Consider the following 144,179-nt stretch of genomic DNA (forward strand, 5'->3'; position numbering starts at 1 on the left):
TCTTACTACTGACCTCTGGACTCTACATCTCTTACTACAGATCTCTGATCCCTGCATCACTTACTACTGACCCCTGGACTCTGCATCTCTTACTACTGACCCCTGGACTCTGCATCTCTTACTACTGACCCCTGGACTCTGCATCACTTACTACTGACCCCTGGACTCTGCATCTCTTACTACTGACCCCTGGACTCTGCATCTCTTACTACTGACCCCTGAACTCTGCATCTCTTACTACTGACCCCTGGACTCTGCATCATTTACTACTGACCCCTGAACTCTGCATCACTTACTACTGACCCCTGAACTCTGCATCACTTACTACTGACCTCTGGACTATGCATCTCTTACTACTGACCCCTGGACTCTGCATCTCTTACTACTGACCCCTGGACTCTGCATCTCTTACTACTGACCCCTGAACTCTGCATCGCTTACTACTGACCCCTGAACTCTGCATCTCTTACTACTGACCCCTGGATTCTGCATCTCTTACTACTGACCCCTGGACTCTGTATCTCTTACTACTGACACCTGAACTCTGCATCTCTTACTACTGACCCCTGGACTCTGTATCTCTTACTACTGACACCTGAACTCTGTATCACTTACTACTGATCCCTGGAATCTGCATCTCTTACTACTGACCTCTGGACTCTGCATCTCTTACTACTGACCTCTGGACTCTACATCTCTTACTACAGACCTCTGATCCCTGCATCACTTACTACTGATCCCTGGAATCTGCATCTCTTACTACTGACCTCTGGACTATGCATCTCTTACTACTGACCCCTGGACTCTGCATCTCTTACTACTGACCCCTGGACTCTGCATCTCTTACTACTGACCCCTGAACTCTGCATCGCTTACTACTGACCCCTGAACTCTGTATCACTTACTACTGACCCCTGGACTCTGCATCTCTTACTACTGACCCCTGGATTCTGCATCGCTTACTACTAACCCCTGGATTCTACATCTCTTACTACTGACCCTTGGACTCTGCATCTCTTACTACTGACCCCTGGACTCTACGTCTCTTACTACTGACCTCTGGACTCTGCATCGCTTACTACTGACCCCTGGACTCTGTATCTCTTACTACTGACCCCTGGATTCTGCATCACTTACTACTGACCCCTGTACTTACTACTGACCCCTGAACTCTGCATCGCTTACTACTGACCCCTGGACTCTGTATCTCTTACTACTGACCCCTGGATTCTGCATCTCTTACTACTGACCCCTGGACTCTGTATCTCTTACTACTGACACCTGAACTCTGCATCTCTTACTACTGACCCCTGGACTCTGTATCTCTTACTACTGACACCTGAACTCTGTATCACTTACTACTGATCCCTGGAATCTGCATCTCTTACTACTGACCTCTGGACTCTGCATCTCTTACTACTGACCTCTGGACTCTACATCTCTTACTACAGACCTCTGATCCCTGCATCACTTACTATTGATCCCTGGAATCTGCATCTCTTACTACTGACCCCTGGACTCTGCATCTCTTACTACTGACCCCTGGACTCTGCATCTCTTACTACTGACCCCTGGACTCTGCATCTCTTACTACTGACCCCTGAACTCTGCATCGCTTACTACTGACCCCTGAACTCTGTATCACTTACTACTGACCCCTGGACTCTGCATCGCTTACTACTAACCCCTGGACTCTACATCTCTTACTACTGACCCTTGGACTCTGCATCTCTTACTACTGACCCCTGGACTCTACGTCTCTTACTACTGACCTCTGGACTCTGCATCGCTTACTACTGACCCCTGGACTCTGTATCTCTTACTACTGACCCCTGGATTCTGCATCACTTACTACTGACCCCTGTACTATGCATCTCTTACTACTGACCCCTGAACTCTGCATCGCTTACTACTGACCCCTGGACTCTGTATCTCTTACTACTGACCCCTGGATTCTGCATCGCTTACTACTGACCCCTGGACTATGCATCTCTTACTACTGACCCTTGAACTCTGCATCACTTACTACAGAGTTCAGAGGTCAGAAGCAAGTGATGCATGGTTCATGGGTCAGGAGTAAATGATGCAGAAGTCAATGGGCAGTAGTGAGGCAGAGTGCAGGGATCAGTAGTAAGTGACCCTCTGTCTCACAGTACAGTCAATATCACTTAGTCTAGGTTCACACTAGTGCATCTGTGACTTGATCTGATTTTCAGTTACATTTTATAGTGCGTTTTTGACGAGTTTTTGATGTTTTTCATACAAACGCCTTTTTTGAGGGGGAAGGAGATTATACAAAACTTTGCCAAAAATGCATGAAAAATGCATCCTGTTCCATTAAAGTCTATGAGGCACAAAATCACACTGCATCACACTAAAATAGCGCCTGTACCTCCTCCAAAGTCGCATCGCAGGTGCATCGCATTGGTGTGAAAGGGTACCATTGGAATCAATGTGATTTTCATTGTTTTGCACTTCTTTGCGAACCAAGTGGCATCTGAAATCGCACTAGCATGTACCAAGCCATGCAGGCAGGAGTCAGAAGCAGACACACAAGGGGCAAACCAGAATAATAGCATGTCATGTCCCTTATGCTGATTTTTTTTTTTTTTTTTTGTCGGGCTAAACCTAGGTTTAATAAATAATTAATCCTTTCGGCCGGTCCAGTTTTCATGCTGCAATCTGATCTTTGCATTCTCTGCCAACAGTCATCCTGGAGGGTTGTAAATCCTTTCACTTGACTTTTATAACTGCATGGGTGTACTTTATCAGTGAGCTGTTGCTGCTGCATTCTAAACATGTAGTTCTCAGTTCTGACCAGGGGATGGCGCTAGATACACCATTATCAGTAGGAGATTGGCTGCTGTATTTAGAGAACAATGCTGATTTCTCCTTTCGCTAGAAATAAGTCCGACAATATTTTAAGGAAGCCGATAGCACTTAGCGGTCAGATTCACAATTTCCAAGAAGATCCCGGCGGCCCAATAGGGGGGTGTTGATGCCCAGGAGGTGCAGGTGGTTCCCATTCACGGGATTGGTGATCACAGCGGCCATCACTGGTTCCTAATTGCAAGCGGTGACCAAGAGCTGATGGTGACAACTCGGCCAATGTGCTGGGAAGGCGACATAAGCACATGCGCTGTACACATCTTCAGGGCCCGTAGACGCATACGTGGACGCAGATGGGTTTTAAAGACAATTTTTTTCTCTTTTTGGATAGAATAAGGGAGGGTTATAACGCCCGCCATTTTGCTTTTTTTTTGCCGTTTGTGTCTCATTGGGAAGATTTCCCTTCAGTTCCTGTCCTATAGCTAAAACAGGAAGTAAGAGGAAATCTCTCCAAAGTGAGGGAATCCCGGTGTGTCACCAGAACAGTCCCCAATTGGATATTTCCCCTCTCTTCCTGTTCTGGTGACAACCCAAAATTTGGGTTGTCACCAGAACAGGGACCAGTTCGCTCAGTTCCCGGTCTTCACTGAGCAGAGAGTGGTGACTGTCAGTCACTGGCTCTCTGCTCTTTCCATCCACTACTCATTGGAGTTCCGGGCTGTGGAGGGGTGGGAGCAGGCTGTCAGTGGCATAATGCTGGTCAGGCATCTGGGTGGATCCCGACAATAAAATTGGGAATCCCCTCAGAGCCTGGATCACGCTGAGTGACGTCAGCCGGCAGCAGACTTTAGCCCGCTGTTGGCTGAATCTGCAGAACTAAGTGCACTCCTGTGATCCACAGGAGGGCCAAAAGAGCTTTCTCCTTTAAGTGGCTTCTATGTGATTCATTCGTCCAATAGAAGGCTCCCTAACAGGAGAAGATATAAATAGAGGGCTGTGGGGTGGGTGTGGTAGGAGATTGGCTTTGGAGGAGAAGATGGGGCTCATGTGTGAGGCTGGCTCTATGCCAGATGAAGGCAACGTGTGTAGTGGCCTTTCCCAGGCTTGGGATCACCCTGAACACCAACCTTGTTCCTTTGGCCTCAGCCCAGGAGACAGTAGCTGTGTGACATCCCCATGACAAAGGACACACCCCATGTGTCATGGCTAGGGATGACCATGTTCTGTACTGAAAAAGTGTTTGCACTGAAGATGTTTGAATTTACCTTTCCATTTGGTAAAGCAAATAAGAGACTATTGGACTCCCTTTATTTGGCCCTGTGGCCTATACATGGAAACTGTAAGTAATGTAGGCCTCTGTATGGCTGGATACATGCGGGATGACCATGTTCTGTAATGAAGAAGTGTTTGCACTGAAGATGTTTGAATTTACCTTTCCATTTGGTGAAGCAAATAAGAGACTGTTGGACTCCCTTTTTTACGGTGCTGTGGCCTATACATGGAAACTGTAAGTAATGTAGGCCTCTGGGTCCTTCAGAGGAGTGGTAGAAGATGTGGTTTTCTTGCGATGTGTTGTCATGTACCTGTATGCAGAGCCTGAGATGTGGGTGACCTCTTGAACAGTTCCTTTTTGAGCACCCCTGGATGTTGAGACCGGGTCTACAGAAAAAAAGGAAAGGAACCAGTGCCAACCTGTAGACCCTGATCAGGAACCTGGGAGTGCTGGTGTCTGATGAGCAGGAGGACAGCTGATGGTGCACCATGGAGAAGCCAAGTCCAGTTACTAAACCTGAAGAGTTCAGGTTTAAATGGGCTGCTTGGCAGCAATGGACTTGTGTGCAGGAGCCATGGACTACTTGCAATCTGGCAGCTGGCACCAAGTTCCTGACTAATATATGGACGTGAAGTGTAATGACTCACTCCAGGGATGGGGGTTCAAATCGGTGAATGATACCTGGGAACCTGAACCTTGTGTCCATGTGCAATTGGCCCCACCTAGAGAGGTTGAGTAGCAGATATCTTCTGGTTTGTGGGTGCCCGCCCCCCCCTCTGTGAAGCCTGGCGTTTTTACCTGATTGTGGAGAGGATGTCCCTGCTGCTGATGCTGCTGAGCCCCAAATGGAGAGCGGGTGTAAACAGGTCATCACCCCAGAAGTTGGTAAGAGGCTGCTAGAAAAACCCTACTGCACCCTATTAACCACTTGGACTCTGGAAGAGTTTTACCCCCTACTCAACCAGGCAATTTTTTTGCTGTACTGTGACTTTAACTGGTAATTGCACTGTCGTGCAACGCTGTTCACAAACAAGATTTGTATCGTATTAACAGATTTCTTTTGGTGGTGTTTGATGGGTTTATTTTTTGCAATATAAATGAAAAAAGACTGAAAATTTTGAAGAGAATTTTTTACTTTCTGCTATAAGATTCAATAAAAAAAATCAAATTTTTGGCCAAAATGTGTTCTGTTGCATGTTCCAATAAGTGTACAGATTTGTGCCTGTAAACTATGGTGTGTATGTATGCAGGGGTGTCCCTAGGGTTGGTGTCACCCGGTGCGGTAACACTTGGTGACACCCCCTCCGACGATCCCCGCGGAATGGATGGGATCTGCGGATTGAGCATAAAGGATCAGAGTCCGATCCATTATGCTCAATCCACAGATCTGATCCATCCTGCGGGGATCGTTGGCTTTCTTTACAACTTACCTTTTTGTGGAGCGGGTTCGGTGTCACCCCATATAGGTTCCATGCTGACGATCCCCGCAGGTTGGATGGGATCTGTAGATTGGGAAGCATGACTGGACGCCGATCCATTATGCTCAATTATTATGCTTCCCAATCTGCAGATCCCATTCATCTTTTGGGGATTGTTGGCATGCAACCTATACGGGGTGACACCGGACCCACTCCACAAAAAGGTAAGTTGTAAAGAAAGCTGACGATCCCCACAGGATGGATCAGATCCATCCTGCGGGAATCGTTGGCTTGCTTTACAACTTACCTTTTTTTTCGTGGAGCGGGTCCAAAGTCACCCCGTGCGGTCGGTGTCACCCAGTACGGGCCGCAACCCCCGCACCTGCCTCAGGACATGTATGTATGTGTTTTTTTTTTTTCTTAAATACTACTAATGGTGGTAATCAGCGACTTATGGAACTGATAGTGTGGCAGGCAATCTGACGCTGGGGGGCAACTGACCGCCAGTGACATTAATACAGTGATAACGTTATGCTGTCACCAGGGGCGGACTGACAATGCATGGGGCCCCCGGGCAATAGGGGATCATGGGGCCCCTGTGTCCTTGCCCACACTCAAAGCACACCCCAAAAAGCCTATAAAAGGTACAAGGGGCATTTCATGGGGCCCCCTACTGACCCCGGGCCCTTGGGAAGTGCTCGAATGGTCAGTCCACCCCTGGCTGTCACTGCACTAACGACACTGGCTAGGAAGGGGTTAGTATCTAGGGGTTTAAAGTGTGCCTGTGTGTTAAGTGTGCTGCTTTTTCTTCTAGAGCTCCAAGTTTCTGGCAGATCGTTCTCTCTGTACAGAGCTCTATGTTTAATGTCAATGCAGCGCTCTGGGCTGTGATTGGACACAGTTGATCAGCAGGTCCTGGCTGGAAATCATTGGCTGGGGCTTGCTGATAGGCTTCCAATGTGTACAATCAGTGGGGGGCATGGTCAAAACCCAGAAGTTGGCAGCAATGTATGGTACATTGCTTTGCTGCTGTATGCAGTACATTATGGATGGTCGTAACCCCTTAATGCCAATGCCTCCTGGCCCTTTAATAGATTTCTGATGCTGGTAGGCAGGGCTGGATTTCTGGTCATATGACCGGCGTGGTTGGCTGTCACATGATCAGAAAGCTCCCAATCACAAGTAGTTTTGGAGCTTCCTGTTAGCCTCTTGGCACTGCTCCTGTTTGTTTATTTATTTATTTTTGTATGTGTTTATGCGGCCTCTCAGCATTAAGGCCCACCCACTGAGAGGCCGCATGTATGCGCAGGGGTGGTGGGAGGAGTTAGGGGGTTAAAGAGGAATGGCGTTGTCTACTTGGGTGGTGCAGGTGCCTACACCTAGGTTCTGAGGAACTTTCTTGGTATATTACAATAAATCTTCCCTCTTCCCCCCTGGTGTGTGGAATGTGGTGAATGACTGACTGAGGCCAGTGAAGCAGCACAGAAGACAATGTCAAGAGGAGGGAAATCACAAGAAGGGTCTGAATGAGGTGGCGGAGGTAACTGAGTGGGTCCAGGTTGCCCATGCCCTTATACTTGCCTTCAGGATATTTTATGGAAATATCAAAAGGGCCATCTCAGTCTTTCACATTGAAGAGAATATCTGTTCTTGGTGTCCAGTAGGGGTGTTCCACCGTCATTTAGGCCCTCTGGCTGGGATGGCTGGCTGTATAGTATCTCTACTTGCATGATGGGGGTCCTAAAGGATCTTCTCTCTGGAAATAGAAACCCACTGGGTGAGGTGGTGTGGAGGGTTGCAAGGGGCCAAGGTCCCCCTAATATAAGTAGTGCTAACGTGTCTGGCCAGGGGGTGTCGGAGTGGCACTATCGGTTTGGAACTGCACTGACTGAAATAGCACTGGGCCACATCGCGAAAGCCTTTTCCTGCACCACAACCCACAGGCTAGGCTTTTTGGCTTGGACCGAGGCAATTTTTGTTACCAGGCCATAAGGCCTAGCCAGCTCTGGCACCAGTGCCATCCCTAGGAGGGTGTGGGCTGCACCTGGTGACACCATCACAGGGGGTGCAAGATGCCAGTACAGTGACAGCTGCCCCTGCCCCGGTGTAGCAGAAAAAAGGGTTTCCCCTGAAGCAAATGCACATGTATCGGTTTCAGGCCGATCGCTGGCTCCGTGCTAAAGTCGGAGTTCAGCATTTTCGGCCTGAAACAGGCACATGCGCAGTTGCTTCAGGGGATACAAATCTTCAAGGGATACTCATGTTACTGCTACACTGGCACCGCTCCTTCCTCTGTGGAGGGGTGACACCATGTGTTACTGCACCGGGTGACCCCCAACCCTAGGGACGCCTCTGACTGGCACCACTTAATTTAAAAAATTTTTTATTTTTCTCACATGTATGTCACTTTGCACTTGTATGTGTGGGTTTTTTCACTTGGATTGTAGAGCATGGGTCTTCAAACCTACCCTGAAGTCTAGGAGGGGTAGGATTTGTGGCCATTGGGTTCCTTCCTCCCCTGCCCTTGGGTGTCTCTCTTTGGGATTGCCCCTCCCCTAACACTTGTTGGTTGGCTTCAGCTGACCATGAGGAGTGGGGTCCTCCAGGACCAAAGTGTGCCTTGTACCTGTCTGGAGTCTTGTGCCCTAGGAGGTCAGGGATCCTCACTGGGAGGGGATCATATTACACACACTTAGTCCACTTTTTGGTGTGGGTTCATACTTTTTTTTTTTTTTTTTTTTTTTTAACCCTACTTTTGGTTTGTTTTTGTTTAACATGCCACAGGCTTGAAGGGTGAAAAAGGAACCAATAAGGAGTGGTCAAAATCATTAGGTAATTATCCATCTGGGCACGTGTGGTTTTTTTGGTTTTTTTGGGGGGGGTTTCTATTAAGCACACCACAACAGAGCACCTTGGAGTCTGGGCCCCTAATGTAACTGTAGAACCTAAAACAAAGATATTGATTTTTAAATCACTGTTCCAGTGTCACCTCTTGCTCCATTAACCATAATCCACATACTGTGGGCATCCTGTAGACTAGAGGCAGGAGAGAGGTAATACAAACCGCAATGAATTACAATTATTGTAGCAGAAAAGGTGGTAGCTTTGTGTCCACATGTGGCCCCCCGGTGGAAGATGGACATCAATAGAACCCCTCAGAATTGGAAGCACCATTAAAGGGCCCCAGTCACCAGACCATTTCTTCCAGCAAACCTCTTCCCATAAGACTGTTAAATTTTATTCATGTAATTTACCTGTAAAATCCTCTCTAGACATTCAAATGCCCTGAGGCTGGTTCTAGGTGCCACCATCTTGGATGTGAAGTCAGCAGACTGAATTCTCTAAGTGACCTTTTAGTATTCCCCCTTTGTCCCTCCCCCGCAGCTATAGTAAAGGCTGTGTAGGTGAAGGGAGGGGCAAAGGAGCTGGGTCAGCGCACAGTAATTAGATACTCCCAGAAGAAAGGGCTATGACACGCAAGGGGACTATGTTGGGACATTGACTCTCCTTGAGTAATCTAGTAAGTTTGATGGTACACTGCAAGGTAATAAAAATTTATGGAAAGTAAAAACACTGCAAGTTTTATAAATGTTGGAATTTTTCTGGGTTTTTCCCTGCAATTTCTGTAAGGTGGTGGCAGGGTCTCTTTATCTCTTGTGCGCAGTCCTGAGTCTCAGTGTTTACTATACATCACTATAATCCTGCACAATACTACAGAGTGCTATTCTTAGAGTCCAAGAAGGAACTTGCTATGGTTGTTATTGGCAGTCGCCATTTAGCAGGCCAAGGACTGATTCTGTCCCAGGGATAGTTATGAGAAATCTACATAAGAGCAGTATGTGTTAGTCATGCAGGGATGTCAAACTGGCGGCTCTCCAGCTGTTGCGAAACAAGTCCCATCATGCCTCTACCTTTGGGAGTCATGCTTGTAATCAATCTTGCAATGCCTCATGGGACTTGTAGTTTGGCAACAGCTGGAGGGCAGCCAGTTTGATACTCGTATGTTAGTGTTGTAATAAGACCATTAACTCCTAAGTCAGGGTGATCCAGAAGGCTCCTTTGGTTCTCTAGTAATGGGCCCACCAGGGTCCTCAGACACACTGGAGGGAAATCTGCAGACCTCAGAACTCTAGACACCCTGTGTGCAAACCAACCTGGCCTGATCAGAAATCAAGACCTCGATCCGGCCCACTTTGCCTGCTGACCTTTATCCTGTTCCTTTCTCCTAGGCTCAAGTCCATGTCCACGAGTAGTCCTTTTGGAGCAGGATAAAGAGCCATACAAGGACACGGCGGCACAACATTTCAATGGGTTGTAAACACCCTTAATAGCACCTTGACAGAGGTATAAAAAAAAGGGAGACCCTATGCTCTGCCTGTGGGTACTGAATGTCCTGATGCACCTTCAAAGTAGTCAACTTTACTTCTGATTAATTGGAGAAGTTTTCATTCTTCCCCGTAAAAGGAAAGCCCACAAAAGATAGTTTATTAGGGATGCACTTGGGTTTGAACCCATGTTTGGCTGAACCCGGAAGTCAGCATTCATTTCTGGACCAATGATCTGTGGGCAGGGAATTATCCATCCTGTAGCTGCACAAATTGGAGGAGATGCTCATGATATCTTTGATCTATTTGGTCAATGCCATTCACCAAATATGGCCATATTCGTCCAATGTCATGACCATCACCGTCCCTTTGTGTACATGGCATTGCAGGGTGGAGATTTTCCCCCTAACCCCCCAAGGTCACTGAACCAGAACTGGCAGCAGTGTTCTGGGTTTAGCCAAACGTGGGTTCAAACCAAACCTGGAGCAGAACCCAAGGTAATCCCTATTTCCGATTCTTGCTAGCGCCATAAAAAGAGGGCTTTTCCCAGACCAAAAGCCCCCTGTCTGACTCTTTATGTACCCTATGCCTACAGAACCTACTGATTAGCAGGGTACAGTTGCCTTGCAACCCAGGTTGGTATACAAACTTGAACGTCTTTAATAAAATCACTGCCCAAGTGGTGGCCTCTGTTATTTCTGGTTGGCTCCCAATGGGGGACATCTAGTTGAATTTTGCCAACTACAGCTGAATGTCCTGTGCATAACTATATATCCTGGACCCCTACATCCATAGCTCTGTGTGAAGGTGGTTGTGTTCTCAGATACCTAAAAATAGTTTCTTGCAAAAAATATTCTGGTAGCTTCAAGACTGGTATTACCATTGGCCACAGTAAGCCTATAGGCTGCAAAGAGGCTAGTAAACAGGTGGTAGAAGGAAAATCCTTCAATGGGGACATCTGTTCCAGTGACCACCTGTTGTCTACAGAACGGGAAGAAAAGGATCTTCCTGATGGGACACAGGTGGCAAAACAAACCCTACAAGCCTTTTATCCATTCCATATGCCGTCCAAAATAAAAAGAAAAAAAGTTTTGTCACTTTAAGGCACTTTGTGTAGTTATGTGACTTCATAGTCCTAGTCCATTGGTTGTATTACGGTCAGTCCAGATACAAAATGTCTGGATGCTTTCTGTATTCAAATTCAGCAATCAGACACGCACTTGATACTGTCATGTGTTCAATTTATTTCCGTTTTTTTTACAATTTATTTTTTTAAGGAATTTCTTAACCTTTCATTTCATTGCCAGAAAACTATTGAATAATGAAGAAACACTCATAAAATGTGTGTGGTGCTATGGAAAGGACCAAAGAAATCTCACAAACATATTTAATGGAATAATTGAGTTTTGGCCACTGATCCAGACGTAGGGTCGGCTGGTGCGATGGAGGGACATAGTAGGTGTGATGTGACAGCTGCCTCGATCTGTCCCTGCGTTCCATAACCCTCAGCTGTTCCCGGACAGTCAGAAATAACTGGGTGTGGGTGGAGGGGGCTGGGCATTCTTATTACTTGGCACTGGGAGCCAAAGCTACACCTCCACTGGCGAGTGACCCCCAACACCACTACCCAGGGTCTGTCCTTCCTGAGCAGTGCCTGTCCACCCAGGGTCTGTCCTTCCTGAGCAGTGCCTGTCCACTTGGAGTGTCTTCTGGTCACTGTGGGTCTCTCTCTCTCCTGGTCAGTCTCTTTCCCACTTTTGGTCAGTGTCTACTTGGAATGTCTCTCCTGATCTGTCTGTCTCTTGTCATTATCTCTCTAGCTCTCTCTTATCAGTATCTTTCTCTTTCTCCTGGTCAGTCTCTCTCGCGCTTTCCTGATCAGTCTCTCTCTCTCGGTCAGTTTTTTTTCTCTCTCCTGGTTTCTCTTGGCTGCGCTCTCTCCTGGCCCATTGCTTTCTCGCGCTCTCTCTCTCTCCTGGTCTCTCTCTGTTGGTTTCTCTCTCCTGGTCTTTTGGCCGCACTCTCTCCTGGTCCGTCGCTCTCTCCGGTCAGTCTCTCCTCGTCACTCTCTCATCATCACTCTGCTGGTCTCTCTCTCCTGATCTCTCTCTCTCTCTCTCTCTCTCTCTCTCTCGGTCACTGCCTATCTCGCCTGCTTATTGTCTGTCTATTGTCTCTCATATGTTCCCAGACCTTTGCGTGTTTCTCATCCCTACAAGCTGTATGCACTCACTATGTTTTTTTGACTTTCCACAATCAATTTTTCATTTTGCACCCCCCACCTCCAAGTCCATTTTATGTCAACTCTGATATCCATTGTCTTCTTTTCTCCAGATTGTTAGCTCTGTGACTCCCTGTGGACGCAGTCAGACAATTTGCAGGTATGTTGCTCACTTATATTCTTCATTACTGCATGTGGATGACTCCATGATGTCCTCACACTGAACCATTAGGAAATGGTCATTGAGTTTGCCTAGTATGAGATGTCGTTAGTCTGCTGCAGGCATGAGGAAGCATTTCCTCAGTCTCCTCTCCCCGCACGATCAGACTGCAACATTGTAACTTTGTAGCAAGTCACAAGGTGAGAGGCTGCAGCCAGGGGCTGATCTGTGTCAGACATTTGTAAGCACAGCTGGCATATTTTGATCCAGGAAGTAGATGACCCTGGATGATGCCTGAACAAAGATGGCCCCGTCTTTCTGGAGAGAAAAGCCGATAAAGCTATTAGAGGAGTAATGTGATCTAAACCAACCTATATACCTGGGAGTGATAACACGGACACATAGCATGCTGTGTTGAACATACAACATGTATCTGATGAGTATAAAAGCAGATGAGCTTATGGATTGGTTTCCAAGTTTGAAGAGTCACTATAGGGCCCCCGGCCTCATGGTCTTTGTAGGTCTTCCCCCTCTCCTCTGACATTACCCTCTCTGGCATGTTGCTGGCTTTTACTGATATCCTATTTATAGAGTTCAGGTCCCTCCCAGAATTCTTGTCATGTACAGCCAGGGACGTCTCTAGAACTATGGCTGAATGCTCTGCAGAGCTGGCTGATCCCGTAGTAACAATCTGCAGAGCTCCAGATAATATATTAAAAATACAATTCTAGACTGTGAACAGCAGAGGATTTCGGGCAAATTTGGACCTAGGTGGGTAGATGTCTCCCTGATAATACATCTCCCTGTTCTTGGTCACACCACTTCCTTTTCTTTTTTTTTTTTTTTGCAAAAACTAAACACAAAGTGAACCAAAAATGCTTCATGTGAACACATAGTGCACTAGGGTGTCATATGGTTCCCTCCCGAAGAGGAAGGACCTTCCTGACCCCCTAGGATGAAAAGTTCCTGACGGGATAAGGCACTTTGGTCTACCTAACCAAAAGGTTTGGCGGAACCTCCCCTCATGGGCAGCTGAAGCTGACCACCAAGTGCTAGGTTAGGAGCTCTCTCGAAGGATACTCCCCACAAGGCAGGGGAGGGGAGGGAAGAACCAAAGGGCCACAGATCCTTCCACTAGAGTTCAGAGTAGACCCGAAGACCCACACCCTACCATCCTGTGGAGTGAAAAGACAGAAAACTGTGCAGGGACAAACATGAAGAAAGCGTACCAGTGTAGGATACGACTAGCTCTTGTGTTCATAAGATATAGCGCAAGAAAACATTTGGTGTCCTGGCCACATAGTAGGGTCTCAAACCCATAGTGCTACTCCAGCACCCCCCAGGGTCTTCACTTCCAGGGGTTGCTTGACACTGTGGGCCCTCTACCTTTACAGTCATCTGCCAGACCTGCTCAACTCGGGTAGCACTGGGCTCCTCGGAAACCTCCATACTAGGAAATACTCCCAATCCCCACCTTACCCAAAGGGCACCTTAATTAATTTTTTTTCCATGGGAAAGGTCCCATGTGAACCCCATCATATCAGCAGGGATAACTATACAGGAGAGGTCTCCAAACTTTCTAAACAAAGGGCCAGTATACTGTTCAGACCCTGTAGGGGCTGGGCTGTGCCCAGTGGGAGTAGAAAAAGACCTGGTGTCAGTGGAAGTAAGCAATACCCCATTATTGGTGTCAGTGGTAGGAATAGTTCCCCATCATTGGTGTCAGGAGGAATTTTTCCGGTTTGTCAGTGGGAGGACATATGCCCAATTGTTGGCGTCATTGGGAGGAATTGTGCCCCATTGTTTGTATCGGTAACAAAATCAATTCTTGGTGTCCGTGGATGACATAATGCCCTAAGGGCCAGATAAAAGCAAGCAAAGGGCCGCAGTTTGGAGACAACTACTATACAGTCAGCCATTCCAGCCAAGCTGGAATGATAGAGCTGAGCACCCCTACAGGACACTGATGAGAGCAAAGAGTACACTGGATCTGAGCCCAAAGACCAAGAAGCAGTTTCTCAGTCCCACCACGAAGACTATTCTATGTGGATCAGCTGACATGCATGCAGGTAAAGCCACAGAGATAACAGCTTCCAATGGGCACAACTTTTATGGTGACCAGTCAGACAAGGGATGTAGCTGCACTGAGAAAGTAAAGCCGTGCAGGAAGGTAAAACAGCCGGAGAACATATATGTACTTTAGCATTCTTTCCCATAATCCCCCTGGTTTTGTAAACTGGTGCTGGTCTACTGGGGGAAACCCAACACCAAATTCTCAGGATCACTGTATAGATGACAGCCGGCACTGAGAGGGTGATGCGGCTTCCATACCAACAATAAAACTGTCCTCTCCCAGTCTGCGTGTGTATATGTATGTATGTATATATATATTCTATTATATATTATAATTTTTAAAGAAACTAACCATAATCGGTAACTATAATTTTATAAAAAATACTAGCTCATTATATTATATATTTAAATTAGTAAAGATAAAATGTAATTTGATATTTATATATAATTGTAATATAATATAGAATATAATTATGAATTGTAATCAATTATTTGTAAATGTTAGTCCAAGACAATTTTTTTTTCCTATGGGATGGTCACAATTTTTGTGTTTTCTATGAGGTTTTATCATGTGTTTAAAAAAAAAAAAAAAACATGTTTTGGGCAGTTTTTAGACATTTTGCCAAGGCACCCCTGAAGAAACCTCAAGGCACCCCATGATGCCTGGGCACCCTAGTTGAGAGGCTGTTCTATGCAATGCAGGAAGATCATGGCTGGTAGGAAGGGCCAGCAAGGTGCTGTACATGGCTTCCTAAAAACATCATGGCACCCTGCCTCAGTACTGCTCTCAAGAGCCCTTAGCCCTGATGCAAGCATTGGGCTGGCCCTTGGGATGGGTTATGCAAATATTAAAATGTCTTGGTAGGTGGGTCTGGAGGAATGGGTGTTCCTAGGCAGGCTGTATTTGCATGCAGACTACCATGGGTAATGTCCACATGTGGTCCTGAACCTCCATGATTAAAGGAATCGAAATCCAATGAATGACAGGGGTGGGCCAGAAACTTCCTGGGGAGGAAGGAGCTAGATGATGCTGGATGTCCTCTGGCTAGGAAATGAGGCGGAGCTCTATCTGACTTGCTGCAGCTTCTAATGCATATGGTGACACGCTCAGTGTGCAGGGAAATCGGAGGAAGCCATTTCAGTCCAGTAGAGGAGACGGTACAATTGTGCAAGACTGGAGGTCAGACTTAAAGCAGAGCTCCACCCAAAAGGGGAAGTTACACTGTAAGCCTTTGTCCCCTGCTCCCCATTAAAGATTGGCACCTTTGGGGAGCGGGGGGGGAGGGGTGGGGGTACCCACTCCCACTTCCGCTGCGATCACCTGGGTGATCGGAAGTGGCAGTCAACCCCAACCCGCCATAGTCTTCTGGGACAGCAAGCTGTCACAGCCGTGTGCCCAAACTGAAGATGCCGGCGCCGAGGAGAGAAGACCACCGGTGAAACCAGCGGTGGTGAGGACACTGCAGGATCGAGGGGCAGGTAAGTGGCTTTATTTTAAGTCAGTAGCTACAGTTTTTGTTTTTCAGGTGGAACTCCGATTTAGTGTCTGCAGCCTAAACCTTTTTTATTGAAGGCTTCAGTTCTCTGGAAGGTTTTTATTGCTGTCTGTGTTCTCGCTGGAGAGATTTGCCCTCTTTGTTCTAATGACCACCGAAAAGTGATTGGAAACCCCAAATTTTAAATTTGTAACTGGAACAAGAGGGAAGTCTTCCAATTGGTTGATTTTTGCTCACTTTGTCCCCGGGACAGGAAGTAAAGGGAAATCTCCCCAGGAGGTCACAGACCGCAAATAAAAGAAAAACCTGACGGGGTTTAAATTCCTAATCTATGCAAAAAATGCTTTTGATATTTTCAACATATATTTGTCTTCACAATAACAATCACCTGCATGTTGAATGTATGTTTGAGTTTCCAATGTCTTCTCTCCAGCATGGCGAACCCTCAGCTTGTACAGGGCATGCAGAATGACCTCACCTGCCAGCTCTGCCTGGAGCTCTTCCACTCCCCCATCACCACAGAATGCGGGCATACCTTCTGCCAGGCCTGCTTGACTGGGGCCCCCAAGGGCCAGGATCAGGATGGCTCCACCCTGTGTCCCACCTGCCAGGCTCCAACCCATCCGAAGACCCTTCACCTCAACCGTCAGATGGAGAACCTAGTTCAAAGCTTCAAGCAAGTCCCGAAGGGCCACTGCATGGAGCACATGGACCCACTGAGTGTCTTCTGTGAGCAAGACAAGGAGCTGATCTGCGGGGTGTGCGCCTCGCTGGGCAAACACAGGGGCCACAACATCATCACAGCCGCTGAGGCCCACACAAAGATGAAGGTAATACCCAGCACACAGAAACGTAACACAGGTTTTTTTTAGAACCTCAGTTGAAATAAAACCAAAATCTGGGCAAGCAACTAAATAAAGAAGTGGGAGCGCTTTTACCTGCCGAAGGACTTTTATTTATGTCCATCCAGTTCTGAGATTCATACAGCTCCTCTGCATTGCTTTATAACAAAAAACTAAGTTCAAGAACAGCATGCGCCTAAACTACCTCACATATCATTCACATTCCCCGTACCCCCTATCTCCACGTTGGGCATAGATGGTGTGACGGGAGTCACTTTGGGTGGGGGGCCCATGGAACTCAGCTCACTTTGGAGAGGTGGGGAGACCCGTCTCAGCTCCCCATATCCCTATTATGTGTAAGTCACCCTGTGCCTGTTGGGGGTACAGGGTGATCTGTCCTAATATTGGGGTGGGGGGTTGTTGATTGTTTAATGCCATGTGGTTGCATCTCATTGTTCTATTGTGTCTTGCTTGGAAGCAAACTATTATGGGATGTATGTGTTTGTGTATTTGGCTTGGTGGGTGTCTCCAGCAGCCCTCCCTACTGATGGGACTGTCTGCTGGTGTCTCTTGTTACTAAATGTAGATTGCCCCGCCCTGTCATTATGCGGGGGGGGAGTTCCCTTGAATGTTGAATGTAGAATGTATATATCTTGTATCTGTGTTAAAATAGTCTATTTCGGGGAAGCGGTATTATCCTAATGGAAGTACCCAAGTGCAGACTGTGGGTCGGTTCCGTTAGATGGTGAGGCCTATTATCCCTGATTTAGAATCGTCCCGCTGTTGGCCAATCTCACACTGCTGTATCCTCAACAGTAGAGTTTCTCATGTAATAGGTCATGACCCAAAAGTGGGTTTGTGACCAGGGGTGGACTGGGCCACGGGGCAAGTGCCCCCCAGGCCTCTCATGTCCCTACCATCACCCCAGACTTTGGGGTTGCTTCTTGCCTTTGATAAGCATCTGTTTTCCCATTAGTTCTAATTAATTTCATGTGTTTCAACTACCATTTATTGGGTTTTAACCTCTAGCACTTTTATTTTCCCTAGTGCTGTGATTACTGCACTATCCTTTCGGAAGGAAGCAATTGTTTTACTGTTTAAAAAGTGCATCTACATTGTAGAATATTGCACAAGTTGTTATATGGAATAAACAGTTTCGGAAATTAAATTATTTTTGGGTGGCGACTTCATGACCGAGGACAAATGTGGCTCCTGAGGTTCCACAGGTTGAGAACCACAATATCAAATCTCAGCCTGTGCTTTTAGTCTCTAGTAAATTTAGGCCTAGCCTTGCTCATTAAAATTTCTCCTGCTCTTGGCCTCTTTTACACTGCTGTATCCACTGTAGTATCTTAACTCTTGTAACCGTACCTGGCCTGTGCGCTTTGGCAAGTTTTAAACTGGTGTATCCTCTACACTTTTTGTAGTAAAGCCACAGACTTTACTTTTTTTGTCACTAGTAAATTTGGGCCTAGTCTTGCTCATTAGAATTTCTCTTTTTGGCCAATTTGACACTGTTGTATCCACTGTAGTATCTTAATTCTTGTAATAGTACCTGGCCTGTGCTTTGTCTCTAATAAATTTGGGCCTAGGCTTTCTAATTAACAGTTTCCTACTGCTTGTCAAGTTTACATTGCTGTGTCATCTGTGGTCACCCAAAGCTCGATAAAAGACCCTCTACCTGCTGTATTTTTTTTTTTCTTGCATTGGTACAGCCCAGCTCCTCATGCCTTTTTATTGGCAGTTGTCTTTGAGCCCTAAAATGGCCAGAATTTAACAAGATTCGCCCTCCTTAGACCCCCAGTGGGATTTTTCTCTAAAATTGGGTTTGCCAAACCCTGGGTGAATCAAGAATGTACAGATTATCCCATTACCACCAATCTGACATTACATTACATTGAAATGATTTCCACTAAAAGGGTAAAAACAAAACAAAAAAAAAAAACTACACAATGGGAGTGCCAGGCTGCTGGTGACCTCATTGGATCAAAGATTTCATTTTCTAACTCTACAGCTACATTGTACTTTCCAGCGTGAGCACAATGAAGGGTTCAGATGTGATGCGTTAATGCCGGAATATGTTTCTTGCAGAGAGAACTCCCCCAGCAGCAGGTCCTCCTGCAGGAAGCTCTTCTGCGGAAGGAGAAGACGGTGGCGGTTTTGGACAGACAGGTGGCCGAGGTGCAGGTACGTCATTCACATGACCAGCTATCGTAGGAAAACCTAAAATCCATCCATTCATCACAAAGTGTCCTACAGGAGACCGGACAACCACGGCTTGACAATATAGATAAAAGTAGAAAAATTTGACTATTGTCATTTACCTCCATAGCACCAGTCTGTCTGGGCAGTATGGTCGCCTGCTGAATTGGCAATGTCCACAAGCAGCTTAACTTTTCAGTAAGACACAGAAGCTGACTTCCGTGCAATTATACTTTTAGATGTTTTTTCTGGGATTTTGAAGTGTAAGAAGACAATGACTTTCCTAAATCCTGTCTCTGTAAAGAATGAGCTATAACTAAGAAAAATTAAAAGACAGGGAGGGTCTAATTGGGACTGAACTACCCCTAAACAAAAGGACAGTTGTAGCGGCCCTAAACCACAACTTGATATTGGCATACATCACAACCATAATTAACTGATTCAGTTCAATACAACAGGAAAATAAATATACAAAAAAAATAAAAATATATATATATAACGGTTAGGTAACAGGTTTTGTCCCTCCCCCGCCTATGACTGGACAATGAGAGAAAAGCAGCAGACCAATGAGCTTGTCTATTGCTCTCAACTCCTCCTTTCAGCATGCTACTTGCACAGCTACAAACTGTATAGTAGACTACACGAGGCTGACACCAGGCCATCTAATCAGAGTACAGAGCTGCAGTATTTGCGTCTTTTATATCTGCCTGGAGTTCTGCTTTAAGCCCAATCCCGGATGAGTTTTCCTTCTCCCAGAATCCTCCGGGTCTGGGTTCTCTGTATCTAACGATTCCTTGTATCACAGGACACGGTGACCCGCTTTAAGAAGAATGTGAAGCAGCAGCTGAGCATCATGCGCTCTTACCTGAATATCATGGAGACGTCACTGGCCCAGGAGGCAGACAAGGCAGAGCAGAACGCTACCGCCGCCCTGCTGGGGGAGAGGAAGAGCATGGCCCATTACGTGGAGCAGCTGAAGCAGATGGAGGGGGTCCTGAAAGACGTGGAAGGCCAGGAGCAAACCGAATTCCTGCGGGTAAACAATCAGGCAAACCATGTCATGGAGGGGGGGTCTGCTTTTCTGTCTGCAGCAGATTTAAATCTGGGACAGCTCAACTTTAGTGTGTGTGTGTGTGTGTGTGTGTGTGTGTGTGTGTGTGTGTGAGTGTGTGTGTGTGTGTGTGTGTGTGTTGAGTTAGAACATCTATCCGGTGTATCTCTTACTGTCACCACTGGTGTCATTCCTCTAGACTTCCTCTGGGGGTAGTTAGTCTGGCTGAAAAAAGACAAAAGTCCATCCAGTTCAACCATTTACACAAAAAAGTTATAGTCCTACACAGGGGCAGACTGACAACTCATGGGGCCCCTGGGCAATAGGGGATCATGGGGCCCCTGTGTCCTTGCCCAAACTCAAAAAAGCCAATGAAAAAGGTACCAGGGGCATCTCATGGGGCCCCCAACTGACCCTGAGCCCTCGGGCAGTGCCCAAGTTTCCAAATGGTCAGTCCGCCCCCGGTCCTACACCCACAGTTCTTCCAGAGGAAGGCAAAAAACCCAGCAAAGCACGATCCAATCTGCTCCTGCAGGGGAAAAAATTCCTTCCTGATCCCCCGAGAGGCGATCGGATATTCCCTGGATCAACTTTACCTATAAATGCATTTTAAGTTTTCGTTTGGACCTCCTGCAAAGCCCACAGATACCGGTTGATCCTGCCGGTGAAGTCCACCTAATGCAGCTTCCTGCGGTTGGGAGGCAACAATGCTGCGCTGCTCCTGAATCCAGAGCAGAGTTGTCGCTCTAATTACAGCCAGTGCCTGCTTGCGCAACTACTGGGAGGAGAAGATGGCACAGGGAGCACGGCTGTCAGAATTGTTACTTCTAATTCACAGGCCTTTAGCTTGTCAATCGGAAACTGGCCACATCTAGCCCCGCCCACTGCTTTCTGGATTGGCAGCGCTGCCCCTGGGGCTGGAGAGTTGCTGTGAGCTGCAGTGTCTGGGAAGGGGCGCGTGTGAGACACAGGACTATTTGGCTCAGTCAGAGGCAGGGGCGGACTGACCAGTCATGGGGCCCCCGGGAAATAGGGGATCATGGGGCCCCTGTGCCTTTTGCCCAAACTCAAAAAAGCCTATGAAAAAGGTACCAGGGGCATCTCATGGGGCCCCCTACTGACCCCGGGCCCTCGGGCAGTGCCCAAGTTTCCAAATGGTCAGTCCGCCCCTGGTCAGAGGAGATGATGGAAGAAGGTTCAGTTGGTTTTGTTCTTTAGGTAGTATCTTACAGAGCAGCTGGCTTCATGATTTATGGTTCTGTACCTTCAAATTCAAAGTTGGCTGCCTGAATAAATGGAGACAGTTCATTATATCTGATTTCTCAGCATGATGGTGATTTACAATCCGATCTTTATACTGCCCTCATTCTAATGCTGTGTATTTAATTTCTTTGCAGAAATGCTGTGTGGTAACATTCAGGTAAGATAGAAAAGAAAAATCAGCATTTTATATGTGAAACTAACAACTCTACCGCTGCTGTAGAACTAAAAGTCTCAGCATAGCAGATATAGATTGTAGATTTCCTCTTTAACCACTCTTACTGTAGAGAACTCTTTCCTTTAGTGTCATTCAGGGGCGCTCTTAGGGTTGATGTCACCCCTCCGACGATCCCTGCAGAATGGATCGGATCTGTGGATTGAGCATAATGGATCGGACTCCGATGCATTATACTCCCCAATCCGCAGATCTGATCCATCCTGAGGGGATCGTCGGCATGCAACCTATATGGGGTGACACCGGACCCGCTCCACGAAAAGGTAAGTTGTAAAGCAACGGATCCATCCTGCGGAGATCGTCGGCTTGCTTTACAGCTTACCTTTTTGTGGAGCGGGTCCAGTGTCACCCCGTGCGGTAGGTGTCACCCGGTGCAGCGCACACCCCCCCCACCTGCCTCGAGACACCACTGGTGACATTAATATATATCCTTTTTCAGCTTATTAATGTTCACTTGTTTTTGGTTTTTTTATGGTACACCCCCTTAAAAGCGGAGCTCCACCCAAAAGGGGAAGTTCAGCTTTAAAGACTAGTCTCCCACTCCCCATTAAGGATTAACACCTTTTGGGGGGAGGGGGTACCCGAATTTGACAGCTACCCACTCCCACTTCCGTAGATTTGTTCTCCCTCCCCATAGTCTTCTGGGACACGTGACAGGTCCCAGAAGACTACGAGGGTCCTTCACAAAGTGCAGCGCTCCTCGCGCATGCGCAGTGGGCACCTGGCTGTGAAGCCACAAGCTGTCACAGCCGGGTGCCCACACTGAAGATGCTGGCGCCTGGAGCACCAGATGGCTGCTGAAAGGGGCTGCGGGGAGGACATTGTGGGACCGAGGGACAGGTAAGTGGCTGTTTTTTTAAAAGTCAGCAGCTACAGTTGTAGCTGCTGACTTTTATTTTTTTGACAGTGTGAGTGGAACTCTGCTTTAACTTTAAAGAACTCCTTCATATAGCAAAGTTAAAATCTCCCATTTCACCCTATTATTGATGTTCCTTTGGTTTAGGAAGGGGTTCTTTACGGTAGCATGTGTGTAGAAAAGGCTAAATTAAAATCAATGATATGTATCATTGATATTCAGTTGTATTGTGTACACCCCTTTAACTGTAAGAAGACCTTTCCTATAGCAAAGTTAGTTGTTTTTTTTTCAACTTCTCATTGATGTCCCCATGTCTTTTGTACATCCCCTTAACTGTAAAGAACCCCTTCCTATAGCAAAGTTGATTTTTTTCACCTTTATTGATGATCACTTTTTATTTTTTGTACACCACCTTACTGTAAAGAACTCTACCCAAAAGCTAAACTTAAAATCTACTTTTCAAGTTACCTTAGATTGTACGCCCCTTGAGGGTTAGGGACCTTAGATTGTACGCCCCTTGAGGGTTAGGGACTGATGTGAATGTACAATATACATGTAAAGCTCTGCTTAAAATTGACAGCACTATATAAGTAACTAAAATCAATAAGTTATCATTGGTGTTCACTTTTGTACACCCCCTAACTTTAAAGAACCCCTTCATATATCAGTTAAAATCTTTCATCTCATTGATCACTTTTCTTTTGTACTCCCCCTTACTGTAAAAAAAAACCCTTCCTATATCAAAGTTAAAATCTTTTTCATCTTATTCATCATTTTTTCTTTTTGTATTCCCCTTACTGTAAAGAACCCTTTCCTATAGCAAAGTTAAAATCTTTCATCTTATGGATGATCACTTTTCTTTTGTACACCCAATTACTGTAAAGAACCCCTTCCTATAGCAAAGTTAAAATCTTTCATCTTATTGATATCCCCATGTCTTTTGTAAACTCTAACTTTGCTATAGGAAGCAGCTCTTTACGGTTAAAGGAGTATACAAATGACATGAGGACATCAATAAGATGAGAGATATTTTAACTTTGCTATAGGAAGGGATTTTTTACAGTTAAGGGGATATATAAAAAGAAATGGGGGCATCAATGAGAAGTTAAAAAAGAAACTAACTTTGCTATTGGAAGCAGATCTTTACAATTTCTTAATCTTCTCATTGATGACCCCATGTCTTTTTCTACACCCCTTTAACTGTAAAGAACCCCTTCCTATAGCAAAAATAAATCTACTTTTAACTTTCAGTGATGTCTCCTTGTCTTTATACAGACCTTTAAATAGTTAACATGTTACATTGTATTCTTGACTCCATACATAATAGAATGGTAGGTTGTCCTGAGACTTTTAGTTCCACCACAGTTGCAGAATGGCCTTAGTGACCTCTAAGTACCAGCAGTATAATCAGAGCCATGTGACCTCTCCAGGTTGGGGAAGATCCTCTCTGAGCCGCCTCTTCCCGGCCGTCTGGATATTCAGCTGCCCATCATCTCGGATGAGTTCAAGTTCCAGGTGTGGCGGAAGATGTTCCGGGCACTGATGCCAGGTGAGATTCAGGGAGGGGCTTTGGGGTTGGACACACCTGATTGGCCCACATGACACAGAACTAATAATGGTCATCCAGTACTGAGCAGGATTTCCATCATTGTTTGCTCATTGAATAGCGCCCCCTGTGGCCCACAATCAGCGGGGTTCACTTTTCACGTAGTGTAGTCATTCCACCATCAAGGTTTACAAAGTATCCAGATGAACTGCTGGCAACCCAAGGCATCTGCCCGTGCCATTGGTGACCTCCAGCTTCTGTGCCTAGGGAGCAGTGCGGGGACAAGGTCATCCGGGGCAAGGATGCCAAACTGCACCCTCCCATTCGTGATGTGCAGGCTTAGGGGATCCTACGCCCAGCAGTCGCCCACTAATCTAAATCACAGCCGCTATCACTACTCCTTTCAGCCTAGTAACAGAAGGAAGGTGCCCTCATCCATACAGTAATCCATTGCGCCTAGGGCACTCGCCCCTCCTGCCTGCCCCCTGTCCCTGGGCACTCGCCCCTCCTGCCTGCCCCCTGTCCCTGGGCACTCGCCCCTCCTGCCTGCCCCCTGTCCCTGGGCACTCGCCCCTCCTGCCTGCCCCCTGTCCCTGGGCACTCGCCCCTCCTGCCTGCCCCCTGTCCCTGGGCACTCGCCCCTCCTGCCTGCCCCCTGTCCCTGGGCACTCGCCCCTCCTGCCTGCCCCCTGTCCCTGGGCACTCGCCCCTCCTGCCTGCCCCCTGTCCCTGGGCACTCGCCCCTCCTGCCTGCCCCCTGTCCCTGGGCACTCGCCCCTCCTGCCTGCCCCCTGTCCCTGGGCACTCGCCCCTCCTGCCTGCCCCCTGTCCCTGGGCACTCGCCCCTCCCCCCCAACCCTTGTACCGGGGCAACTGCCTCTCCCCCCCCCCCCCCCCTGTCCCGGGGCACCCGCCCCTCCCCCCCAACCCTTGTACCGGGGCAACTGCCTCTCCCCCCCCCCCCCCCCCCCCCAACCCTTGTCCCGGTTGCTCCTGCCCACCCCTTGTCCCAGGGCATTCACCCCTCCCTTCCACCCAGGGGCGGACTGACAACTCATGGGGCCCCCGGGCAACAGGGGATCATAGGGCCCCTGTGTCCTTGCCCAAACTCAAAAAAGCCTATGAAAAAGGTACCAGGGGCATCTCATGGGGGCCCCCTACTGACCCCGGGCCCTTGGGCAGTGCTCGAGTTTCCAAATGGTCAGTCCGCCCCTGCTTCCACCCCTTGTTCCAGGGCACTCACTCCTGCCCACCACTTGTCCCCACCCTGCTAGGCATGCTGCTGTAGTCTTGACTTTTCTGACTTCTAAGCCAGGCCACACCCCCAGTTTTTCATTTTTATCTAATACTGACATGTTTTCAGCCACTTACACCAATCACTGTCCCAGAAAGGAGCTTACACTCCAATGCCCATAGAATGCTTGGGAGAAAGGCAATTAATCTGATATTTTTTTGGCAAGAAAGTAAGTTATACAGAAGAAACCCACGCAAACACAGGGAAGACATGCAAACTCCATGCAGATAATGGTGATAATTGAATCCAAGTCCCCCATCCCCCCAGGTACAGTAAGGCCCCTTTCACACAGGCATTCCATATGTCCATTTTTTCATCTGTCTATGGATGAATAGCGGACACCAAGTATTTCTAAGGACTCACTAGAGGATGTAAACGGATGATCAAGGAAAGACTACAGCACTTAGCTGTTGGCCTGCAATACCACATATGCCCAGCAGATGGGGGCAGTAGCACATCATTCACCTTACAGGGGTGCATCATGTTGAACGCACGCCTCTGTACAGCCTTGGTGGGAAAAAAGTTCATGTAACAAAAATGTCAAATATTGCAGCTTAGCAGTCCTGAGATGCAGTGGAAGATTTAGTTTTTTTTTTTTTCAGGATTTTTTCACCTGTTGATCTTGCTAGGAACATTTTTCCTGTTCTAGGGTGACAACCCTCCCTCATACCCTCATCTATGAAGCAGAAGCATTGTCACCGTAGCACAGAAAGTGTGTTAGTACTACAAGACACCTCCCTCTCTCTCTCTTCATTACATAGAGAGAGCCAAGAACAATGTAACTGGTAGCACAGTGGCTAAATGGTTAGCACTTCCACCTGGCAATAATGGGGTCATCTGAATCCCAACCACAGCACCACCTGCCTGGAGTTTGCATGTTCTCCCTGTGCCTGCGTGGGTTTCCTCTGGGTACTCCAGTTTCCTCCCCCACTCCAAAAACATGCTGGGAGATTAATTTGTTCCTGTCTAGATTGGCCCTAGTATGTGTATCTATGAATGTGAGTTAGGGACCTTAGATTGTACGCTCCTCGGGGGCGGGAACTGATATGAATGTATAATATATGTAAAGCGCTGCGTAAATTGACAGCGCTGTATAAGTATCGGGGGGGGGGGGGGGGAAGGCTGGATTGTGAGCCGCACCAGGTTCCAGTCAGTCCATGTGATGACAAGAAGCATGCTGATAGGATTAGAGAGCAGAGTGACAGATGAGCACATCCTTGTGCTGCTTCTCCATTACCTGTACAGTCAGAGGTTGGGGGTGCGTCCGGGATGACCTTGAAGTGGGTTGAATGTTGGTCATTAGACTGAGGTCATCTGGTGGCAGAAAATATGGTTTTGTTATTTTACCTGTTAATGCAAAACTCCAGCCAAAAAAAGTTAAAAATAACCCATTAAGACAACACATCGTATGAGGGATGTGAGACGTAATACATTGTAATCAATATAAACATAGTGGCTGATTTACAGAAGTAACTAAATTCCATCATTTCCACAAACTGATGTAATGGGGGTATCTGTTACTTTTATGGATAATTATGCAAATTATATTGGATTATTAAAGCAGGAGATATAAGGACACTAAAGGGTGCATTTATGAGAACATTTGACCACCAATTCGCCCAGTGAGTGCAAATACCTTAATTCTGTGCAAATGGGGCAAAAAAAAAAAAATTGTCATTAGGCCATTTTCTGTGCTTTCTCATTTAAAATGGAAATACCACATTTGGCCATTAGATGGCGTTAAGTATCATAAGAATTGCCTATGATACTTGGTACCAACTAGTGGCCAAACATGGAATTTTCATTTAAATTAATTAAAAACATTCCTCCAGCACAGGAAATGGCCTAATATTTTTTTTTTTGCACATTTCATACGCAACGAATGTACATGCACTTTAACTGGGTGAATTGTTATGCACGTTTTAAAAAAATTCAAGCCTTAATAAAGTTGCAATGACAACTGCTATCGTGCAAATGGACTTAGCGCTTAAAGTACACCTAGAATATCTATGCCCTCCCTGCTTTGAAAATAGTCAGTAGGAGGTTGGCTGTGTCTATCCCAGCTACGCCCCCCCCCCCCCCATTAACAGCTACATCAAGAGGACGTGTGGCCAAGTCTGACTTGAATTTTCCACATTTGTTGTGACTACCATCATTTTTTCCTTCACAGCTCTGGAAAACCTAACCTTTGACCCTGACTCGGCTCAGCAGAACCTGGTCATCTCCTCCGACGGCAAATCGGTCGAATGTTCCGACCACAAACAGTCTGTGTCCGATGACCCGGCGCGCTTTGACAAGAGCAACTGCTTAGTCACCAAACAGAGCTTCACGGAAGGAGAGCATTACTGGGAGGTCATCGTGGAGGACAAGCCGAGATGGGCCCTGGGTGTCATCTCTGACACTGCCAATCGCAAGGGGAAGCTCCACGCCACCCCAGCCAATGGTTTTTGGCTCCTGGGATGTAAGGACGGGAAGGTCTACGAGGCCCATGTAGAGCAGAAGGAGCCTAGACTCCTCCGTGTGGATGGGCGTCCAGAAAAGATTGGGATCTACTTCAGCTTCTCTGACGGGGTCCTCTCCTTCTTTGACGCAGACGATGAGGACAACATCAAACTCCTGTACACTTTCCACGAGCGTTTCTCAGGCCGTCTCCACCCATTCTTTGATGTCTGCTGGCATGACAAGGGAAAGAATGCCCAGCCCCTGAAGATCTACTCACCACCCGGTACCCAGCTTTAAACTTCAGTCTTGACGTTGGCCAACAACACAACTGCAAATTCATGAACCCAACCAAGGAGAAGCAGGTTAATGCATGCAGAATTCAAGAACCAGTCAGTCTACCTCCAAACTAACAAATCTTAGCTCAACTGTCGTTTTTTTTTCTTTTGTCACAATGACTAGCTGGTTCCAGGGATTCATCCAACCCAACACTAGAACCACAGACATCAACCATTATCTACTCCTCAACTCAATGTGAAGATAATCTATTGTCACTCATTATTGGTGGAACCCCAAAAATGTTGCTGAACTGTTAAAAAAAAAAAAATAAAAAAAAAAATGAATGGAAATACACCCAACAAACAGAAGATGAGGGCTTGTCTTGAAGGACCACACCATGTTACAACATTGATGGTTGAGCTTGAAAGACATGTCATTTCAGTTTATGTATTGTGAGGGGCTTCTGAATAAATGTTTATAGAAAAGATTTACTAGTGGTCTTTACTTTTCAGAAATAGAGATTTCAGATCAGTCAGGTGTTGGAGAGAAATTTTAATGCATAAAATTGACTTCCTGTCTAGTAGATTTCATAGGGGAACCTGCCAAAGGGCTCATTCACACAAGCAGCCAGGGAGGCGGTAAAAGCAGGTGGCTGTGCCGAGGCCTTACTGGTGCCATGCTTGGGTAACCTATGCACTCTGGTGGAGAAGCAGGCGTTCTGGTGTTGTGCTGGAGGACACATGTACATTATGGTGCTGTGATTGGGGGAATATATGCACTCTGATCCTGTGCTGGAGGGAGGGAGGTGAAACCTGGCGGAGTCAGATGGATGGAAACATGATACCCCAGAGGTGTTCTATTGGATTTAGGTCAGGCGAGCGTGGGGGCCATTCAAAGGTATAGATGTCTTGATCCTCCAGGAACTGCCTGCATACTCTCCCCACATGAGGCGGGATTGTCGTGCACCAGGAGGAACCCAGGACCCACTGCACCAGCGCAGGGTCTGACAATGGGTCCAAGGATTTCATCCCGATACCTAATGGCAGTCAGGGTGCCATTGTCTAGCCTGTAGAGGTCTGTGCGTCCCTCCATGGACATGCCCCCCCAGACCATCACTGACCCACCACCAAAACGGTCATGCTGAACCATGTTACAGGCAGCAGAACGTTCTCAAGACTCTCACGTCTTTCACAGATGACAGCAGGTTCTCCCTGAGCACATGTGACAAGCACAGGGCGCCAGTGGTGGACCTGCCAATTCTGGTGTACAATGGCAAATGCCAATCCAGCTCTATGTGCCAGGCAGTGAGCACAGGGCCCACTAGAGGATGTCGGGCCCTCAGGCCACCCTCATGAAGTCTGTTTCTGATTGGTCAGAGACATTCACACCAGTGGCCTGCTGGAGGTCATTTTGTAGGGCTCTGGCAGGGCTCATCCTGTTCCTCCTTACACAAAGGAGCAGATACTGGTCCTGCTGATTAAGGACCTTCTAGGGCCCTGTCCAACTCTCCTAGAGGAACTGCCTGTCTCCTGGAATCTCCTCCATGCTCTTGAGACTGTGCTGGGAGATACAGCAAACCTTCTGGCAATAGTATGTATTGATGTGCCGTCCTGGAGGAACTGGTCTGCCTGTGCAACCTCTGTAGGCTCCAGATATGGCCTCATGCTACCAGTAGTGACACTGACCCTAAGCAAATGCTAAACTAATGAGAAACAAAAGATGAGTAGAGAAAAAAATGCCAGCGGCCTCCACCTGTAAAACCATTCCTGTTTTGGGGGTCGTCTCATTGTTGCCCATCTAGTGCACCTGTTAATCAGTTTCAGCAACTTTAGTGTTAATGAAATTAACAACCCCCTTTGCTAATTACCTGACCGGATCAAAATCCCAGGAGTTTCATTGACATTCATTGATGCTGGACTCGGAATAAAAAGTCCTCCTTTCAGTTTTTTGAGCAGTGTATATGTAAATTGACCACACTATACTACAACTACTACTCTTAACCGCTTCTGTGTGTGTAGATGCATGTGATTTTGCATCTCTGGGTAGGGGGCGCACGTTCGCCTACCCACACTGCCATTTGCGGCCTCTGCTGGCAATCACTGGGTCGTGGCTCGCTGGCACCTGGTGATAGCCCAGCATCTCTGATGGGGGCGAGACCTGTGTATAAGCAACACAGATCTCTCCCCTGTCGGCTCCTGAACACTGCTTTGTATGGCTCCCCTGTGTAAAAAAATAAATAAAAAATTATTTGATTGCCCCAGATGTTAACCCCTTCCTGCCCAGTGCCATTAGTACAGTGTCGGTGCTTTTTATTAGCACTGATCACTGTATTGGTGTCACTGGGGATCAGGGTGGATTTGATTTAAATCACTAGTCGGGCTGGATTTAAATCCTAGTTTTCTACATAAAGACTAATTCTTGATGGTATAACTGTAATATGCAAGTAGATGAAGATTTTTAGAATAACAACTTTTCATATTAGTTTTTTTACCCCCAGTTTAATAGGTTACCGTATTTGCCGGCGTATAAGACGACTTTTTGACCCTTGAAAATCTTCTCAAAAGTCGGGGGTCGTCTTATACGCCGGTACACATGTTAGGGGGGCTGCGGCATTAAGTACAGGGGTTTGCAGGGGCTGACGTCTCTTACCTGGATCCAGTCCCACGACGATCCGGTCCAGGAAGCGCGGCGTCTCCTTCAGTTCGGCCACTGGATGTTTGTGCGGCTGCGCGGCTCCGCCTCCTCACCGGTGATTGGCCGCCAGAACTGTAGCTCAGGAAAGGCACACAGGCGGCCAATCACCGGCGAGGGGGCGGAGCCGAGCGTCCCCGCGAAAATTGAGTGCCGGAGCAGCAGGTAAGTGCTCTGTGTAGAGGTGCTGCTGCAACCACATATGCTGGCTGCAGCAGCACCATACGAGAACAGGGTCAGCAAGTCTCAGTGGGAGGAATAGTGCCCCATCATTGGTGTCACTGATACCAATGATGGGGCACTATTCCTCCCACTGACACCAACGATGGGGCACTATTCCTCCCACTGACACCAACGATGGGGCACTATTCCCCTCCCCACTGACACCAATGATGGGGCACTATTCCTCCCCCCACTGACACCAATGATGGGGCACTATTCCTGCCACTGATACCAATGATGGGGCACTATTCCTGCCACTGATACCAATGATGGGGCACCTATTCCCCCCACTGATACCAATGATGGGGCACCATTCCTGCCACTGATGCCAATGATGGGGCACCATTCCTGCCACTGATGCCAATGATGGGGCACCATTCCTGCCACTGATACCAATGATGGGGCACCATTCCTGCCACTGATACCAATGATGGGGCACTATTCCTCCCACTGACATCAATGATGGGGCACTATTCCTCCCACTGACATCAATGATGGGGCACTATTCCTCCCACTGGTGTGCATTGGAAGAGGGGTAGTCTTATACGGCGAGTATAGCCCAAACACTACATTTTAGCAGGAAAAGTAGGGGGGTCGTCTTATACGCCGGCAAATACGGTAATCATTCATATTTGGACAACTTTTCTGTTGTACTTAGGAAGGAGAAAAATAATCATTACCTTAATAATAACAATTTAAATAGATTTATTCATCTGAAACAATAACATTCCAGCATATGTGATTTGCTTAAACAAACATCCATCCATAACTAATTTGGCTAAACAAAATATATATATTTTAAGAAACTTAGACTGTCAGCCCCTCCCTCCTCACACTGTCAGCCCCTCCCTCCTCACACTGTCAGCCCCTCCCTCCTCACACTGTCAGCCCCTCCCTCCTCACACTGTCAGCCCCTCCCTCCTCGTGCAGATCTATTCCACTCCAAACTATCAGAAAAATATTGTTTCTATTCTATTCACTGAACTTCTTGAAACTTCGCACTGAAGGGGTTGATTCTGTATTCATAGGTTTGTAGAAGTTAGGATGAAGGTCTTTTTCTGAACTCTGTTCATGTTATAACATTTTTGCTGTGAAGAAGAGGCATGTGATCTCCGCTGAGTCAGTTTTGAGAACTGCAAAAGTAAACCGAACATCTGTGATAATATCTTGTAGGCAGAGAAACTGCCCAATAATCTTACAAAAACCTCTGGAAGAGCATGACATTGTGAATGGATTCATGGAATTTATTTACCAAAAAAATTAAACATATACAGCCTTATTCTACATAATTAAAGAACTAATCTTTATTTCATGATGGAATAACCTTTGGATGGTAATATATTTTCCTCAAAAGCATTTTATTTAAAATCCGATTTAAATCAAAAAAATCTGATTTAAATAGAAAAAAATTCAAAAAATTTTTTTTTTTTTTAAATCATTGATTTTTATCCACCCTGCTGGGGATGTCAGTGACAGTCACTCCCCCCCCCCCATGTCAGAATGATGCCACAGTCTTGCTATGAGTCGCTGATTGCCACCATTACTAGTAAAATAAAAAAAATCCCAGTATCTATACCGCCAGTGTGTAAATGCTATAACTTTCACGTACCGTATATACTCGAGTATAAGCCGACCCGAATATAAGCCGAGGTACCTAATTTTACCACAAAAAACTGGGAAAAACTATTGACTCAAGTATAAGCCGAGGGTGGGAACACCAGTGGAAGGAATAGTGCCCCATCATTGGTATCAGTGGGAGGAATAGTGCTCCATCATTGGTATCAGTGGGAGGAATAGTGCCCCATCATTGGTATCAGTGGGAGGAATAGTGCCCCATCATTGGTATCAGTGGGAGGAATAGTGCCCCATCATTGGTATCAGTGGGAGGAATAGTGCCCCATCATTGGTATCAGTGGGAGGAATAGTGCCCCATCATTGGTATCAGTGGGAGGAATAGTGTCCCATCATTGGTATCAGTGGGAGGAATATTGCCCCATCATTGGTATCAGTGGGAGGAATAGTGCCCCATCATTGGTATCAGTGGGAGGAATAGTGCCCCATCATTGGTATCAGTGGGAGGAATAGTGCCCCATCATTGGTATCAGTGGGAGGAATAGTGCCCCATCATTGGTATCAGTGGGAGGAATAGTGCCCCATCATTGGTGTCAGTGGGAGGAATAGTGCCCCATCATTGGTATCAGTGGGAGGAATAGTGCCCCATCATTGGTATCAGTGGGAGGAATAGTGCCCCATCATTGGTATCAGTGGGAGGAATATTGCCCCATCATTGGTATCAGTGGGAGGAATAGTGCCCCATCATTGGTATCAGTGGTAGGAATAGTGCCCCATCATTGGTATCAGTGGGAGGAATAGTGCCCCATCATTGGTATCAGTGGGAGGAATAGTGCCCCATCATTGGTATCAGTGGGAGGAATATTGCCCCATCATTGGTATCAGTGGTAGGAATAGTGCCCCATCATTGGTGTCAGTGGGTAGAATAGTGCCCCATCATTGGTATCAGTGGGAGGAATAGTGCCCCATCATTGGTGTCAGTGGGAGGAATAGTGCTCCATCATTGGTGTCAGTGGGAGGAATAGTGCCACATCATTGGTGTCAGTGGGAGGAATAGTGCCCCATCATTGGTATCAGTGGGAGGAATAGTGTCCCATCATTGGTGTCAGTGGGTAGAATAGTGCCCCATCATTGGTGTCAGTGGGAGGAATAGTGCTCCTTCATTGGTGTCAGTGGGAGGAATAGTGCCCCATCATTGGTATCAGTGGGAGGAATAGTGCCCCATCATTGGTATCAGTGGGAGGAATATTGCCCCAACATTGGTATCAGTGGTAGGAATAGTGCCCCATCATTGGTGTCAGTGGGTAGAATAGTGCCCCATCATTGGTATCAGTGGGAGGAATAGTGCCCCATCATTGGTGTCAGTGGGAGGAATAGTGCTCCATCATTGGTGTCAGTGGGAGGAATAGTGCCCCATCATTGGTATCAGTGGGAGGAATAGTGCCCCATCATTGGTGTCAGTGGGAGGAATAGTGCCCCATCATTGGTATCAGTGGGAGGAATAGTGTCCCATCATTGGTGTCAGTGGGTAGAATAGTGCCCCATCATTGGTGTCAGTGGGAGGAATAGTGCTCCTTCATTGGTGTCAGTGGGAGGAATACTGCCCCATCATTGGTATCAGTGGGAGGAATGGTGCCCCATCTTTGGTATCAGTGGCAGGAATAGTGCCCCATCATTGGTATCAGTGGGAGGAATAGTGCCCCATCATTGGTGTCAGTGGGAGGAATAGTGCCCCATCATTGGTATCAGTGGCAGGAATAGTGCCCCATCATTGGTATCAGTGGCAGGAATAGTGCCCCATCATTGGTATCAGTGGGAGGAATAGTGTCCCATCATTGGTGTCAGTGGGAGGAATAGTGTCCCAACATTGGTGTCAGTGGGAGGAATAGTGTCCCATCGTTGGTGTCAGTGGGAGGAATAGTGTCCCATCGTTGGTGTCAGTGGGAGGAATAGTATCCCATCGTTGGTGTCAGTGGGGGGGGGTGGAGGAATAGTGCCCCATCGTTGGTGTCAGTGGGGGGGGGGGGAATAGTATCCCATGATTGGTGTCAGTGGGGGGTGGAATAGTGCTCCATGATTGGTGTCAGTGGGGGGGGGGGAGGAATAGTGCCCAATCGTTGGTGTCAGTGGGGGGGAGGAAAAGTGCCCCATCGTTGGTGTCAGTGGGAGGAATAATACCCCATCATTGGTATCAGTGACACCAATGATGGGGCACTATTCCTCCCACTGACACTTGCTGACCCCTGTTCCAGTATGGTGCTGCTGCAGCCAGCATATGTGGTTGCAGCAGCACCTAAGCACGGCACACTTACCTGCATCTCCTTCACTTGATTTTCGCAGGGCCGCTCAGCTCCGCATCCTCGCCGGTGATTGGCCGCCTGTGTGCCTTTCCTGAGCTACAGTTCTGGCGGCCAATCACCGGTGAGAAGGCGGAGCCGAGCAGCCGCGCGAACATCCAGTGGACGAACCGAATGAAGGAGCAGCCGCGCTTCCTGGACCGGATCGTCGTGGGACCGGAGCCAGGTAAGAGACAGCAGCCCCCTGCCCACCCCTGTACTTACCGTAGTTTCCCTTCTGTTGGAAGGGGGGGGGGAGCCATCTGCAGACGTTGACTCGAGTATAAGCCGAGGGGGCCGTTTTTCAGCACAAAAAATGTGCTGAAAAACTCGGCTTATACTCGAGTATATACGGTAAACCAATTAATTTACACGTATTGAGATATTTTTTTTAGCAAAGACACAGAGCAGAGTACATTTTGGCCGAAATTTATGACTAAACTTTTTTTTTTTTACTGGATGTGTTTTTACCAAAAAAGTCAAAAGTATTCTTTTCTTTTTGTTCATAGTGCGACAACAACAAAAAATTACAGACGCTCAAACAGCACCGAAAGAAAGCTCTATTTTTGTGAGGGGAAAAAAGGACGTAAATTTCATTTGCTGCAGCGTTGCATGACCGCGCAATTGTCAGTTAAAGTGACGCAGCGCTGTATTGCAAAGCAATGGCCTGGTCAGGAAGGGGGATAAATCCTCCGGAGGGTGAGGGGTTAAATGATGGCTTCATCTTCATACATCACATTTCGGTCTTCTGGATGTCGTAGCCGATCCTCGGCCTCGCTGCACAATAACAAGTTGTTTCCTCGTCTGCAATCCTCAAAGCACTCTAAGTATGTCATTGTTGTGCAGAAAAACTTCCGAGTGTTTTTATGTTTCAGGAAGTCCCCATCCATTGTTTCGGCGCGGCCTCCATGGGTTGTGGTTGGCAGTAGAGGTGACGGAGCTCAGAGCCGCACACAGCTGTGTTGGGTCTTTATGAGCTTCTGACACTCCATGGCACCCTCTGCAGAGGCAGGGCCTCCAGAAACACCATCTAACCTCACATTCATCAGGGCTCGATGTGCACGGGGCGTTTGGAACACTCTTCTGAACGATGGAAACTGACTGCTGGAAAACATAGGTTAAAAAGCGTCAGTTTAGCCGCGTTTATGCGCGTTTGCATTCTAGAAGCGTTTTTAAAAAAGAGAACCTCAGGAGACCTTCCCAAATGCCCAGAATTGAAAAATAGTGGATTTACTAAAATACCGCATGAGTAATATTAGCAAGTCATGCGGTATTTTAGTAGTGAAAAGCATGCATCATGTTTCAGCTGTCAGTGGGATTCAGCTGAATGTAAAATAAAGAATTGCCAGCAATTACAAAATATTAAAAAACGGCATGGGGTCCCCCCCCCACCTCCATTCATACTAAGCCGTCAGGTCTGGTACGGTGTCACGGTTCAATGCACACGCCCACAGTGACTAGCTAACTGAGGCGCACACGTGCGGCTGTGACTTGGGGTAAGAGGGAATAAAAGGGACTTAACTTTGAATATATCTACGTATATAAGACCAGCCGTGATATACTTTCACAGCCCGCACTACCTCTTGGCCACCACCGGAGGGAGACTCCACTCCAATCCAGCCGGTCGACCACACACTGGCAGATACAAATCTTACTTACAATCTGGTGCACTAATTAGAGTTGAGGAGCAACCTAGCAATCACACACCCTTCTAGGATCCCTCCAACTATCCTACAAGCCAGAACCCCGGTGTTAGTCACTCTTCCACTGTCCACACACCCCCACACCAGGCACACCACAAACGGTAGCTTGTCACCACCCAACAGTTTATCCGCAGAACGGTCTGTTGGGACACCCCACACACACACACAGATCTCCGTCTGGCAGATCTATTACCTTTACAATCTGCACGGAACCTGGGGACACCTCCGAACCCATGCAACTGGGTCTGGCTTGGTCCACATTATCGGCCGAAGAACGCCAGAGAAGACTATCACAGAACCTCTGTCTGTACTGCGGAGAAGCTGGCCACCAGGTGCGCTCCTGTCCTGCAAAAAAGTGTAAGTCCACTTCTAGTTTTTTTCCTTTATCTGCAGAAAGGGGTGATCAGTCAAGTTATCTGGCAATACCTGTGTCTTTACAACTCCCCGGAAGAACCTTGACGGTGACAGCTATCATAGATTCGGGGGCATGTAGCTCCTTTATCGATTTCACGTTTGCTCACCAGCAAGGGATCCCTCTCCAGACCAAGGAAAGGGGGCTGAACATCTTCCTGGCGGATGGGTCTAGCTTAAAATCGGGAGTGGTGGGTCAGGAGACACCCCCTATTTTCACCTCGATGGCTGATGTAAGGGACCACCAGGCGGTACCACTAGCACTCCACTGGCCAGGCGTCCCCAGCGCACGGTATCTAAGCCCCAGGGTACATGTTCACCAGAGCCCCTAATGGTGGGGATGGACTTGAAGTACCCCGAGACCAGGTCGTGGCTACTGAGCACGCCTGTCAGTGGTAGCGGTATTCGCCAGGGGCTCCCGCAGGGAAGAGCCTGATGTGAGGAGGTCGGGTGATCCCGTCGGGATGGATGGATGGATGGCTGAGCAAGTGCGGGGTCAAACGGGTCGGGTCGGTAACAGTGGGGACGGAGCAGTACAAGGCAGCGGGCAGAGAGTAGTCGGGTCACACGCCAGGTCAGCAACGGAAGGTCAGATCCAAACGGGGGCATTCAGGAGAGAGGTCAGGCAAAGCAAGGGTCTGGGCAGGAGAAGGCAACAAGGTCAGGTACAATCCGGGTCAATAACTTACTTAGAACAGGTTCGCAGATACAGGATACAAGGAAAGACCAGAAGGCACTGAATGACAGCTCAGGGCCGTTTAAATATCCCGCCCTGCGCTGCCATTGGTGCCACGCGCGTGCCCGCGGTCCCTACTGCGCATGCGCGAACTCCCTCGCCGCGGACGACCAGGTCTCAGTGCCCGCATTCTGACACGGGGCAGTGCACTGCGCCTGCGCTGAGCCCGTCGCAGCGGGGATTCCTGACATTGCCCCCCCCCTACGGGCAACCTCCGGGTGCCCACCCGATCTCTCCACCACGGGTGATCACGAAGGAACCTCCGGACAAGTCGGGGTGCATGGACATTATGGGCTGGTTCCCATGAATTATCCTCAGGGCCATAGCCCTTCCATTTAATAAAAAATTGGGTCTGACCCCCCCTCCTTCGGCACTTCAGGATTGTTTCCACCTCAAATTCTTCTTCTCCTTCGACCGTTATGGCCTCCGGAGGTCGAGATTCTCGTTCTGGGAAGGCATCGGGGATTACTGGTTTCAGCAAGGACACATGGAAGACCGGGTGTATCTTGAGTGTGTCGGGGAGGACAAGTTCGTATGCCACCTCATTGACCGCCCGCTTTATGCAAAAGGGGCCTATGAACTTTGGTCCTAATTTCTTTGATGGACATAGCATTTTCAAGTTCGTTGTTGCCAACCACACTTTATCCCCGGGCTGCAGCACCAGGTCCCCTCTTCGTCTTTTGTTAAACGCCTTCTTGTAGTCCTCCTGGGCCCGAGCAATAGCCTCCTGTAGCATCTTATTGTTGGAGGAGAAGAAAGCTAGCGTGTCCTGTGTCGCCGGAACTGGGCATTCAGGGACCAAGTCAGGGAGAAAGACAGGGTGAAATCCGTAGTTTGAAAAAAACGGTGATTGCCCTGTTGCGGAATGGTTGGCGTTGTTGTACGCGAACTCCGCCAGGGGTAGGAGTGGTAGCCAATTATCCTGTAGGAAGGATGTGTAGCAACGCAGGTACTGTTCTAGGGTCTGGTTGGTCCTCTCGGTCTGTCCATTGGTCTGGGGGTGGAACGCAGAGGAGAGGGATAATTTGATATCCAAGGCCTTACACAGTGCCCTCCAAAATTTAGACGTGAATTGGACCCCTCAATCCGAGACGATGTCCTCCGGGATTCCATGTAGTCTTACAACTTCCTGGATAAAAATTTGCGCAGTCTCGGCTGCTGACAGAGCCTTCTTTAACGGTAAAAAGTGAGCCATTTTCGATAACCGATCAATGACTACGAGGATCGCGGTGTGGTCTTGAGACGGGGGGAGCTCGACTATAAAGTCCATTGCGATCCTTTGCCAAGGTCGCTCGGGGATCGGCAAGGGCCGCAGCAGCCCCCAGGCCTTGTTCCTCGATGGCTTGTTCTTCTGACAGATGGTGCAAGATTTTACGTAGAGCCTGCAATCCTTGGCCATGTTTGGCCACCAAAAGGAACGTTGGAGAAGTTCCAGGGTCTTCGCTGGGCCAAAGTGTCCCGCCATTGGATGGTCATGACACTGCCCCAAGACAAGGGTTCGGACCTCTTCGGGTACCATGATCAATCCTTCCTTCCAGAGGAGTCCCCCCTTGTTTTGGAGGGGTACCCCAGCTGGGGTCACTGTGGTCGTGGATGCATCCATTAGTTTGGACCGAAGGTCAGTTTGGAGAGCCAAGAAATTCCCTGAGGACAGAATAGTATCAGGTACTGGTTCTTCTTTGGAGTCTTCGAACATGCGTGATAGCGCATCGGGTTTTGTATTTTTGGACCCAGGCCTGTAAGTGATATGGAATATGAATCTGGAGAAAAACAGTGCCCATCTTGCCTGCCGCGGACGTAACCGTTTGGCAGTCCTCAGGTACTCGAGATTTTTATGATCAGTGAAGATCAAGATGGGGTGTGAGGCCCCTTCCAGCAAGTACCTCCATTCTTCCAGTGCAGTTTTGATGGCTAACAACTCCCGATCACCAATATCGTAGTTCTTCTCGGCTGGGGTGAGCTTCCTTGAGAAAAACGCTATGGGGTGGAGTAATTCTTTGGTGCCTTTTCTCTGGGACAGGATGGAACCCACCGCATTCTCAGATGCGTCTACCTCCAGTACGTAGGGCAGGGAAGCGTCTGGATGGCCCAAAATGGGTGCCGTGGTAAATAGTTTTTTCAAGGCCTCAAAGGCTTCCTGAGCCTCCGGCGTCCATCTGAAGCGGGTTCCAAGTTTGGTTAGCTGAGTTATGGGGGAGACCAGACCCGAGAAGTTCCTAACGAATTTCCGATAGAAATTCGCAAAGCCTATAAAGCGCTGGATGCCCTTTTTGTCTGTGGGCACAGGCCAATCCAATATTGCAGAGACCTTCTGAGGGTCCATTGCGATTCCCGTGGTGGAGATAATCAACCCCAGAAACGCAATGCTGGACTGCTCGAAACTGCACTTATCTGCTTTGGCGTATAACCCATGCTGGCGCAATCGACCCAATACCTTTGTCACGTGTATTCTGTGATCCTCCAGAGAGGATGAGAAGATCAGTATATCGTCTAGGTAAACTATTACAAAAACGTCAAGGTAATCCCGGAAAATGTCGTTTACAAAATGTTGGAATGTGGCTGGGGCATTGCACAGTCCAAATGGCATTACCAGATATTCGAAATGCCCAAACCGGGTACGAAATGCTGTCTTCCACTCATCCCCTTCCCTTATGCGAACCAAGTTGTAGGCCCCCCTGAGATCTAGTTTAGTAAATATTGCCGCAGCCTTCAGGCTCTGAAATAATTCGGGTACCAATGGCAGTGGGTAACGATTTTTAATCGTGACTCTGTTCAGTTCACGATAGTCAATGCAGGGTCGCAGAGATTTGTCTTTTTTCTCTACAAAGAAGATCCCCGTCCTGGCTGGTGAAGTAGAGGCACGGATGAACCCCTTCTGGAGACTGTCCTCTATGTATTCCTTCAGGGCCCCCAATTCTAGCTCAGACAGGGGAAAAATCCGTCTAAAAGGGATCTCGGAGCCGGGCAACAGATCAATTGGACAGTCATACGGGCAGTGGGGGGGCAAGGTGTCTGCCCCCCGCTTACTGAATACATCTAAGAATTTGTGGTATGCTGCGGGAATAACCTGTTTCAGGTCGGAGTCTCCCTCGGAGCACAGGAGGACCTGGGGGGCTGCAGAGCCCGCAGTGTGACAGTGTTCCTGACAATACGGGGACGGAAACAAGATAGACCCGGTTTCCCAGTCAATTTTGGGGTTATGGGCCCGCAACCAAGGGAGTCCCAAAATGACTGGAAAAAGAGGTGACGCAATGGCATCTAGGCGGAGGAATTCCTGATGCTGGTTAGCAATGGTAGTGGCGATAGGGGGAGTTCCTGGTTAACTACTCCTGACTTTATCTGGGAGCCATCTGCCAGAAATATGTTAAAGCCCCGTTTTCTGGGCTGGAGGGGAATCCCCTGCTGATGAGCAAAATCTAAATCCAGGAAACAACTGCATGCCCCTGAATCAACTATGGCCGTCACCTCCACGGTCCTTTCTGGAAGCTGAAAGGAGAGGGGCACCACTAAGTATTGGGACGGACTGACCTTGCCAATAGCCAGAGAAGAAAAAGAGGTGCACTTACTCATTTTCTGAGGGCAGGATCGTACCATATGATCGGCTTCACCGCAGTAGAAGCAGAGGTTCAGAGAGCGTCTCCGCTGGCGTTCTTCTGGCGATAATTTAGGCCGAGCCAGGCCTAGTTGCATTGGTTCCTGCGCATCTCCTGGAAGTGGGTTCTGGATCTTTGTTCTGGTTTGTTGGCTGGGGCCTGGAATTGGACCCCATGCATTTCCGTGACCCTGACCGGACCTCTCCAACCTGCGTTCCCGCAGTCTACGGTCTATTTGAATCGTCAGGGCTATTAGGTCTTCTAGTGACTCGGGAACCCCCACTCGGGCCAGCTCATCCTTCAAGATCTCTGACAGACCCATACGGAACTGGTGTCGCAACGCGAACTCGTTCCAGCGTGTGTCCCCCATCCAACACCTAAATTCAGAGGCGTATTCTTCTGCCGCCCGGCGGCCCTGTCGAAGCGTGGATAACGTTGCTTCAGCAGAGGCTGCCCGCTGTGGATCATCATAAAGGATGGCCATAGCTTCAAAAAAAAACGCTGACCGTTCCCAGGTGAGGGTCATGGTTTGCCCTTAACTGATGGGCCCAATCTTGGGGTTCACCCTGCAATAGTGAAATTAAAAATCCCACTTTCACTGATTCCGTTAGGAAGGTGCGGGGTTGCAATTCAAAAAACAGGGGGCAGGAATCCCGAAAAGACCTGAAGCGTGTTCGGTCCCCGTGAAAACGCTCAGGTAGTGGTACTCGGGGTTCAACCCTCGGTAGAGGAGCAGAGGCCCCTGAAACTGGCCCCAGAGCTTCTTCCACCGGGGGAGCGGAAACAGGGGCCTGTGGAGCAGGGCCAGATGCAGAACGGGTGCGTGCATTTGTCCTGCAAGGTTGCCACAGCCTGTGTCAGGGCTGATAGGTGCCTGCAAATATCTCCCAGCGGGGCTGACCCTCCTCCAGGCTCAGTCATGGCCTTCTGGTACTGTAAGGGACCACCAGGCGGTACCACTAGCACTCCACTGGCCAGGCGTCCCCAGCGCACGGTATCTAAGCCCCATGGTACGTGTTCACCAGAGCCCCTGATGGTGGGGATGGACTTGAAGTACCCCGAGACCAGGTCGTGGCTACCGAGCACGCCTGTCAGTGGTAGCGGTATTCGCCAGGGGCTCCCGCAGGGAAGAGCCTGATGTGAGGAGGTCGGGTGATCCCGTCGGGATGGATGGATGGATGGCTGAGCAAGTGCGGGCAGAGAGTAGTCGGGTCACATGCCAGGTCAGCAACGGAAGGTCAGATCCAAACGGGGGCATTCAGGAGAGAGGTCAGGCAAAGCAAGGGTCTGGGCAGGAGAAGGCAACAAGGTCAGGTACAATCCGGGTCAATAACTTACTTAGAACAGGTTCGCAGATACAGGATACAAGGAAAGACCAGAAGGCACTGAATGACAGCTCAGGGCCGTTTAAATATCCCGCCCTGCGCTGCCATTGGTGCCACGCGCGCGCCCGCGGTCCCTACTGCGCATGCGCGAACTCCCTCGCCGCGGACGGCCAGGTCTCAGTGCCCGCATTCTGACACGGGGCAGTGCACTGCGCCTGCGCCGAGCCCGTCGCAGCGGGGATTCCTGACAGCTGATCACCATCAGGAATTCCTCCGTCTGGACGCCATCGCGTCCCCCCTTTTCCCGGTCATTTTGGGGCTTCCTTGGCTGCGAGCCCATAATCCCCAGATTGATTGGGAGAAGGGAACCGTTCAGTTTCGGTCCACATATTGTCTGAAACGTTGCCACGTCTCAGGGCCCGTGGCCCCCCAATTACTCCTATGCATGGATGGGGATACAGATCTGTCCTAGGTTATTCCCCCGGCCTACCACGACTTTCTGGACGTGTTTAGTAAGCGAGGGGCAGACACACTTCCCCCACACCGATCTTATGACTGTCCCATAGACCTCCTACCCGGATCTGAAATTTAGTTCGGCCGTATTTTCCCTTTATCGGAGCTCGAGTCAGGAGTTCTGAGGGAATATATAGACGAAAATCTTCGGAAGGGGTTTATTCGCCCTTCCACGTTCTTAGCCGGTGCCGGGCTATTCTTTGTAGAGAAAAAGGACAAGACACTGCGGCCCTGTATAGACTACCGCGACCTGAATAGGATCACGGTGAAAAACCGCTACCCGTTACCCCTGGTTCCCGAGCTCCTCCAGAGGTTAAGGTCCGCTATGGTTTTTACTAAGCTAGACTTACGGGGGGCCTACAATCTAGTTTGTATCAGGGAAGGTGATGAATGGAAGACGGCCTTCCGTACGCGATACGGACACTTTGAGTACCTGGTCATGCCGTTCGGGCTCTGTAACGCTCCGGCCACCTTCCAACATTTTATAAACGACGTGTTTCGTGATTTCCTTGATATCTTCATGGTTGTCTACCTGGACGACATCTTAATCTTCTCGCCCTCACTGGAGGCTCATCGAAATCACGTGATGCGGGTGTTGGAACGTTTGCGCCAACACAGGCTATACGCCAAAGCAGACAAATGCTGTTTTGAACAGCATAAGATCACGTTCCTGGGATTGGTTCTCTCCCCCGCGGGGGTCGCGATGGACCCCCAGAAAGTCAAGGCAATCCTGGATTGGCCGATACCCACCGATAAGAAGGGCGTGCAGCGTTTTATCGGTTTTGCGAACTTTTATCGAAAGTTTATCAAGAACTTCTCCGGTCTGGTCTCCCCAATCACGCAACTGACTAAACAGGGGATCCGCTTTAAGTGGTCTACCGAAGCACAAACTGCTTTTGAAGTTCTCAAGAAACTTTTTACCTCTGCTCCGATTCTCAGTCACCCCGATTCTTCTCTCCCATACGTGTTGGAAGTAGACGCCTCAGAAAACGCAGTGGGAGCGGTCCTGCCCCAAAGGAACGGCACCAAGGAGCTACTACATCCTGTAGCGTTCTTCTCCAGGAAATTGACACCTGCCGAGCGAAACTACGACATCGGAGATCGGGAGCTCCTGGCCATAAAGACCGCCCTGGAAGAATGGCGATACTTGCTGGAAGGAGCTACACACCCCATCCTGATATATACCGATCACAAAAACCTGGAATATTTGAGGACGGCCAGACGACTGAAGCCACGCCAGGCGAGATGGGCACTTTTCTTTTCCCGGTTTACCTTCCACATCACTTATCAACCTGGCTCTAAGAACACAAAGCCGGACACGCTGTCCCGCATGTTTGAGGACCCCGACGATACACCAAGACCTGACACGATCCTACCATCCAGAAACTTCCTCGTCCTACAGACGGAACTCCGCTCCAAACTTCTTGAGGCTTCCGTGGGACTACCAGCGCCGCCTGGGACGCCTCTCCTGAACCGCGAAGGGTTATTATTGTTATTGTGGAAGGAGGGTCGGATCGTAGTACCCGAAGGAGTCCAAACCGTGGTCCTGGGCCACTGCCACGACCATCCGATGGCGGGCCATTTCGGAGTTACGAAGACTCTGGAACTTCTGCAGCGCTCATTCTGGTGGCCAAACATGGTCAAGGACTGCGAGCGCTACGTTCAGACCTGTCCTACCTGCCAGAGGAATAAACCCTCCAGAAGCAAGGCCTGAGGATTGTTGCGCCCGTTGCTAATTCCAAAGAGGGCCTGGCAAATGATAGCCATGGACTTCATTGTCGAACTCCCACCATCTCAAGGCCACATTGCCATATTTGTGATTGTCGATCGCTTCTCTAAGATGGCCCATTTCGTACCCCTGGAAAAGACACCATCAGCGCCGGAAACTGCACGAATGTTTATCAAGGAAATAGTAAGACTACATGGAGTTCCCGAGGATATAGTATCAGATCGGGGAGCCCAGTTCACTTCAAGGTTTTGGAAGGCCTTGTGCGAAGCATTGGGAATCAAGTTGTCACTCTCGTCCGCTTACCATCCCCAGACCAATGGGCAAACAGAGAGGACCAACCAAGTATTAGAGCAATACCTCTGATGCTACACGTCCTACCTACAGGACGACTGGCTGACGCTGTTACCGTCAGCGGAGTTTGCCTACAACAACTCGAACCACTCCGCTACGGGGCAATCCCCGTTCTTTACCAATTACGGTTACCATCCAACATTTCTTCCCGATCTCATGCCAGAAAGCTCAGTACCTGCATCTCAAGACATCCTAAATTTCCTTTCGACCAATGACAAAACGGTTCAAGAGGCCATCACGAAAGCCCAGGAGGACAGCAAGAAGGCATTTGACAGGAGGAGAAGGGGGGAACTGACGCTTCAACCTGGAGATCGGGTTTGGCTGGCTACTGCCAACTTGAAAATGCAGTGTCCATCAAGGAAATTGGGACCGAAATTTGTTGGCCCGTTCCAAGTCAAGCGGGTCATCAACGAGGTGGCTTACGAACTCGAGCTGCCGGAGACTTTCAGGATTCACCCGGTGTTTCATGTGTCTCTTCTGAAACCGGCCGCACCGGACCCCTTCCTGGATCGGGAATCCAGACCCCCTGAGGCAGTCACCATAGGTGAACAAGAAGAGTACGAGGTAGAAACGATTCTCAGTTGCCGTAGGAGGGGAGGCCAGATGCAGTTTTTGATAAAATGGAAAGGTTATGGTCCTGAGGAGAACTCATGGGAACCCATCCAGAATGTTCATCCGGGAGTTCTTTCGTAGCCACCCGCAGTGGAGAGATCAGTGGGGCTCCCGGAGGGTGCCCTTGGGGGGGGGGGCAATGTCAGGGTCCGCCGTGGCTCCATCCCCAGTGCATGCGCAATAGCGGCGGCTCACGCCGGGACACAGGCACCAGATCCCGGTGGGCCGCGGCTGACAGGAGGCCGCGCATGCGCAGTAGGAGCCGCGGGCGGCCAATGACAGCCCGGGGGCGTGTCCTGGGCGACCAATGACAGTGACAGCGCGATATTTAAAGATTCCCTGCACTGTCACAAATCGCCGCAAGGTCTGACCTGTTACCTGTGTTCCCTGTGCCCTGTGATTGTGACCCGGATTGTTTGACCTTCTGCCTGCTCCTGCCCTGACCCGAATTATCTGACTACGCTGCCTTCTCCTGTGATTGACCCGGATTGCCCCTGACTACGCTGCCTTCTCCTGTCCCGATCCCCGGCTTGTTTGACCATTCCGCGGACTGACTCCGGTAACTGACCCTGCGTGTGACCTGACCACTCTCTGCCTGCCGTCTCAGTACCTCGCCATTTCCCACGGTGACAACCGCCGGTTTATCCTGCCGGCCTCCTCACATCTGGCTCTATTCTGTCCTACTCTCATCCCCGGAGGCTCCCTCTGCCACTGGTGGTATTGCTCGGAGGTCATGACCTGGTCCTGGTTCTGCTCCAAGCCCATCCCCACCATCAGGGGCCCTGGTGAAAACGCAGACCGGGACTTAGACTCCACGCTCCGGGTGATTCCGCCTAGTGGGCTGCCAGAGGTACAACCTGGCGGATCCGTAACAGTATCTATGACTGAATAATTCTCTAATAACAAGTAATAAAACTACATTTACATATTGCTACAGGTCACATTTCAGCTACTGAAATCTGTACATTTATGTCACATATGGATTTTGAGGGGAAGCCCCACGCCAAAATTTAAAAAAAAGGTGTAGGGTTCCCCCCAAAATCCTTACCAGACTCTTATCTGAGCATGTAGTCCGGCAGCTCAGGAAAGGGAGAGCAAGCAACCCCCCTCCTTGACCAAACCAGGCCACATGCACTCAACATGGGGGGGGGGGTGCTTTGGGGTAGGGTGAGTTCCCCCCCCCAAGCACCTTGTCCCCATGTTGATTGGGACAAGGGCCTCTTCCCCACAACCCTGGGCTGTGGTAGTGGGGGTCTGCGGGCGAGGGGCTTATCGGATTCTGCAAGCCCCTTTAGCAAGGGGGCCCACAGATCCTGCCCCCCCCCCACATGAATAAGTATGGGGTACATGGCACCACTACCCATTCGCAAAGAAAAAAGCCGTAGAGTGAAAAAAGACAGGAGACATTCTATGAAAATTCCTTTTAATATAAGAATGTCCCCAGAAGTGGATCCAACGTCAATCACGATGCCCGCTGCCGCCACTCCGGGAAAAAAAAAAAAAGGCTCCACTTCCGACACTGGCCCCCGGCCGTCTGCTCAGAAGCTGGTTTGACAGTTCTTAAATATGTAAGGGGTGGGGACACCTGGTGACATCACCCTTACATATTTAAGAACAGAGGCAGAGGGCCAGAGGCTAGCGTTGGAAGTGGAGCCTTTTTTTTGTTCTTCAGAGCAGCAGCGGGCATCATGATTAACGTTGGATCTACTTCGGGGGACATTCTTATATTAAAGGACTTGTCAAAGAACGTCTTCTATCTTTTTTCACGCTACATTTTTTTTTTTTTGTGAATGGGTAGTGGTACCATGTACCCCATACTCGTACCCCATCACGTGGGTGGAACCTGGGATCTAGATATAGATTCCTATAAGCCCCCTGCCCGCAGACCCCCACAACCACAGCCCAGGGTTGTGGGGAAGAGGCCCTTGTCCCCATCAACATGGGGACAAGGTGCCTGAGGGCATGTGGCCTGGTATGGTTCAGGCGCTCGCCCCCCCCCCCCCTTTCCTGACCTGCTGGGCTGCATGTTCGGATAAGGGTCTAGTATGGATTTTGGGGGGGACCACACGCCTTTTTTTTTTAATTTTGGCGTGGGGCTTCCCCTCAAAATCCATACCAGACCCAAAGGGCTTGGTATGGATGGGGAGGGGAGGCCCCACGCCATTTTTTTTTTTTTTTTGCTGGCAATTCTTGCATTCAGCTGTCAGTGGGGAACCCCGCTGACAGCTGAAACATGATGAATGCTTTTCACTACTAAAATACCAAATGACTTGATAAAACCACTCCTGCGGTATTTTAGTCGCCTTTTTTAGTGGAATCAAATGGGTTTGATGCAGTAAGATATCGCTTAGTGACTTGTGCCATGGATATGGACCAGTCAAAACTGCTTCTAAACATGATTACCCGTGTTTACACGTGTTTGGCGTTTGAAATGCCGGTAAAATCTACTCCTGAACACAATTTTGCTGCGTTCAAAAAAAAACAACTGTAAACCTAACTGCCTGTAAAGGCCGATGTGTACACAGACACATAGGAGAACATTGGGGAGAGTTCAGGGGCTGCTGAAAAAAAACGCAGAAAAGCTCCTAAAGGTCAGTTTATCAGCTGCAGTGTACATGAGCCCTTAGTCTGTAATGTACACAGAAGTCATGTGACTGAACGCTGGAACGGGATTGGCTCTCACAATGGCGGCTGAGACTTGTTAGACGCTGGAAACACTCGAAACTTAGAAGGCGTCAGTGGCAGCTTAGGAAAAATCAGGTGACTTCCCGGCTGTTGAGTCATTCTGCTGCTGCTGCGCATTCGGCCAGAGGTGGCGACAGAGAGCAGCGGACGTGACATTGGATACATTGTAATCGCAGGACGGCGTGCGCTTCCTGAGCGGCGTTGTCGTGTTTATGTCACACAGAGACTCCGGGCAACACATACACACACGTGATCGGCTGGGAAGGGTATACATGACAAAGGATAGTCCATCCAGGCCTGAGATATACACAGCTCCATCTGTTTTACCTGTCATACTTCTGTCCATCCAGGCCTGAGATTTACACAGCTCTGTTTTACCTGTCATACGTCTGTCCATCCAGTCCTGAGATTTACACAGTTGTTTTACCTGTCACAATTCTGTCCATCCAGGCCTGAGATTTACACAGCTCTGTTTTACCTGTCATACTTCTGTCCATCCAGGCCTGAGATTTACACAGCTCTGTTTTACCTGTCATACTTCTGTCCATCCAGGCCTGAGATTTACACAGCTCTGTTTTACCTGTCATACTTCTGTCCATCCAGGCCTGAGATTTACACAGCTCCGTCTGTTTTACCTGTCATACGTCTGTCCATCCAGTCCTGAGATTTACACAGCTGTTTTACCTGTCACAATTCTGTCCATCCAGGCCTGAGATTTACACAGCTCTGTTTTACCTGTCATACTTCTGTCCATCCAGTCCTGAGATTTACACAGCTCTGTCTGTTTTATCTGTCATACTTCTGTCCATCCAGTCCTGAGATTTACACAGCTCTGTCTGTTTTATCTGTCATACTTCTGTCCATCCAGTCCTGAGATTTACACAGCTCTGTCTCTTTTACCTGTCACAATTCTGTCCATCCAGGCCTGAGATTTACACAGCTCTGTCTGTTTTACCTGTCATACTTCTGTCCACCCAATCCTGAGATTTACACAGCTCCACCATACTTCTGTCCATCCAGTCCTGAGATTTACACAGCTCTGTCTCTTTTACCTGTCACAATTCTGTCCATCCAGGCCTGAGATTTACACAGCTCTGTCTGTTTTACCTGTCATACTTCTGTCCACCCAATCCTGAGATTTACACAGCTCCACCATACTTCTGTCCATCCAGTCATGAGATTTACACAGCTCCGTCTGTTTTACCTGTCATACTTCTGTCCATCCAGGCCTGAGATTTACACAGCTCTGTATGTTTTACCTGTCATACTTCTATCCATCCAGTCCTGAGAGTTAAACAGCTCCACCATGCTTCTTTCCATCCAGTCCTGAGATTTACACAGCTCTGCCTCAAAGCATAGCCAGGCAGATGACACCACTTTGTCTATTACTGTTATATGTTGTAAAGTGTTTTCTGAAAGCAGAGGCCCTGGAGAATAAAATGGTGGGAGCTGCAATGTCACGTGATATTTGCACAATTGTTTATCAGTTGCATATCTTTAAGATCCACTAAACTGAGTTCATTGGCTCACAAACACAACACAATACAATACAACACAACATACAACACAACACACCACAACACCCATTTGTTTGGTAGAATATAATAGATGGCGGTTGCATCGAGTAAATAGATACCCAACATGTCAAGGTGTAAAATTGGGTGCGCCCGTGAAATGGTGAAAAACTGTGATACTCCAATTCCTCCATAGGTGGCGCTTTACAGCTCACCAGTTTATAGTTAAAAAGATACTAAAGGCTTTGATTTAAAAAAAAATGTTGTACTTCTAGTTCTGCACAGATCCTGCTCTTCTGGGGTCCCCTGCCATGCTCCTGGCTCCTCCCCCTGCTGAGTGCCCCCACAGCAAGCTATGGGGGCACTCGTGAGTGCTCGCTCCTGAGCCGTCCTTGTGTGTCTATAAGACCCAGGAGGACCCCACTGCTGACACAAAAATATGGTGGAAGACCCAGGAGGACCCCACTGCTGACACAGAAATATGGGAGGAAACCCAGGAGGACCCCACTGCTGACACAGAAATATGGTGGAAGACCCAGAGGACCCCACTGCTGACACAGAAATATGGTGGGAGACCAAGGAGGACCCCACCGCTGACAGAAATATGGGAGGAGACCCAGGAGGACCCCACTGCTGACACAGAAATATGGTGGGAGACCAAGGAGGACCCCACCGCTGACAGAAATATGGGAGGAGACCCAGGAGGACCCCACTGCTGACACAGAAATATGGGAGGAGACCCAGGAGGACCCCACTGCTGACACAGAAATATGGTGGGAGACCAAGGAGGACCCCACCGCTGACAGAAATATGGGAAGAGACCAAGGAGGACCCCACTGCTGACAGAAATATGGTGGGAGACCAAGGAGGACCCCACCGCTGACAGAAATATGGTGGGAGACCCAGGAGGACCCCACTGCTGACACAGAAATATGGTGGGAGACCAAGGAGGACCCCACTGCTGACACAGAAATATGGTGGGAGACCAAGGAGGACCCCACTGGTGACACAGAAATATGGTGGGAGACCAAGGAGGACCCCACCGCTGACAGAAATTTGGGAAGAGACCAAGGAGGACCCCACTGCTGACACAGAAATATAGTAGGAGACCCAGGAGGACCCCACAGCTGACAGAAATATGGTGGGAGACCCAGGAGGACCCCACTGCTTACACAGAAATATAGTAGGAGACCCAGAGGACCCCACTGCTGACACAGAAATATGGTGGGAGACCCAGGAGGACCCCAATGCTGATACAGAAATATGGGAGGAGACCCAGGAGGACCCCACTGCTGACACAGAAATATGGGAGGAGACCCAGGAGGACCCCACTGCTGACACAGAAATATGGTGGGAGACCCAGGAGGACCCCACTGCTGACACAGAAATATGGTGGGAGACCCAAGAGGACCCCACCGCTGACAGAAATATGGGAGGAGACCCAGGAGGACCCCACCGCTGACAGAAATATGGGAGGAGACCCAAGAGGACCCCACAGCTGACAGAAATATGGGAGGAGACCCAGGAGGACCCCACTGCTGACACAGAAATACGGTGGGAGACCCAGGAGGACCCCACTGCTGACACAGAAACATATTGGAAGCCAGATTGGAGTTTGCCAAAACTTACCTGAGGAAGCCAAAACCCTTTCAGCAGAATGTTCTGTGGACAGACGAAACAGAATTCCAGCTTTTTGGTAAATCCCATCATTCTAGTGTATTCAGAAAAAGCAAGGTCGGGGTTAAAGGTCAGTTTGTTTTTTTTTAATTGATATCAGTGTCAGTTAGACCCTGATTTACTATTGTGCCTGGGCGCATATCCGTTGGCGAACGTCTAATTTTTACGAGCGACCGTCTACTTTTACCCCGCTAAGAAATTTACTATTGAGCAGCGCTCATAAGTAGACACCCAATGGAATTTACTAACGAGACACAGACCAGGAATCAGACTCACAAAGCAGACTTGCTAAGAGGCAACTGTTCTTAAATAGGTAAGGGGCGGGGCCAGCCGGGGACATCATCAATGATGTTACATGGGTCTCTCCAGAGGCTAACTAGCTGGATGCAGGAGACAGTCTGACAGTTCTTATATAGGTAAGGGGCGGGGCCAGCCGGGGACAGCAAGCATGTGACATGGGGCAGGGTCACTCGGATTATGTCCCCGGCTGGCCCCGCCCCTAACCTATTTAAGAGCTGTCAGCGATACTTTTTTTCAGAAGGCTGGAAGCATCCGACGGGATCGGAACTTTTTTTTTTTTCTTTTTTCGGTTCGCGCTGCCGCCATGATTGACGTTGGATCTACTTCGGGGGACATTGTTTTAATAAAGGACTTGTCAAAGACCCTCTACTGTGTTTTTTTTACACCACACTTTGTTTTTTTGTGAATGAGTCGCGGGACCATGTACCACAGACTCATTCACGTGGGGGGGGGGCGGGATCTGGGGGCCCCCACCCGCAGACCCCCACAACCACCGGCCAGGGTTGTGGGGAAGAGGCCCTTGTCCCCATCGAACATCTGAATTGGCAACATAGCACAACATTTGTGTCGCATTTGAGATATCTGGCTAGTTACACTGACCTTGCCCAGGGACTTAGGATTGATTCACACCACAGAAATACAGGCAGGATTAGTGTTCAACAGCTCTGTGGATTAGTGGTTAGCATTGCTGTCTCACAACGCTAGTGTTGTTGGTTTGAATCCCAACCACAGCAATGAATTTGCATGATCTCCGTGTGACTACCCTAACATACATGTGCTGGTGGCAGCATCTTTGCTTTCTGTTTAAATGATCCCTAGAATGTGAATTAGAATGAGGCTTTGCCTGTTCAAACATCTTTAAAGTAGCACCTTATGTGAATGTCAAACTATGGGAGGAGATAAGGGCCTGGACTAATGATTGATTGGATAATGCTGGTTTGCACTCCACCTCCTTTTGGGAAAGTTTGTCAAACCATGAGAAAAGTGAGCGAAAGAAATGGATTAAAATAAATAAATAAAATAATGGCATGGAGTCCCCCCCCAAATCCATAACAGACCCTTATCTGAGCATGCAGATACCGCATGCCTTCAAAGATTTATTTCCTTTGTTGAATTGCCTGCTTGGTTCACACTAGATGTGATTTAAAATTGTGCTTTTTGTTGGCAATTTCACCGTGTTTTCTGTAGATTTACCAATGAGTTATTGCGTTTTCAATTGTGTTTTGCATTGTGATTTCTATTGTAGCCTATATGTGAAATCGCTGCAAAATGCTGAAAAAGTTAGACGAGAACTACTTTTGAAATTGTGCTGCAGCAAATCGCTTACGTTAAGACACATCCACATTCATTAGATCGGATATTAGGTACAATTTCAATTCCCAAATCGCACCTGAAATCGTGCACCCTGTATACGACTTGGCATGTGATTTGCATGGCATGCGACTTACAAATCGTATGCCAAGTCGCACCCTATTGTCTGCTATTAGAGCAGTCACATGGGTGCGTTTCCGACACTGATTTCTAAAGTAGTACATGTACTACTTTTGTGACGATTTGCATAGATATCTGTGTCAGATGTCTTGCAAATCGTAAGGAAATCAGCATCTTCACTGTACGTCGCACAATTTCTAAATCGGCTTTGATGTGACCGCGGTGTAAGGCCTTTTTATGTTTGATTTCCTGAGTGTTTTTCCAATTTATGGGAAATGCCGCATACTAGCAAAAGTGAATTGACATTTTCAGTATTGCATGCGAGATGTGGTCATGTGACTGCCTTAACTCATGCGATAATCTGGAGTGAATTGTGCCCATAGGGCCAAGAAATATTGCCAATAGGGTTCCCTTTCACATCCCTGTTCAATGTTCTGTTGTATGCTGCACAGGTACACGTCACTGTGGCTTTCTTTCTGACTCTGATTTGTGGGGCCTGTATACCAAGGGTTAACGCGGGTGGGAAGAGGATTCATCAGGTGCAAACACTTTCTCTGACCAAATGAATGACAGTGGTGGGTGTGGCCTACCTTATATAAGGAGATGCAGTTGCGGCTGATTTTTTTCCTTGTACAGGCACATTATTTCTGCAAGTCCTTGTCTGTGGTGGTTTGGGGAGGAAGAGATATTGTGGTGAATTGCCCCCAGGCCACACTCACGCTGTGTTTTGATGTGGGCTGTAAATGTTTTGCATGTTCTTCCTTCTAAGGTGTTTGTGTGTTATTGTACAATGATTGTGTTTATTATCTTTGCATTGTAATCCTAACACATGTCCATTGCTCTGCTCTTCCAAGTTTGCTTTATTTAGACTGAAATGCAGTTTTCAGACAAACATGGTGAGAAATGTACGTGTGGGGGATTTGGGGAGGTGGGAGGTGTTATTATTTTGGCACGTATGTATTTTTATATTGATATTTTGATCTGCAGCTTGTTTTGTGAATAAGTCCAAGTGATATTAACCGTTTGTTTCCTGCTGTAACCTGTGAAAGCACAGTTCATTATAAGTATAATCTTTTAGATTGTAAGCTCTTATGAGCAGGACTGTTCTATTTTAGCAACATCAATCCTGTGGTTTTTTTTTTTTGTTTTTTTTTCACACCAAGATATTGAATGTAGCTTTTTGTTGCTGTCCAAATAAATGTGGAATGTGTATTTGATCAATAAACATTTGTACTATGTATTTTTTGGGGCGATTATTTCATGTTCTAGTTGAATGTTGCACAGTGGCTAAATGGTTAGCACTTCCACCTGGCAGTACTAGGGTCGTTGGAGTTTGCATGTTCGCCCTGTGCCTGTGTTTCCTCCGGGTACTCTGGTTTCCTCCCACACTCTAAAGACATGCTGGTAGGTTAATTGGATCCTGTCAAAACTGGCCCTAGTATATGTATTAATGTAAGTTAGGGCTCTTAGTACGCCCCTTGAGGGTTAGGGACTGATGTGAATTTACCACATCTACAGTGGGGATCGAAAGTTTGGGCACCCCAGCTAAAAATTTGTATTAATGTGCATAAAGAAGCCAAGGAAAGATGGAAAAATCTCCAAAAGGCATCAAATTACAGATTAGACATTCTTATAATATGTCAACAAAAGTTAGATTTTATTTCCATCATTTACACTTTCAAAATAACAGAAAACAAAAAAATGGCGTCTGCAAAAGTTTGGGCACCCTGCAGAATTTATAGCATGCACTGCCCCCTTTGCAAAGCTGAGACCTGCCAGTGTCATGGATTGTTCTCATCGGGAAGACCAGGTGATGTCAATCTCAAAGGTTTTAAATGCCCAGACTCATCTGACCTTGCCCCAACAATCAGCACCATGGGTTCTTCTAAGCAGTTGTCTAGAAAACTGAAACTGAAAATAGTTGACGCTCACAAAGCTGGAGAAGGCTATAAGAAGATAGCAAAGCGTTTTCAGATGTCAATATCCTCTGTTCGGAATGTAATTAAGAAATGGCAGTCATCAGGAACAGTGGAAGTTAAAGAAAGATCTGGAAGACCAAGAAAAATATCAGACAGAACAGCTCGCAGGATTGTGAGAAAAACAATTCAAAACCCACGTTTGACTGCACGATCCCTCCAGAAAGATCTGGCCGACACTGGAGTTGTGGTACACTATTCCACTATAAAGAGATACTTGTACAAATATGGTCTTCATGGAAGAGTCATCAGAAGAAAACCTGTTCTACGTCCTCACCACAAAAATCATCGTTTGAACTTTGCAAATGAACATATAGACAAGCCTGATGCATTTTGGAAACAAGTTCTGTGGACCGATGAGGTTAAAATTGAACTTTTTGGCCGGAATGAGCAAAGGTACGTTTGGAGAAGAAGGGGCACAGAATTAATGAAAAGAACCTCTGTCCAACTGTTAAGCATGGGGTTGGATCAATCATGCTTTGGGGTTGTGTTGCAGCCAGTGGCACAGGGAACATCTCACGAGTAGAAGGAAAAATGGATTCAATAAAATTTCAGCAAATTTTGGATGGTAACTTGATGCCATCTGTGAAAAAGCTGAAGTTAAAGAGAGGATGGCTTCTACAAATGGATAATGATCCTAAACACACCTCGAAATCCACGGGGGATTACATCAAGAGGCATAAACTGAAGGTTTTGCCATGGCCTTCACAATCTCCTGACCTCAACATAATTGAAAATCTATGGATAGACCTTAAAAGAGCAGTGAGTGACAGACAGCCCAGAAATCTCAAAGAACTGGAAGACTTTTGTAAGGAAGAATGGGCAAAGATACCTCAAACAAGAATTGAAAGACTCTTGGCTGGCTACAAAAAGCATTTACAAGCTGTGATACTTGCCAAAGGGGGCAGTACAAGATATTAACTCTAAAGGGTGCCCAAACTTTTGCAGACGCCATTTTTTTGTTTTCTGTTATTTTGAAAGTGTAAATGATGGAAATAAAATCTAACTTTTGTTGACATATTATAAGAATGTCTAATCTGTAATTTGATGCCTTTTGGAGATTTTTCCATCTTTCCTTGGCTTCTTTATGCACATTAATACAAATTTTTAGCTGGGGTGCCCAAACTTTAGATCCCCACTGTATATGTAAAGCGCTGCGTACATTGAGGGCGATATATAAGTATCTGAAATGTACTAGCAGCCCTAACACTTATTTTTGCTAGCTATATAATATGCCCAAATTTTCCTTGTTAGAGCGCACATGTGCAAGTATGTCCAAAATAAAAAACCATAACCCCTCTATTGCACCACAAGACCATGTTATGTACCAATGAATAGGTCGTGTTCAATGTGCAGCTAGCTATTCTTTTTCTACAATCCTCTTAACAGTAATAAATTGGGCCCCCAATTTATGTTGACTTTGGGCCTTCACTGGCAAATATATATTCGCCAATGTCATATTATTATTATTATTATTATACAGTATTTATAAAGCGCCAATAGTTCGCTCAGCGCTGTACATTACAAAGGGGGACAGAACATGTGATAGAACAATACCAATACAATGTGATACATGAGGGGATCGAGGGCCCTGCTCCTTGGAGCTTACAATCTAGGAGGGAGGGGATAGTGGTACAGGAGGAGATAGCTGTGGGGGATGGAGTGGTAGGAAGAGTGGAGGAGGTCGGCAGGTTAGCAGGGGGTGGGGTAGGCTTCCAAAAAGGGATGGGTTTTCAGGGTGCGTCTAAAGGAGAGGAGAATAGGTGATAATCTGATGGGTTTGAGCAGGGAGTTCCAGAGGATGGGTGATACCCTGGAGAAGTCCTGGAGGCGGGCATGGGAGGAGGAGACCAGGGAACTAGAGAGAAGGAGGTCTTGTGAGGAGCGGAGTGTGCGTGCTGGGCAGTACTTGGATATTAGGTCGGTGATGTAGTTCGAGGCAGTATGGTGGACAGCTTTGTACGTCAGTGTTAGGATTTTGAATTTGATCCGTTGCGCAATCGGAAGCCAGTGGAGGGATTGGCAGAGGGGGGTGGCGGAGACGGAGCGGTTGGAAAGGTGAATGAGTCTGGCAGCCGTATTCAGGATGGACTGAAGCGGGGATAGCCAGCGGTGAGGCAGGCCACTGAGGAGGGAGTTGCAGTAGTCGAGTCGTGATATGATGAGGGAGTGGATGAGCTGTTTAGTGGTTTCTGGAGTTAGGAACGTGCGGATTTTGGTGATGTTGCGGAGGTGGAGTCTGCACGAGTTTGTTAAAGATTGGACTTGGGGCTGGAAGGATAGGTTGGAGTCTAGAATGACACCCAGTACTCTGGCCTGCGGGGCGGGTTTGATGGTGGCATTGTTGGATGTGACGGAGAAGTCAATGGGGGGTGGTGTCCGGGCTGGGGGGAAGACAAGGAACTTTTGGTGAGGTTCAGTTTAAGGAAGTGGAGGGGGAGGTGGTAGCATTATAGGTAACGCTGAAAGAGCGTTGTGACAGGTAGGATGAGAGCCAGGAGAGAGCAGAATCTCTGAGGCCGAGGGAGTGTAGTTTTTTGAGGAGGAGGGGGTGGTGGACTGTGTCGAAGGCCGTGGAGAGGTCAAGGAGTAGGAGCACTGAATAGTGGCCATTAGCTTTGGCGGTTAGGTCGTTGGAGAGTTTGAGTAAGGCGGTTTTGGTGGAGTGTAGGGGACGGAAGCCAGACTGTAGGGGATTGAGGAGGTTGTTGTCGTTGAGGTGAGAGCTTAGGCGGGTGTAGACTAGGCGCTCGAGGAGTTTAGATGTAAATGGGAGCAGGGAGATGGGTCTGAGGTTGTTCGGGTCATTGGAGTCCAGGGAGGGCTTTTTATGTATGGGGGTGATGTGTGCATGTTTCAGAGGGGAGGGGAAAGTGCCGGAGGAGAGGGAGAGATTAAAGATGTGGGTGAGGGAGGTCGTAGGAGTTGTGAGGGGATAGGGTCGAGGGGGCAGGTGGTGAGGCGGGCATCAGAGAGGATCTTGGAGACTTCCTCGATGGTAGTAAGGTCAAAGGTGTGGAGTGTTGGGGAGGCTTCAGTATGAGGAATGTAGGGTGGGGTGGAAGTGGAGGTCAGAGCAATGGTGGGGCCATGGGAGAGGGGTGATGGGGGGGTAGTTGAGTGAGGGGGAACGGGGTTGGAGGGAGTTTGAGCAGCGACGAAGTCCCTGCGGGTTATGTCAAAGGAGAGGGGGGATGAGAGGGTAGCTGTGTGAGAGGGGACGGGTTGAGAGGGCATGTGAGTTGCTGCGATGTCCTTGTGAATTGTGTCAATCTTGTTTTTGAAGTGATTGGCAATCTCAAGGGCAGTGAGTGAGGTGCTGGGTGGAGGTGGGGGTGGCGAGAGTAGAGAGTTGAAGGTGGAGAAGAGTCGGCGAGGATTGGAGGAGAGGGCCTTGATGAGGGTCAGGAAGTAGGCTTGTTTGCCTGCGTGGAGGGAGGAGGTGTAGGTGTGGAAGGCAGATTTGTAGTGGGTGAAGGCTTGTTGGGATTTGGTTTTGCGCCATAGTCACTCCAGGGCACGACTGTGTCGTTTGAGGTTTTTGGTGTGATCAGTCTGCCAGGGCTGGAGCGGTCGGGGTCTGATGTTGCGTGTGGTTAAAGGCGCTAGTGAGTCAAGGGCTGTTGACAGCGCGTTGTTGTAGGCAGTCATAGCCAAGTCGGGGCAGGACAGGGGGAGGATGCTGTCATGGAGTTGATCAGCTGCAGAGTGGAGGGGGGCAGGGTTAAGGTTGCGGAGGTTACGGCTGGTGGTAGTGTGACATTTGGGGGGGTAGGCGTTGGAGGACGAGGAGATAGAGAAGGTAATCAGGTTGTGGTCAGAGAGTGGGAAGGGGGTGTTAGTGAGGTTGTGGGGAGCGCAGCGGTTGGAGAAGACAAGATCAAGGATATTACCGTCAGAGTGGGTGGTGGATTGTATGCACTGTGCAAGTGTAAAGGAGGAGGTTAAGTGGAGGAGATGGGATGTGTCCGGGTTGTCGAGGTTGACAGGGATGTTGAAATCCCCAAAGATGATGGTGAGGAGAGGAAGAAGGGTAGCCAGGAGGAAAAGTCATCCAGGAAGCGGGATATGGATCCAGGAGGCCGGTATATCACAGCAATCTTCAGGGGGGTATACACAGTATAGCTGCAAGCATACATTCACCAATGTCATATACACAGTATAGCTGCAAGCATACATTCACCAATGTCATATACACAGTATAGCTGCAAGCATACATTCACTAATGCCAAATCTACAATAGAACTGCAAACATATATTTGCGAATGTCATATACACAATGGAGCCGCATGTAAAATTGCTATGGTGCACAAATAAACGCCAAGACGGCTGTTGGAGGAGGCGTTAGAGCAGCTGTCATACTGGAAATACGTCATGACGTTTGCGGAAGGACGTTTGCACACACCCGGAAGTGGAAGTGGGGAGTGTGAGTGGATGGGAGTGTAGTTAGGAGAGTTTAGTGGTTATTTGCAAGTCTATTTTTTAGCTTTGTGAATTCTTCTTTTGTGGAATTCCAGACCACATCTGGACATGGCGAGATCGCTGTTCTCCACCGAGGAGCTGATCCTCATTTGCCGGGGAAACATTACTAATAATTGTTGTATTTTCAGTTGAAAACATGTCCAATTCCTAGATCCATTGAGGTATATAGAGGTTCAAGGTTCTTCCTAACTATACAGGTGGCACAGACACAAGCATACACCCAGGGCCACTGTTAGATATCATGGGGCCCCATACAGCATACCTGAAGCCCCCCCACCACCAGAGAAAATATCAAAATTATATTTATGGTAAAAATACACTAAAACCATTATTAATGGACATAATCCCAACCATATTCCTGTGAAATCTAAATATAAAACTGTACTGAGTTCATAAATAAAGCTGTGTGTGTAATTGAGGTTTTGGGGCTCATGGGTGCTGTGGCCTGTAGAGTGGGAATCAGTGGTTGGTTTTTGTGGTTATCGCCGTTGCGATAGCCACAAAATGTTACACTATGTTACACTATGGAATTACTGCAGGTCCTAAGTTGACAAGCATATGGGTGCAGGTGTACAGCCCTGAACACAGACAGTGAGCATTCAGGGCCACTTCCCCACGCCTTCACACCTGTCAGATTAAAACCTGTGTTCATACAGCTGCTGTGTCCCCATAGTGTACCAGGTGGCTCTAGCCACATGAACAACCCCCTCATTCATGCTGTACAGGCCAGAGGACCTGTGTGAATGGGGCATTTTTTACTTTTTTTTTTTTTTCCTCAGCTCGTTAATTTCAATGGGCTGCCTAATGTGTGGGAACATACAAAAATACTGCAGGCATATTATTTTAAAAGTGTGTTGCACCTAACCGCGCACATCTGCAAAGGGCATTGCATTTCTTTGCTGTGCTGGAAAATGTGTGTTCTTGCATGCGTTTCTGCACCACCAATGGTGTGAACAAGTCCTAAGGGCCAGTTCACACTATAGAAACAGTCTAGATGTGTTCCTGATGCGTTTTTGCATGCACTTTTGGCATGCATGTTTAGTGTGTTCCAGTACATTTTGGATGCGTTTTGGACACGTTGCATTGCATTTTTGTATCCCTTCCAGTTAGTTTTTTCTACTTTCTTTTTATTCAATTTAATTAGGGACGTGTGCGTTTTAGTACATTCAAGGACGTTTCAATGTGTTCCAGTACAGTTCTGTGCAGAAACAATGCAGCAGAAACAATGCAGCAGAAACAATGCAGCTGCAGCTGCCGATCAGCGACTTCTCACAGCACCGGGTCTCGCTCTCAGAATCCAATATCCCACCGGGGGGGGGGAGTTTGAGATATTTCTCCATTCCTCCACCTCATTTGTGTGGATGGAAAATTCTGCTTGGTTTTTTTTTTTTTCTTCCCAACAGCACCAGAAAACACGAACACGAATCTAAGCAATAGATTGGCCGTTAAGGGCAATGCAGATAGTTTTTATTGCAGGCACTTCCGTGGGTGATGCAGTTCTAGGCGATACGAGGGACTTTCCGAGTGTTGTTTGGCAGCCGGTCACGCCCAGCCAAAGGGAATGTGAAAGTAGAAAAAACTGCAGAGTCACGGGGAGAGCAGGCCCAGACTCCAAATCTAAGGACCTGAATGTGCCTCAGATCACACTCCGGAGGGGGGGGTCTGTTTATGTTTTCACACAACATTCACCCAGGATTCACGCTTCCAGCTAATCAGGATCCAGTTCGAGACATCTGTGAATCCTGGGTGGACACTAGGTGAATATTGAGTGAAAAAAATACACCCCATCACGGTTTAGCGGCGGTGGGCACATGCTGATAAAGGTGTTACAATTTCAAGCCCGGGTTCACACTGATGCGGTGCGGAATTTGCAGCGTTTTCTGTGCGAATTCTACACCACAACAGAATCGCACCCCGTTCATGCGAACTGCTGCGGGTGTGGATGTTAAGTTAACAACACCCCGAAATTGGTCCATAAAACGCGGTGTGATGTGCAGAATCGGATCGCATAGGTGTGAATACCCATGCGATCCGATTCTAGCGCAGACCCAAAAAAAGGGTCCTGCATGTTTTTGGTGCGGGTGCGGTGCGATTAGAGCCATACAAAATGTACGACTCCGATCGCACCGCACACAAATCACATGTGATTGACACAGGAATGCGGTGCGGATCAATGCGGTGCGGATCAATGAGGTGCGGATCAATGTGGTGTGGATCAATACGGTGTGGTTCCTGTGCGAATCGATATATTGAGCCTCATGTATGTGAACCTGGGCTCAGCCCGGGTTCAAACTGATGCGGTGCGGCACATCGCATGTAATTCGCACAGGAACCGTACCACATTGATCCGCACCTCATTGATCCACACCGCATTGATCCACACCGCATTGATCCACATTGCATTGGTCCACATTGCATTGATCTGCACCACATTGATCGGCACTGCATTGATCCATACCGCATTGATCCGCACTGCATTGATCCATTCCACATTGATCCGCACCGCATTGGTCCACATTGCATTGATCCACACCGCATTGATCCACACCGCATTGATCCACATTGCATTGATCCGCACCGCATTGATCCACATTGCATTGATCCACATTGCATTGATCCACATTGCATTGATCCGCACCGCATTGGTCCACATTGCATTGATCCGCACCGCATTGATCCGCACCACATTGATCCACACCGCATTGATCCGCACCGCATTGATCCACATTGCATTGATCCGCACCGCATTGATCCGCACCGCATTGATCCATACCGCATTGATCCACATTGCATTAATCCGCACCACATTGGTCCACATTGCATTGATCCATACCGCATTGATCCATACCGCATTGATCCACATTGCATTGATCTGCACCGCATTGATCTGCATTGCATTGATCCGCACCGCATTGATCCATACTGCATTGATCCGCATTGCATTGATCCGCATTGCATTGATCCACATTGCATTGATCCACATTGCATTGATCCGCACCGCATTGATCCGCACCGCATTGATCCGCACCGCATTGATCCGCACCGCATTGATCCGCACCGCATTGATCCATACTGCATTGATCCACATTGCATTGATCCACATTGCATTGATCCGCACCGCATTGATCCGCACCGCATTGATCCCTACCGCATTGATCCGCACCGCATTGATCCGCACCACATTGGTCCACATTGCATTGATCCATACCGCATTGATCCATACCGCATTGATCCATACCGCATTGATCCGCACCGTATTGATCCGCACCGTATTGATCCGCACCGCATTGATCCGCACCGCATTGATCCATACCGCATTAATCCACATTGCATTGATCCGCACCGCATTGATCCGCACCGCATTGATCCGCACCACATTGATCCACACCGCATTGATCCGCACCGCATTGATCCGCACCGCATTGATCCACACCGCATTGATCCACACCGCATTGATCTGCACCGCATTCCTGTGCAAATCACATGCGATTTCTCTGCAGTGCATGTATGGCTAAAGTCGCACCGCATCCGCACCAATAAAGTGCAGGACCCTTTTTTAGTCCACCCCAGAATCGGATCGCATGGGTGTTCACAACCATACGATCCAATTCTACACATCGCATCGCGTTTTGAGAACTGATTTTGGGGTAACTTACCATACACACCCGCAGCGGTTCACATGAATGGGGTGCAATTATGACACGTGCGGAAATCATACAGAAAACGCTGCAAATTTCCGCGTCAGTGTGAACCCGGGCTAAGTGTCAGTACATCATCTTCCTGTTAAAGCCGACACCACGTATTTTCTGCAGCATTCAGTCGTGTGTCAGGGAAACACTCCCAGGTAATATATTACCTCCACAGAGATCACCCGACAACGCCTTCATCTGCTTTTCTCTCAGAAAAGACGGCGCCATGTTTGTTTAGGCATCATTCAGGGCACCATCTACTGAGATGCTGGATCAGAGATGACACAGTCATATAAACCCTCCTGGTGCCTGCGCAATTCTCGACTGTGCTTACAAATGTCTGACACAGATCAGCCCCTGGCTGCAGCCTCTCACCTTGTGACTTGTCTGATCACTGGGGGGAGGGGAGACTGAGGAAATGCTTCCTGCTACCTGCAGCAGACTGATGACGTCATCTCAGCCTAGGCAAAGTCGATTGACTAGAATGGCTTTTTGATTTCTAGATGGGAGTAGGTCACATGCTCCATCATACCCACAACGTCTCATTAACTTGCACCCTCCCTGCTCCCGGCCTAAAGCAAAAGTTTTATTTGCTTGTATTTTGTGTTTCCTGGTTCTCCCTGTCTCCCCTCATCAACATGCCAATGTTATCCAATGGGGAAAGCTGTTCCCCGCAGTCTATTTTTCTATCACTAGATGTCCTCAGTCTTCAGGGTTGAATGACAGCCAGTGTCATTCAACCCACCTCCTCTGAGCCAAGATAGTCATGGACCCGCCTCCCAGCCTGTGATTGGACAGTGAAGTAGACGCAGCCCAGTGATAGGATCCTCTCTCTCACTCTTCCTTCTCCACCTATCAGAATGGTTCTTGTCTGCACATTAACCGGTTCTGCGCTACCCTACAGCAGAAATACTGCTACAGGGCGGCACGGGTGCGCAAAATCATGTATATATATGTGAATTTGCAGTTCCGGGTAGGGGGCACGCGCGCCCCTACCCGTGCTGCATTCGCGACCTTGGCTGTCAATCACCGGGTCCCGGGCCAGTGATTACTAACCAACACCCGGTGATCACCGAGGGGGGAGAGACCTGTGTATAAACAATACAGATCTCTCCCCTGACTGCTCCTGCACGCTGCTTTGTATGGCTCTGCATAGCACAGCCATACAAAGCAGTGTGCTTACAGTGAAACACACACACAGCACACCTAGTGAAACAGCACCAGGGGCGGACTGAGCATTTGGGAACTTAGGCACTGCCCGAGGGCCTGGGGTCAGTAGGGGGCCCCATGAGATCCCCCTGGTACCTTTCATAGGCTTTTTTGGGTATGGTTTGACTGTGGGCGAGGACACAGGGGCCCCATGATCCCCTATTGCCCAGGGGCCCCATGAGTTGTCAGTCCACCCCTGAACAGCACACAATTAACCCTTTGATCACCCCACATGTTAACCCCTTCCTGCCCAGTGCTCTCCCTTGTCAGCTCCTGCACACTGCTTTGTATGGCTCTGCATAACAGTGTGCTTACAGTGAAGCACAGCACACAGCCTCATAGTAAAAAAAGCACACAATCAACCCTTTGATCGCCCCACATGTTAACCCCTTCCTGCCCATAACTATTGGTACAGTGTCAGTGCTTTTTATTAGCACTGATCACTGTATTGGTGTCACTGGGGATGTCAGTGGCAGTTAGTCAGTTCCTCCCCCCCCCCCCCGTGTCAGAATGCACGCCGCAGTCCCGCTATAAGTCACTGATCGCTTCCATTAATAGTTAAAAAAAAAAAATCCCAGTATCTATCCCGCCATTTGTAGACAGTATAACATTCACGTAAACCAATTAATTTACAGGTATCGGGATTTTTTTATAACAAAGACACAGAGCAGAATACATTTTGGCCAAAATTTATGACGAAATTTGATTTTTTACATTTTTTTACTGGACACGTTTAATAGCAAAAAGTCAAAAATATAGTTTTTTTCGCAAAATTGGCGGTCTTTTTTTTTCATAGCGCAAAATATAAAAACGCACAGGAGATCAAATACCACCGAAAGAAATCTTTATTTCTGGGGAAAAAGGATGTACATTTAATTTGGGTTCAGCGTTGCATGACCGCGCAATTGTCAGTTAAAGTGACGCAGCACTGTATCGCAAAAAATGGCCTGGTCAGGAAGGGGGGGAAATCCTCTGGAGTGCGAGTGAGTGGCTTCATGTGCTGCTTCTCCCTCCCCAGTCTGAGTTCTGCTGTACAGGGACTCTGATCCCAGGTCATAGCCGAGGACTTACACTGCTTGTATTCAAACAAATACATGAAATGGTGTATTCCTGATTGCAGAGCTGCATTAATGTGTGTCTTTTATATCGGCTGATGGCAATGTACAATATATATGTAAAGCGCTGCGTACACTGATGGCGATATAGAAGTACCTGAAATAAATAATAAAAATAAATATCTGCCTGGAGTTCCTCTTTAAACACTCTGCTGCCTGACAAGGATCTTAAATCATATCTAAACCCAAGAACAAAACTGTCACATGTTGCAGTTTACCAATCCTTAGATGCGGTGGCTGCATTAGTTTTCTTTTTTTCACCCGCTGATCCTGCAAGTAACATACTTCTCTCCTATGGTGACAACGCGCACTGACCATACTGTATGAGGACAACAGGAACAGGACAGGACTACTGAAGCCTCTCCCTGTCCTGTTCTGCATGACATAGAGCAGGGGTCTCCAAACTTTCTAAACAAAGGGCTAATTAAGTGTCCTTCAAACTATTGGGGGGCCGGACTGTGGGAGAAGAAAATGTCCTGACGTCAATGGGAGTAAACAGCGTCCCATAATTGGTGTCAGTGGGAGGAATAGTGCCCCCTCATTGGTGTCAGTGGAAGGAATAGTGCCCCATCATTGGCGTCAATCAGAGTAAACAGCGTCCCATAATTGGTGTCAGTGGGAGGAATAGTGCCCCATCATTGGTGTCAGTGGGAGGAATAGTGCCACATCATTGTTGTCAGTGGGAGGAATAGTGTCCCATCATTGGTATCAGTGGGAGGAATAGTGCCCCATCATTGGTATCAGTGGGAGGAATAGTGCCCCATCATTGGTGTCAGTGGGAGGAATAGTGCCCCATCATTGGTGTCAGTAGGAGGAATAGTGCCCCATCATTGGTATCAGTGGGGGGAATAGTGCTCCATCATTGGTGTCAGTGGGAGGAATAGTGCCCCATCATTGGTGTCAGTAGGAGGAATAGTGCCCCATCATTGGTATCAGTGGGAGGAATAGTGCCCCATCATTGGTGTCAGTGGGAGGAATAGTGCCCCATCATTGGTGTCAGTGGGAGGAATAGTGCCCCATCATTGGTGTCAGTGGGAGGAATAGTGCCCCATCATTGGTGTCAGTGGGAGGAATAGTGCCCCATCATTGGTGTCAGGGGGAGGAATAGTGTCCCATCATTGGTGTCATTGGGAGGAATAGTGCCCCATCATTGGTGTCAGTGGGAGGAATAGTGCCCCATCATTGGTATCAGTGGGAGGAATAGTTCCCCATCATTGGTGTCAGTGGAGAGGAATAGTGCCCCATCATTGGTGTCAGAGAGAGGAATAGTGCCCAATCACTGGTGTCATAGGAGTAGTGCCCCATAATTGATATCAGTGTGAGGTATTGTGCCCCATTACTGGTGTCATAGAAGGAATTTATGACTTTGGAGGACTCCATTCACACTTGTGAGACTTCCAAGACGCATGACCATTCTTCTCAATGGCACCCGTCCAGATCGGTGCGACTTAAAATCACAGCGATTTTGAAATGGTGCCTGTGTCACTTCCATCCAGAGAATGTAAAGTCAGACCAAAGTCGCATCATAGCGCAGGCGCCGGTGTGAATGGGAGCCATTGAAAAGAAACAGCGTGCAGCTAAAGTCGCATGGCAAGTTGCACAAGTATGAATGGAGCCAATTCTTGGGGATATTTATTGTATATTTGGAGGGAAAAGGTGAGAAGAGGAGGGAAGAAAAAGAAGAGAAGAGCCCCCCCCCCACACCCCTACAGTCTGCAGTATATAGTGTATACAGGATGTATGGATCAATCTGTTCTATTGGATTTGTGATTATACAGAATATATACATGTCGGTGCAATAATATACATACCTGAACAGGCAGATGCCATGAAGTGCCCGGATGTCTGATGATACATTGTTGCACTCTCCTGTATACAGATCCCTATGGTCATCCTGCGCTGTGATCGAGCGGCACAACCTCGCAGCGGTGCTTTTACTTAGAAACTGGTGACGCGCTGATAACTCGGCGTGTGATTGGTCGGCTGAGTGGCACTATATAAAGAGTAGTGAAGGGCGGGCACGACCAGTGTGCTGGTGAAGAGTCGAGATGAGGTCTGTGTTGGCTGTTGGTCTGCTGGCTGCGATCATCGGGGCGGTCCTGGGGGACTCTGGGGCCCCCAACAATGTCAGTAAGTGCCCAGTGTTGTGTGTCAGTGCTGTGTGTGCTGAGGAAATCAGGGGGGCCCCGACACATCCTCCAAGTACAGGGACTGTGGGGGGGCCATAGAGATACAGAGATGGAGAAGGACTTCTGCCTGTGTTCTCTGAAGTCTGCGAGGCTTTACACACGTTATACAATGTAACCTCCTCCAGTATGGTGTGTGGGGGAACCTGGGGGGTGTCTGATGAAGGATATATACTCCTAGATTGTAAGCTCCCAGGATCAGGGCCCTCCTATCCCTCTTGTATTGAACTGTATTGTTGCTGTATGGTCTCCCGTTATATTGTAAAGTGCTGAGCAAACTGTTGGCGCCATAAATCCTGTATAATAATAATAATAATATATAAATCCTGTATAATAATAATATAAATCCTGTATAATAATAATATAATATGTGTCAGAATATGTATTCCTCTAATCCTTCCCTTATCTCTATGTACCCCCCCTCTCTTCTCCCCCCCTCTTCTCTCTTCTCCCTCTCTCCAATCTCTCTCCTCTCTTCCCCCCCTCTCCTCTCTTCCCCCCCTCTCCTCTCTTCCCCCCCACTCCTCTCTTCCCCCCCACTCCTCTCTTCCCCCCCACTCCTCTCTTCCCCCCCTCTCCTCCCCCCCTCTTCTTTCTCTCTCTCTCTTTCGTCTCCCCCCTCTTCTTTCTCTCTCTCTCTTTCGTCTCCCCCCTCTTCTTTCTCTCTCTCTCTTTCGTCTCCCCCCTCTTCTTTCTCTCTCTCTCTTTCGTCTCCCCCCTCTTCTTTCTCTCTCCTCTTTCGTCTCCCCCCTCTTCTTTCTCTCTCCTCTTTCGTCTCCCCCCTCTTCTCTCTCCTCTTTCGTCTCCCCCCTCTTCTCTCTCTCTCTTTCGTCTCCCCCCTCTTCTCTCTCTCTCTTTCGTCTCCCCCCTCTTCTCTCTCTCTCTTTCGTCTCCCCCCTCTTCTCTCTCTCTCTTTCGTCTCCCCCCTCTTCTCTCTCTCTTTCGTCTCCCCCCTCTTCTTTCTCTCTCTCTCTTTCGTCTCCCCCCTCTTCTTTCTCTCTCTCTCTTTCGTCTCCCCCCTCTTCTTTCTCTCTCTCTCTTTCGTCTCCCCCCTCTTCTTTCTCTCTCTCTCTTTCGTCTCCCCCCTCTTCTTTCTCTCTCTCTCTTTCGTCTCCCCCCTCTTCTTTCTCTCTCTCTCTTTCGTCTCCCCCCTCTTCTTTCTCTCTCTCTCTTTCGTCTCCCCCCTCTTCTTTCTCTCTCTCTCTTTCGTCTCCCCCCTCTTCTTTCTCTCTCTCTCTTTCGTCTCCCCCCTCTTCTTTCTCTCTCTCTCTTTCGTCTCCCCCCTCTTCTTTCTCTCTCTCTCTTTCGTCTCCCCCCTCTTCTTTCTCTCTCTCTCTTTCGTCTCCCCCCTCTTCTTTCTCTCTCTTTCGTCTCCCCCCTCTTCTCTCTCTCTCTTTCGTCTCCCCCCTCTTCTCTCTCTCTCTTTCGTCTCCCCCCTCTTCTCTCTCCTCTTTCGTCTCCCCCCTCTTCTCTCTCCTCTTTCGTCTCCCCCCTCTTCTCTCTCCTCTTTCGTCTCCCCCCCCTTCTCTCTCCTCTTTCCTCTCCGCCCCCTTCTCTCTCCTCTTTCCTCTCCGCCCCCTTCTCTCTCCTCTTTCCTCTCCGCCCCCTTCTCTCTCCTCTTTCCTCTCCGCCCCCTTCTCTCTCCTCTTTCCTCTCCGCCCCCTTCTCTCTCCTCTTTCCTCTCCGCCCCCTTCTCTCTCCTCTTTCCTCTCCGCCCCCTTCTCTCTCCTCTTTCCTCTCCCCCCTCTCCTTTTCTGCCTTTTTCTCATCTTCCTTCTAACTTCAGTTTGTATAATTAACATTTGGCAATAAAACCTGGAAGCTGATTGGTTTCTGTGTAGAAATGAGCCGGATTTTGCACTCTCCATGTTTAGTAAATAACCCCCTTTGTCTCTCGCTGTCTTTTTCTAACTCTCTCTTTGCCTACGTCTCACTAACGCTCTTTTTCTGTCTTTCTCTGAATCTTTGTTGCTCTCTTCTCTTTCTCCAACACATGCAGTGTATACAGCCCCTATACACCTATACAGCCCCCTATACACCTATACAGCCCCCTATACACCTATACAGCCCCCTATACACCTATACAGCCCCCTATACACCTATACAGCCCCCTATACACCTATACAGCCCCCTATACACCTATACAGTCCCTATACAGCCCCTGTACACACATACAGCCCCTGTACACACATACAGCCCCTGTACACACATACAGCCCCTGTACACACATACAGCCCCTGTACACACATACAGCCCCTGTACACACATACAGCCCCTGTACACACATATACAGCCCCTGTACACACATATACAGCCCCTATACAGTCCCTATACACATATACAGCCCCTATACAGTCCCTATACACATATACAGCCCCCATACAGTCCCTATACACATATACAGCCCCCTGTACACATATACAGCCCCCTGTACACATATACAGCCCCCTGTACACATATACAGCCCCCTGTACACATATACAGCCCCCTGTACACATATACAGCCCCCTGTACACATATACAGCCCCCTGTACACATATACAGCCCCCTGTACACATATACAGCCCCCTGTACACATATACAGCCCCCTGTACACATATACAGCCCCCTGTACACATATACAGCCCCCTGTACACATATACAGCCCCCTGTACACATATACAGCCCCCTGTACACATATACAGCCCCCTGTACACATATACAGCCCCCTGTACACATATACAGCCCCCTGTACACATATACAGCCCCCTGTACACATATACAGCCCCCTGTACACATATACAGCCCCCTGTACACATATACAGCCCCCTGTACACATATACAGCCCCCTGTACACATATACAGCCCCCTGTACACATATACAGCCCCCTGTACACATATACAGCCCCCTGTACACATATACAGCCCCCTGTACACATATACAGCCCCCTGTACACATATACAGCCCCCTGTACACATATACAGCCCCCTGTACACATATACAGCCCCCTGTACACATATACAGCCCCCTGTACACATATACAGCCCCCTGTACACATATACAGCCCCCTGTACACATATACAGCCCCCTGTACACATATACAGCCCCCTGTACACATATACAGCCCCCTGTACACATATACAGCCCCCTGTACACATATACAGCCCCCTGTACACATATACAGCCCCCTGTACACATATACAGCCCCCTGTACACATATACAGCCCCCTGTACACATATACAGCCCCCTGTACACATATACAGCCCCCTGTACACATATACAGCCCCCTGTACACATATACAGCCCCCTGTACACATATACAGCCCCCTGTACACATATACAGCCCCCTGTACACATATACAGCCCCCTATACACATATACAGCCCCCTATACACATATACAGCCCCCTATACACATATACAGCCCCTATATACATATACAGCCCCTATATACATATACAGCCCCTGTACACACATACAGGCCCCTGTACACACATACAGGCCCCTGTACACACATACAGGCCCCTGTACACACATACAGTCCCCTGTACACACATACAGGCCCCTGTACACACATACAGGCCCCTGTACACACATACAGGCCCCTGTACACACATACAGGCCCCTGTACACACATACAGGCCCCTGTACACACATACAGCCCCTGTACACACATACAGCCCCCTGTACACACATACAGCCCCCTGTACACACATACAGCCCCCTGTACACACATACAGCCCCCTGTACACACATACAGCCCCCTATACACACTTACAGCCCCCTATATACATATACAGTCCCTATACACATATGCAGCCCCCTGGTAGCAGTCTCTGGGTGTGTCTGTAGACTGTCGAAGGACATTATTCCCCATATGTTGTGTTGGTGGAATGGCTGCGGATCCTACTTTCACTTTCCATTTCCCAGAAATCCCCCCTCCCCCCCCCCCCCCCCCTTCCCCGAGCCGCGATCAGTCCTGCACACTACAGTCTCATTGTATTCCTGGCCGTATTATTTCAGATGTCCCTTTATCATTAGTCCAGGACTGTCCAGTACAGAGACTTCATGTACGGCGACCTCTGATACATGCCGGGATCTCATGGTCCAGTGATTGTAGCCATATCAGTAAACCTGCGCCGACAGATTGTGTGCGGTCCGACATACTCCATGTATTTGTGCCGAGCCCCCCATTCTCATCACGTTGTGTGTCGTATTTGTTTCATCAGGCTGCTCTGCACTCAACACATGTGGCAAAGGAAGTGTCTTTGATCTTTGTCATTTTATAGCATTGTAGTTGCTGCGTGTTTTTAGACTGCGCTTGATTTTGGTGCCGCTAACCTGTATTAGGACCAGCTTTCTTCCAAGGTCATAGCAGTCCTGGGCTGCGTTACAGTCCTGGAATTTCACACCCAAAAAACTGCTCCTCAGCCACCCGCTATGCTGGTCTGCCATTCCCTGACCTTGTTACAGCCTATGAGGCCATATATTGTGCCGGCTGTCTGTTCATATACGCCGTATTGTGGAGACATGAATAGGAAGAAAAGTAACTAAAGAAGAAGTGCTAACAATTGTCAGGTAAATGAACTTTTCACGAGACGACTTTTCACGAGACGACTTTTCAGGAGACGTACTTCTATCCCGCATGGCCGCCTTCAGCGACGGCATATGCTTTTAGTTGAATGTATTTTACCTCCTGAAGGTTTAAAATCTTAGAATGAGCCTAATTTAACAAGAAAAAAAAATCCACCCAAAAGAAGGAAAAAGTCCAGCTAAAAAAAAAGAGAGGAAAAAGTCCAGCTAAAAAAAAAGAGAGGAAAAAGTCCAGCTAAAAAAAAAAGAGAGGAAAAAGTCCAGCTAAAAAATAAAAGAGAAGGGGGAAAAAGTCCACCTAAAAAAAAAGAGGGAAAAGTCCACCTAAAAAAAGAGAGGGAAAAGTCCACCTAAAAAAAGAGAGGAAAAAGTCCACCTAAAAAAAGAGAGGAAAAAGTCCACCTAAAAAAAGAGAGGAAAAAGTCCACCTAAAAAAAGAGAGGAAAAAGTCCACCTAAAAAAAGAGAGGAAAAGTCCACCTAAAAAAAGAGAGAAAAAGTCCACCTAAAAAAAGAGAGGAAAAAGTCCACCTAAAAAATAAAAAGAGAAGGGGGAAAAGTCCAGCTAAAAAGAGAGGAAAAAGTCCACCTAAAAAAGGGGAAAAAGTCCACCTAAAAAATAAAAGAGAAGGGGGAAAAGTCCAGCTAAAAAGAGAGGAAAAAGTCCACCTAAAAAAGAGGAAAAAGTCCACCTAAAAAAGAGGAAAAAGTCCACCTAAAAAAGAGGAAAAAGTCCACCTAAAAAAAAAGAGGAAAAGTCCACCTAAAAAAAAAGAGGAAAAAGTCCACCTAAAAAAAAAGAGGAAAAAGTCCACCTAAAAAAAAAAAAAAGAGGAAAAAGTCCACCTAAAAAAAAAAAAGAGGAAAAAGTCCACCTAAAAAAAAAAAAAGAGGAAAAAGTCCACCTAAAAAAAAAAAAGAGGAAAAAGTCCACCTAAAAAAAAAAAAGAGGAAAAAGTCCACCTAAAAAAAAAAAAAGAGGAAAAAGTCCACCTAAAAAAAAAAAAAGAGGAAAAGTCCACCTAAAAAAAAAAAAGAGGAAAAAGTCCACCTAAAAAAAAAAAAAGAGGAAAAAAGTCCACCTAAAAAAAAAAAAAGAGGAAAAGTCCACCTAAAAAAAAAAAGAGGAAAAAGTCCACCTAAAAAAAAAAAAAGAGGAAAAAGTCCACCTAAAAAAATAAAAGAGAGGAAAAAGTACACCTAAAAATTAACGAAAAAGAGGGGAAAAGTATACCTACAAAAAAAAAAGTCCGTCATGGACCTGCAGAAGCCCCCCGCCCCCTCGGCCACATGCAGAGAAGTTTGTACAGTAAGCATGTATTCTGCCTCTTGGTTTCCTTATGACTTCTTCCGCCATTTTACATCGAACATTTCCTGCCAGACATCTGAGCTCACTGAGCCGAACACTTCTGTTAAATGATAACCAAATACTGTTTTTGTTTTTTTTTTACCATTTGCATACAAATTCCGGCATGCTGATCGTATCACAGAACCCAACACTGCAGGTTTGTGTCCAGCATTTCTTCTCACTGTTAACCCTCACAGTACCCGGTTATATCTAATGGCTGTAAAATCTGATCATTCGCCATTACGAAAAAACCGAATCGCATTCCTCATTCCATTGGCTGAATCTACAAGGGCGATTTTTAGCTCTTTAGCAGGAGCAGAAATTCCCTGGCAGGAATTAGGGATTTCCACAACTGGCAGAGTAAGAAGTAAGTGTAGCGTGTAAGAGTTCGCTGAGCGCAATCGCAGTATCCATTCCCAGCACACAGTTGTGCAATTATTATTTTTTTAATACACCTTTTAGGACTGAAGATTACAAAGTGGTTCAAAGGGCAAGCTTTTTTTTTTCTTTTTTTTTTACTTATCTTAAAGTGGTCCTAAACCTCAGACATCAACATATGAACAAAGCACATCCCTCTATAGTGTGTACTTGTCTTAGGTAAGAGCACTGAGTGTCATTTCTGTCTGCTGCCTCCTTTCTCTGCCATCAGCAGGAGTCACTTCTGCAGGGTCATCTTAATGCGTGGGCACCCCTGGCAATGCCCACACACCCCAGGTGCATGGGGACCCCATGATAATCTTACATTACAGCACGCTTGCCAACTGTCCCGGTTTTGCTGGAATAGTCATGCTTTTTACCAAGCTGTCCTGATGGTTGGTGCCGAGCAGAGTGCCAGATTATGGGCTATGGGGACAGAAGTAGCAGTCTAGATCTACAATTGGAATTACATCTCCCTGCTGTGCTGTGCCCGCCTGCCCCCCCCCGTGATGTGCCCGCCTGCCCCCCCATGATGTGCCCGCCTGCCCCTCCCCCTCTGCTGTGCCCTCCTGTCCCCCCTGCTGTGCTGTGCCCTCCTGTCCCCCCTGCTGTGCTGTGCCCTCCTGTCCCCCCCGGTGTGCTGTGCCCTCCTGTCCCCCCGGTGTGCTGTGCCCTCCTGTCCCCCCGCTGTGCTGTTCCCTCCTGTCCCCCCCCCCCCCCCCCGCTGTGCCCCCCTGCCCCCTCTATGCTGTGCACTTTGTGTTGATTAGTCATTGATTTACAGCATGTTTTTCTAATGGTTTGAAATCAATTTAATTGAAAGCACTAATATATGTTTTAATTGTAACTATTCAGGGGTGTGGATATTTTTGAAAAAACTACGTGTCCAGGGACTAAATCAGTGTCCCCATCTACTTGTCCAGGGACTAAATCAGTGTCCCCATCTACTTGTCCAGGGACTAAATCAGTGTCCCCATCTACTTGTCCAGGGACTAAATCGGTGTCCCCATCTACGTGTCCAGGGACTAAATCGGTGTCCCCATCTACGTGTCCAGGGACTAAATCAGTGTCCCCATCTACTTGTCCAGGGACTAAATCAGTGTCCCCATCTACTTGTCCAGGGACTAAATCAGTGTCCCCATCTACTTGTCCAGGGACTAAATCAGTGTCCCCATCTACTTGTCCAGGGACTAAATCAGTGTCCCCATCTACTTGTCCAGGGACTAAATCAGTGTCCCCATCTACTTGTCCAGGGACTAAATCAGTGTCCCACCAATTCCATATTGAAATCTGGGGTGATTTTAGTTCTGTGTTAAATACAGAAGGGGCTTTATGGCGACTTTAACATGGAATAATTTTACCATTGCGCTGTTTATCTCCACCCCTCCCCCCTGCCTGTGTCTCCAGCCCCGCCCCCGGGGACTAACAGGAAATAAGACTTTGCAGTGTAATGAGCACCGATTGGCTGCTCCTCAGGAAAGGGGAGTGTCTAGGTTATCCCTTTCGCTGCCAGAGCCATTTTTGCGTTTTTTGCACAAGATTAAAAAAAATCATTTCAGGCCTGAAGATGACACAAAACCCCCAAATATGAGATTTTCTGAAAGCAGAGACCCCAGAGAATACAATAGTGGTAGTTCCAATTTTTTTTATGTCGCAAAATTTCAGTAAAAATTACAAGTAAGTTAATTTTAGGGCACAAAAAAAACCAATGACCCTATTTTTTTGTAAAATATAAAATACGAGGTTGCAGCGAGTAAATGGATATCCAACATGTCAAACCTTAAATTTGTGCGCTCGTGAAATGGCGATGAACTTTAGTCCCCTATATTTTCTCTAGGTGACGTTTTTAAAGCCCCTTCTAGGTCATCAGTATAGCGTACGGGGGAGGTCTGGTGCTGGAATTATCGCTCTCATCCTGGCGTGCGCGGCGATATGTGACTTGTGTATCGCAGTTGACATTTTCATGTGTAGGCGCCCCAGCGTGTGCTCTAGGAGCGCTAGAGTTTTATGAGCGTTTTTACAGAACATGTAGAGGGGGGAAAAAATGGTATGTTTGTCATGTCATAGTTCACATCAGTGCTTGCAGTTCCAGTGCGTTCCGGTTGCAGAAAAAAAGTAGAACAGGAGGCATTTTTTTCTCCGCAGAACTGTACTGGAAAGCAGTAAAACGCACTGGAATGCACATGTCCCTATTTAAATAACATCCTCAGTGATGTCACCGCTCTCTAGTGAATGGATAGGCTGCATTCTCGGTGATGTCACCGCTCTCTAGTGAATGGATAGGCTGCGATCTCGTTGAGGTCACCGCTCTCTAGTGAATGGATAGGCTGCGTTCTCGGTGAGGTCACCGCTTTCTAGTGAATGGATAGGCTGCGTTCTCGGTGAGGTCACCGCTCTCTAGTGAATGGATAGGCTGCGTTCTCGGTGATGTCATCGCTCTCCAGTGAATGGATAGGCTGCGTTCTCTGTGATGTCATCGCTCTCTAGTGAATGGATAGGCTGCGTTCTCTGTGATGTCATCGCTCTCTAGTGAATGGATAGGCTGCGTTCTCTGTGATGTCATCGCTCTCCAGTGAATAAATGGTATTAGTAGTCTTGACCATGATGTATAATGAGAATACTCACTCCTGTATCCATCTTCTCTCCCCCAGAGCCCCCACAAGTCTATGTGTACACCCGCAATCCAGTGGAAATTGGGAAGAAGAACCAGCTGCTGTGTCACTGCACTAACTTCCATCCTCCCCGCATTGAGCTCCAGCTGAAGGCAGCCAATAGGGAACTCCCGGACTGCCATCAGTCTGACATGACCTTCAAGGAGGATTGGGCCTATTTCCTCACCAAGTCTGTTGATTTCACACCAGAAGAGGGGGTGGAGTACAGCTGTGATGTCAGACACAACGATGGAACCCTGAAGACCTACCGCCTCGGTATGTCACATCCCGGGGTGGGGGGGGGGGGGGACAACGTCAGTGGGGAACTGTGTCATTAATGGTCAAATCCAGCCAATCGTATGAAAACGGCATTTAATGTATTTACACAATCATTCAACTTAAAATTGTCCTTTTTCTGATTTGCTACACACCAGTTGTAAGGCAAAATCAGGCTTGAGGTGGGCGTGGCTAGCAGGTAGGAGGAAAGGCACTTAAAGGGTGAGTTCTTTTTTTCATGAAAGTTGAAATGTTGAACTAACTCCAAATATCCTGGCTACTCATCTGGACCCCGCTGCACAAAGAGGTCGTGATGCCCCGTGCTACTCCATACACCACAATATGCAGCCCCGGAGGGCATATCCATTATAATGTTCACAATGGCAAGTGCTTGGTCTGTGAAGGACCGTACTGACCAATGAGAAGTACATCTTAGACTTCTTCTTGCTGAAAGGTCTCCTAGAAGAAAAAAGCACCTCTCATTCATGGGTCATAGTGGCCAATGAGAGAAGTACATCTTAGACTTCTTCTTCCGGAAAGGTCTCCTAGAAGAAAGAAGCACCTCTCATTCATGGGTCATAGTGGCCAATGAGAGGTACATCTTAGACTTCTTCTTCCGGAAAGGTCTCCTAGAAGAAAGAAGCACCTCTCATTCATGGGTCATAGTGGCCAATGAGAAGTACTTCTTAGACTTCTTCCGGAAAGGTCTCCTAGAAGAAAGAAGCACCTCTCATTCATGGGTCATAGTGGCCAATGAGAAGTACATCTTAGACTTCTTCCGGAAAGGTCTCCTAGAAGAAAGCACCTCTCATTCATGGGTCATAGTGGCCAATGAGAAGTACTTCTTAGAATTCTTCCGGAAAGGTCTCCTAGAAGAAAGAAGCACCTCTCATTCATGGGTCATAGTGGCCAATGAGAGGTACATCTTAGACTTCTTCTTCCGGAAAGGTCTCCTAGAAGAAAGAAGCACCTCTCATTCATGGGTCATAGTGGCCAATGAGAAGTACATCTTAGACTTCTTCCGGAAAGGTCTCCTAGAAGAAAGCACCTCTCATTCATGGGTCATAGTGGCCAATGAGAAGTACTTCTTAGACTTCTTCCGGAAAGGTCTCCTAGAAGAAAGAAGCACCTCTCATTCATGGGTCATAGTGGCCAATGAGAGGTACATCTTAGACTTCTTCTTCCGGAAAGGTCTCCTAGAAGAAAGCACCTCTCATTCATGGGTCATAGTGGCCAATGAGAAGTACTTCTTAGACTTCTTCCGGAAGGGTCTCCTAGAAGAAAGAAGCACCTCTCATTCATGGGTCATAGTGGCCAATGAGAAGTACATCTTAGACTTCTTCTTCCGGAAAGGTCTCCTAGAAGAAAGAAGCACCTCTCATTCATGGGTCATAGTGGCCAATGAGAGCTTGCCATTGTGAGCGTTATGAAGGATACTCACTTCGGGGCTGTGTAATGTGGTTTGTGAACTGGCAGCACATGGCGCATCACAACCGCTGTCTACAGTGGGGTCTGGAGGCGTGGCCAGGATATTGGCGCTAGTTTGCCGTATTGTATCCTGAAAAAGGTGAACTTACCCTTTAAGTAGACATACAGGTGGCAGCCCATATGGTGATACTGCCCAATAATATGAAGAGCAGGGGGTTGAGCAGGGGCACCACCGGGGGCTAGGGTCCACAAGAGTATCTGCTTAACTGTGCCTATTGGACCTTTAATGGTGACCTTCCTGACCAGTAGGGAAGCCCAGCTGGTGAGAGGGGATGGGGGTCGAGCTGGTCTTTAATAGACTATGCTGAGATTGGCACGTAACTTTAGCTGCCACATCTTTTCACTGTATCTCTTGATCGGATCTTTTTTTTCATGGCTCCCTTTGAATCACCCAGATTTGTGCTTTGCTTTCAGTTCTGAGGGCACTGGCAGCTGCTGGTTCTTGAAGACACCAGTGGTGAAATTTCAGCACCGCAGCCCCTGAATTTGACCCTGGTCACCATGAATTCTCACCGCTCCAGCTGCATTTTGGATAAAGTTAACAAAGAGAGCCCAAAAAAATGGTCATGTCAGGTGGGCGGAGCTGGGATTTCAGGAGTATACACCCTGCTAATAACAATGTATGGCTGGAGACATAACCACACACAATGACCTAACTAGACTGCTTGTATAGACAAGATTGTATAGGCGGGGTGGATGACGTGTACTTACGTTCTCTCTCTGTCCTCTTTCCAGATCCTTTGATGTAATGTTGGAAAAGGTACGTATAGCTTCTGGTCTGGCCAGTGGCGTATTTAGGTTTTGTGCTGCCCTAGGCAACACTAAACACTATCCTTTTTCTCATCTTTCCTTGTTCCAATAGGAACTATGATGGTGGTCAGGGACGTGTCCACCGCGTCTTTAACAACCAGCAACTGTCATGGTGGTTAAGGAGCGAGCGGCCGCTGCGTCCCTAGCAACCAGCAACTGTCACGGTTAAGGAGCAAGCGGCTGCCGTGTTCTTAACAACCAGTAACTGTCATGTTGGTTATGGAGCGAGCGGCCGCTGCGTCCCTAGCAACCAGTAACTGTCACAGTTAAGGAGCAAGCGGCTGCCGTGTTCTTAACAACCAGTAACTGTCATGTTGGTTAAGGAGCGAGCGGCCGCCGCGTCCCTAGCAACCAAATAACTCACGGTTAAGGAGCAAGTGGCTGCCGCATCCTTAACAACCAGCAACTATCATGGTGGTTAGGGACGCGGCTGCCACTCACTCCATAACTACCATGACAGTTACTGGTTGTTAAGGAGCGAGCAGGCACCACATCCTTAACAACTGTTGAGTTATGAGCTGTCAGTGGTGGACAGTTCTGCCCATCTGGAAGCTAAATCCTTTTTCTGATCTTTCCTTGTCCCAATAGGCAATTTTGTAAATCCAGATATTCCCGTGTTACCCTTTAGTAACAAGTAACCATTTGTTTAAAATGTTCTTTTGCTCATTTTATTTCATTAAAATGACCAAAGTTGTCTATTTTTCGATCCCACAGCCAATGGCACAGAACAAAGCATTCCATCAGATTGTTGGCCAGCGTTGCCACCTGCTGGCGAGAACTGGACTTGCTCCACCAGAGGATCACGTTATCAACCAGTTGATTTATTCTTAGCACTTCACTGATTTGACTTTGCTCCGCCTCTTTTAAACCTTACCTATTGGTTGGAATTATCTTGTGTGAAAATTTAATTATTTGTAAGTAATTTATAGCATCGCCAGTCACATGACCTGCTTCCCGGGTGGGGCTGTGGCCAGATTTTTGACTGATTCTCCCTCGGAATCAAGGTCCGTGTTTGGCTTCGATAACAGGGATTTAAAGCCAACATTTTTAAATGGTCATAAATGAATGTGCCAAAAACCCAAATGCTAGTTATATAGAGAAACGTGACTCTCAGCATTCACAGATATGACGGCCTTTGGTCAGGGGTACCTGGCCGGGTAACCTCTAAAGAGGGTTTTCCACCTTTGGCTTTACAGCCAATAGTAGTTTCCCCTGAGAGGGGCTTCCAGGACAGGAAGTGAGGGAAAATCCACTCCTGGGGACACACACTGCAAGTTCTAATCCTATGAAGGGTCTATAGAAAGTGACTTGTTTGCTGCTGGTTGCCCTACGAGTGGATAGACCACAGACCTCTGGGGGGGGGATCCCTTCGAGGGGATAGACCACAGACCTCTGGGGGGGAAACCTTTTGAGGGGATAGACCACAGACTTCTGGGGGGGAAACCTTTTTGAGGGGATAGACCTCTGGGGGGGAAACCCTTCGAGGGGATAGACCACAGACCTCAGGGGGAAACCCTTTAAGGGGATAGACCACAAACCTCTGGGGGAGGGAAACCCTTCGAGGGGATCATATCTGTGAATGCTAATTTTTTCATAATGGCAAATTAAAGATGAAATGACAGAAGATTGGAAGTGATTTGTGTTTAGTACATCCTGCGGAACCTGAAAGTCTCATCACCAATCATTAAAAATGTTGTACAGTTTGGATTAAAAAAAAAAATATATATATTGTAAAGTAGCACTTCACTGAGGACAATGATGGCATCCCCGTGCCTCTAACTGCCGCAGTCGTGCGCAGCCATTTGGATTTTTCCGCTTCTCCACCTCGTAGGTTGGTGGGTCAGACAGAACACACAACCTAGCTGTGAAACAGATCAACCTAAGACTACTCCAACACTGTACATTTTATATCTACAAGGGGCACCGATTAGTAATTCTACAGCAGCGATTAGAACAACTCCAGGCTAATGTTCTTTTTTTATTTTTATATATATATGAAAAGGTTCCTAAAATGAAAAACAAAAATGAGGGCTATTGCTGAGGCACATCATCCTCTACAGCCCTGCAGTTCTTCCTTTCTGCCACAAGATGCCCTCAGTCTTCCAGGTCGAATGGCCAGTCCAACCTAAGGATGGGGGTCCTCGGGGGCGGGGCTTGGAGTTAGACTTTAGTTGCTGAGAATGGAGTTGTAACAAGCGATTCCCTATGGTGTAGACTGCACTAGTAATATGGAACGGAGTGTAGCCATTCACACGTTAGCGTTTTGCACAGTGACGAGATGCTGCGAATCAGCGATTGCGGGTTAGCGTGATTAAAGCTCCCGCGGCTGGCCCTGGCAGTTGTAGGCACGGGAATACAATGGATTCATTTTTTCCTGATACGATATCAGGTTTTGTCATGTACCCAAAGTAATTAGTGTGGCCCTTCTGTAAATGCCGTATACACCGTATCACACAGTCATTATATATTTGATTCTTTTTGGCTCTCTGCTTTTTTTCTGCTAGCACTGGATCAAGGGGCTTAGCGAAAGGGGGGGGGAGGGGGACCTTTCAATGTATTTTTCTTGTGTTAACTTTGGGGGGAGGGAGGGACGGGGACAAATTTGTAATGTTTCCTTATACACAGATACTAATTGTACTCTTAGGGGAGACCGTTTCCAATAAATATTTTAATAAGGAACCCTTGCGTGTGTTTTATTTACTAGCAACTGGAATAGAGAGCAGTAAAGGATATATTTGGTGTTTCATTTTTAAAAAAAGGACTTTTGGCACGCTAAAATGACACACCGAGTGAAGGGCTACTTCGGCATGCCTTAAAGTGTTACTAAACCCACAACAGTACAATCAGTCTGTAGATGCAGTAAAGTGTGCTTGTTATACTCACTGTGGGACCTAAGAGGTTAATCCTCTGAATTGTGTAAAAAAAGGATGATCCTTTCTTCTCTGTTCCTCCCCGTTTTCAAGCGACCACCTCTTGACCATGTCCTGATAAGACAAACTGAACCATAGGCATTTTGCACATGCTCAGTTTGGTGTGTAATGCTAGATGATTTTCTTTTTTGTTTGGCTCTGTGCTGATCACATGCACTATCCCATCAGCCCTTTCCAGACAGAGGTTAGGGCTATATACTGCTGATGAGAAAAGGGATTTAGCAGTTTATATTTACTAAAATAATTGCATTTCCATGTTGTGTGTACTGTGGGAGACCAGATATAGTGAATGCAGGGTCCTGGGACAGTGGATATAGTGAATGCGGGGTCCGGGGAGACCAGCTATAGTGAATGCGGGGTCCGGGGAGAGAGGATATAGTGAATGCAGGGTCCGGGGAGAGCGGATATAGTGAATGCGGGGTCCGGGGAGAGCGGATATAGTGAATGTGGGGTCCGGGGAGAGCGGATATAGTGAATGCGGGGTCCGGGGAGAGCGGATATAGTGAATGCGGGGTCCGGGGAGACCATATATAGTGAATGCGGGGTCTGGGGAGACCGGATATAGTGAATGCGGGGTCCGGGGAGACCATATATAGTGAATGCGGGGTCCAGGGAGACCATATATAGTGAATGCGGGGTCCGGGGAGAGCAGATATAGTGAATGCGGGGTCCGGGGAGACCATATATAGTGAATGCGGGGTCCGGGGAGACCATATATAGTGAATGCGGGGTCTGGGGAGACCATAAATAGTGAATGCGGGGTCCGGGGAGAGCGGATATAGTGAATGCGGGGTTCGGGGAGACCATATATAGTGAATGCGGGGTCCGGGGAGACCGGATATAGTGAATGCGGGGTCCGGGGAGACCATATATAGTGAATGCAGGGTCTGGGGAGAGCGGATATAGTGAATGCGGGGTCCAGGGAGACCATATATAGTGAATGCAGGGTCCGGGGAGAGCAGATATAGTGAATGCGGGGTCCGGGGAGACCATATATAGTGAATGCGGGGTCTGGGGAGACCATATATAGTGAATGCGGGGTCCGGGGAGAGCGGATATAGTGAATGCGGGGTTCGGGGAGACCATATATAGTGAATGCGGGGTCCGGGGAGACCGGATATAGTGAATGCGGGGTTCGGGGAGACCGGATATAGTGAATGCGGGGTTCGGGGAGACCATATATAGTGAATGCGGGGTCCGGGGAGACCGGATATAGTGAATGCGGGGTCCGGGGAGACCGGATATAGTGAATGCGGGGTCCAGGGAGACCATATATAGTGAATGCAGGGTCTGGGGAGAGCGGATATAGTGAATGCGGGGTTCGGGGAGACCATATATAGTGAATGCAGGGTCTGGGGAGAGCGGATATAGTGAATGCGGGGTTCGGGGAGACCATATATAGTGAATGCGGGGTCCGGGGAGACCGGATATAGTGAATGCGGGGTCCAGGGAGACCATATATAGTGAATGCGGGGTCCAGGGAGAGCGGATATAGTGAATGCGGGGTCCAGGGAGACCATATATAGTGAATGTGGGGACAGCGGATGTAGTGAATGCAGGGTCCAGGGAGTCCCTGACCGTCTCTTGTATCATGTCCTCAGTCTCTATCTCTTGTATCATGCCTGTAGCCTCTGGCCATATCTTGTAGCTTTCCTGAAGCTCCTGAAAACCTCTTGCAGCACGCTCATAGTCTCAGACTATCCCTTGCAGCATGCCTGCAGTCTCTGACCTTATCCTGCTGTGTCTGCAGTCTCTGACAGCTTTCTTTAGCATCACATTTACTGAACACTGTGTGGCCCCTTCAGCATTGAGGCTCCTTGTGTTTAGAAAGTTGAACATCCCTGAATAGGACCATCAGCCACCATGTGGATATAGTAAGTATTGCAGTCAACTGACAAGCCTAACTGCCACCTGCTGGTAAGAAGTGTTAATGCATATTTATCTTTATAAAGAACAAAGATATTTTTTTTTATTTCAGGTACTTATAGAGCGCCATCCATTTATAAAAATATATTGTACATTCACATCAGTCCCTAACCCTCAAGGGGCGTACAATCTAAGGTCCCTAACTCACATTCATACATACACATACTAGGGACAATTTAGACAGGAGCCAATTCACCTACCAGCATGTCTTTGGAGTGTGGGAGGAAACTGGAGGAAACCCACACAGGCACAGGGAGAACGTGACCTCAAGGCAGGTGGTGCTGTGGTTGGGATTTGAACCAATTACCCCAGTACTGCCAGGCAGAAGTGCTAACTAGCCACCTCTATACAACGCTAAAGAGGACCTGTGCCATACGATCAAGCAGTGGCATCCCGAGGCAGGCGCGGGGGGTGTGCGCTGCACCGGGTGACACCTACCGCACGGGGTGACACTGGACCCGCTCCATGAAAGGGTAAGTTGTAAAGCAAGCCGACAATCCCCGCAGGATGGATGGGATCTGCAGATTGGGGAGCATAATGGATCGGACTCCCATCCATTCTGCGGGGATCGTTGGAGGGGGTGTTACTGCACCAGGTGACACCAACCCTAGGGCCAAATAGATGCAAAAGACACATAAATTATGGTATCTAATCCTTCCACATTGAAACTCTTAGAGCTCCTTCACACCAAACGTGCATGGAAACTGACATGCAGATTGCACTTGCAGAGACATCAGTGTTCATGCGTGCTTCAATGCGTTTTATACGTGTTGCAGATTCCTGCGCAGAAATAAATCTGCACATGATACCAGTGTTGTGGTGTGAACAGGGCACATAGAGACCAAGCGATTTTGTTGTGCCCTTGCAGAACAACTGATGTCTCCGCACCATTTATTATTTATTTCAGGTACTTACATAGAGCCATCAATGTATGCAGTGCTTTCCATATATATATATTGTACATTCACATCAGTCCCTAACCCTCAAGGGGTGTACAATCTAAGGTCCCTAACTCACATTCATACATACACATACTAGGGACAATATAGACAGGAGACAATTCACCTACCAGCATGTCTTTGGAGTGTGGGAGAAAACTGGAGCACCCGGGGGAAACCCACGCAGGCACAGGGAGAACATGCAAACTCTGGGCAGGTGGTGTCGTGGTTGGGATTTGAACCAACGACCCGAGTACTGCCAGGCAGAAGTGCTAATCATTTAGCCACTGTGCTGCCATACCATGATGTGAATGAGCCCTTACAGTGCCGGGGCGTCTGTCATGTGATCTCTGCTGGAGAAGAATGCAGCGTTCACGTGTAGCTATTGAGTATCCAGCTGTCTACTTCTGATCAGCAGAGACCACGCGGCCAATACGCCATCACAAGTTCATGTGACTACAATAGGATGGCGCCTGGATTGGATGGAGACAACTGTCTGCTAGCTATCTGTACTGGATTATAATGGGGGTAATATGGGTGGTAGGCAGGTCTATCTTAGAGCCACAGGTATTAGAGGGGCCACACGATCCCATGAAAAACTTTGAATATTTTTCCAAAAATTGAGAGAAAATTAAGGGAAAAAATGTTGCTGATACAAACCCAGCTGTATATAGAGAGTAAAGCAGCAATATTGGCGGTTAGTGTGAAGCTAAGTTTAGCCAATTGCTGTCAGCCATTAGCCAGAGGCTAGCTGTGCTGCAATGGACTTGGTGTAGTGATTGTCAACCGTCGGGCCTCCTCCTAGGCCTCCAGCAGATCAGGGGGGCAAATTGACGGCCCTCCAGCTATTGTGAAACTACAATTCCCAACATGCCTCTGCCTTTGGGAGTCATGCTTGTAACTGTCAATCTTGCAATGCCTCATGGGAGTTGTAGTTTGGAAACAGCTGGAGGGCCACCAGTTTGACACCCCTGCGGCCTAACCTCTCACAGTGCCTCCAAGCTCCCATAGAGACACTCAAACTCCAAATGTGGTCCATCGTGCCCCTCAACCTACCACTGTGTCCTGAGACCCCCAGGAACCCTCAGGACCCACAGTGCTCCCCAACCTCCCACAGTAACCCCTAGCTTGCTGTAGAGCCTCCAGACCAACATAAAGACCCCAGCTTTTAATAGTGTCCCACAGTGCCCCATCCCCCCAGCCTCCTAGAGATACCACCAGCCCCCTCCAGAGATCCCCCAGCTTCCTCTAGATACCCCTACAGAACCACCACATCTGCAGCAGTCTCCAAACCCCTTCAGAACCTGCCGGGGGTGGACACACAGGATAACATGCCGGGGATGGACACATAGGATAACACGCCGTGGATGGACACACATAGGATAACACGCCGGGGATGGACACACATAGGATAACACGCCGGGGATGGACACACATAGGATAACACGCCGGGGATGGACACGTATGAGAACACGCCGGGGATGGACACGTAGGATAACATGCCGGGGATGGACACGTAGGATAACATGCCGGGGATGGACACATAGGATAACATGCCGGGGATGGACATGTAGGATAACACGCCGGGGATGGACACACATAGGATAACACGCCGGGGATGGACACAGGATAACACGCCGGGGATGGACACGTAGGATAACACGCCGGGGATGGACACACAGGATAACACGCCGGGGATGGACACATAGGATAACACGCCGGGGATGGAAACACATAGGATAACACGCCGGGGATGGACACATAGGAGAACACGCCAGGGATGGAAACACATAGGATAACACGCCGGGGATGGACACATAGGAGAACACGCCGGGGATGGAAACACATAGGATAACACGCCGGGGATGGACACACAGGATAACACGCCGGGGATGGACACATAGGAGAACACGCCAGGGATGGACACACATAGGATAACACGCCGGGGATGGACACATAGGAGAACACGCCGGGGATGGAAACACATAGGATAACACGCCGGGGATGGAAACACATAGGATAACACGCCGGGGATGGACACATAGGAGAACACGCCGGGGATGGACACATGGGATAACACGCCGGGGATGGACACACGGGATAACACGCCGGGGATGGACACACGGGATAGCACGCCGGGGATGGACACACGGGATAGCACGCCGGGGATGGACACACGGGATAGCACGCCGGGGATGGACACACGGGATAACACGCCGGGGATGGACACACGGGATAACACGCCGGGGATGGACACACGGGATAACACGCCGGGGATGGACACAGAGGATAACATGCGGGGGGGTTACTGGCTGTAGAAAAAAACGCAAAAGCCAAAAACAGCCGCTGTAAGAACGTCCCGTGTGTATCAGGACTGATGGGCATAGAAGATTGTGGAAGAATTTACCGGGCCCTGATCTCATCACTGCATTAGTGGACACAAAGTTGGTTCTGTGCACTGGAGTGGCGTCCCCCCAGGACCACAACTTCATCCGCGGTTCTGATAAACTCCCGAAACCTTTCATCTAGAATGGATGATTCTGCCACACGTGGCTTCCAGCAAGGTGAATCGCGTGGTGGCTTCTTGTATGACGTGACGGCTTCACTTGTGCCATATTCTCCGCAGGACAACCTCTTCCACTCAACTGCTGCGGCCATCACAAGGGTGTCACCCTCCCCATAGAGAGTCTTCATAATGGAAAACATTTAAGGCGGAGTCCAGTAAAGCCGGTGACACCTTCTTGATGGCCCTCTGGAGGGGACACAGGCAGCTGAAGGTGCAGCTCACTGTCCTCCTTTCCAAAATGTGAAGCTATCCAATGATTTGGCACACCGGGGCCCGATCCGACATGGAAATGCCAGTCCTGGGCGGGTTCAGGATGTAATTATTCTATAACCGGAATGGAATTCAATTACAGATTAAATATGCGTGTTGCAGCTGATTCTTGGAATGAACCTTTTTGTGGATTCGCTAGTCATGAAAGTCTGTGCCAATGACATGAGACTCCTCATTTCCTCCTCTAATATCTGACCCAATGGTGGAATCCTCAGTCTGGATCATTCTGCCCGGTCAGTGTTCAGTCTCCATCTACTGGCTGGATTTGGTATCGCATCCTCTGTGAATGATGGGCTACACAGGAGCAAAGGCAGCAGGGGGCGCTATCACACTGTCATTTGCAGCCCACAAAATAAAGTCCATGTTGGGCAGACACATCTCTGAGCTCCACAGATCTTACATTGTAACATTGGCTGTCCACTCTGGTACGTTGCTCTATAGACATGCGCATTGGCGCGCATTGCGTTCCGACAGCGTATTCTAATAAATGGGGCTGCCAATGCACCGGAATGGACAGAAGTTCCGAAATGCATCTTTTTCCATAGTCTGGGCTTCAAGGGGGATAAATGACATCACGATGGCTGTGTGCAAAGTCTCCAATTGAAGCTGCCATTTAATTTGTGGGCTGCCTAGTCAACGTGACGCGACAAGCCAGCTATGCTAGTCACAGGCCGCAGCTTCCGCCGTAGCTTTCACGCACAGGAATTTTTTTTCCTCTTTTGAAAGTGAACGAATACTTTCATTTAAATATATTCCTGAAATCCACTTTGTGTGCACCAAATGCATTTGCAAACCCAGATATTACCCTGTAAAATTAGCCGTGGCATCATCACTGTGCTGTACATAGCCTGCGCAGAGAGCAGAGCTTTGGGAGGGGCCCAGCAGGTTCCACTGCTGCCTTCTGAAAACTACAGAAGGGGGCGGAGACAAGACCAGTCACCCTGCACAAGGAGAGAGAGCAGCAGCGAGCGGTCTTTATTGCAGGAAGTCTCACACTGGATGACGGCACAGATCTGGAAGAAATACACAGAGCACGCCAAGGGGTCTCTCTTTAACTACCTGCCGACCGCAGTTTAGCCGTCATTCGGCTATCTTCTGGGCCGGCCAGTTCTGAGTGGACGTCATATGACGTCCTCCCAGAACGTGCTCTCCTGCGCGCCCCAGGGGGCGCGCACCCGGCGATCTCCGTGATCGCTGTGTCCTACAGACACAGCTGATCACGTGATGTGGTAAAAGGCCAATCACAGCAGCCTTTTACCACTTGATCAGCGGTGTCCAATGACACGCTGATCAGAGGGAAATGCAAGTGCCGGTTCTCGGCTGCACTTTCCTCACGCTGTCAGATCGTGAGGAAAGTACTGCCGACAACCGGCAGTTGTCAGAGCGGGGATCGGCACCGATCATCAGGGCACTGATGATCAGTGCCCTGATGATCGGTGCCCAGCAGTGCCACCCGCAAGTTCCGCCCACCTGTGCCCAGCAGTGCGCCCACTAGCTCCGCCCACCTGTGCCCAGCAGATCACCCACCTGTGCCCAGCAGTGCACCCACCTGTGCCACTCTGCAGTGTCACACACCTGTGCCCAGAAATGCCACCTACCTGTGCCCAGAAGTGCCACCCACCTGTGCCCACCCACCTGTGCCCACCAGTGCCACCCACCTGTGCCCACCCACCAGTGCTGCCCACCAGTGCCACCCACCAGTGCAGCCCAGCAGTGCTGCCAGTCAGTGCCACCAGTCAGTGCCCAGGGGTTGTGCCAGTCAGTGCCGCCAGTCAGTGCCCAGCAGTGATGCCAGTCAGTGCCGTCTATCAGTACCCATCATCAGTGTCACCTATCAGTGCCGCCTATCAGTGCTGCATATTAGTGCCGCCTATCCGTGCCACCTCATTAGTACTGCCTATCAGTGCCCTTTAGTGCTGCCTATCAGTGCCCATCAGTGCCGCCTATCAGTGCCCATCAGTGCTGCCTCATCAACGCACATCAGTGAAGGAGAAAAAATACCTGTTTGAAAAATTTTATAATAGAAACAAAGAAACTTTTTTTTTTTTTCAAATTTTTTTTTTTATAGCGCAAAAAGTAAAGCGCCCAGTGGCGATTAAATACCACCAAAAGAAAGCTCTATTTGTGAGAAAAAAATGATCAAAATTTCATATGGGTACAATGTTGCATGACCGCGCAATTGTCAATCAAAGTGCGGCAGCGCTGAAAGCTGAAAATTGGCCTGGTAAGGAAGGGGGTATAAGTGCCCGGTAGGCAAGTGGTTAAAAAAAATGATGCTGTGCGAAGATGTCTTCAGAATGAATGATCCCCGTATTTTTTTGTAATATGATTACCTCCTTTAATAGCCAGCTCCACCTAGTGGCCATAATGCAGTATTTTCCTGAAATACCCCACTTTAAAAAAATACCACATTATGGCCACTAGGTGGAGCTGACGATCATGCAGGATAATCATTAATGATGGGCTGCAAGTTCGACTCGAACATGGGCCGTTCAGTGAACATGCTAACTGCATGGGCATCCGGTGGGCTGTTCGCCACAATTCAGTGAGCCCTGATAGTGCATTGTGATTGGTCAAATCACAGGTCAGGTGCAATGCTTTGGCCAATCACGGGGCATGATGATGTCACAAGGGGGCGGGGTGATCCCACCCCTTGTGACCTCATCACCTATTTAACCTCTTTACGCAAATGTGCGGCCTCCCAGTGTCTGGGCCTAAACGCCGAGCGGCCACACATTTGCATTCCATTAAAAAAGAACATATGTGCTGAGAGCGCGCGCCCTGCACACATGTCCGGTACTCACAGAAAGGTCCCGATCTCCTCTTTCGATCGGGACCTTTCCCGATCATGTGACCACGGTGGTCACATGATCCTAAACCCCGCCTCCTGGATTCTGAAACCATTCAAAGGCCGGGAGGCGCCGGCACGAAGGGGTTAAGAACTGTCATCATGGCGTGGCTGTGAGACGGCGGGAGCCGGCGTTGAGGGCGGAGCGGATTGTTCTTTTTTTGGGCATCGTGATTGACGTTGGATCTACTTTGGGGGACATTTTTTTTTTCTGTAACAAAGCACTTGTCATAGACTCTCCTGTCATTTTTTACACTACACTTTTTTTTTGTGAATGGGTAGCGGTGCCATGTACCCCATAGTCATTCACATGGGAAGGGGAGGGGTGAGAACTGGGGGCCAGATTCTTCCAGATTTCGAAAAGCACCTCGCCCTGGAGACCCCCATAACCACAGCCCAGGGTTGTGAAGGAACAGGCCAGTCTCTAGCAACATGGGGACAAGGTGCTTTGGGGGGGGGGAGTCCCACCTGCCCCAAAGCACCCCTGCCATGTTGAGGACATGCGGCCTGGTATGGTTCAGGAGGGGGGGGTGCTTTTTCATCCCCCCCTTTCCTAACCTGCCGGCATGCATGCTCGGATAAGGGTCTGGTATGGATTTTGGGGGGGACCCCCACCCATTTTTTTTTTTTTAAATTTGGCGTGGAGGGGTTCCCCTCAAAATCCATACCAGACCCAAAGGGCTTAGAATGAAGGGGAGGGGGGATCCCACATCGTTTAAAAGAAAAAAAAATTGAATTGTCAATCAATGCCGGAAATTCTTTTGACATTCAGCTGACACCAGGAACCCCACTGACACCTGAGACATGAATGGATGTGTGACTACTGAAATGCCCTCATCATGGAACTCAGGCCGGATTGTAGTCACCGAGTGGGATCGCTCCGCCTACTCAGATGCAGGAAGATACCGCTCAGCAAATTGTCCCTGTTCTAAGTACGCGGTCGAATGTTCTGTAGGTTCGGATGTTCGAACAGAACAGGGGGGGTGTTCGGCTCATCACTAATAATCCTATGACAGAACCTATGGCTCTCTATTGTGGCGCTCATTCATGGTGCTCATTCGTGGAGCTCATTTGTGGCGCTCATTCATGGTGCTCATTCGTGGAGCTCATTCGTGGCGCTAATTCATGGCTCTCATTTGTGGCGCTCATTCATGGCTCTCATTCGTGGCTCTCATTCATGGCTCTCATTCGTGGTGCTCATTCGTGATGCTCATTCGTGGTTCTCATTCGTGGCACTCATTCGTGGCTCTCATTTGTGGCGCTCATTCATGGTGCTCATTCGTGGCTCTCATTCGTGGTGCTCATTCGTGGCTCTCATTTGTGGCGCTCATTCATGGTGCTCATTCGTGGCGCTCGTGCAAATTTTTTATACACAGACCCACCAAGTAACAGCAAACGCACTCCTTGTATTCGGATCTTCTGACCGCGGAGTTCAGTTTTCATAGAAATAAATCAACAGAAACGGGTTTATAAAAAGAAAACACGATTTTATTTTAAGGCCCATTGGGGCTCTACAAAGGAACGGGGGGGGGGGGGGGGGAGGGGGCGTCCTTCCTAGCGGCGGTCTTGAAGGAATGTCAGCGGGTGCGTTGGTGGAAAGTGATCTCCGATTCTGATGAACGGGAAGAGAACCTTTTTCTTTTTTTGGACAATATGGGATGAATATTCCTCGGTGGGCGCAGGAAGCGTCGTTAACCCCTTGCTGGCCAGAGGAGAGGGGAGCGCGATGCTCTGCAATGCGTCCCGACCCCCATAAAGAGAAACAGAAAAAGTCCACGTTCTGCGCCCGCGCAGCATCTTATATATATATATACATATATAGATATATATACACCTTCTATACATATATATATACACACAGTGATTGGGTAGCAGCTTCCTTCTTGTCCGGTGATTGGATGTTCCCATAATGGCCACCTGCAGAGGAGAAAGACTCGGTTAGTGGGAGTGACAATGAGAAATCTGCAGAGTATCTCACCTGTGATTCCAACTAGACCCCACCTCTAAATATGGAGGAACCGCCCATCCCACCCACTTTACTGGTTGGCCCCACCTAGACCCTGCCTCTAAATATGCAGGAACCACCTATCCCATCCACTTTACTGGTTGGCCCCACCCAGGCCCTGCCTCTAAATATGCAGGTACCACTAATCCCACCCACTTTACTGGCTGGCCCCACCCAGACCCTGCCTCTAAATATACAGGGACTGCCCATCTCACCCACTTTGCTGCTTGGCCCCACCCAGACACTGCCTCTAAATATGTAGGGAATACCCATTGTGCCCTCTTTACTGGTGGGCCCCACCCAGGCCCTGCCCATAAATATACAGGGACTGCCCATCTCACCCACCTTACTGGTTGGCCCCACCTAGATACTGCCTCTAAAAATGCAGGATCCACCCATTTTTACCCACTTTGCTGCTTGGCCCCACCCAGACCCTGCCTCTAAATATGTAAGGAATACCCATTGTGCCCTCTTTACTGGTTGACCCCGCCCAGATCCTGCCTCTACATATGCAGGGACCACCCATCTCACTCACCTTACTGGTTGGCCCCACCCAGACCCTGCCTCTACATATGCAAGGACCGCCCATCATGTTCATTGTATTGGTTGGTCTTGCCCAGAGCCTGCCTTTAAATATGTAGGGATGGGCCATCTCACCCACTTTACTGGTTGGTCCCACCCAATTCCTGCCTCTAAATATTCGGGGACAGCCCATCCCGCCTACTTTACTGATTGGCCCCATTCAGACCACCCTCTAAATATCCAGGGACAGCCCATCTCACCGACTTTACTGATTGGCCCCATTCAGTTCCCCCTGTAAATATGCAGGGACTCCCCACTTGCAGCCCCAATCCCACTGCACAGGTTGATGCTGTGATTCCAGGACATAGCCCGGGACACATCATCAGCAGGACAGACAGTAAAGATACGGGACGGTGCCGGCAGAATCCGGGTCAGTTGTCATCTCTGCCCCAAGCCTGCTCTTCATTCAGAAGAATTAACCCTTATAAAGAATGATAATATTTTTGCTGTAAGAGATCCTTTGTGATCCCCCAAATGTATTGTATCCCCCCCATAATCACCAATCTGCAGGAGGTATAGGAATAATAGCCCCTCAATGTATATTCCACAGCAATGCTCAATATCTGTCTTCTACCCTGAGGCCACCCACTGCAGAGCAATGTACCAAGACCAGGGCAATGAGGTCTGAGACCTCCAATACAAGCCTGCAGAGCATTGCACTGATGTCTAACTGCCAAAACCAGTCTGCGGAGTATTGCACTATGGCATTTAATGTCTAATACAAGCCTGCAGAGCATTTCACTATGATCTATTGGCTAATACAAGACTGCAGAGCATTGCACTATGATCTATTGGCTAATACAAGACTGCAGAGCATTTCACTATGATCTATTGGCTAATACAAGACTGCAGAGCATTGCACTATGATCTATTGGCTAATACGAGCCTGCAGAGCATTGCACTATGGTCTACTGACTGGTACAAGACTGCAGAGCATTGCACTATGATCTATTGGCTAATACGAGCCTGCAGAGCATTGCACTATGATCTATTGGCTAATACAAGCCTGCAGAGCATTGCACTATGGTCTACTGACTGCAAGACTGCAGAGCATTGCACTATGATCTATTGGCTAATACAAGCCTGCAGAGCATTTCACTATGATCTATTGGCTAATACAAGACTGCAGAGCATTGCACTATGATCTATTGGCTAATACAAGCCTGCAGAGCATTGCACTATGGTCTACTGACTGGTACAAGACTGCAGAGCATTGCACTATGATCTATTGGCTAATACGAGCCTGCAGAGCATTGCACTATGATCTATTGGCTAATACGAGCCTGCAGAGCATTGCACTATGATCTATTGGCTAATACGAGCCTGCAGAGCATTGCACTATGGTCTACTGACTGATAAAAGACTGCAGAGCATTGCACTATGGTTTATTAGCTAATATAAACCTGCAGAGCATTGCATTATGGTCTATTGGCTAATGCAAGAATACATATCATTGCACTATAGTCTATTGGCTAATGTAAGCCTGCAGAGCATTGCACTATGGTCTATTGGCTAATACACGTCTGCAGAGCTTTGCACTGGTGTATAACTGCTAATGCGTACAGCAGTCATAGCAGAGTATCTCACCTTCAGTGTATGAGCAGTTCCTCAGCGGAGTGCGCGCCGGTCTCCTCTATGGGGGCTGCAGAGAGAATAGGACAACAGAGGTTATACAGAGAAGTCTCCTTCACACCCAGGCCCCCCTGTGTGCCCCCACCCCCGCAGTGCTGCCGGCTTCCCTCCTCTCCTTTCCAACAGAGGCTTCCCACACACAATAGGATCCTTCAGGATGGAGAGTGGGGGAAGGGTCCGGTAAATATGTCACATTTACCAACCCCTTCCTTTCCTGAATGAACACAACGTGTGATCAGTACCAATCGCTCACTGTGTTCATTCATAAATGAAGCATAGCAAGCTGTGTTTTTTTGGAGTGGATGGGGGGCTGTCAGGTTGGCTGTATGGGGCCCCGTGGATTCTAACAGCTGCCCTGCCTGGAGATGCAACAGGAAGTGAAAATAAATCTTTTCAAAGGGAAAATGTTTTTGAAAATGGTGTCCCCGTTGGAAGATTTTCCCCCACTTCCTGTTCTGTTGACAACTGATTTTTTTTTTTGGTGACCAGGGCCGATAGACCGGGCAAATCTTCCTGGTTTAGACATAGGCAGCGATACAAATCTGCCAGTCGGAGGGGTGGGAGGTATGCGGGGAGGGAGGTGCTTTGGGCACTCACTGGTGAACTTGTTTTTCCTGCGGCAGTGGATCAGGTACACGGTGAGGGTGATGACGAAGGTGAACAGGAAAGCTGCGACGGCGACGCTAACGATGACCCACAGCAACGGAAAATCCGCTTGTTTATCCTGAGAATCGCCTGCAGGAGAACGAGACAAAACAGCGTCAGAACTTTGTGTGAACGGCGACTCTGCGACACTCTTTGATCCCAAACACTCGCCGTTCATTACAACAACCAGAGACTGACACCGCGGTTACCTGAGCCCTCTATTGTCCATCTACGTGTCACAGCTCCGCCTCCTCCAGTGATGTCACATGACCAAGTAGAGCGGACACATGGGAAAGCGTCAGCTCACAAGGTGGCCAGAGGAGGGGGGGGGGGCAGAGGAGTGATTTAACATTGCCATTTTTACCTCTTGCTGCCAATGTCACACATATGTACAGCAGCACAGAGGGTGGGGCTTCAATGTCCACACGCCACACATACGTGTCCACAGACAGCCAAGGTTTCTGTGCTGGGAATGTACTCACTGCCCGCTCTCAGCACAATGACCGAGATGTCATAGACAGCCCCTGGGCTCTAGGAATGATCGGGAGCCAGCAGGACCTCCTCCTGATCATCCAATCACACTGGTCACATGATCAGGGGGTCTCTGACCATCTCCTGTAGTATGTCTGCAGTCTCTCGTCGTCTCCTGTACTGTGTCCGCAGTCTCTGGTCATCTCCTGTACTGTGTCCGCAGTCTCTGGTCATCTCCTGTACTGTGTCTGCAGTCTCTGGTCATCTCCTGTACTGTGTCCGCAGTCTCTGGTCATCTCCTGTACTGTGTCCGCAGTCTCTGGTCATCTCCTGTACTGTGTCCGCAGTCTCTGGTCATCTCCTGTACTGTGTCTGCAGTCTCTGGTCATCTCCTGTACTGTGTCCGCAGTCTCTGGTCATCTCCTGTACTGTGTCCACAGTCTCTGGTCATCTCCTGTACCGTGTCTGCAGTCTCTGACCATCTCCTATATCATGTCTGCAGTCTCTGACCATCTCCTATATCATGTCTTCAGTCTCTGGTCATCTCCTGTACTATGTCTGCAGTCTCTGGTCATCTCCTGTACTATGTCTGCAGTCTCTGACCATCTCTGGTATCATGCCTATGGTATTTGATGATACCCTGTCTGCTGTCTCTGAGACTGAATATTCCCTGAATGTTCTGTGCAGCCCCTTGGTGGTGAGGTCGGGAACTGCTCTTGAGGCCCCCCATATGAAGAAAGTTGACCACCACTGTTGTAGGCCATCATAGTGTCCGCCCCCCCCCATGTGCAGTCTCTTACATGTCTGGCAGAAGTCGTCCTTGCTGGAAATCTCGCACAGCCGGCAGTCTTTGCACCTCTCCAGATCATTGCTCCACCGGAAGCCCTTCTCACACACCGGAGCTGCGAAGAAAGGAAACCATTAATGGTGAAAGTCTTCATGGCTTGGCTCTGCCGCCATCGCTTACAAGCGGCGACCGGTGTGGTCAGCCCTCTGCTATGGAAGGGAGTGAGAAATCCCAGGGGGGTGTCACATGATAGAGATATCACAAGATTTCCTGGTGACCCCCCCCCCCCCCGTCATGTGACAGGTGACACGGTGCTTCCTCAGGGAACTGCGATAATGAAAAGTCTAAAAACCACAAAAATAATAGAATAATACAAATAGTAACATTGTTATAGTAAATGGCTACAATTGTATACAATGTAATCTTCACCAATCCCCACCAGCCGGACGGATCCATGTGGCAGGAGGAAGGGAAGATTTATTCCGGGCTGTCAAATCTGTAAATCGCTGTTCCGTGCTGGGAGTCCATCGGACTGTGCTGTCCCGGTCAGACAGTGATGATCAGGACTGCTGTGTCTGACCATCTCCTGTACTGTCCGTAGTCTCTGACCGTGTCCTGTACTATGTCTGCAGTCTCTGGTCATCTCTTGTACTGTGTCCGCAGTCTCTGGTCATCTCCTGTACTGTGTCCGCAGTCTCTGACCATCTCCTGTACTATGTCCGCAGTCTCTGGTCATCCCCCGTACTATGTCCGCAGTCTCTGGTCATCTCCTGTACTATGTGCGCAGTCTCTGACCATCTCCTGTACTGTGTCTGCAGTCTCTGACCATCTCCTGTACTATGTCCGCAGTCTCTGACCATCTCCTGTAGTATGTCCGCAGTCTCTGACCATCTCCTGTACTATGTCCGCAGTCTCTGATCGTCTCCTGTACTGTGTCTGCAGTCTCTGACCATCTCCTGTACTGTGTCCGCAGTCTCTGACCATCTCCTGTACTATGTCCGCAGTCTCTGATCGTCTCCTGTACAATGTCTGCAGTCTCTGACTATTTCTTGTATCATGTCTGCAGTCTCTGACCATCTCCTGTAATCAGGGGCGGACTGACAACTCATGGGGCCCCTGGGCAATAGGGGATCACGGGGACCCTGTGTCCTTGCCCAAAATTTAAAAGAGCCTATGAAAAAGGTACCAGGGGCATCGCATGGGGCCCTCTACTGACCCTGGGCCCTCGGGCAGTGCCCGAGTTTCCAAACGGTCAGTCCGCCCTGCCTGTAATGTGTCTGCAGTCTCTGACCATCTCCTGTAATACGTCCGCAGTCTCTGACCATCTCCTGTACTGTGTCCGCAGTCTCTGGTCATCTCCTGTACTACGTCTGCAGTCTCTGACCGTCTCCTGTAGTATGTCTGTAGTCTCTGACCATCGCCTCAACACAGAGTACGTTGACATGCGTGACTTCCATGTGTCATGTTAGGGCGGCCCAGTCATTGGTTGGATGCGGTTTTGTAATCGATTTATTTTTGCCGGTTTGGATGGATGCGTGTATGTAGCGTGTATGTAGCATGTATGTAGCGTGTATGTAGCGTGTATGTAGTGACCTCAGTGGTGTCACTGCAGATATGAGGTTCGGGTGCAGGCACTTCGCAGTGGAGTTCTTTATCGCAGAATCTGCAGCTGCGTGTCGCCGTACGCTGTGTATATATAATCGGTGACACATGTGTTTGTTTATCTGGTGGTGTCACCGAACGCTCTGGGTTAGTGATGTCACCCCCCGGTCAGAGAGATGTGGAACCTCATCCGGGGTCTATTTATAGCCGGGTCGGGTCAGACCTCCTATGTGCACATGTGGTGCTGGGTCAGCACTGTCCGAGGTTATCTCATATGTCATGTGATCACATTCTACAGTGTAAACGGCCCGCACCTTCCAAGAAGTGTCACATGATCAGTCTATTTGTGAGATCTCCGCTGACCCAGGACAGAAAAGTGATAAATCAGTAATAGACATCTTGAAGGCAACAGTGGCAGGGATGGTGGGAACCCCTCATAATGGGCACAGCGGGTGTACAGACCCGGGAACTTAGCACAGAGATGGTGGGAACCCCTCATAATGGGCACAGCGGGTGTACAGACCTGGGAACTCAGCACAGGGATGGTGGGAACCCCCCATAATGGGCACAGCAGGTGTACAGACCTGGGAACTCAGCACATGGATGGCGGGAACCCCTCATAATGGGCACAGCGGGTGTAGAGAACCGAGAACTCAGCACAGGGATGGTGGGAACCCCTCATAATGGGCACAGTGGGTGTACAGACCTGGGAACTCAGCACAGGGATGGTGGGAACCCCCCATAATGGGCACAGCAGGTGTACAGACCTGGGAACTCAGCACATGGATGGCGGGAACCCCTCATAATGGGCACAGCGGGTGTAGAGAACCGAGAACTCAGCACAGGGATGGTGGGAACCCCTCATAATGGGCACAGTGGGTGTACAGACCTGTGAACTCAGCACAGAAATAGTGGGAACCCCTCATAATGGGCACAGTGGGTGTAGAGAACCGAGAACTCAGCACAGGGATGGTGGGAACCCCTCATAATGGGCACAGCAGGTGTACAGACCTGGGAACTCAGCACAGGGATGGTGGGAACCCCTCATAATGGGCACAGCGGGTGTAGAGAACCGAGAACTCATCACAGGAATGGTGGGAACCCCTCATAATGGGCACAGTGGGTGTACAGACCTGGGAACTCGGCACAGGGATAGTGGAAACCCCTCATAATGGGCACAGCGCGTGTAGAGAACCAAGAATTCAGCACAGGGATGGTGGGAACCCCTCATAATGGGCACAGTGGATGTACAGACCTGTGAACTCAGCACAGGGATGGTGGGAACCCCTCATAATGGGCACAGCGGGTGTACAGACCCGGGAACTCAGCACAGGGATGGTGGGAACCCCTCATAATGGGCACAGTGGATGTACAGACCTGTGAACTCAGCACAGGGACGGTGGGAACCCCTCATAATGGGCACAGCGGGTGTACAGACCTGTGAACTCAGCACAGGGACGGTGGGAACCCCTCATAATGGGCACAGTGGATGTACAGACCCGGGAACTCAGCACATGGATGGTGGGAACCCCTTATCATGGGCACAGCGGGTGAAAGAATGAAAACTCTGCTTGGAATGGAAAAAGAAATTGAATCTCTAGATCAGACATAGGTCTCTTCTTGGGCCAGAGGAAGGGAAGGGATCTGTTTTTGCAATGGCAGTAGGAAGGTGATCTCGGCTTGGACCAGAAGAAGGAGGACCTGTGCTTGGACCAGAGGATGAGGACCTGTGCTTGGACCACAGGATGAGGACCTGTGCTTGGACCAGAGAATGAGGACCTGTGCTTGGACCACAGGATGAGGACCTGTGCTTCGACCACAGGATGAGGACCTGTGCTTGGACCAGAGGATGAGGACCTGTGCTTGGACCTGAGGATGAGGACCTGTGCTTGGACCAGAGGATGAGGGCCTGTGCTTGGACCAGAGGATGAGGACCTGTGCTTAGACCAGAGGATGAGGGCCTGTGCTTGGACCAGAGGATGAAGACCTGTGCTTGGACCAGAGGATGAGGACCTGTGCTTGGACCAGAGGATGAGGACCTGTGCTTGGACCAGAGGATGAGGACCTGTGCTTGGACCAGAGGATGAGGACCTGTGCTTGGACCAGAGGATGAGGACCTGTGCTTGGACCAGAGGATGAGGGCCTGTGCTTGGACCAGAGGATGAGGACCTGTGCTTGGACCTGAGGATGAGGACCTGTGCTTGGACCAGAGGATGAGGACCTGTGCTTGGACCAGAGGATGAGGGCCTGTGCTTGGACCAGAGGATGAGGGCCTGTGCTTGGACCAGAGGATGAGGGCCTGTGCTTGGACCAGAGGATGAGGACCTGTGCTTAGACCAGAGGATGAGGGCCTGTGCTTGGACCAGAGGATGAAGACCTGTGCTTGGACCAGAGGATGAGGACCTGTGCTTGGACCAGAGGATGAGGACCTGTGCTTGGACCAGAGGATGAGGACCTGTGCTTGGACCAGAGGATGAGGACCTGTGCTTGGACCAGAGGATGAGGACCTGTGCTTGGACCAGAGGATGAGGACCTGTGCTTGGACCAGAGGATGAGGGTGGATCTCTGCCTGGAATAGAAGAATTCAAACTCAGATTCAACCAGAAGAAAGAGGTGGATCTACGATAGGATTGAAACAAGGGAGTGCTTCTTTACTTGGACCAGAAGAAGGTAGTGGATCTTTTCTTGGAATGGGAGAAGGAAGGTAGTCGTTGCTTGGACTAGATGAATGGACTGGAACTCTGCTTGGACTGGAAGAAGGTAGTGAAACTTTGTTTGGATTGGAAGAATGAAGTGCATCTCTCCTTTGACCAGAAGAAGTGAGTGGAAATCTGCCTGGAAAGAAAGAAGGAACAGGACCTGCGCTTGGACCAGAAGAGGGGGAGGATTCTTTGCTTGGAAGGTGATCTCTGCTTGAACCAGAAGAAGGAGGATTTCTGGACTGGAAGAAATGGATCAGTGCTTGAACCGGATGAAAGGAATGGATTTCTCTTTGGAATGAAAGAAGACCTCTTTGCTTTACCAGAACTAGGTGGATCTCTGACAGGACTGGAAAAGAGAGAGGTCTCTGCTTGGACCAATAGAAAGGCGTGGATCTTTGCTTGGGAGTGGATCTCAGGCTGCAACAGAAGATTGAAGGTGATCTCTGCTTTGACCAGAAGGTGGATCTCTGTTAGCACAGGAAGAAGAGAGTGGATCTCTGGATCAATGGAAGGGAGTAGATTTCTGCTTGGACCAGAAATTATATCAGATCTCTGAAGAAGATTTATGGAATCGATCTTTCAAAAGTTTGTTCTGAAAAACTTTTAGTGCAAATTAAAAAAAAATCAGTTGCAGTTCTCATCTGTGTTGTCTATGGGCATTCAGTTCTGTCACACCCCGTCACATCGCTGCGACTTGGCATGCAATTTGATGCCATGCGACTTGCAAATCACATGCCAAGTCGCACCCTATTGTCCGCTGTTAGAGAGGCCATATCAGTGCGGTTCTGACTTGGTGGGAGCCGCAAAGATTTCCAAAGTAGCTCATCCACTACGTCTGCTGCGATTTGCAGAGATCTCGCTGTCAGATGTCTTGCAAATCACAACAAAATCCTCAGGTCAATCGATTGTGAAATCATCCAACTTCACTGTAAGTGTCACCTTGGGGCGAGACGGGCGCACCTCTACAGGATGGAACTGGGGCCTGCAAGCTTTTCTTTTTTCCTTTTTCTCTCTATATCGTTCCTCCTTCTCTCCATCCCCTTCCATCTCCTCTCCTCTCATTCTGTCTCTCACTCTATCTTGATCTGTCTCATTCTCTCTCTCCTCTCCTTCTCCCTCTCTCTCTCTCCTCCCTCTGTCCTCTCCTTCTCCCTCTGTCTCATTCTCTCTCTCTCCCTCTCCTTCTCTCTCTCTCTCCTTCTGTCTCATTCTCTCTCTCCTCTCCTCTCCTTCTCCCTCATTCTCTCTCCTTCTCCCTCTGTCTCATTCTCTCTCTCCTCTCCTCCCTCTGTCTCATTCCCTCTCCCCTCTCCTCCCTCTGTCTCATTCTCTCTCCTTCTCCCTCTGCCTCATTCCCTCTCTCCTCTCCTTCTCCCCCCCCCCCTTCTCTCTCTCTCCCCATCTCTCCTCCCTCTGTCTCATTCTCTCTCTCCTCCCTCTGTCTCATTCTCTCTCTCCTTCACCATCTGTCTCATTCTCTCTCCTTTTCTCTCTGTCTCATTCTCTCTCCTTCCCCCTCTGTCTCATTCCCTCTCTCCTCTCCTTCTCCCTCTGTCTCACCCCTCTCTCTCTCTCTCTCCTTCTCTCCCTCTCTCTCCCCCCTCTGTCTCATTCTCTCTCTCCTTCTCCCTCTGTCTCATTCTCTCTCTCTCTCCTTTTCCACCCCCCTTCTCTCTCTCTATCTCTCTCTCTCCCTCTGTCTCTCTCTCTCTTCCTTCCTCTGTCTCATTCTCTCTCCTCTCTCTCTCTCTCTCCTTCTCCCTCTGTCTCTCCCTCTCTCTCCTTCTCCCTCTGTCTCTCCCTCTCTCTCCTCCTTCCTCTGTCTCATTCTCTCTCCTTTCTCTCTCCCTCTCTCTCCTTCTCCCTCTGTCTCATTCTCTCTCCCCCCCCCCAGAGGTCTCTGCTGGTCTCCCAGTGTACATGTCTCCCGGCTCCCACACATTCACATACCAGGGAGAGGAATCACTGGTCAAGTGACTCATAGTGGGGAGTGAGCCGGGAGGGGGTGCAGTGACAGTCTATGGGGGGGGGGGGAGGGAGTTGAAGACTGAGGACTCCCTTCTCCTCTGCTCCCTCCCTCCCCCCCCCCCCTCCTGGCTGACTCATGCAGGTTCCATACCCAGCTGGTGAGGTCAGCAGCTATACTGGGACACAGACACGGGCAGGGGGGCAGGAGAAGTACAAAGGAGATACTGCAAGTAGCGCCGTGCTCAGTAGATGGCGCCGGTGTGCGACGCGCAGAGACGGTGTGCCAAGATAGCGAAGAAAATCGCCAAAACTTGGCCACATTTACAGACAACAGTTCAGTGAATGGCGACATTGAGCAGCGTGTGCCGCGTCCAAGGACATTCATAGATTCTTAAAGTAGAACTCCGGCAAAAACTTTTTTTTGGGTTTTGGATGGAGTGTGGAAGGGTTGGAGGATTTGTCAGGTTTTTACTGCTGCCTGTGGCCCCCTTGGGGAGAATTCCCCTCACTTCCTCTTGTGTTTCCCCAAAGTGAGGGGGAATCCCGCCTCTGGTGTCCCAATTGAGAGATTTCTCCTTCTGGAGACAACTGGAACCTTTTGCATTTACATCACTTCCTGTCCTGGTAATGTGGTCACCAGGACAGGAAGTAAAAGGAAACCTTTACAAGGTGGACACAGCAATAGAAACCTGATAAACTGCAAGCGCCCAATCTGTGGGCTCTGCGTCCCGATACGAACGTTATGATGTCTCTGCACCCCGATACGAACGTTATGATGTCTCTGCACCCCGATACGAACGTTATGATGTCTCTGCACCACGATACAAACGTTATGATGTCTCTGCACCCCTATATTATGATGTCTCTGCATCCCGATACGAACGTTATGATGTCTCCGCACCCCGATACAAATGTTATGATGTCTCTGCACCCCGATACAAATGTTATGATGTCTCTGCACCCCGATACGAACGTTATGATGTCTCTGCACCCCGATACGAACATTATGATGTCTCTGCACCCCGATACGAACGTTATGATGTCTCTGCACCCCGATACGAATGTTATGATGTCTCTGCACCCCGATACGAACGTTATGATGTCTCAGCACCCCGATACAAACGTTATGATGTCTCTGCACCCCGATACGAACGTTATGATGTCTCTGCACCACAATACGAACGTTATGATGTCTCAGCACCCCGATACAAATGTTATGATGTCTCTGCACCCCGATACAAATGTTATGATGTCTCTGCACCCCTATATTATGATGTCTCTGCACCCCGATACGAACGTTATGATGTCTCTGCACCCCGATACGAACATTATGATGTCTCTGCACCCCGATACGAACGTTATGATGTCTCTGCACCCCGATACGAACGTTATGATGTCTCTGCACCCCGATACGAACGTTATGATGTCTCAGCACCCCGATACAAACGTTATGATGTCTCTGCACCCCGATACGAACGTTATGATGTCTCTGCACCACAATACGAACGTTATGATGTCTCAGCACCCCGATACAAATGTTATGATGTCTCTGCACCCCGATACAAATGTTATGATGTCTCTGCACCCCGATACGAACGTTATGATGTCTCTGCACCACAATACGAACGTTATGATGTCTCTGCACCCCGATAATGTCCTATACCAATCTATCGCACATCGGCACACGTGTTTTATATAAGAGGCGGTCACACACATACACACACACACGCACACACACACGCACACACGCACACACACACGCACATACGCACACACACACACGCACACACACACACGAGACAGACGGATGCGGAGGCGGTCCAGGACAAATGTTTTACATTTAGTAGAAGGCGGATAACGCCAGGGAGCCACGTAGCCGCCAACAAAACATTCACCGGAGAATCTTCCACCGAGAATCAGCCAATCTTGAGCAATCCAACGCGGGATGTATTCACTTTACATTCATGGTGAAGTACCTGACCTCTAGTTGTACCGGCTCCTCTCCTCACTTCTCTGATCTCACCGCACACTGGGAGCTTCTCACAATGTGCATTAGAAGCTGCAGCCAGTCATATAGAGCTCCGCCTCATTTCCTGGCTGGGGGACGTCCAGCATCATCTTACACTTTCCTCCCCAGCCTGACTGTCTCTGGCCCCGCCCCTTTCATTCATTGTACTTCAAGTCTTTCAATCATAAAGGCTCAGCCTCTCTTGTGGGCGTTACTTATGTAAATACAGCCTGCCTAGGAACACCCACTCCTCCAGACTGACATCCTTCCATCCCTTAATTTTTATATTTGCATAACTCCTCCCAAAAGCCAGCCCACTGCCGACTGAGGACTCCTGAGGAAGGTACTAAGGCAGGGTGCTGTGATGTTTCCTATGTAAAGCACCCTGCCGGCCCCTCCCACCAGCCATGATCTGCCTGCGATGCCTAAAGGATCACAGAGAGCCGGTAATGATGTCGCTGGGTTTAAAATAAAATATGACATAAAAATGGAAAGATTTGATTTAAAAATGCTGATGGGAGGAGGGGGGGGGACAAGGCATAATATAAGCAGAATAAACGTCAAATCAGTAAAAGGCGCCTGTTCACCGATCTATGTGTACCCTCCTACATACATGATATAGTAATGTCTGAATGCCGCCTCTACTGACACGTCAAGCAATACCGTCCTGGTAAAACAAATCTAGAATGATAGTTTAAAGTGTTACTAAACCCCCAACAGTACAATCAGTCTGTAGATGCAGGGAAGCATGCTTGTTATACTCACTGGGGAACCTAAAGGGTTAATCGTCTGCATTGTGTAAAAATGCTGTTTGATCCTGTCTTCTCTGATCTTCCCCTTCTTCCAGTGTCCCCCTCTCATCTTCTGATAAGACATATCATGTGGAGAGGTTTTTTTTTTTTCTTGGGAGAGTGCATATGATCAGCACAGGGCCAATCAGAGGTCAGGGGTTCTGCATCCTCCTAGAGCAGAATGAAAACTTCTACAAGCTTTATCCAGTGCTCTGCTGGACACTGATAGAAGTCACAAGATTGCTATATACTGCTGATGAGAAAAGGTATTTAGCAGTTTATATTTACTAAAATATGGGAGACCAGATATAGTGAATGCGGGGTCCAAGGAGACCAGATATAGTGAATGCGGGGTCCGGGGAGAGCGGATATAGTGAATGCAGGGTCCGGGGAGAGCGGATATAGTGAATGCGGGGTCCGGGGAGACCGGATATAGTGAATGCGGGGTCCGGGGAGGGCGGATATAGTGAATGCGGGGTCTGGGGAGAGCGGATATAGTGAATGCAGGGTCCGGGGAGAGCGGAAATAGTGAATGCAGGGTCTGTGGAGACCGGATATAGTGAATGCAGGGTCCGGGGAGACCAGATATAATGAATGCGGGGTCCGGGGAGAGAGGATATAGTGAATGCGGGGTCCAGGGAGAGTGGATATAGTGAATGCGGGGTCCGGGGAGAGCGGATATAGTGAATGCAGGGTCCGGGGAGAGCGGATACAGTGAATGCGGGGTCCGGGGAGAGCGGATATAGTGAATGCGGGGTCCGGGGAGAGCGGATATAGTGAATGCAGGGTCCGGGGAGAGAGGATATAGTGAATGCAGGGTCCGGGGAGAGCGGATATATTGAATGCGGGGTCCGGGGAGAGCGGATATAGTGAATGCAGGGTCCGGGGAGAGCGGAAATAGTGAATGCGGGGTCTGTGGAGAGTGGATATAGTGAATGCGGGGTCCGGGGAGAACGGATATAGTGAATGCGGGGTCCGGGGAGAGCGGATATAGTTAATGCGGGGTCCGGGGAGAGCGGATATAGTGAATGCGGGGTCCGGGGAGAGCGGATATAGTGAATGCGGGGTCCGGGGAGAGAGGATATAGTGAATGTGGGGTCCGGGGAGAGCGGATATATTGAATGCAAGGTCTGGGGAGAGCGGATAGAGTGAATGCAGGGTCCGGGGAGAGAGGATATAGTGAATGCGGGGTCTGGGGAGAGCGGATATAGTTAATGCGGGGTCCGGGGAGAGCGGATATAGTGAATGCAGGGTCCGGGGAGAGAGGATATAGTGAATGTGGGGTCCGGGGAGAGCGGATATATTGAATGCAAGGTCTGGGGAGAGCGGATAGAGTGAATGCAGGGTCCGGGGAGACCAGATATAGTGAATGCAGGGTCCAGGGAGACCAGATATAGTGAATGCGGGTTCAAGGGAGAGCGGATATAGTGAATGCAGGGTCCGGGGAGAGCGGATATAGTGAATGCGGGGTCCGGGGAGAGCGGATATAGTGAATGCAGGGTCCGGGGAGAGCGGATATAGTGAATGCAGGGTCCGGGGAGAGCAGATATAGTGAATGCGGGGTCAAGGGAGAGCGGATATAGTGAAGGCAGGGTCCGGGGAGACCAGATATATTGAATGCGGGGTCCGGGGAGACCAGATATAGTGAATGCGGGGTCCAGGGAGAGCGGATATAGTGAATGCAGGGTCCGGGGAGAGAGGATATAGTGAATGCGGGGTCCAGGGAGACCAGATACAGTGAATGCGGGTTCCGGGGAGACCAGATATAGTGAATGCGGGGTCCGGGGAGAGCGGATATAGTGAATGCAGGGTCCAGGGAGACCAGATATAATGAATGCGGGGTCCAGGGAGAGCGGATATAGTGAATGCGGGGTCCGGGGAGAGCGGATATAGTGAATGCAGGGTCCGGGGAGAGCGGATATAGTGAATGCAGGGTCCGGGGAGAGCGGATATAGTGAATGCGGGGTCCGGGGAGAGCAGATATAGTGAATGCGGGGTCCGGGGAGACCAAGTATATAGCCTGATTTCAGCTTTCAGCTGGTGACTCTGTATAAAGCCATATTAGTAAAAAATTAACTGAACAAAATTTTTTTTTTTTTTTTTTCAGCAGCCAATCAGATCCTCCCATCCGACCTGAATAGAAAAGAACAGCTAGATCTAATTTTAGACCATCACAAAGAAACAGGAAAAATTCCTGAAAAAATGTCATAATACATGTGTCTGACACAAAAATGTCACCAGCCGAAAGGACGCGATATCAGGTGACGGGCCAGGAAAGTCCATGAGGGTGGGGCCTGCGCCTTTAAGGCGCTATAAAAAGAAACATTCCTTTGTGTAGGACATCATCTTCAGTCAGCCAATCAGAGATGAACAGGGGGCGGGACCTCCCACAAGCATGTGAACTTGTTCATTCATAAAAAAAAAAATGGGAGTGGGGCAAATCCTGCAGATTATCACCCCCAAGATGTGTTACTGCACTAAAGATGTAGGCCTGTGGAGTATGGGGGGGAGGGGAGCACATTGAGGAGGAACCACAAGTCCCAGCATGCACTGAGTAATAGGCTCATTTACTAGTTAAGGAGCTGCAGGCATGCTGGGGAATTGCTGTTCTTCAACTGTGTCCGATGCCAAAATGGGGGCTAACCCTTCCGTACAGCAATCCTGGGGGGGGGGGGATACCCTGCAGATGATCCTACTTACTCCCAGGTTCACACCTGAGCATTTTGCAGAAACGCAGTACAGTCCATTGAACATGATTTCCTATGGGATGCGTTCACATCTCCGCATTTTCACCCGCTGCGGTTTTTTGGAAAAGGTCAGGGATTTTTTTGAACGCAAAAAGTTGCGTTTTTGGTTCTATAGACTTCAATGGAAACGCTGCAGAAAAGCAAGTATTGTGTTTTTGATGTGTTCTTGCCACGGTTTTGATGCGTTTTAAGTTTGAAATCTGCCTAGCAACAGGAAAATTTTTAAAAAGGCGCATCAAAAATGCATCAAAAGCACACCGGAACGCATCAAAATCGCACTGGAATGCACATGTCCCCATTTAAATTGAAGAAAAAAAGAGGGGGAAAAATGAACTGGAATGCATAAAAAACACACATGCAAAAATGCATCCGGAACGCGTGTCTATAGTGTGAACCCTTAAAGCAGGGGTGTCAAACTCCATTTCATTGAGGGCCGTATCAGCATTATGGTGGCCCTCCAAGGGCCGGTTGTATCTGTAAGACTAGATGTCCAGAGCACCCCCCCCCCCACCCCCCATTACATCAGATGTCAAGAATCCCACACCCTCCCTAACATCACTGTGCACCCCCATTGGGGGCAGAGCTGGAAAGCAGAGAGTGCAGGGTCTGGAGGAGGACCAGAGGAGGAGTGGAGTCAGTTACCAGTCTGCTGAATGCTGAAACCAGGGGAGGCGGAGATGAGGGGGTGCTGCAGCTGCATTGACAGGTGCAGGATTTAGCAGAGGAGTTCTATTTTCCTCTCTGCTGCCGACTGCTGAGACAAGATGGGGGCGGAGACAAGGGGGGTACCTGTAGGAGAGGTGCAAGGGCTACATGAAATGGCCTGGAGGTCCGGATTCGGCCCGCGGGCCTTGTGTTTGACACCTGTGCCTTAAAGTGTGACTAAGGTGTCCAGCAGAGCACTGGTTAAAGCTTGTAAGAGGAGTTTTCTTTCTGCTCTAGGAGGATGCAGAACCCCTGACCTCTGTCTGGACAGTGCTGATTGGCCCTGTGCTGATCGCATTCACTCTCCCAAGAAACAAAAAACCCTCTCTTGCAATGCACACCAAACTGAGCATGTGCAGAGTGACTCCACACGTTATGTCTTATCGGGAGATAAGAGGGGGGCACTGGAAGATGGGGAGGATCAGAGAAGACAGGATCAAACAGTCTTTTTACAAATGCAGAATATTAACCCCTTAGGTTTCACAGTGAGTATAACAAGCATGCTTTACTGCATCTACAGACTGATTCCAGTGACTGAGGAACCACAAGTACCAGCATGCTCCATCCAAACTAGGACCTGAGGCATGGCATACGAGAGGGCTGAGCATTAGGTATGCTCGTTAACTGGTGAAGGAGCTGCTTGTATGCCGAGACTAATGCAGGCCATACACGGGTGGAATTCTGATCGAATTTTCTTTAGAAAATCAGAAATTGTGTGCGTTTTGTAACCCGATGGCGCCACCATTGGTTTCAAAATTCGACCAACCAAGCCTTCAATTTCACCTCGTGTTGCTACAGAAAAGAAGGAGCTGCATGTATGCCGAGACTTGGTGTTCTTCAACTGTCTGACCCCCCCCACTACCCCCCCCCCCCCCCCAGAACAGAGGAAGACCAAAGTCTTTCTCCTCCTGTTGATGTTGTAATATAAATCAAAAATTCATTTTCTATTGGCTGCAACAGGTAGGCGGAGCTGGGAACATAAGTGTGACCTCAGGACCTTAGACCCCGCTTCATTGTCGGGAACTGGTGCAGATATCTCAATACTGGAAACTGCAGAAGAAAAAAGAAGCTCAACAGTCCCCACCCAACAGAGAAATATCAATTCTGCGCGGGGTGGCCCTTTAATTCGGCCATTGTTGACACCCCTACTGGACTCGCTCATCATTTTTCCATCCAAAATGCATTAGTAATAGACTTTCCTATTTCTGGCCAATAGACAGTGACTTTTATGGGTGAAACTCAGATATTTTTCAGCATGCTGGTCATTTTCCAAAACAACCCCAGAGCCCATTATTGCTCAGCTACGTTCCCATCAACGTCTGATTCTCACCAGCAGCCCTCAGATCTGTGTGTTTTTAGGATCTCATATTGGATCCCTTAAGTCTGGGTTCACACTGATGTGGTCTGGAATTTGCAGCGTTTTCTGTGCGAATTCCGTATCGCACCCTGTTCATGCGAACCGCTGCGGGTGAGTATGTTAAGTTAACAACACCCCAAAATTGCATGAATGTGCAGAATCGAATACCCATGCGATCTGATTCTAGTGCGGACCCAAAAAAGGGTCCGGCGTGTTTTTGGTGCGGTGCGATTAGTCATACAGAATGTATGGGTCCGATCGCACCGCCCACAAATCGCATGAATGTGCAGAATCGGATCGCATAGGTGTGAATACTTGTGCGATCTGATTCTAGTGCAGACCCAGGAAAAGGGTCCGGCGTGTTTTTGGTGCGGATGCGGTGCGATTAGAGCCATACAAAATGTACGGTTCCGATCGCACCGCACACAAATCACATGTGATTCGTACACTCATGCGGTGCGGTTCCTGTGCGAATCACATGCGATGTACCACACCACATGTATGTGAACCCAGGCTGAAATCCTTTACATGCTGTATTAATTATCGGCACATGGCCGATTTGCCAATCTTCAGTGTGCTCCTGCGCTAACGCCCATCCCCCGCCCCCTCCCCCACTTCTGCGGTGACGACATCAGGGTTGCAACACTTCGCACTTTCCCTGTGTGCAATATTCCTTTTCCTTTTTCCTGGTGACACATACAGGAATGAATGCCCGAGGCCATTACCTTGTTTTTTTTTATTAGTCTATTGCTGACTCTGCCAAATCAAACTTTGCTACCAGACTTTCCTGGACTCTTCTATAAACTTTTCCTTCAAAGTTCAAAGACCAGTCCCGGATCCTAAAGATTCCTCTCTAGACTGTCATATTCATCAGCTTCCCCATGAAACTTTGTATCAACTTCATTTCCATTCTTCAATCTGCTACAAAGTATCATTAAAGGTGTGACATGTTCTCTGGATTGCAAGCTCTTGTGGGCAAGGTCCTCTCACCAGCTTTCTGATTATTACACGTGACCCCTGTGTGCTTTGCTGGTCTTTGTACAACACTACAGAATATGTTGTTGCTTTAACTAAGTGATGATAGGAAAAGAACCATCAATAATCATTAGAACATGTGGTGGGACATTAGAGTGTAAGCTCCTCTGATGCAAAAACTAATGTCAATGGTTTGGTGTTCTCTGTACAGCATTACAGTATATGTCAGAGCTATATAAATGTATAATAATAATAGCGTGGGACTCTGGGGGGAGGGGCATTAGAGCGTAAGCTCCTCTGGTACAAAGACTGATGTGACTGGCTCAGTGTTCTCTGTACAGCGCTGCGGTATATGTCAGACCTATATAAATGTATCATAATAATAGTGTGTGACTGTGGGGGGAGGGGACATTAGAGTGTAAGCTCCTCTGGTACAGAGACTGATGGGACTGTGGGAGAGGGGACATTAGAGTGTAAGCTCCTCTGTACAGAGACCGATGTGACTGTGGGGGAGGGGACATTAGAGTGTAAGCTCCTCTGTACAGAGACCGATGTGACTGTGGGGGAGGGGACATTAGAGTGTAAGCTCCTCTGTACAGAGACCGATGTGACTGTGGGAGAGGGGACATTAGAGTGTAAGCTCCTCTGTACAGAGACTGATGTGACTGTGGGGGAGGGGACATTAGAGTGTAAGCTCCTTTGGCACAGAGACTGATGTGACTGTGGGGGAGGGGACATTAGAGTGTAAGCTCCTCTGGTACAGAGACTGATGTGACTGTGGGGGAGGGGACATTAGAGTGTAAGCTCCTCTGGTACAGAGACTGATGTGACTGTGGGAGAGGGGACATTAGACTGTAAGCTCCTCTGTACAGAGACTGATGTGACTGTGGGGGAGGGGACATTAGAGTGTAAGCTCCTTTGGCACAGAGACTGATGTGAATGGTTCAGTGTTCTCCGTACAGCACTATGGTATATGTCAGAGCTATATAAATGTATACTAATAATAGTGTGAGTCTGTGGGGGGGGGTAGGGGACATTAGAGTGTAAGCTCCTTTGGCACAGAGACTGAGGTGACTGGTTCAGTGTTCTCCGTACAGCACTATGTACGGATATTAGAGTGTAAGCTCTTCTGCACCAAAGACTAATGCATCATTCAATACAGTCTTTCTCAGCGGAGTGTCCCCGGAAATGAAAGCCTTGCCATGTCTTACCTGTGGCTTCTTGTCTACTGATCTCCACCAGAAGCAGCAGTAGAAGGGACTTCAGTAAGGTCCAGGATTCCATCCTTGCTGTAGCACTCTGAGTGGCACCGGGCTGCCTGGGTCTGATGGGTAATAATGAACCCCAAGGTTCCTGCCAATCTCTAGTCTATGCCCCTACGCTCTGGCTGTCTCTTCGCTGTGCCAGTCTCTTCGCTGTGCCAGTCTCTTCGCTATGCCAGTCTCTTCGCTATGGCAGACTCTTCGCTGTGCCAGTCTCTCCGATGTGCCGGTCTCTTTGCTGTGCTCGTCTCTCCGCTGTGCCGGTCTCTTCGCTGTGCCCGTCTGTTCGCTGTGCCAGTTTGTTCGCTGTGCCGGTCTCTTTGCTGTGCCGGACTCTTTGCTGTGCCGGTCTCTACGCTGTGCCAGTCTCTTCGCTGTGCCGGTCTCTACGCTGTGCCAGTCTCTTCGCTGTGCCAGTCTCTACGCTGTGCCAGTCTCTTCGCTGTGCCGGTCTCTTTGCTGTGCCAGTCTCTCCGATGTGCCAGTCTCTTCAATGTGCCGGTCTCTTCGCTGTGCCAGTCTCTTCGCTGTGCCAGTCTGCAGTTAGTGGTCTCTTGCTCACTTGCCACGTGTTGGTCTAGGTGAGCAGCGCTTGGTGCCAGCTCTTCCCTGGCGGTCTCTCCTCATTCCCTCTCTTTCTCACAAGGAATGAATGAGTCACTCTCCTTTCTCTCCTGGCACTGTGAACTGTCTCGGGCTGTCTGGAGGAAGGAGTGAGTCACACACAGACCTCCCTCTCTCTTTCTGCCCCACTGCCCTCTTTTTTGGAGAGAATTGCCTCCTTCTTCACCAACTTCTCTAACTCTTCCTTCTCTCTCCTCTTCTCTTCCCCACTGGTGTCCTCCCTCTGGAACCTCTCCTCTCAGTCCCTCTTCTCCCTTTGCCTCTTCTCCTCTGTCCTGCTGCCTCCAGCTCCCTGTACAGGAATGAATGAGTCAGACTTGGTATCCTGAATCCATAAGCAGAAGGTCTGTCCCATTTCCTCTGTCCACCCCCAGACTGTGACGAAGATTAGGGGTAGAGCAGAGGAGGAGGAGACGGAGGAACAGGCTGCAGGACTGGGAGAGGAGGGAGGGAGGACTGTGCACCAGGTCTGATCACTTCAAACACCCAACCATGTGCAGGCCGGTATGAAAGAATGTACCTGGGTATGAATACAAGGTCACATCAGCAGGAGTAAAGATTCTACTTTAATGAACTGCCCCGCAGACAGCAGGATAGAGAGGAGAGGTGTGAGGAAGAGGAGAGAGGAGTAGGGGAGATGAAGAGAGGAGTAGGGGAGATGGAGAGAGGAGTAGGGGAGATGAAGAGAGGAGAGAGGAGTGGGGGAGATGAAAAGAGGAGAGAGGAGTAGCAGAGATGAAGAGAGGAGAGAGGAGTAGGGGAGATGAAGAGAGGAGAGAAAAAGTGGGGAGAGGAATAAGGAAAAGAAAAGAAGAGGGGAGATGAGAGGAAAGAGGAGTGGAGAGGGGAATAGAGGAGAGAAAAGGAGATAAAGTAAGGAGAAATAGGGAAGAGGAGGAAAGGAGAGAGAATATAGGAGAGAAAAGAGGAGAGGAGAGAGGAAAAGAAGAGAGAAGAGAGGAAAAGAAGAGAGGAGAGACAAAGACAAGAGAGGAGAGGAGAAAGGAAGTGAGGAGAGAGGAAAAGAAGAGAGGAGAGAGGATAGGAAGAGAGGAAGATAATAGAGGAGAGGAGAAAGGATGGGGGAGAGCAAAAGAAGAAGAGAGGTGGAGAGAGGAACTGAGGAAAGAAGAGGGGAGATGAGTGGGAAGGAGAGAGGATGAGGGGAGAGGAGTGAAGAGAAGAGAGGAAGAGGAGTGAGAAAGAAGTGAGAGAAAGAGGGGATAAAAAATAGGAGGAGTTGAAAGATAAAGAAGAGTATAAAAGAGAAGAGAAGGGAAGGGAAGAAGGAAAGAATAGGAAGAGAGGAGAATAAAGAAAAAGAGGGGATAGAAGAGAGGAGAGAGGAGTAGGGGAGATGAAGAGAGGATAGAGGAGTAGGGGAGATGAAGAGAGGATAGAGGAGTAGGGGAGATGAAGAGAGGATAGAGGAGTAGGGGAGATGAAGAGAGGAGAGAGGAGTAGGGGAGATGAAGAGAGGAGAGAAAAAGTGGGGAGAGGAATAAGGGAAAGAAAAGAAGAGGGGAGATGAGAGGAAAGATTAGAGGAGTGGAGAGGGGAATAGGGGAGAGAAAAGGAGATAAAGTAAGGAGAAATAGGGAAGAGGAGGAAAGGAGAGAGAATATAGGAGAGAAAAGAGGAGAGAGGAAAAGAAGAGAGAAGAGAGGAATAAGAGAGAGGAAAAGAAGAGAGGAGAGACAAAGACAAGAGAGGAGAGGAGAAAGGAAGTGAGGAGAGAGGAAAAGAAGAGAGGAAGATAATAGAGGAGAGGAGAGGAGAAAGGATGGGGGAGAGGAAAAGAAGAAGAGAGGTGGAGAGAGGAACTGAGGAAAGAAGAGGGGAGATGAGTGGGAAGGAGAGAGGATGAGGGGAGAGGAGTGAAGAGAGGAAGAGGAGTGAGAAAGAAGTGAGAGGAAGAGGGGATAAAAAAAATAGGAGGAGATGAAAGATAAAGAAGAGTATAAATGAGAAGGGAAGAAAAGGGAAGGAGGAAAGAATAGAAAGAGAGGAGAATAAAGAAAAAGAGGGGATAGAAGAGAGAGAGAGGGGGGGGGGGGTGAGGAGTTGAGAGAGAAGAAAGGAAATGAGAGGGAAAGAAGAGGAAGAGAGAAATAGGGGATAGGTGTGAAGAGAGAAATGGAGGAGAGAAGTGAGCAAGAGGAAACAGAAGAAGAGAAGGGAGAAAAAAGGAGAGGAGTGAAGAGAAGAAGGTGGGAGAGATGTAGAGAGAAGAGGACAGGAGAGAAGTGCTGGGGACTGAAAAGGATAGGGGAGAAAGAAAAGGTGGAGAGGAGAAGGGAGATGAAATGGGGGGGACAATAGAGGGGGAGAAGAAATGAGAGCATAGAAGAAGAGAGGAGAAGTAGTGAGATGAGAAGAGAGGGGATAAGAGGAGAAGAAAGGTGGGGACAGAAGAAGAAACAATAGGAGTGAAGAGAGGTGGGAAGGGGCAAGAAGAATGGAGGTGGGGAAGGGTGAGGAGTGGATAGAGTAGAAGAGGTAGGAAGGAGGAGGATGGGAGAAAGTAGGAAAGGTGGGGAGAGAGGAGTAGAGTACAGCAACTATCAAATAAGGGGGCAGAGTAGGCACAGCCACTGGGGACTACAAACCCCTCCATCACCTACCAGTTTTAGCACAACTATACAATGCTCCAACGTCATAACCTGCCACCATCTCCTAGTCCTTAACTGGGTAGCTGGAGCAGAGAATTTTGCTGCATTTATCGACATCCTCTGTTATGGTTGGGGACATAGAAGAGAGACCCCCAAGGCAAGGGAAGAAAGGACCTACGGGCTGCACATGCTGCCCCTAAACGTCAAGGTAGTCCCGAAGACCCACACCCTACCATCTGTGGGAAAAACAAACTGTATATAAGTGCAGGTAACACACACACGTGAAATAAAAATCAAGAAAGAAAAATATTTCATGAAATAACATTTATCAGAGGTATTTCAGCTGATGTCTTTCTTGAATCCTGGCCCAGTTTCTTGTGGTAGGTACTCAGGTATGTGAGATTACTGGAGGCCTAATACCTTTGTACACAAACTCAACATTTCAATCCATCAGGCGTTGTTTTGTACCGTTCCATCCAACATGGCTTTCATTTCTGTGATGGTATTGAAGGACTAAATGACTTTTAGAGACATCATCGGCATGATTTTCCCAACAGGGGTCTGTCTCTGCCTGGCTAGAGCTGGGCTCCGACTATTTCGTTATCATGTACTATGAAGAACTCCTCCAGAGGGTGGCCCTCCACTAATCAGGTTTGGAGAGGATGAAGCCTTTTTGGGGCACAACAGGGAATTCAGGTAGACATATTTCATAATTACCAAGAGAACTTAGAGGATATATTATTAATCAGCATGGTTGCAACCACACCAACAAGGAGATTTTAGTTTTTGATAAAATAGTTTTTTAATTTTTTTTTCTTTTTGTTCACAAAAACAAAACACCAAAAGTGAACCACAAAAAGTATATATAAATGCACACAAAAAAGTGAACTTAAAGTGTGTCATACGGCCCTCTGCTGAAGTGAAAGGACCTGTCCCTGACTTCCTGGGGTTCAAGACAGAGGCAAGGCAAATCTAGTTAAAAGGTGGATCCCACTCCTCATGATCAACCAAAGTGAACCAACAAGTACTGGGTGAGGGGTTCTCCCAAAGAGAGACCCCCAAGGCAGGGGAAGAAGGAACCTAAGGGCCACACATCCTGCCCCTAAACTCCAAGATAGGTCTGAAGACCCACACCCTACCATCCATGTGAAAAACAAACTGTATATAAGTGCAGGTAGCACACACATGTGGAATAAAAATAAATAAATAAAAAAGGTGCATATGCAATGGCTAGGTCTTGCAACCTGGTAACAAAATTTGCCCTGGTCGTGGCCAAAAAAGCCTAGCCCATGAGGCAATGTGTGGAAAAACAAGTGGTGTTGCCTTTTTTCACAATGCGGTCCCAAACCCATAGTGATACTAGAAGCACCTCTAGGGCACCACTCCCAGGGGGTGATTAACAACACGGGCTATCTGCCTCCCCAAACCCTGGCCAAACAGGGCAGCACTGCTCACATTAGGAGGCACTGGGCCCCTTGGAACCCTTCATACTAGTGAAGCACTACCAACTCCCACGGTGGGCACTCGATTCAGCTTCCTTCCTTACAACTAGGGCCCTCATGGACCCTCATCATACCAGCAGGGAAACTATACAACCAGCCATCCCACCATTATGGTGAAGCACATCTACTAGACATGGATAAGAACACATGCTACACATGATCTTTGCCAAAAGGCCGAGAAGCAACCAGGGGCGGACTGACCATTTGGAAACCTGGGCACTGCCCGAGGGCCTGGGGTCAGTAGGGGGCCCCATGAGATGCCCCTGGTACCTTTTTCATAGACTTTTTTGAGTATGGGCAAGGACACAGGGGCCCCATGATCCCCTATTGCCCGGGGGCCCCATGAGTTGTCAGTCCACACCTGGAAGCAACTATCTATGAAGTCCAAAGTGACATTTTCTTATGATATAAGATAACAATGGAATCTCTAGTTGTTCCAAACGTCCTTATTGGCCAAATGATGGAGTCATCCTTCTATGATGCCTTCACGACAAGCCAACGTAGGTAAAAAAGGTTGTGTGAAAACTTCACCATGGCTATTTGGGTTGGTGGTGACACCAACCTTGGATGGACTTTGCCCCCAATGTATTAAAGCCAAGTATTAAAACAACTTTGGAAGAAACTTGACTCATAACAATTCCAAAAGTTTCTTAGTGACAGGAACCATCCTTCGTCTGGACTGCAAAGACTATTCTTTTCACACAACTAGGTTATGCAATGAAACAATGTAGGTGGCTAATTGCCGTAAAATAAAGCAACTTCTAAAATCCATCTTGTGCCCCCTGAACCTCAGCAAACTATGTTCTGAGTGGTTGCTTTGCTGTTGGTTCTTTTTTATTGAAGTCCAACTGTATCCATGTGACTGAGGCCCGTCCCACATCCTCGTCTGCTGCTGATTACAACTCCCCATGTTCCTACTCAAGTTTTATTTTTAATCCTGTGTACGGAGACCTCTGGAGTTTACACTACGGAAAAAAAAAAACCAAGTAGGTGGTAATTGATATTATGTAAGTTTACAGGTGACTTTTGTCCCAGCAACATTTCTGCTTGGACTGGGGAAAGAGGATCTGGTAAGGTTAGAAGACATTTTTTGGAGTTTTGGAAAAACTTACCTGGAGGGAAAATGTTTTGGCCCTGTCATAGAGATCATATATGGCTGGGTAATGCAGCGGATAACGGGTGCCAAGGTCCAAAATAGCAATGTACTCACCCAACCTTTACAGCGATCACCCTCTTCACTAAGTCATGTGGGTCACCCTGTCTGTCCATCAACTGCTCCTGTGTAGGTTATGAAGAGCAACCCAAGCTGAAAAAAAGGACAGTGCACTGCAAATGCTATCAGGGGGACTTTGCAACAGTGCTTAAAGCAGCTTAACTCCGATTGGACTGTTCACTCTCTATTCCCTTACTTTAACTCGATCTGCAACAATTTCTTCAATAGCTTCGGCTGTCCATGAAAAAAAATGCCCTGAAAGATGTCCACCAAAAGTCCAATATCTTCTGGCTTAGAAGACCAGTTGATGCCATGTTCTCTTTATGAGCCAGGCAACAAGACTTGCCGTTCCCCTTTGTAAGGACCGCAGATAAGTATTTAGATAGATTGTGTTAGTTTGCTTCTAGATTGTAAGCTCCAAGGAGCATGCTCGTCCCCCCCCCCCCTTCCGACCTGCCAGAATACCTGCTTAGATAAGGGTTTGACATGGATTTTTTGGGAACCTCACTTTTTTTATCTTCATTTTTGCAAGGCGTTCCCCCTAAAATCCACACCAGACCCAAAAGGGTCCTCAACAACCTCTGATAGTGGGAAGTTGTCATATAATGTTAGAAGTAATCCAGCTATTACCCAAATGGAAGAAAAAAAATATTCTTCCCAAATATATTGACATATATTTGAAATACTGCAATTGTGGCCGTATTCACTCTATTATATATACACTGCATGTTGCAATGCATTTTTTTATATATTGCAAAATATATGAAAAATATTTTTAAAAATATAGAGTTTTTTAAATATATTCTTCAGATTTTTTTTAACGTATAAAAAACTCATTTATATTAATGGAGAGCACAGTGGCTAAATGGTTAGCACTCCCACCTGGCAGTACTTGGGTTGTTGGTTCAAAACCCAGCACCACCTGCATGTTCTCCCTGTGCCTGCATGGGTTTACTCCAGGTACTCCAGTTTCCTCCCACACTCCAACGACATGCAGGTAGGTGAAGTTGTCTCCTGTCTAAATTGTCCCTAGTATGTGTATGTATGAATGTGAGTTAGGGCCCTTAGATTGTACGCTCCTTGAGGGTTAGGGACTGATGTGATGTACAATATATATGTAAAGGGCTGCATAAATTGACAGTGCTATATAAGTACCTGAAATAAATAAATATATATATTTGTAAATGCATTCCAAAAGGTTAAATGTATTTTTAAATACATACAATATATTTGAAAATTCATTTTTAAAAATATTTTTCATATATTTTGTAATATATAAAAAACACATTTCGACATACTATATATATATATATATATATATATATATATATATATATATTTATATATATATATATATTTAAATATATTTTGAAATATATTGAATACGGCCAAAATTGTAGTATTTCAAATATATGTCAATATATTTGGGAAGAGTATTTTTAAAATATATTTCAAATATATTTTTCTTCCATGTGGGTGTACAAGACGATCAGTTCCCACCAAATGGGTATTTGCGCAAGAGTTTTTTCCTGAAGGCCCCGAACCGCCAAGGTTTGGTCTGAACTTGCGTGCAGACCGAACCCTACCCTGATCCCTAATTTAGAGAACTTTATAAATATTGGATGCAATTTGTAAAGATGCGTTTTCCCCATTGCTGGGGGGCACTGAGCAGTCCCCCCACAAAGTGTCCTCTGCTACGCCACTAGAGGTCTTCAGAGAAGGTCCCGTGACATCAATGTTGATGTCCAGCACTGAGTGAAGGTCCCCCCTGGAAAACAATGGATTGCTTAATCAGCACTTCCTTCGCTTGTCTCTGTACAGTGACTGTCACTCATAAGGACGTTCTTAAGATACGGCTGGAAACTCCATCAAGAAAAAACTCCAAGTTTACCTAATTCTCAGCATTCTTCAAAGTTTTCACCTCTTGCAAGAATATGTGTCTGCCAAAAATACATCAGGCTTCAGAGGAAGCGAGAAATATTCAAGATGTGTGTGATGTATGGAAACTGCACATAGAAAATACATTTTCAAATATATATCTTTGAAAATACATTTAATCTACATTTTTGGAATGCATTTACAAATATTTAAAAATATATGTTAAAATGACTTTTTTTATATGTAAAAAAAAAAATCTGAAGAATATATATATATATATATATATATATATATATATATATATATATATATATATTGCATGTTGAAATACGTTTTTATAACAAAATATATGAAACATATTTTTAAAAATACATTTCAAATATACTGTATGTCTTTAAAAATACAAATCTACATTTTTGGAATTCACTTACAAATATATGTTAAAATGACTTTTTTATATGTTAAAAAAATCTGGAAAATATATTTAAAAAATAGATATAGCTGTCTAAGAGGAGATTGTCCTTCACTTTGGAGAGTTTCCACCTTACCACCTATCATTGGCGTCCCGAGGCAGGTGCGGGGGGTGCGGTCCGCACCGGGTGACACCAACCGCACAGGGTGACACTGGACCCGCTCCACGAAAAGGTAAGTTGTAAAGCCCAGCTTTCTTTACAACTTACCTTTTCTTGGAGCGGGTCCGGTGTCACCCTGTACTGTCGGTGTCACCCAGTGTAGCGGCAAGCTGTGTCTCCCATGTAGATGTCCCCCTGAAGCAACTGCGCGTGTCCCGGTTTGAACCGGGATATGCGCAGTTGCTTCAGGGGGGACATATCTACATGGCAGACACAGCTTGCCGCTGCACCGGACCTGCTCCAAGAAAGGTAAGTTGTAAAGAGAGAGTTATGATTAAGTCGAATGATGAAACGCGTAAAAGGGAAGTGACGTCAAGACACACAGCGGAACCAGATGTGATTGGGTGGCCATTTTGGACCCTGGAAGTTCCTATCTAAAACGCAAGAAAAGTTTCAGAGGTCTGGCAGCCAGATAAATTTTGTGGATGGCGATTTTAAAGATGTAATACCATGTAAGCATATAAATAAAGTATATCTGCTAATATTTATACGGATTTACACTGTCATCTGTTCAGGGGCGGACTGACCATTTGGAAACTCGGCCAGTGCCCGAGGGCCCGAGGCCAGTAGGGGGTCCATGGACCTCAACAATGGAGCTGCTCAATTTCGACAAGTCCAAAGTAGATGTATTGATGTGAGCCAGTGCAGGGGTAATCTGCCTGTTCCCCTACGCGTTTCACTTTGTTAGGAGCCTCGTCACGGAGTCTCTTTTTTTTTTTATTAATCCAACTTTTATTGTCAAGATAATAGAGAAAATGGAACAGTACTTGCAGAATCCACAATGACATCACCGCAACAGCAAGTTGCTGGATCATCTCTAGGTCCCCGTTCCCTGTTCCTGTTTCCTGTGATTCTGACCTGTGATGTCCTGTTACTGACTAGGCTTACTCCTGGACCTGTCTACTCTGATTTACCCCTGATCAGGGGCGGACTGACCATTTGGAAACCCAGGCACTGCCCAAGGGCCGGGGTCAGTAGGGGGCCCCATGAGATACCCCTGGTACCTTTTTCATAGGCTTTTTTGAGTTTGGGCAAGGACACAGAGGCCCCATGATCCCCGATTGCCCGGGGGCCCCATGAGTTGTCAGTCCGCCCCTGCATCTGTTTTATATACGGTTGGCATCGTTTGGAGCATGGAGATTGGTGGTTAGAGAGGAGTACATCCGTGTGGCTGTGAGGATCTCTCTGTTGGAGCTCATCCATCACATCCTCCTCCTAATGATTCCAAGTCTTCTGATTTATGAGATTCAGTCGGGTATTCAATCTGCACACTATAGAAGTGTACACTATTTTTTTATTGAATGTTTTTCCACGGTAGTGTTTTTCACTGGCGTGTTTTACACGGTTGTTCACGTTTGCACTATCAGTGATCACGTGTGATTGTGTGTTTATTCAATTTTTGCTAAGGATAATGCACTATATGAGTTTTTTTCTTTTTTGCGGTTTCTGGTCCAGTCACTCGGGAAGTTGTTTGCAACAAGGACATTTTTCATGTGAACTGTATGAAGAACTTCAATATTTGTATGATTATATTGACTCCGGTGGAAACTTTACATTACATTCATTATTTATTTACATGAAGATGTGTATCATTCTGGATTATTTGAGCCCTGGTTCGTTTTGAGCATTATTTTGTTAATAAGCATAATATTTCTAGCAGTTTGTACACTTTTTCGGGGTGAAAGTGTTTTTATGCATTTGTGGGGATTTTTATATTAGGGATACCGATATTTAGTTAATTTAATTTTAAAGTTGTAAAGAAAGTTGACGATCCCCGCAGGATGGATCGGATCTGCGGATTGAGCATAATGGATCGGAGTCTGATCCATTATCCTCCCCAATCCGCAGATCTGATCCATTCTGCGAGGATCGTCGGAGGGGGTGTCACCTAGTGTTACCACACCGGGTGACACCAACCCTAGGGACGCCTCTGCCACCTATTGTGTCTCTGGGGGAAAAAGTGAAGGAAAAGGAAGAGACAGACTTTGGAGGAAAAAGAGCGAGAGTGAGGAGGAGGAGGAAGACTGAAAATTTAGAGATGGATCCAACTACTTGAAGATGTTCTCCAAAGAAAACTCTCTTCCTCAGAGACATGGAACTCATTGGCACAAGACCGAAAAAAATAATAACTTCCACACCCAAAATGCCAATGTCTATTCCAAGAACTTATGCCAACAAATTCAAAGACAGGACCAAACCCTGGAACACTAATCTCAAAATGAAAAGCTATGGAAGAGAAAATCTAGAGTTTCCAAAGCCCGCTGGATATGAGATCACACTGGCAGAGGTTCTAGAGAACGTCCAACACATACAGTAATACAGAGTTCCACCAGAGAGGATTAAATCCACTTCCCGAAAAGCACATTCTGCAATAGACAAAGTGTTCAAAGTGGTTGGATGTCAAGTTTGGAACCTCATGACAGCTACCTACGTGTACAAAAGAAGAAAATCGCTCTAATCATAAGGGTACAGCAAGAGCACCAAGCCAAAGCGATTTAATGGTTCTTTAGCAGCATAATGCATCCAACATGCTTCAGGGTCTCAAAACTCACCCATTCATCAAGTCTACAAAGATAAATCTAAGCATTATGAATCTGGGTATGAAGGGTGAGGGGTTCAACCCTTTTATCCCATATTCCTAATCCTTCTCTTGTAGATGGCTGTTATGAGGTTCCAAGCTTGAGGATGCTGCCACCACTTGTTACTTATCTGGTGTAGACCAAGTAGAAGAACGGGCGTCTCTTGCACCTCTTGTCTAATACCCATCATCATGGCCCCATCATCTCATCAAGTCGGCCTCTCAGGAGCTTACCATACTATTTTGAACAATTTGGAATCATTTGACTTCAGTCAGGGTCTCCCGGACCCCGCATTCACTATATCTGCTCTCCCCGGACCCCGCATTCACTATATCCGCTCTCCACGGACCCCGCATTCACTATATCCACTCTCCCCGGACCCTGCATTCACTATATCTGCTCTCCCCGGACCCCGCATTCACTATATCCGCTCTCCCCGGACCCCGCATTCACTATATCCGCTCTCCCCAGACCCCGCATTCACTATATCCGCTCTCCCCGGACCCCGCATTCACTATATCCGCTCTCCCCGGACCCCACATTCACTATATCCGCTCTCCCCAGACCCTGCATTCACTATATCCGCTCTCCCCGGACCCCGCATTCACTATATCCGCTCTCCCCGGACCCCGCATTCATTATATCCACTCTCCCCGGACCCCGCATTCACTATATCCGCTCTCCCCAGACCCCGCATTCACTATATCCGCTCTCCCCGGACCCTGCATTCACTATATCCGCTCTCCCCAGACCCTGCATTCACTATATCCGGTGACCCCGCATTCACTATATCCGCTCTCCCCAGACTCTGCATTCACTATATCTGCTCTCCCCGGACCCCGCATTCACTATATCCGCTCTCCCCGGACCCTGCATTCACTATATCCGCTCTCCCCGAACCCTGCATTCACTATATCCGCTCTCGACGGATCCTGCATTCACTATATCCGTTCTCCCCGGACCCGGCATTCACTATATCCGCTCTCCCTGGACCCCGCATTCACTATATCCGCTCTCCCCGAACCCTGCATTCACTATATCCGCTCTCGACGGATCCTGCATTCACTATATCCGTTCTCCCCGGACCCCGCATTCACTATATCCGCTCTCCCCGAACCCTGCATTCACTATATCCGCTCTCCCCGAACCCTGCATTCACTATATCCGCTCTCCCCGGACCCTGCATTCACTATATCCGCTCTCCCCAGACCCTGCATTCACTATATCCTCTCTCCCCAGACTCTGCATTCACTATATCCGCTCTCCCCGGACCCTGCATTCACTATATCCGCTCTCGACGGATCCTGCATTCACTATATCCGTTCTCCCCGGACCCTGCATTCACTATATCCGCTCTCCCTGGACCCTGCATTCAATATATCCGCTCTCCCCGGACCCCGCATTCACTATATCCGCTCTCCCAGGTCCCTTCATTCACTATATCTGGTCTCCCCGGACCCTGCATTCACTATATCTGCTCTCCCCGGACCCTGCATTCAATATATCCGCTCTCCCCGGACCTCGCATTTACTATATCCAGTCTCCCCGGACCCTGCATTCACTATATCCGCTCTCCCCGGACCCTGCATTCAATATATACACTCTCCACGGACCCCGCAGTCACTATATCTGGTCTCCCCGGACCCTGCATTCACTATATCCGCTCTCCCCGGATCCTGCATTCACTATATCCGCTCTCCCTGATCCCCGCATTCACTCTATCCGCTCTCCCCGGATCCTGCATTCACTATATCCGCTCTCCCCGGACCCTGCATTCACTATATCCGCTCTCTCAGGACATTGCATTCACTATATCCGCTCTCCTCGGATCCTGCATTCACTATATCCGCTCTCCCCAGATCCTGCATTCACTATATCCGCTCTCCCCGGACCCTGCATTCACTATATCCGCTCTCCTCGGATCCTGCATTCACTATATCTGCTCTCCCCGGACCCCGCATTCACTATATCCTCTCTCCCCAGATCCCGCATTCACTATATCCGCTCTCCCCGGATCCTGCATTCACTATATCCGCTCTCCCCGATCCCCGCATTCACTATATCCGCTCTCCCCGGACCCCGCATTCACTATATCTGGTCTCCCTGGACCCCGCATTCACTATATCTGGTCTCCCTGGACCCCGCATTCACTATATCTGGTCTCCCCGGACCCTGCATTCACTATATCTGGTCTCCCCAGACCCTGCATTCACTATATCCGCTCTCCCCGGACCCTGCATTCACTATATCCGGTCTCCCCGGACCCTGCATTCACTATATCCGGTCTCCCCAGACCCTGCATTCACTATATCCACTCTCCCCGGACCCCGCATTCACTATATCCGCTCTCCCTCGGTACACAGAACACGGGAATGCAATTATTTTAGTAAATAGCAGTCTTGTCACTTCTATAAGTGTCCATCAGAGCACTGGTTGAAGCTTGTAGGAGGAGTTTCATTTTGCTCTAGGAGGATGCAGAACCCCTGACCTCTGTCTGGACAGTGCTGATTGGCCCTGTGCTGATCACATGCACTCTCCCACCCCAAAAAAAAGCCCCTCTAGCAATACACATCAAACTGAGCATGTGCAGAGTGACAGAACACAGTATGTATTATCAGGAGATAGGAGTGGGGCACTGGAAGATGGGGAGGATCAGAGAAGACAGGATCAAACAGCATTTGTACACAATGCAGAGGATTAACCCCTTAGGTTCCACAGTGAGTATAACAAGCACGCTTTACTGCATCTACAGATTGATTGTACCGTTGTGGGTTTAGTAACACTTTAATAGTGCAGGACTTATATTTTGTGCAACTTATTGATAATGAATGGAGCTCCCAACACAACACACCTTAACCCCTTCATGCCGGCGCCTCCCGGCCCTTTAAGGAGTTTCTGACGCCTGGAGGTGGGGCAGGGTTTAAGGTCATGTGACCGCTGTGACACGACGTCACAGCGGTCACATGATCGGGAAAGGTTCCGATCGAAAGAGGAGATCGGGACCTTTCCGTGAGTACCGGACATGCGTGCTGGGAGTGCGCAGGGCGCGCTCTCAGCACATATGTCTTTTTTTAATAGAACGCAAATGTGCGGCCGCTCGGCCTCTAGGCCAGACCCCGGGAGGACACACATTTGTGTGTGGCCGGCATGAACAGGTTAATGCATGAAATCTCATGTAACTCTAGGTTCACACCTAAGCGTTTTGCAGACCATTAAACATGATTTCCTATGGGACGGGTTCACATCTCCACGTGTGTATTTTAGAAACGGTCGGGGACTTTTTTGAATGCAAAAAGTTGTGTTTTTGGTTCTATGGACTTCAATGGAAAGGTGTTGAAAAGCATGTAGTGCGAATTTGCTGCGTTTTGCATTCTAACTCTGCCTAGCAACAAAAAGAATAAAAAAAATGTAAAAAAAAAAGCATTAAAAAGGCAGGTGCCAAAACGCAAAATGCAACGCAATGCAGAAACGGGTCAAACGCAGGCTGCATAGGTGTGAACCTAGCCTAATAAAGTGCAGGTATTGGGGGGGCGGGGGGGACAGAGGAGGTGTTAGAGGGGGAGGTATAGAGAGAAGAAGAGGCGGTGATAGGAGCAGCAGGAAGAAGAGTGAACGGAGGGATGGTGGGGACAGGAATGTGAGATATTCCCACCTACAGACAATAGGAACTTGTTGTGGCAGAGGACTGCAGTCAGGTGTCTTCCACCCTGTAGAAAGCAGGTGATACCTCCCGGCTAGGTGAACACACCGGCAGAAAATCCACTTTTCATTCTTCCATTCCACCTTGATCAGTCATTTCCTCAATGACAGCTCCTTCATTTATAGAAGCCGCAGTGAATGAGCTGCAATAAGCACCATTGTCTGGAATTGTTTTCGGTTTACCATTTCTATGAGTTTTCATTTCTTTGGTCGGGGTGTCGGGGTGACTGGCAGCAGCTCCATGAAGTATATAAAGAAGCCGACGCCGCTCAAAGCCGATCCCCGGAGCCAAACGATGATGGCATGTTTTAGATGGCCTCAGCCGCTCCCTCTAACGCGTTTCGTCCTGCCCAGTGGGGCTTGGTCACGGAGGCATGGTTGCCTGGAGAGGCGACTGAGGCCATCTACAACATGCCATCATTGTTTGACTCTGGGGATCGGTTTCGGTCGGCGTCAGCTTCTTTATATACTGAATCAGTTTCTGGAAAACCCTGGGACGCCGCTCCCCTCTTCTTTCTCTGCCGGCCGGGCAACTTTCACCTGTAAAGAACAAAACAGGGCGCACTCTCCTCGTGCTTTACCGTGATAATGTGAAATTTATTTAAAAAAGCAAAAACATACTCACAAGCCAAAAAAAGGTCATAAAAACTGAGACAAGAAGTCAAAGGATGCCAGTCGTGGACAGCACGGGTCCTCGGGTAAAGTACTGACGCGTTTCGGCGGGGCGACTTTCACCTGTAAAGAACAAAACAGGGCGCACTCTCCTCGTACATTACCATATTAATGTGAAATTTATTTAAAAAAGCAAAAACATACTCACTAGCCAAAAAGGTCAAAGGATGCCAGTCATGGACAGCATGGGTCCTCGGGTAAAGTGCTGATGCGTTTCGGTGGGGCGACTTTCACCTGTAAAGAGCAAAACAGGGCGCACTCTCCTCATGCATTATCGTAATAATGTAAAATGTATTTAAAAAAGCAAAAACATACTCACTAGCCAAAAAGGTCATAAAAACTGAGCCAAGGAGTCAAAGGATGCCAGTCGTGGACAGTCCTCGGGTAAAGTTCTAACGCGTTTCAGCGGGGCGACTTTCACCTGTAAAGAACAAAACAGGGTGCACTCTCCTCGTGCATTACTGTAATCATGTAAAATGTATTTAAAAAAGAAAAAACATACAAGCCAAAAAAAAGGTCCTAAAAACTGAGCCAAGACGTCAAAGGATGCCAGTTGTGGACAGCACGGGTCCTCGGGTAAAGTGCTGATGCGTTTCGGCAGGTCGACTTTCACCTGTAAAGAACAAAACAGGGCGCACTCTCCTCGAGCATTACCGTGATAATGTGAAATTTATTTAAAAAAGCAAAAACATACTCACTAGCCAAAAAGGTCAAAGGATGCCAGTTGTGGACAGCACGGTTCCTCGGGTAAAGTGCTGACGCGTTTCAGCGGGGCGACTTTCACCTGAAAAGAACAAACCAGGGCGCACTCTCCTCATGCATTATCGTAATAATGTGAAATTTATTTAAAAAATAAAAAACATACTCACAAGCCAAAAAAAGGTCATAAAAACTGAGACAAGAAGTCAAAGGATGCTAGTCGTGGACAGCACGGGTCCTCGGGTAAAGTTCTGACGCGTTTCGGCGGGGCGACTTTCACCTGTAAAGAACAAACCAGGGCGCACTCTCCTCGTACATTACCGTAATCATCGTAAGCAAAAGCATACTCACTAGCCTAAAAGGTCAAAGGATGCCAGTTGTGGACAGCACGGGTCCTCGGGTAAAGTGTTAACGCACTTCGGGAGTCGAACTCCCTTCCTCAGCACAATAGATTGCACTGAGGAAGGGAGTTCGACTCCCGAAACGCGTCTCAGTTTTTATGACCTTTTTGTCTTGCGAGTACGTTTTTAATGCACGAGGAGGATGCACCCTGTTTTGTTCTTTTCTGCTAACATGGAGATTCCCCGATCTACCAAGGGCGGCACCCCAGCAGGTGCAAGATTCCATTTTGAGTGATCTGAGCGCCGGTTTCTGGTTACTGTTCGACTTTCACCTGTGCTGACCCTTCAGCGGCACCATAAGTCCTGCACATGGTTTAAGCAGCTCCATGAAGCTCCAAAAAGGGGAAGCCTGGTGCGTTCTGAGAGATTTGGTGCCCCCGGCATCCTATAATGGCAGCTGTCATTGAAGTCACTGAGTAGAGACAAGTGTACTAATGTTTACTGTGAAAGAGGGCGCAGTCTGAGTTTAGTAAATGAAATGTTTTCTGTAGTGAAAGACAATTGGCAACTCACATGTGACAGTTAAAGTGGAACCAGTGGCGTCCCTAGGCAGGTGCGGGGGGGTGCGCGCCGCAGCGGGTGACACCTATCGCACGGGGTGACACCGGACCCTCTCCATGAGCTCCATAAAAAAGGAAAGTTTTAAAGCAAGCCAACGATCCCCGCAAGATCTGGGGACTGAGCAGGGGCGGACTGACCATTTGGAAACTCGGGCACTGCCCGAGGGCCCGGGGTCAGTAGGGGGCCCCATGAGATGCCCCTGGTACCTTTTTCATAGGCTTTTTTGAGTTTGTGCAAGGACACAGGGGCCCCATGATCCCCTATTGCCCGGGGGCCCCATGAGTTGTCAGTCCGCCCCTGGGATTGAGCATAATGGATGGGATTCAAATCCATTACGCTCCCCAATCCGCAGATCCGATCCATCTTTCGGGGATCATCGGCTTGCTTTAAAACTTTCCTTTTCGTGGAGCGATCAGTTAACCCCGTATAGGCTGCAAGCCGACGATCCCCGCAGGATGGATCGGATCTGCGGATTGGGGAGCATAATGGATCAGACTCCAATCCATTATGCTCAGTCCGCTGATCCGATCCATCCTGCGGGGATCATCGGAGGGGGTGACACCAACCCTAGGGTGACACCGACACTCTTTCAATCAACACGGACTATATAAATTCTTATGCTGCGAGCGTTAGTAAATACATAGGAAAGTCTATCAAATTTACTTGTTTGAAACTTTTCCATTTCCATTTCTTCACTTCCTTCTTTCTTTCCATGCCTAGGCAAATGATGTCATACATCCCAGGAGTCTTCAGGAGCACAGGGAGGGTTCTCAGCTCAGCCGATGCCTAAGCTAAGGACAGATGGATTCCAGGAAGTAAATGCTGCATGAATCATCTGCCCTTACTCAAGATGGTCACTGCCAGAAATGCTAGGGGGTGTTTTTCTAAATGAATTCTCAGCAAAATATAGCATGGAGACACGGATGGATGGATGGTTGGATGGTTGGATGGGGGAGCTTGCTTGGAATATTAACAATGAATTAAATAGCATTTTTGGTTTGTGGTGCTCGGATGCAGTGCAGTTCTCCTCTTAAAACACTTGCTGCTCACTATAGAGGGACCTCTGGTGGAGAAACTCAGCACAGCATGGTACCACAGTCCAGGCTGACGTATACCTGGTTTTTCAGGGATTGGCTTGGCCCCCTAGTTCCAGTGAAGGGAACTCTTAAGGCGACATTTTGGACAATTTCATGCTCCCAACTTTGTGGGAGGAGTTTGGGGATGGCCCCTTCCTGTTCCAACATGACTGCACACCAGTGCACAAAGCAAGGTCCATAAAGACATGGAGGAGCCAGTTTGGGGTGGAGGAACTTGACTGGCCTGCACAGAGTCCTGACCTCAACCCCATAGAACACCTTTGGGATGAATTAGAGTGCAGACTGCGAGCCAGGCCTCCTCCCCCGACATCAGTGCCTGACCTCACAAATGTGCTTCTGGAAGAATGGTCCAACCTTCCCATAGACACCCTCCTAAACCTTGTGGACGGCCTTCCCAGAAGAGTTGAAGCTGTTATAGCTGCAAAGGGCGGGGCCAACTCAATATTGAACCCTACGGACCAAGACTGGGGGGCCATTAAAGGTCATGTGCGTGGAAAGGGCGGGGCCAACTCAATATTGGACCCTACGGACTAAGACTGGGAGGCCATTAAAGGTCATGTGTGTGGAAAGGGCGGAGCCAACTCAATATTGAACCCTACGGACCAAGACTGGGGGGCCATTAAAGGTCATGTGCGTGGAAAGGGCGGGGCCAACTCAATATTGAACCCTACGGACTAAGACTGGGAGGCCATTAAAGGTCATGTGTGTGGAAAGGGCGGGGCCAACTCAATATTGAACCCTACGGACCAAGACTGGGGGGCCATTAAAGGTCATGTGCGTGGAAAGGGCGGGGCCAACTCAATATTGAACCCTACGGACTAAGACTGGGAGGCCATTAAAGGTCATGTGTGTGGAAAGGCCGGCGGCCAGGGGCGGACTGACCATTTGAGCACTTGGGCACTGCCTAAGGGCCCAGGGTCAGTAGGGGGCCCCATGAGATGCCCCTGGTACCTTTCAGAGGCTTTTTTGGGTGTGGTTTGAGTGTGGGCGAGGACACAGGGGCCCCATGATCCCCTATTGCCCAGGGGCTCCATGAGTTGTGAGTCCGCCCTGCCGGCGGCCCAATACTTTTGGCAATGTAGTGCACATGCTGTTTGTGTTATATATTACTATAGCGCTGTGCTGAATGTTTTATAAATATTTTCCCATGTTGGACCCATTATAATACTCCGCCCGCATTCGGGATTCCGCTTTCTGTTTGTATTTGTTTTTTAGCAACTTTCCAATCAGCTGAAGCCGAGGGGCTGAAAACATTTCCATGTGTAGTTCTCTGTGTACTGAGCTGCCATGGTGACCCTCTGCAGGGAGAGCTGTAGCGCCATCTCATGGTAGAGTGCTGATATCACAATGTAACCTTCTCTGGGATATATTTGCGATTACAAAGTAGCATTGTGCTGCAGATACAAAAAAAAGAAAAAGATCGAAGCGTTATTTAACGGGAAACTGTCAGAAGCAAAAATGGAAGTTGAACATGTAACAGATCACTAATACAATCTACTAATATTTCCGAGGACTCTGCAGTGGCCGGCTTAAGATGGAACCCGGATATTTTAGTTTTTTTTTGCAAAATCGTTTTAAATAGCTAAATAGTCCGAGATTATAATAGTTTATAATAAATTGTTACATTGTTATCGGTAGAAATAGGATCATTTTCTTTACCCTAAGCATTTGTATTCAGTTATTTAGTGACAGGACGCATGACCCCCCCTGCAGCTGACTATTTCTGCTGATGTTACAAGAGACTGCTGGAGATCTGCACAGAGACCGCTGACATGTCACAAGAGAGTGCTGGAGATCTGCACAGAGACCGCTGACATGTTACAAGAGACTGCTGGAGATCTGCACAGAGGCCGCTGACATGTTACAAGAGACTGCTGGAGATCTACACAGAGGTCGCTGACATGTCACAAGAGAGTGCTGGAGATCTGCACAGAGACCGCTGACATGTCACAAGAGAGTGCTGGAGATCTGCACAGAGACCGCTGACATGTCACAAGAGAGTGCTGGAGATCTGCACAGAGACCGCTGACATGTCACAAGAGAGTGCTGGAGATCTGCACAGAGACCGCTGACATGTCACAAGAGAGTGCTGGAGATCTGCACAGAGACTGCTGACATGTCACAAGAGAGTGCTGGAGATCTGCACAGAGACCGCTGACATGTCACAAGAGACTGCTGGAGATCTGCACAGAGACCGCTGACATGTCACAAGAGACTGCTGGAGATCTGCACAGAGACCGCTGACATGTCACAAGAGAGTGCTGGAGATCTGCACAGAGACCGCTGACATGTCACAAGAGACTGCTGGAGATCTGCACAGAGACCGCTGACATGTCACAAGAGACTGCCGGAGATCTGCACAGAGACCGCTGACATGTCACAAGAGAGTGCTGGAGATCTGCACAGAGACCGCTGACATGTCACAAGAGAGTGCTGGAGATCTGCACAGAGACCGCTGACATGTCACAAGAGAGTGCTGGAGATCTGCACAGAGACCGCTGACATGTCACAAGAGAGTGCTGGAGATCTGCACAGAGACCGCTGACATGTCACAAGAGACTGCTGGAGATCTGCACAGAGACCGCTGACATGTCACAAGAGACTGCCGGAGATCTGCACAGAGACCGCTGACATGTTACAAGAGAGTGCCGGAGATCTGCACAGAGACCGCTGACATGTCACAAGAGAGTGCTGGAGATCTGCACAGAGACCGCTGACATGTCACAAGAGAGTGCTGGAGATCTGCACAGAGACCGCTGACATGTTACAAGAGACTGCTGGAGATCTGCACAGAGACCGCTGACATGTTACAAGAGACTGCTGGAGATCTGCACAGAGACCGCTGACATGTCACAAGAGACTGCTGGAGATCTGCACAGAGACCGCTGACATGTCACAAGAGACTGCCGGAGATCTGCACAGAGACCGCTGACATGTCACAAGAGAGTGCTGGAGATCTGCACAGAGACCGCTGACATGTCACAGGAGACTGCTGGAGATCTGCACAGAGACCGCTGACATGTTACAAGAGACTGCTGGAGATCTGCACAGAGACCGCTGACATGTCACAAGAGACTGCTGGAGATCTGCACAGAGACCGCTGACATGTCACAAGAGACTGCCGGAGATCTGCACAGAGACCGCTGACATGTTACAAGAGAGTGCCGGAGATCTGCACAGAGACCGCTGACATGTCACAAGAGAGTGCTGGAGATCTGCACAGAGACCGCTGACATGTCACAGGAGACTGCTGGAGATCTGCACAGAGACCGCTGACATGTCACAAGAGAGTGCTGGAGATCTGCACAGAGACCGCTGACATGTCACAGGAGAGTGCTGGAGATCTGCACAGAGACCGCTGACATGTCACAGGAGAGTGCTGGAGATCTGCACAGAGACCGCTGACATGTTACAGGAGACTGCCGGAGATCCGCACAGAGGCCTCTGACATGTCACAAGAGAGTGCCGGAGATCCGCACAGAGACCACTGACATGTCACAAGAGACTGCTGGAGATCCGCACAGAGACCGCTGACATGTCACAAGAGAGTGCTGGAGATCTGCACAGAGACCGCTGACATGTCACAAGAGAGTGCCGGAGATCCGCACAGAGACCGCTGACATGTCACAAGAGAGTGCCGGAGATCCGCACAGAGACCGCTGACATGTTACAAGAGACTGCTGGAGATCTGCACAGAGGCCGCTGACATGTCATAAGAGAATAAGGGTTCATTCACACTTGTGCGACTTCAAAATTGTGTGATTTTCATTGCGATTTTACAGTACGACTTGATGCAACTTTGATGCGACTTTGGTGTGACTTTGGATGAGTGCAACTTTGGTGCGACTTTGACCAAGAAGTATTGTTTCTGCTGTACACAGCCGCACACAAGTCGCATGTACAAGATTCAGGTGCAACTTTCATGCAACTTTGAGGGGTTTACATGAAGTCTATGGCCCTCAAGTCACATGAAAGTCGAACCAAAGTAGTGCAGGAACTACTCTGAAGTCGCACAGATATGAATGGAACCCAATGGGTAGAAAGTCGCACACAAGTCTCATGTACAACATTCAGGTGCAACTTTCATGCGACTTTGGATGAGTGCAACTTTGATATGACTTTAAATAAGTGCAACTTTGATGCGACTTTGGATGAGTGCCAATTTGATGCAACTTTGGAGGAGTGAAACTTTGATATGACTTTGGATGAGTGCAACTTTGGTGCGACTTTGACCAAGAATAATTGTTTTTGCTGTACACAGCCGCACACAAGTCGCATGTACAAGATTCAAGTGCAACTTTCATGTGACTTTGGAGGGTTTACATTGAAGTCTACGGCCCTCAAGTCACATGAAAGCTGGACCAAAGTAGTGCAGGAACTACTCTGAAGTCGCACAGATATGAATGGAACCCACTGGGTAGAAAGTCGCAGACAAGTCTCATGTACAACATTCAGGTGCAACTTTCATGCGACTTTGGATGAGTGCAACTTTGATGCGACTTTGGATGAGTGCAACTTTGATGCGACTTTGGATGAGTGCAACTTTGATGTGTCTTTGGATGAGTGCAACTTTGTTGCGACTTTGACCAAGAATAATTGTTTCTGCTGTACACATGCGCACACAAGTCGCATGTACAACATTCAGGTGCAACTTTCATGTGACTTTGGAGGGTTTACATGAAGTCTATGGCCCTCAAGTTGCATGAAAGTTGAACCAGTAGTAGTGCGGGAACTGAAGTCGCACAGATATGAATGGAACACACTGGGTAGAAAGTCGCACACAAGTCTCATGTACAACATTCAACTTTGGATGAGTGCAACTTTGGTGGGACTTTGGATGAGTGCAACTTTGATGCGACTTTGGATGAGTGCAACTTGGTGCGACTTTGAATGAGTGCAACTTTGGTGGGACTTTGGATGAGTGCAACTTTGGTGGGACTTTGGATGAGTGCAACTTTGATGCGACTTTGGATGAGTGCAACTTTGGTGCGACTTTGAATGAGTGCAACTTTGGTGCAACATTGACCGAGAATAATTGTTTCTGCTGTACACAGTTGCACACAAGTCGCATGTACAACATTCAGGTGCAATTTTCATGCGACTTTGGAGGGTTTACATTGAAGTCTACGGCCCTCAAGTCCCAAGAAAGTTGGACCAAAGTAGTGCAGGAACTTTGAAGTCGCACAGATATGAATGGTACCCATTGGGAAACATGGGGGACAGCTTGTCATGTGACTTTGGACCCCAATGTGTGAATGGTGAATTGTTTGCCCCCCTCACTGCCATATTTGGCACCTTTGGGGGGGGTGGATACCTGGTTTTGAGAGGTACCACTCCCACTTCCTGCTCAGTTCACTGCGGGGATGTGAGCCAGAGGTTTTGCCCCTCCTCCGTCCCGCAGTGTAATGGGAACCTTCACAGGTCCCAGAAAAGTTTGCAAAGTTCGGAGCCCCCATTCCCCCCCCCGTCTGTACAATGATTACATTTATATCTATTTATAAATGAAATGTGATTGTTTGTTTGTTTGTTTGTTTGTTTGTTTGTTTTCTGCCTTGACTGAGTCTAGTCCCTGAGCAGATGTTCATACCTTGCATTCTTCTCCAAGTGTTCTTAGAACGTGATGTAGTTCCACCTATGGCCAGGAGATGGCAGCACAAAGCTACCTAAGTACCACTCAGCCCTCCTACTCTATGTTCTCACTTATGCGACTTTAGGTGCGTTTTCCAGTCTGCAGAAACGCATTACAGTCCATGTAACATGGGTCCCTATGGATCTAGGTCACGTCTGTGCGTTCTGAGCCTGTGCGGGTTTTTGAAAGGGTCAGAGACTTTTTTTCCCAGATTGCATTTGGCATGGAATAGACTTCAATGGAGCCTATGGGCAGCACAGTGGCTAAGTGGTTAGCACTTCTACCTGGCAGTACTAGGGTCATTGGTTCGAATCCCAGCCATGGCACCACCTGTCTGGAGTTTGCATGTTCTCCCTGTGCCTGCATGGGTTTCCTCCAGGTACTCCGGTTTCCTCCCACACACCAAAGACATGCTGGTAGGTGAATTGGCTCCTGTCTAAATTGTCCCTAGTATGTGTATGTATGATGGGAGTTAGGGACTTTAGATTGTACGGTCCTCAGGGGCGGGGACTGATGTGAATGTACAATATATATGTAAATCACGGAGTACATTGATGGCGCTATATAAGTACCTGAAATAAATAAATGGAACTGCACCAAAAATGCATGAAAAACCTGCATGACAACAGACACCTCCCCCTAGCAACATTAACCCCTTGCCTAGCGGGCACTTACACCCCTTCCTGCCCCCAGGCCAGCTTTCAGCGCTATCACACTTTGTATGACAATTGCGCGGTCATGCAACACTGTACCCATGTGAAGTTTTTTTCACACAAATAGAGCTTTCTTTTGGTGGTATTTAATCACTTCTGGGTGTTTTAGTGTTTTCAGGCGGAGTTCCACCTGAAAATAAAAGTCAGCAAATACAAAAACCGCAGCTGCTGACTCTTAAAATAGACACTTACCTGTCCCTCGGTCCAGCGATGTCCTCACCACCGCTGGTTTCACCGGCCGTCTTCTCTCCCCGGCATCTTCAGTGTGGGCACCCGTCTGTGACAGCTTGCGGCTTCCCAGCCGGGTGCCCACTGCGCATGCGCATGAAATGTTGCGCTTTGTGAATGGCCCCGTAGTCTTCTGGGACCTGTCACGTGTCCCAGAAGACTACGGGGAGGATAACTTGCGCTTCCGATCGCCTAGGAGATGGCAGCGGAAGGGTGAGCGGGTACCTGTCAAATTCGGGTACCCCCGAATTAAGGACTGCCACCTTTGGGGAGCGGGGGCACAAAGGCTTAAAGCGGAACTTCCCCTTTTGGGTGGAGCTGTGCTTTAAGCTACCCAGCCCAAGAAATTACTTTAGGGTGGACTGATCCTTAATAGTTTGGAGCACTGTAGACATTATAATCCCCACCATCGGGATGAAGATGGTGTTTGGAGATATACAGTTGTGTTCAAAATAATATCCGTCAGACATCACTAACCGGATCAATCACTGTTTTTGGTAGAAATGATATTTCTACATGGCAAATAATTTCCTAGCAGGTGTAGTAGAGTCATAGAAATCCAACAGACCCGACAGTCATGACATGCATGCTGCTGATTCTGTGTCATTGAATCACTCATTGAAAGGGGCGTGTTCACAATAATAGCAGTGTGGAGTTCTATTAGTGAGGTCATTCATTCTTTGAAAAACAGGTGGTAATTATTGCCCTTATTTAAGGAAGGAAGGCAGCAAATGTTGGACATGCTGGTTACAGTGCATTTCTCTCTGAAATTCTGAGGAAAATGGGTCGTTCCAGACATTGTTCAGAACAGCGTACCTTGATTAAAAAGTTGATTGGAGAGGGGAAAACATATAAAGAAGCTAAGCTATCTGCAAGAAGTCCCCGCAAAGTCCCACTGTTGGGAAAAAGACGTGTGCTGAAGAGGTTACAATCTGCCAAAGAGCACATTGACTGGCCTAAAGAGAAATGGGGCAACATTTTGTGGACTGATGGAAGTAAGATTGTTCTTTTTGGGTCTAGTGGGCGGAGACAGTTTGACAGACGACCCCCAAACACTGAATTCAAGCCACAGTACACTGTGAAGACCGTGAAGCATGGCGGTGCAAGCATCATGATATGGGGATGTTTCTCATACTACGGTGTTGGGCCTATTTATCGCATACCAGGGATCATGGATCAGTTTGAATCCATCAGAATACTTGAAGAGGTCATGCTGCCTTATGCTGAAGAGGAAATGCCCTTGAAATGGGGGTTCCAACAAGACAACGACCCCAAACACACCAGTAAACGTGCAACATCTTGGTTCCAGACCAACAAGATGGACGTTATGGAGTGGCCAGCCCAATCCCCGGATCTTCATCCAATAGAAAACTTGTGGGGTGACATCAAAAATGCCGTTTCTGAGGCAAAACCAAGAAATAGAGAAGAACTGTGGAATGTGGTCCAATCATCCTGGGCTGGAATACCTGATCACAGGGGCCAGAAGTTGGGGGACTCCATGCAACACAGATGTACAGCAGTTCTCAGAAACAGTGCGACTACAACCAAATATTCATGAAGTCATTCAAAGGAAAGAAAAATCTTCAAACATTTCTCAGTTTATATAGTGAATGTTTGAGTTTGTAAAGAAGAATACAAACACGGCCATTTTTTTGAACCGTCTAATATTCACTTTTCTTCCATTTTTTTAGAGGAACAACACAAATTTGATGTATCTTTCTTCATGTTGTGATTTGGAATAGAATGTGTCGTGTTCCCAATGCATTTGTGTGGATGGAAATAAAAGCTATTAGAAGGATTTTCAGCTTTATTCACTTTTTTCAACACACTGCTATTATTTTGAACACAACTGTATATATATATGTTGAGCAATAGTACATGTGAACTGCACAACGATGATCAATCACAGTGAGTAGCAATCAGACCCTCCCAAAGGCCATAGATAGAAAAAAGAAAAATGGATTGCTGCACATAAAAGAACTTTTAATGTTGAAAAATCACCATACAAAAGAGTGATCAATAATGGACAAAGCCGTACATCATAATGTTCAAAAAAACACTATTATATTTGGCTTTGTCCATTTTTGATCATTGTCCACACATATATACAGTACATATGCAAATCCAAGGTGAAACGTATCGGCTGTCTTGAATAAAGTGCCAGCAATCAGCCCAACAGACAAATAATTGCAGCACTATGACACAATCACATCACAGACAGTATATATTCACAGCAACATATCCAGAAACATGAGTCATTACAATAATTACAATGTAACACCAGTGATAGCATACATCTCATTATGTTGCTATTTGTGAATATCTGTTACAATGTATGCGATATTGTCACAATATGAATGTCATTTGGCCTGATGAAGGACTTGTCGCCTGAGACTCTCGCCAACTCGTACAAGTTCTTTGGAAGTAAATAAATATCTTTTATATCATTTCATACAGCACTGGAAATGTCCACTTTATTCCTTTTTACTGAATTTATATTTGAACCTGATTGGAGGTGTAAGTCAGCACGGCAGCTCTGATTTCAGCCACATCGATAAATGAGGCTCGCCATCTATAAATACAGACTTTTTACAAGTTGCCCAAATCTAGCCAGTCAGTAAAATATTCTCATTTTGAAGAAGAGTCGTGTTGGGGGTTTCCATTGTTCAAAGTGTAAAGCATTGTCAGACTTCGCTTAGAGACGAGCAGTGGGAAGAATAGATTCTTGTTACCCAGTTCGCAGACAAAGACTTGCGTGTTCTTCTTCCAGTTCACAAACTTCCCTTTTGGGTCATCACTTCTCACTTGTGTCTCCGGGACTTCTCTCATGTTGCTCCCCCTTTCCTGGAACTCCCTCACATATGCCGTCCCATGACATACTCCTTATGCCTCAGGTTTTACATTGTTGTTTATTCATTTAATAAACAATCATCATTCATAGTGTTCATCTTCCACTGTTTTGGAATTCCTCCATCAATTCTGATTTCTAGTATTTCCCCCGTAATACACCAGACACACCGTAATACAAAAATAGTGTAAGTACCTGAATCTGTCTTTATATCAGCTTCCTGTACAGCAGAGCTCAGACTGGGAAAAGAAGGGGCAGCACAAGGGACCAATCAAGCTCTGTTTCATGCACATGTACTAACAGGGAACACACTGACAGGATAGTGACCAGAGGTATGATCCAATCAGTGTACGGTTGCTCATTTATTGTCCAACCACAGGTTGGGGGTGAGGATGTGACCTAACAGTAGTGCATACTTTCTCAACCTTTTTAACACAGAGGAACCCTTGAAATTATTTTCCGGTCTCAGGGAACCCCTGGTAACAATGACTATATCTACAAATCATGATCATTGGCGGACTGACAACTCATGGGGCCCCCGGACAATAGGGGATCATGGGGCCCCTGTGTCCTTGCCCACACTGAAAAAAGCCTATAAAAAAGGTACCAGGGGCATTTCATGGGGCCCCCTACTGACCCCGGGCCCTCAGGCAGTGCCGAGTGCTCGAATGGTCAGTCCACCCCTGCTCATGATACATTAGTGAGATGGGAAGAATACTACTTACACTTGTGGTCATTGGGAAGAGTTACCCCCTTAGAGATAGCTAACAAGATCAATGGTGTCAGTGGGAGCTTATCTGAGAAACTGTTCATTGCTCAAGGAACCCCAAGCAACGTTTGGAGGAACCCTCGTTGAGAAACCCTGCAGTAGTGCTTCATTGCATTCGAGAAAAATCAGGTCAACTAATGGGCTGTTCGGTCTTTGATGGACTGATCAAACAGAGATACATATCAATTAGCAGGTAGAACGGCTCCAATACATGTATTGCAGCCATACATTTATCTATGGGCCTGAAATTCAGGTTTAAACACTCAAACTTCCTGAACAAATATGGCAGCAGAGTGGTACTGAAGACCTTAGAGGCTGTCAACTGGCCCCAACTGCATGGTGGAACCTTTCCAATGTGTCAGTTTATCAAGTTTCTGCCCTTTTTGAGCTTGCGTCCAAGACGTTGACCGGCCTACGGAACGACTTGATACGCAACCCAACTGAATGTTTGTGAGATAATTAGGGACATCAACTGTCAAGGTCTGGCTTCCTAATACTTTGGCGCCAGCTTGACTTATGGTCTTGTGAAATGAACCCAGTCATACCAACATTGTCCCAACTATAGTGGAAAGTCCTCCCAGTAAAGTAGAGGCCGGTATAGCAGCAAAGGGAGGACCAACGCCATATTAAGACCTTTGGAGTGAGATGATGGACAAGCCATATCTGGATATGTTGGATGCACACGGTGTAGGATAAAATGTGATTCTAAGTCCTTATTCTGTTCAGGTGTTGGTGCTAAATATTCGAACAGTCCGTTAGTCTAGATTAGGAGGTCCAAAACATCACACGCACTCATTATGGTGAAAGCGACAGTTGGCCAAATAGTGGCAGATGCTGTAGAGTGCAAATGTGATGCAGACGGTGGCCAATATGATGGAAAGTGACCCTAGAAGATAGAGAGACATTCTCTTCTCGGCAGGGAATCTGACAAGGCATGTGAAGGGCCCAGGGCACAAGTGGGTAGAGCATTCAATGGGGTCACCAGACACCATTGGCAGTTGCCGCCATAACAAGAAATAGAGGAATGTCAGTTCTCCCACCAGCCGCAGGAAGATGCAGAACAAATAGAGGACAAGTAACGTTCTCTGATGGTGGAAATCAAGCACCAAATCCTTGTGGGCCAAGTCTGATGACCACGTCCCGATCAAAGGTCCATCTGGATGGTCAGCTTTCCTTCTCATGGCAGACTTGGTGAGTTTGTGTCGGAGCTGAGAGGTGAAAAGCTCCATGAGGAGGACAGAAATCACAAAGAAGACATAAGCGCTGTTCCACAGGGAGACAATGGGCACGTTGAAGTGGTTGCTGAAACAAGATTTCCGGCAGAATTCAGAGGTTTCATTGCCCCGGCAGTCAAAGTCCAAGTCAAGTTTGCCCCAGGGGAGCTCAGATACGTAGAGAGCAAGAAGACGGACCACAGCGAAACCAAACCACATGGTCCTTCCTGTGTAGTCTGTGGTGGCTTCCAGAGCTGTGCGGAGGATCGGGATGAGACCAGTGACCATCGCCATCTATAATATTTAAAAAAATTGTTTATTAAAAAGGAACACATCACTTTTTCTAATTGTCATCTTAAGAGAACCTCCCTGTTTACTAATCTTACAGTTTCATTTTAAATCTCCTCAATATTTACAGTTTCTGATCTTGTTGTATAATACCTCAGAACTGAGACCAAAATTCCCATATTCCCAGGCATCTTAATCCGTATGTTTAAATACATTATCCCCACTTCTGCTGAGGTCCAGACATCAATTCCTTAACTCACTAGCTATCTCTTAGGGGCAGCAGAGCAGACTCAGGAGAACTGGAACCCTCCTTGGAGAGGAAAGAAAACTTCGAAAAGGCCTCCAAAACTTTTACTACTTCCCCAGCCACCTTCTTGGCTCCTCCTTCCAGGGATTGGCTTGGGCATGATAAAGATTCATACTGGGCATTTGACTCTCCCCGGCCTATATTCTGGAAACTTCTCCCAGGAGCAGGTGGGAAAATCCAAACACCCAGCTAGGAAACCCTGACCAGACAAAAGCAATCAATTGCTGCACCACCAATTACAGTGAAGCCACAAACGAAATTTAGCCAAGCAGCCTAACTTGAGGAGGAGTTACATTAGTTACATAGTTATAAGTATAGGTTAAAAAAAGACAAATGTCTACTTCTATTAAAATGCAAAACTGAATAAATAAATAGGAAATACATAAATCCTAGTACTGGATGTCTGCTGAGCAGGGGCGGACTGACCATTTGGAGACTCGGGCACTGCCCAATGGCCCGGGGTTAGTAGGGGGCCCATGAGATGCCCCTGGTACCTTTTTCATAGGCTTTTTTGAGTTTGGGCAAGGACACAGGGGCCCCATGATCCCCTATTGCCCGGGGGCCCCATGAGTTGTCAGTCCGCCCGTGCTGCTGAGGCTATACAGTGGGGATAATAATGATTTGATCTCCTGCAGATTTTGTATGTTTGCCCACTTACAAAGAAATGAAGGGTATATACAGTGAAGGAAATGTGTATTTGCTCCCCGGCTGATGTTGAATGTTCGCCCCTCACACAGAAATGATCGGTCTAACAATGGAATGTTCGGTGTAACACTGAGAGACAGAATACAACAACAAATTCAGCAGAAATGCGTCTAACAAATGATGACTGATCTGCATGTTCATGAGGGAAATAAGGATTTGATCCCATATCATTC

The 144,179-nt window shown here is 48.2% G+C and overlaps 4 protein-coding genes and 1 long non-coding RNA gene across 6 annotated transcripts in view; 2 read left to right on the forward strand and 3 right to left on the reverse strand.

The window, feature by feature from the left end:
• Positions 1–11,401: 11,401 nt before the first annotated feature.
• On the forward strand, positions 11,402–28,286 carry TRIM72 (tripartite motif containing 72). 2 transcript variants are annotated; one of them, XM_089663661.1, is made up of 8 exons: positions 11,402–11,605; positions 12,180–12,226; positions 16,229–16,625; positions 18,729–18,824; positions 19,645–19,875; positions 21,288–21,310; positions 23,672–23,790; positions 27,252–28,286. In XM_089663661.1, the coding sequence occupies exons 3-8, from the start codon at positions 16,230–16,232 to the stop codon at positions 27,818–27,820; spliced, it is 1,434 nt and encodes a 477-aa protein (XP_089519787.1). In that variant the 5' UTR covers positions 11,402–11,605; positions 12,180–12,226; position 16,229; the 3' UTR covers positions 27,821–28,286. The 2 variants fall into 2 exon arrangements, with proteins under 2 accessions (XP_089519787.1, XP_089519786.1); XM_089663660.1 differs by having other exon boundaries at positions 11,403–11,583.
• Positions 28,287–35,037: 6,751 nt separating this feature from the next.
• LOC149434544 (uncharacterized) lies at positions 35,038–67,608 on the reverse strand. The gene is made up of 2 exons (XR_016308656.1): positions 67,483–67,608; positions 35,038–35,724 (listed from the first exon to the last, which is right to left on the reverse strand). It is a non-coding gene; the product is annotated as an uncharacterized LOC149434544 (long non-coding RNA).
• Positions 67,609–67,654: 46 nt separating this feature from the next.
• LOC149434545 (beta-2-microglobulin-like) lies at positions 67,655–82,098 on the forward strand. Its single transcript, XM_089663662.1, has 4 exons — positions 67,655–67,801; positions 76,846–77,121; positions 79,345–79,369; positions 80,134–82,098. Exons 1-3 carry the CDS (start codon positions 67,720–67,722, stop codon positions 79,356–79,358), a joined length of 372 nt encoding a protein of 123 aa, XP_089519788.1. The 5' UTR covers positions 67,655–67,719; the 3' UTR covers positions 79,359–79,369; positions 80,134–82,098.
• Positions 82,099–92,363: 10,265 nt separating this feature from the next.
• TNFRSF12A (TNF receptor superfamily member 12A) lies at positions 92,364–114,046 on the reverse strand. Its single transcript, XM_089663663.1, has 5 exons — positions 113,086–114,046; positions 97,033–97,134; positions 95,714–95,851; positions 95,072–95,126; positions 92,364–92,814 (listed from the first exon to the last, which is right to left on the reverse strand). Exons 1-4 carry the CDS (start codon positions 113,156–113,158, stop codon positions 95,074–95,076), a joined length of 366 nt encoding a protein of 121 aa, XP_089519789.1. The 5' UTR covers positions 113,159–114,046; the 3' UTR covers positions 92,364–92,814; positions 95,072–95,073.
• A 25,622-nt stretch (positions 114,047–139,668) lies between these two features.
• LOC149434547 (gap junction beta-3 protein-like) overlaps positions 139,669–144,179 on the reverse strand; it is a 15,239-nt gene continuing 10,728 nt past the window's right edge. The window contains exon 2 of the mRNA XM_089663664.1: positions 139,669–143,000. Within this exon, the coding sequence (XP_089519790.1) occupies positions 142,275–143,000 (726 nt within the window). The 3' untranslated portion in view covers positions 139,669–142,274. The remainder of the gene's footprint in view (positions 143,001–144,179) is intronic.

This window comes from Staurois parvus, unplaced genomic scaffold (genome assembly GCF_062004578.1).
Source record: "Staurois parvus isolate SC_StPar_1 unplaced genomic scaffold, SC_StPar_1.0 ptg001741l, whole genome shotgun sequence".
Lineage (NCBI taxonomy): Eukaryota > Metazoa > Chordata > Amphibia > Anura > Ranidae > Staurois > Staurois parvus.

Excerpts from the sequence above, each read along its gene's own strand:
- TRIM72 (XM_089663661.1), top strand. The coding sequence starts at position 16,230 with ATGGCGAACCCTCAGCTTGTACAGGGCATGCAGAATGACCTCACCTGC. Across the intron at positions 16,626-18,728 it reads AGGCCCACACAAAGATGAAG|AGAGAACTCCCCCAGCAGCA; the intron begins GTAATACCCAGC and ends TGTTTCTTGCAG. Across the intron at positions 18,825-19,644 it reads GACAGGTGGCCGAGGTGCAG|GACACGGTGACCCGCTTTAA; the intron begins GTACGTCATTCA and ends CTTGTATCACAG.
- LOC149434545 (XM_089663662.1), top strand. The coding sequence starts at position 67,720 with ATGAGGTCTGTGTTGGCTGTTGGTCTGCTGGCTGCGATCATCGGGGCG. Across the intron at positions 67,802-76,845 it reads TGGGGCCCCCAACAATGTCA|AGCCCCCACAAGTCTATGTG; the intron begins GTAAGTGCCCAG and ends TCTCTCCCCCAG.
- TNFRSF12A (XM_089663663.1), bottom strand. The coding sequence starts at position 113,158 with ATGGAATCCTGGACCTTACTGAAGTCCCTTCTACTGCTGCTTCTGGTG. Across the intron at positions 97,135-113,085 it reads CAGTAGACAAGAAGCCACAG|CTCCGGTGTGTGAGAAGGGC; the intron begins GTAAGACATGGC and ends CTTTCTTCGCAG. Across the intron at positions 95,127-95,713 it reads CAGGAAAAACAAGTTCACCA|CCCCCATAGAGGAGACCGGC; the intron begins GTGAGTGCCCAA and ends TTCTCTCTGCAG.